The sequence below is a fragment of the Thyridium curvatum genome, assembly GCF_004353045.1.
Source record: "Thyridium curvatum strain D216 chromosome Unknown NODE_4_length_842636_cov_84.159710, whole genome shotgun sequence".
Classification (NCBI taxonomy): domain Eukaryota; kingdom Fungi; phylum Ascomycota; class Sordariomycetes; order Thyridiales; family Thyridiaceae; genus Thyridium; species Thyridium curvatum.
The window spans coordinates 316,326-417,672 of record NW_022156759.1 but is presented as its reverse complement, the minus strand read 5'-3'; the positions used below and the strand labels follow the sequence as shown (position 1 = coordinate 417,672).

The window sequence follows — 101,347 nt, the reverse complement described above, 5'->3', positions numbered from 1 at the left end:
TCTCTCTCCCTCCCACGGCGACACAACAGCCTCGTATCGTCTAGTCTCGTCCATCTGTCGTGCGAGGGAACAGGCGACTCCTGCTGTCTGCCCGCCGGAGAGTATGCCATGTGCGGGGATTTTCTGCCACGGCGAGCCAGTCCGTAGCACGAGAACAGCTCGTGGTAGCTCTGTGCACCCAAGTCGGAAGTAGTCTCGAGAGAGAGGGCGGAGTTTGGGCTCGAGAACCAATCCGCTCACAATCACCAGGATTCGGCCACTGATTTGCGGACAGCGAAATTGAGAGGCGACCGAGGTCAAGGGCATTGTCTTGGCCCCGATCCTCGAGGCCCGGTCCCGGCCTGGTGGCTATACCGCATCAAGGAATGAGGCGAGCCGATTGACAGCTGATTCCATTGAAACGGTGCGATGGCTCGCTTTTCCATACTCGCCTCTTCAATTGCTGTGGATACCTTCATCAAAACCCCAAGGCCTTTGAGGTTCGCTGCCCAAAGACGGGATGGAATCATGAAAAACATACTCCGTAGCAGGCATGCTTGCTGACCGAGTGGAGGCCACGGCTGTTTTGGGCTGGACTAGCTCGCCGTCGACATGCAGCTCATCTGGCCGGTGGCTTCATGGTGAACAGTCCTGGTCTATGCTCTCTCGGCTGGGGCTAGGTAGTGCTTGCATACAAGGTTCACAGACCGGTCTACGACTTGATGACGATATCCAAGGTTTCTTTTTCCTCTCAGCTTCCTCTTCTCCTCCTTCCTCTCTCCGAGCTTCTTCTCTCATATTCCCATTCTCGAATAGCTGGGCCAACAACATGTTACAGCTGACAGTTACAATGCCGATTGCACTTGCATCGCCTGGAATGAGACTGTACACGGCCATGGGCAACACGCCATGGTTCTACATCTCAAGATCGGCGGGCGCGCACCCAGCCCCCCCCCCCTGCTCAGTCAATCAACAGTCAGCCAGGGTAGCAAGCACCTACCCGTGGCCATCCAGTGATGGCGTTCTCTCGGTAGCCTCGACCTGCCCACTACTGCTGCAGGCCGTCGACCAAGGGCCGTTATGCCCTCGGGTGGATATCGGGAGCTAGTGCACTTTGTTCGAGCGGAATGTACTTCGTGGGAGCTGCCATTTTAGTCGCTGGACAGCTCTCGAGACCCCTGCAGCCTACCCTCTTCCGTGCGAATTGACCGGTGGAGGGTGTGGGACAAGGGTATTTGTGCATCTGCAACCCCATGTCCGGCCCGCCCACTCCTCCATTGCCCATGCTATTCTGAGGTGGGGATGACTGCCATCCACACTCCAAGGTGCAAGTCTCTCCGCTTGACCGCCATTGGCACCAATCAGCGGGATGGCACCTGTTCTTGTTGCTCACGGCCTGCATACGTTGGCCCACAGATAGAGATGGCCTGCTCATCTACCCTTCCGGAGCGTGGTACGTACCTTTGGCCTGCCTCTCTTCCGTAGGGCAGCCGGGTTGGCTGAGGAGGGGGGCCAAAAAAAGGTTAGCCAGCTCGTCACTCTGGCTCTTGTTCCAAGAATAGAACAGCCAGTGCTCGCGGGCTCGCGATGTGCAGGTTGGCAGAGTCGGCCAACCTGCTGGCGGCCACGATATAAGTCTTGAACCATCCAACCCTTCTTCATGTTGCTTCGATTCGTTTCAAGATCAAGGTGGAATTCGAAGGTTGAAGATCCAAGTGTTGTCCAGTTCAGTTATACTCTTTCTCTCTCTTTTCTCTTAATCGACCTCCAAAGGAACATACGTTCGACAGAAAACCATACTCTTTTGCCATATCCAGTGAACAGCAAGCCGGACTTGCTCGGAACAGTCATTCATTCGCAACGACTCGATAATACGATAATTTCCCCTACGCCAATTCGAACTCCAGGTTGGACGTTCGCCCTGGTTAGCTCAGAACCCCAACCTCTGAGCACATTCGCCTCTGGGCTTCTGGACCCGGACTTGCTCAGACCCCCGGTCGCAACTCTCCCGCTTTCGCTCGGCCCAGAGCCCACTCTTCAACGCTCACACCCCCCCCCCTCGAGCTCCCACACCTACACCCACACTCCCACCCTCCCCTACTCTCCACCCGGGGTTGCTTGTCAGTCAAACGCAGGTCCCTATCCGAGATAGAGATACATAAGTACAAATGTCAACACAACCCCCCAACCACCGAGAGAACCTCATGGGAGCAAGCTCGATGAACATGGCTGCTGCACAGTCGACCAAGGCCAAGCCGGCCTCCAAGGCCAGCAGCAATGCCAACTCCAAGCAAAAGTCCCAGATGCATCGCCGCTCAAGAACAGGTTTGTGCCATTTCTTCGGACTCCCCTCTAAATCGCTTGTATCTTTCCTTTGGACCTCGCCGTCGCACATCTCAGTCCCTCCCTACTGGACCTCAAAGCTAACACTGGTTGCCCTGGAGGTTGCTACACATGCAGACTCAGGAGGAAGAAGTGCGACGAGGGTTCGCCCATGTGCACTGCCTGCAAACACCTGGGTCTCGTATGCGAGTACAAGCGGCCGATGTGGTGGAGCAACAACGATGCGCGGAGGAAACACAAGGACGACATCAAGGTCATCATCAAGCGCAAGAAGCTTTCTGAGAAGGCTTCGAACGCCATCCAGACCCCTCTGCCTTCACCGCCAGGTCTTTCGCACTCTCTGCCCACCTCTGCGACGTTCTCAGACCCCTTGGACCGGACGAGATCTGCCTCGATCGACTCGCACTTCGCCTTCAACTTCAACAGCCCGCCGACAACCTCAGAGTATGGCGCATTCACTCCGCAGATGCACCCCGACTTTATGTTTTCTGGGCTCTCTCCCTACGAAGTCGACATCAAGACCGAGAGGCAGATGTTTGTCAACGACGTCCCGACCATTCGCGAGTCTACCACCTCGACCTTCAGCACCTACCACACGCCGCCTCCGCCCGGCACCGTTCTCCCCTCGTTCCCCATCGATGGCGAGTGGACCGAGCAGGTCTACTCTGAGCGCCGCGAGTCGCTGACCGAGGAGACGCTCAACGTCAACTTCTTTGACTTCTCCCATGGCCCTTCGGGCGACTCTAGGCAAGTTGAGATCGAGCTGGACGAGGGTGACCAGCGACTTCTGGATCACTTCATCCAATATGTTCTCCCCACGCTCTTCCCCATCCTGGAGACCAACCAGCACGGCTCAGTCACCTCGGACCTCATCCTGCCCGCCCTGCAGACCAACAAGGGTTATCTGCACTGCTGCCTGAGTATCGCTGCCCAGCACTACAAGGACGCCATGGGCATCCAGACCGAGGAGATCGATAGCGACATCATGCGACACCGCTATGCCACCATCTCTGCGCTCTGCGACGCTCTGAACCGCGACGAGAACCACCAGCAGATCCTCGAGGCGGCTCTCGGCCTCATCTTCTTCCAGTGCTGCGTCGGCCGCTTCGACGATGCCCTCCCCGACATCCCCTGGCACCAGCACTTCCAGGCCGCCATCTCTCTGGTGCAGAAGCTCGACCTGCCGCGCATCGTCTCGGACCCCAACGACACCCTGGCCCAGCCGCCCTTCAACATGACCCTGACCGCCTGGATCGACATCCTCGGCGCCACCATGCTCGGCTGCGCCCCGACCTTCGCCCACACCTACCGCGACAAGCACCTCTCGCAGACCAACTCGTCGCTCGGCCTGCGCGAGCTCATGGGCTGCGAGGACCGGGTCATGTACCTCATCTCGGAGATCGCCTGCCTCGAGGCGCTCAAGAAGGACGGCATGGACGACATGGTCCTCTGCGAGCACGTGCGCGTCCTGGGCGAGCAGATCGGCCTGACCGAGACGGCCGACTCGGCGCCCAAGATGCCCTTCAACGCCAACGGCTCGCTGAGCCCCAAGCAGCTGAGCAAGAACATGACGGCCGCCTTCCGCCTCGCCGCGCGCATCTACCTCTGCTCCCTGGTGCCCGGCTTCCACCCCTCGCAGGCCAGCTGCATGGGCCTCGTCGAGAAGCTGGCGGGCCTCCTGCAGTACATCCCGTCGGGCCCGGGCGGCTTCGACCGCTCCCTCGTCTGGGTGTATCTTGTTGGCGGGTCCGTGTCGACCGCGGGCTCGCCCTTCCGCGCCTTGTTCGAGGACCGCATCGCCCAGCTCGGCGAGCTGGCCAACATTGGCTCCTTTGGCCGCGCCGTCTCCCTCCTGCGCGACGTGTGGATCCAGGCCGACAGCGGCATGCCGTCGCCCGTCGTCGGCGGCGTCGTCGCCCCGGAGGTCCAGACTCCTCAGCAGTACGTCCACTGGCGGGACGTGATGCAGATGAGGGGTTGGGACTTCCTGCTCATTTGAGCATCCTTTTTTGCTTTTTTCTTTTTCTCTCTTTCTATTCCTTCCTCAATTCCTTAGAGGATGCCGCGAGGCATTGCACATGGGGGAAGAGACGGGAAGGAGTTTGGGACAACACTTGGTACTTGGACAACCTTGGGTGGTGGATGGATGGATGGATGGATGAAAGGATCTTCGTTCCACAGCTGGGCTGGAAGCTGTCTTTGGAACCCGGGAGGATACAGCAGCATACCTTTTCTTCCTTTCTCCCTTTTTTGCAAGACTTCCCACCTCTCTTCGGGAAGATTTCCATCATATACCACCCTGCCATGCATTGGGTCAAGGAGTTCTTTTTCGGGTATTCCGCTGGGCGTTTTTCCCACCCCACGCGCATGATGATTATTGGTTTTCAGGGAACGGGGGGCAGGTATACCACGGGAGCATCATCGGTTGGGAAAGGAGGAGAGAGAGAGAGAGAGAGCATGGAGGGCTTTCAATGCTCTGGGAGCCAAAACAAGGGAAACGCTGTTTACGACCGAAACGGGCTTCCCTTTTGACTTATATCACACGCACGCACTGTAATAGTTAAAATACCCAATTTCAAAAAAATATATATTTAAAAAAAAAACACTACACAAAACACTTCCTTGCCTTGCACTCCTGCTATCGCGCGCGAACTGTGACATGACAACAAGCCTGGCTGAGCCTATCGTTGGGGAGAAGTGCAACTCTTCTGTTTGCAATTCTTGCCACGATAGACGCCCGCCGTCGACCGGGTTTTGGAGGGCGAAGACGGGGACGACTGGCTTTGAGGCAGAGGGCGCTTCTTCTCAAATGAGATGGGAAGGGCTACGGCATCGAGGCCAGCCGCTCGCTAACAGAGAACAATGGCCTGCTTGAGCGAGTCTTGTTAGTGGACTCGAGACTCAAGCGCCTTTGTTCCTCCCCAAGTGCGTTACAAAGGTGGCCCTGGGTGTTGGTCATGACCTGGCGCGCGCCAAATGATTACCTAGCACCTCTCTCTCTGCACACAGGAGCCCACTCATGGTCCCAGTGGTCAACCCAGGACATGTCTACAGAAGCCACTGACAAGAACGGAGCACATCCCATGTCCATCTACTCCCTCAGCTTTTTGCATCTGCCGGCGTACAGCTGAGGAGCAGGGGGGACTGATGAAGGCCAGGCAATAAGGCCAGTCCATCGACATTCCGGGACCGACCTGTGATCTCCTACCCGGGCGAGCTTCAACAGGTGTGTCCTAGAGAGAGAAAAAAAAAGCAAACCGGTCGGGTATGAGACACGGCTGAATTCCCACGTGGGGCCTCGTGAAGGACAACGAGGGTCAGGACGGCTCGGGACAGAGGGCGTTCCAATATTTCGTGCGCACTAGACATGCGATCGTCATATTGACTCACATTCCTCTTTTTTTTCACTTGTGGCTTTTCTTTCTTTTTCTTGTACGTGTCGGAAAAGGGACGGTGTAGGTAGGTAGCAGTCTTCACCGCCTGGACGGGACTGGGACGGTTGGAGATGGCGCGCAAAAGCCCAGTCGGTAGTGAACAAGGGCCTTGTCCGGGGGCTGGGACCCAATGAGAAGCGCCGGCCGGGCTCTGAGACAGCGTCGCTTACAAGTTTTTTTCTTCTTCTCGATTGTCGGGATTAACTAGCTGAGGAGAGAAAAGAGCAGAGAAAGAAGAAATCTCGCAGTCTTGTCCATGTGACCTGCACGCGGCCGTGCAATTCGCTGGGAACGGAGATGGCCCATTTTGGACCGTCGCGGCTAGAGCGGGTGAGTGCGTGCGTGGTGTAAGTCGGGGTTTGCTATCACGAGCGAAGTGTTGATCGACTCACACCCCCTTCGTAGAGTTAGGTACGTCGGCACCGCTGACTAGTGGGTTGAGGTGAGTCCGGCGGAGTCGGAGAAGAGGTTCTTTCTTTTGAGCAGGATCTTGGGCAGCTGAAAAGAGAGCTTCACCGGGATGCGATTTGCGGTGTGAGGGAAGATCATGAGGGCGCAGTGGTCAATGATCGACGGCCACCCGCGGTCTCGTCAGTTCTGGCCCTCGTCGATCCCCGAGGTCTGGGCAGATCAGAAAGGCCTCGTGACAGGTGTTACGGAACAAATCGAAGCCCAAGAAGAACAAGACGAACTTGGAAGCGCCCCAGACGAACAATGCAGTCGTCGTCGTCGTCGTCAGTGGGAGGCATCCAAGGCCGTTCGATCAGGTCCATACGTGGCTCAGAGAGTCAGCACCGGCACGCCTTCTTCCGAGAAGAGCTGGCGATCGGCCAAATACTCCCTTGCGCGGGTATGGAGCTCGCGAATATGCTTGTAATAGAAAATCCGACCCGACCGACTTTTGACACCAGAGATAATTACGATCAGACCAGACCAGCGTGGGTTCATGGTCGTGTCTGTTGGACGGGCGCCTGGCACTGACTGCATGCTGCCATCGGGCAATTGTGGGCACACAGTGAACTGCGACAGGGATGTTTGGCCCAAGTTGCCGCCAGGATCGCCCACCACCAACCGTTTCGCTGTCCTGCTCCTGTCGAGGGGAGACAGCTCTGACTAATTTGGGACGCCGGCCAATCGCGCGCTGTCTTTGCCCTCGACGCGCCTACTTCTGACGCCTTGACTGCGACGGCGAGGCGCCCAGAGACTCTTCTTTGCCAGTCGAAGAGTCGGCTACCCTTGAAACAAGGGAAACGACACGGTCTCTGTCAACGGCCAGGCGCTTCGCCGGCGGCCTGTCATTTCCAAATGGCCCCCTCCAGCGAAACTGCACTGCCTCAGATTCTGGCCGCTCCTGACACTGGATGAGCCCAGGAGAGGTCTGCTCTGGCCGACGCCGTCGTCTTGGTCTGCCTGCGTGACCACTGAGGAGAGGCCGTCGGGCCTTCCCCGGATTGTGAGAAACGTCGCCCTCTGCTGCTTCGGCCCCCCGGAAACGTCCTGTGGACTGACTGCCCATCATCGCTTCTTCCCGGCGGCCGTCTGATGGCCACTCGACGGCCTCCATCTTGCGTGCCTCTCGCCGCAGCATCTGCCCCATGGACCAAGTGGTCGGGCATTCGTTGGTCATACCGGCATTGATGGGCACTTTGGGACTAAGCTCGGAGGGGACCCTGCGTCTTGGGGTGTATTGCTGAAAGGCTCTTGTTCTCAAGCCAGGCTCCTTTGTCGTGCGAGCAGGCAAAAGCCATCGTCTCTGATGATATCATGCGCTGCCCGCCGGCATGCTTGTATGGGCCGTTGCGGGTGCTTCCTCTTGTCTCTGATCATTCTACGGCCCGCGTGATGCCATTGTTGCTCTCGTAGCGCTTGGCTTTATATTTACAATTTCCTTTGTTCTCCTCCCTTCTTGCCACCAGTTCTCTCACCACCTGGGTAGCTTGCGAACTCTAGCTCTCTTGTTCTTTGTTCGCTTAAAAAAGATTCAAGATTCTGGCTGCTGGTATACTTTCTAGTCAGTGACGCAGAGGTGGCCGCTGTTTGCCCATGAATCACTACTCTTCTGCCACTCTATATTATAATACCTGCCCACTCTGTGCTTTTGTGCAACTTTCTTGCTCTTGGCTCCTCTTTGCCTCACAGTACCCTACCCTACGACCTGCTGGTATATCTCGCGATATAGCCAGACTACCGCCTCGAAAGCGACCGCACCATCGAGACACCTCTCATGACCTTGACAGTACCGACGTCACAAACGGCACACCAACCCGAAACACACAGGCGAGGAAGGCACACATACAGTATGGCAAAGATGAAGCCACGGATATGGCCTCTGGCATTTCTCCTTCTCTCGGCCGGAGCTGGCGGTGTTGGCGCTGCGTCCCTCCCGGCCAACGACCTCTTCGCACGAGCGGACCAGTGCGTGATATGCGCCGGCACCAACGCCGTGGATCTGCTCTGCTGCCCCTCCAAACAGTTCTGCAACATGCTGGCCGCCAACACGACGGTGCTCTGCTGCGATACGCCCAACGGCTGTGAGAATATCAAGCTCATACCGTGCGATATCAACGTACAGAACCCAAAGACGAATCCCAGCGCCCAGGTAAAGACGACTGCCTTGAACGGCGTCCTGGAACGGTGCGGCAAGCAGTGCTGCCCCTTTGGGTATTCCTGCAACGTCGAGGATGGCGAGAGCTACTGCAAGCGGAATGCAGACCAGAATGCGGCTCCCATTCAGACAACGCCATCGTCATCGACTGCCCAGCCCACCAGCTCAACCACCAATTCGGGTACAAGCCCGAGCAGCACCTCGACAGACCCTTCCCGAGCGACCGTGTCACCCGTGGTCGACCAGGGGAGCAGCTCGCCTTCCACCGCCTCCATCATCGGCGGCGTGGTAGGCGGCATCCTCGGGCTCGCTTTCGTCGGCATCGTCGCGTGCATCTGCCTGGGCCGGCGGCGGCGGAAGAAGCGGGAGCACATGGACGCGCTCAAGTTCCACCGCTCCACCTCGTCCTTTGGCAACATCATCGCCAACCCCATCATCAGCAAGCCCATCGTCGACGACAGCTCGACCATGCGCACCGACTTCAACCGCAAGTCGCTCGGCAACACGCCCGGCAACACGCCCGGGTCCTCCCCCGGCGGGCCCAGGCGCGACCCCAACTTTGGCGGCCCCGCGCGGCGGATGGCGGCGCCCGCCTCGAACTTCTCGGTCAGCAGCATGGACACCACCATCACCAACAACAACAATACCAATAACAACGCTGTGCCCACCACGCCGCCGCGCGTGCTGCTCAACGGGCAGGTCCCGCCGATCCGGCAGATGCGCAACTCGAGCATCGCCTACGGCGTGCCCGGGCCGGGGCCCAAGGAGGCGCCGTCGACGCCGCTGCGGCAGCGCGAGCCGAGCCTCGAGACGCTCAAGGTGTTTGCGGACCCGCAGACCGTGGGCCGGGACGGCGGCGGGTTCGCCGACCGGCGCCTGAGCAACTTTACCACCTTCTCCAACCTCATGGAGCAGGCGGACCTCGGCGGGTTCAACCGCGGGGAGCCGTACGTGCCCCCCGGGGCCGCTGGCGGCGCCGGCGGCGCGAACAGCGTGCAGGGGACGCCGGCTTCGAAACGGTGGAGGAGGTAGCGCGGGACACACTTGCAGATGTCCTCGTGCGGGGATGGGGCCGTGGAGGTCAACTTTCCTTTTGCATTTTTTACAGTCGTTGGGAAACTCCCTTGATGGATATGTATCCTGCTACCTGACACGTTGGTGGAGAGTTCGAGTGCCCTTTGTTTTTACCCGAGCGAGCGAATGCCTTTTTCTTGGATCTACACAACACAGCGATCTAGACCACCAGTCTTTTTACTCTGCGCTTTCTCACCATTCTTGAGCGGAATTATCACCACAACTCTTTTTCCATTTTCCTTGATACCAACTTGGTCTACGCAGACTGCGCTGCCTCCAGGTTTGCGAAGGGTATCCATTTCCTACAGACATATATTCATCGTTCAGATAGAGAGGCCGGGAGGCAGGTTTGCGCATTCGCTATTTTTGATACCCTTTGCATTCAGCGGCGTTTACGGGCGCGGAGTTTCTAGAGGTCCAGCCCTCGATAGAAATACAATCAATCTATTCAAATTAAAACTAGTGTTGCCTCTTTCGATGCCTGCGAGACTGTGCCGTTATCGAGATTGACAAAAGGTAGATTCACGAGCATGGGTGTCACTGCTGACTATGTGTATTCAAGAACATGCAGCAGCGTAGAGATGATTATCTCTCTACAGGATAGCTACATGCAATAACGCGCCCACTCCTAAACGAACCCTCTCTGGGAGGGTTTGAAGCCCGCCTATGCAATCTACATGATCGACTACTCCCGTATGACACAAGCAATAGTTGCCGAAACCCTTGCCCATCATTAAGAACCCAAGCCGGCCCACCAGCACCACTGAAAACTGCACATTTGGAAGGAGATAGAGAGACAAGGCTTGCTTTTGCGCGCCGTCCCTGTAGCTAGCCTAGCTCATTCACTGCTTCTTCTTGGCGGCGCCCGCGGCCGCGGCCTTGTCCCGCTTCTCCTGCTCGAGGATCTCCTGGTCGTCGGCGTCCTTGCGCTCGGCGTACCACTGCCCGGCCTGCAGGACCAGCACGCCGACGAGCACGAGCGCGAGGATGGTGTTGCTGGCGCTCAGCACGCGCAGGCTGTCCTCGCGCGTGAGCTCGACCTGGCCCGTCAGCGGGCCCTCGACGACGTGCTTGGCCTGCGCCGCGGCCGCTGCCGCGTCGCCCCCGGCGGCGGCGGCGGTGTCGAACTGCGAGCGGCCGAGCGTGCCGGCCGAGACGGAGCGCAGGCCCGTGACGATGTTGGCGATGTAGATGCCCGCGCCGATGACGTAGAGGACGAGCGAGGAGCCGTCGAAGAGCACGTTGGCCTCGGAGGGGCGGAACAGCTTGACGAAGAAGCCGAGGAAGCCGACGGCCATGACGATGGTCAGCAGGCGCGCGATGAGCGGCGGGGACTGGTGCATGAACTTGAGGTGCGTCTCGAGCATGTCGTAGTACGAGGCCGGCACGGGGGCCGAGGACCACAGCAGGGGGAAGTCGTAGGGGAAGGAGGCGAAGAGGATGCCTAGGAAGAAGCAGACGGCTTTTTAATGAGAGAGAGACGTGTTAGTCTGGCGCGCGGAGGGTAAATCTAGAGGAGAAGAGGCTTACGCCCGATGATGAGGAAGGTCGCGAAGGAGCTGCTGCCATGGTAGTTCTTGGACTTGGTCGTCTTGGACCAGTCTATCCACTGGGTACTGCTCATGGTCGGTCGCCGGGAGGTTGTCGGACGGGAGACGAGGAATTGGGCCGGGAGGAGGACGGTTTGGCTGAGGAATGGGTGCCGTGCGTACGGTCTCAGAAGGTCGAGGTTGGTCGGGGGGGAGGTACGGGAGCGGGATGGGAGTTTGGAGTGTGAGCGGATTGATATGGAGATAGCTGTATTGGCTACTAGCTAAACTGGTAGTGGGGCAGGATAGCTTTTCGACTTGGAGAGGCTCAAGTCAGGTACCTAGCAAGTAGTGTATGCTGCTGCTTGATGCTTTGAGGTTCAGAAAAAGATATTAATGAAAAGGCCGAGGGCCGGGCCGGTCAGTATTATGACATATACTACGTGCATGTTTTAGCTTTCACGATTGTCCATGTATGAGCTGCCTGAGTCGCAGAAACTCGGGCAGCAAGGTTGGGGTAGCTCTGTCGCACGGCTTCGATACCAGCCGCTCACAAGTCTAGGACGTCACAATGCGGACTGATGGGTTGAGTCATGCTAGATGGGGATAAGAGCCCTGTCAAGTCTCTAGGGAAGTAGTAACGCCTGAATTGGTCTACAGAGGCCGGCTATCTCTTCAAAATGCGCTCCTCTATGCTGTGCAATACTCCTCTGCTATGCGACGCCGATGCGGAGTGCTCGACGCTGAATCAGCAAAATGCTCTCAGTCAAAGGCCAGCAGTAGACCTATTCTCCCTTCTTCGGCGTGTGGACTAGAATCCCACGCAAGCCTCGATACAGCCCGAGCTTGGACCTGAACAGCTCTTGTTCTCCATAGTAAGCCACAGACCGGCGCAAATGCCGTCACAGGTGGGCTGTTTCTTTGAACAAGTACCCTTCTACCCCACACTATATCGTGGTGATTTCGTCCCAGCAGGCCGTCTTGGGCTAGTCAGTCAAGAACCAGCCATGGAAGGGCCGGTATGACGGGACATTGTTGACAGCGGACAGTAAGTTGTTTGTCTCCCTTTGCAGAGAGCCCGAATCTAGGAGTCCAGGGAGTAGGACGGAAGGGTCCAAGGACCCGGTTCGTGTGCTTGGCTCGATGATAATATAGTCCATGTCTGCGAGGCCGTGGTAATAGCAGATATCTTCATGCTGTGCCTCGACTGCTCACACCTCTTTGCCGGCTTCGGGTGTTGCAGATGTGCTTTTTCGCTCGCCCTCCGCGTCGAATCCAAGAGCATCCAGTTCCCGGATCAGCTCATTGATTTTGATGACCTTTGCGATCTGTTCGGGAAGAAGTGTCTCTCCGCCCTCCTTCTTGCTTTGGAGTTCCTTTGCCTGCTTCAGCTTCTTCTTGAGGTTCCTAGCCTTCTTCTCCTGCTCGACCTCTGGGTCGACCTCCTCCGCCGTGGGAGCAGCATCGCCGGCTGGGTTGCTCTTGGCAGCATCCTCTGAAGTGTCGGCCGCGGCCTTGGCCTTCTTCCTCGCCTCGCGCCTCTTTGCGTTCTTGTTGCTGGCTGCAGACGACTGCTCCGCCTTGTCGTCCTTTAACCCCTCAGTGCCAGGGATTGGGCCCTTGCCCCGGTTGCGGAAGGTCTCGGCAGTGCGGTTCTTGTAGAGCTCGACATCCTCGGGCGGTCTGTAGCCCGGTCGGATCTTGATGGCTTTTCTCGTGCTGCCGTCTGCGCGGACAGACTCGGGAATATGGCGATCGCCTTGCTCGTCGGTGACGATACCCGCGTTGGTAGGCTGCGACGGCATGTTGACGCCGAAATCCGACTCTCCAGATATCCTGGCTTGATTTTGTGACACCAATATTGGTGACTAGGGAGAATTGGCTGATTCTAAACCCCAGACGCTCTGCTACCTCGCCATTTGGTCGCGTGGGGGATATTCCGCTTTACTTCTCAAAAAAAAAAAAGGCAGCCAGGCTGACCTGAGTGGTGTCCAAAGTTTGGTCACGAACGTCTTCTGGCCCCACCAAAACAGAGTGGATACCAGCACGGAAGCTCTGGCCAATCAGCGGCGGGTTATTCGGCTGTTTCCCATGAACATCCGAAGAGAATCTCCAAATTTGAATCCAAGGCTGGCCGGCTCGTATCGCACCACCTCTCCTCTCCACGATCCATCCTACCAACAACCCGCAACAACGCAGCTCCGTTTGTCAGCCTGTCGAGATACAATCCCGTCACAATGGTGAGCATTCCTCGGCGCCAGGCAGGCAATTGGCCCGGCAGTCACTAATCGCGCAATCGCAGGTCGCCCAGTCTCGTCCCATCTACAAGCAAGTTGGCCCTACACTCGGTGTCCCGGACGACGACACTAACCCCTCGCCTACAGCCTCTTCTTCCGGAAGAACTATGCCATGCTGGGCACTGTCTTCGCCTCGGCCTTTGCCTTCGAGATGTACGAGTGACCCGCGCCGATCCTTGAATATCGGGAAGAGATACTGATGCGTGACTGGAATAGGGTCTACGACACCGGCATGAACAAGGTCTGGGACAGCATCAACCGCGGCGTACGTCCTCTGCAGTACCTTCCTGATCTCCAAGCATCCGATACTAACGAGCAGCAGCGGCAATGGAAGGACATCCGCGCCAAGTATGTCGAGGCCGAGGAATAAGCGGGAGTTGTGTGACGATTAGGAGGGCTGTTGGTTGTCAAGTGGCAAGGACACCACTTTGTACGGATTAGACAAATGCCGGAATAGAGCGTCCCTTTTGAAAAACTCGTTGCTCGTGCCATGTCGGTGACCTTTTGTCTCTGTGTTCACCTCTCTGTCCTGTACCAGATCAGGTGAACAAGGGGTGTGATGGATCCAGGTCAACCCATTCCTCGGCTCATCCACGCTTCTGTTGCACAAGGTCACTTAAATAAACGCGATACCAGGGGCTGTGGAATCTAGACCAACATTGCTGAACAGCAATCTGCGCCGTTGAGGTTTCACACTGTCGTCGTCAAGTACAAGTATTGGATGCCTATGTTGAATGACGCTGTGCACAGAGCCGCCCGGACACTCGGAATGCGCCCGGGCGGGATGAGGCCACTAAAGAAACCCACTACCCGAGACGCCCATTGCCCTGTATCAGCCTGGGACTACCTGAGACTTCCACTGCATGACTGAGCACAGAACCCAGCTACCAGTTAACTACCTACTACTCCGTAGGTAGCTCTCCAGCGATCGCCGCCCACCTGGGCATCCATATCATATCAACCCGGGGCGGACCCTTGAAACCAACGACATCATCATCATCGAGAGGAACTTCAAGGGTTGCTCACGCTCAACCACAGCAAAGCAGCTTTTTGTAAAGGATCCAGAGCTGATTGTATGCCGACCTCCAATTACCGGCCTCCTTTTTTTTCTGTTTAAAGTGTTCGGGGCTTACAGCACCCTTGCGATCTCCCGGTGCTCACAAGCTACTGACTCTTTGTTGACCTCATTCCCGCCACTGGGTAGTAATCGCCAGGCCTGAAACCCCACATGCAGCTTCCATCTGTCAGTGCTACCAAAAAAGTCCAGGTTCAACCATCACAAAGCTGCATCTCGCATCGCGTACACAGTATCGACAAAGACCACTCCCGTCGAGCGAACGAAGCAACCTTCCACTTGTAACCCTAGGATGGTCTAACAGGTCTCGTCATCATGGAGGCGACCTTGTCGACTCAAGAGCAGCAGCTCTGTCAGTTCCTGATGGAGCTGCCTGCTAAGCACAAATATCGCTACTCCGATGCCGCTGCCCGCGAACTGCTCACCAACCTCTTTTGGTGCATGGCTGCTGGCAAGCCTGAATACATGCAGCTCCTCTTCCCGGACGGCGGCCCCCTCCGCCCCGGAGGAACACTCAAGCTCAAGGACGCACAAGGGGCGGTCGAGGGTGCAGAGTACACAGAGGCGGCACGTGGCAAGGCCTGCGGGCACATCTTCAAGCCGGGCGAGGCTTCATACGCTTGCAGGACCTGCAGCGCCGACGACACCTGCTGTCTCTGCAGCAAGTGTTTTGACTCGACGGATCATACAGGACACATGGTGCGGATCAGCATATCGCCGGGCAACAGCGGCTGCTGCGACTGCGGCGACCCGGAGGCATGGCGGGTGCCCATGTTCTGCACGATCCACTCCATGTGGGAGGGCGATAGGTCCAAGGGCAAGGACAAGGAGGCAGCCGGTCTGCCAGACGACCTCATTGCCAACATGCGCATGACCATCGGCCGGGCATTTGACTTCATGTGCGACGTCATCTCCTGCTCTCCCGAACAGCTTCGACAGACCAAGACGGTTGAATCTATTCAACAGGACGAGAGGTCCTCGAGGCTATCTGCGACCTACGGTGGCGGCGATCTTGCCGAGCCCGACGAGTACGCCGTGCTGCTCTGGAACGACGAAAAGCACACCATCACGGATGTTAAGGACCAGGTCGCACGTGCCTGCAGGATGTCGCATGCTGAAGGGCTGAAACGCGCGTACGAGACCGACGCCGTTGGCCGGAGCTTGCTCAAACACTCAAAGAGTATCGAAGAGCTGCTCAACGTTTCCAGGATACTCGAGAACATCAAGGTCACCGTCACAATTCGCTCCTCGAGAGATACATTCAGAGAACAGATGTGCGGTACTCTTATCGAGTGGCTTGGCGACATCTCTGGATGCAGCGTCGGTCACGATCACTTCATACTCAGACGGATCGTCTGCGAGGAGATGCTCCAGCCGTGGAGACAAGGCAGCCCCGCTAGCCACGCAATGGTTGGCGAACATGGCCTGGACGATGAAGACCTGCTGGAGCGAAGAGGCGAGGAGGATGTGGGAGCCAGCGTCTTCCTGGCTCATCACCGCCTACTCCAGCAGGCTCGGCTCGCCGCGCAAACGGCTGAGATACTACGCGAGGAGTCGGACGAGGAAGATAACGCGGATGTGGAAGGCGATGGTGATAGAGACACGCCTTCAAGTGGTGCCATGGACGAAGACGACGATGTCGACATGGTTTTGATCGAAACTACCGCAGAACCTACCGATGATGTCAACATGGCAGATTGGGTAGATGGTTCGCGAGAGAGTCTTGAAGAAGACGAAGCAACGATGGCTGGTTATCCACCACCGCCTCCTCCTCCACCTCAGCCAGCAGCGCGCCGAGCGACACGTGAACGTGACCTCACTCCCTCGGATTCTGATACTGCTGAGCCCTTGATTGCACCGACGGTGTATACCAAGTCCAATCTTGAGATACCCAAGACACCCGGCGCTGGAAAAGCCGACAAGGCGGCGCCACCGAGACCTGGGAGATACTGGCTGGGATCTCCTGCGGCTTACATGGAGCGGGAGAAGGTTCCTACAGCCGAGGATCTTTTCAAGCGCGTGCGTCTGGATTGGATGATTCTCTTCGACCTGCGCATGTGGAAGAAAGTCCGCAATGATCTTCGGTCGCTGTACATCTCGACAGTCGTCACCATCCCCGAGTTCAAGCGTGTCCTTGGTCTCCGATTTGCCGGGCTCTATACTACCCTGGCGCAGCTGTATCTCATAGGTGACCGCGAGCCGGATCACTCCATCATCAATATCTCGCTGCAGATGCTGACAACACCCTCAATCACTGCCGAGATTGTGGAGCGTGGCAACTTCTTGACCAATTTGATGGCCATTCTCTACACCTTCCTGACCACGCGCCAAGTTGGACACCCCTGGGATGTCTCGTCGAATGCGGTGCTGGCCTTTGACACTGGCTCGGTCACCAACCGGAGGATGTACCATTTCTTCCTGGACTTGAAATATCTCTTTGGCTCTCCCCATGTGCAGGAGAAGCTCAGGACAGAGGAGAGGTACATGATGCAGTTTCTCGATCTAGTGAAGCTGCACCAGGGTATCTGTCCCAACGTCCGGGCGGTCGGCGAGCATGTCGAGTACGAGACCGACACCTGGATCAGCGCATCGCTGATCACGCGCGAGATCAACCGATTATGCCGCCAGTTTTCAGAGTCTTTCCGCAACGTACGGGAAGCGGATTCCATCTATGTTTTCAAGGCGATCCGTCTCGCTGCTCAGTGTGTCATCCTGAATTCGATTGGCGCCGAGCGTACTAGGTTCACCCAGGCCGAGATCAAGGATGAGGTGACCTTTAAGACTATGAGTGACTTCGAGTTTGCCGAAGGCAATGCAAGCTACGAAGTGGTCAAATTCGTGGTGGAAGAGAAGCCGATTAGTTTCCACCATGCGTTGCACTACACCCTCTCTTGGCTCGTCGAATGTGGCAAGTCCATGCCTCCTGAGCAGCTTCGGGCGCTCCTGAGCTTCACCACCCAAGAGCTCAAGATGCGCCCCCGCTCCATGGGCCGGAAAGTGTTTCCCAAGCGGGATTATAGCCCGGAGGACTACTTGATGGCCATGTTTGATTATCCTCTACGCGTATGCGCATGGCTTGCCCAGATGAAGGCGGGCATGTGGGTGCGCAATGGCATGAGCTTGCGACACCAGGCCGGCACTTACAGGGGTGTTACTCAGCGAGATGTCTCGCACCACCGAGATATCTTCCTCCTCCAGACGGCCCTCGTTATCTGCGACCCGAGTCGTGTCTTGGCGTCAGTCGTGGACCGCTTTGGTATGGAGACCTGGGTCAAGGGCATCTTCGAGCAGAAAGCCAATGCGCAAGACGACAGCCAACATCTTGATGTCGTCGAGGACATGATTCACCTGTTGATCGTCTTGATCAGCGACAGGACCTCTCTTGTGCAGACAGCAGATGACGAGCCGAACGCCCAGTTGCTGACGACCCTGCGCCGCGATCTCACCCATGTGCTCTGCTTCAAGCCACTCTCCTTCTCCGAGATCTCCAACAAGATGCCGGACAAGTATCAGGAGATGGAAGAATTCCACCGCGTGCTCGAAGAGCTCTCGACCTTCAAGGCTCCGGAGGGAATCAGCGACGTCGGTACTTTCGAGCTGAAGCCACAGTTCATTGAGGAGGTTGACCCCTACAGTGCGCACTACAACAAGAACCAGCGAGAGGAGTCGGAGACAGCTTACCGCAAATGGATGTCCAAGAAGACTGGCAAGCCGATCGAGGACATCGTCTACGAGCCCCATCTACGTCCAATCACATCGGGCGCGTTTGTTGGCCTGGCGGCTTTCACCAGCACCGGAATGTTCGCCCAGATCATCTACTACTCGCTCTTGTACCCGCTGGTTTCTCAAAAATGGACTCCCAATGTACCCCTCACACGAATCGAGACGTTCCTACAGGTTGTTCTGCACCTTGTCCTGATTGCCATCTCGGAAGATATCGCAGATCCCGACGACTCTACGCAGCCGTCCTTCATCCGTCTTGCCCTTACCAAGAATGCGCGGAGCGTTCTTATCAAAGAGGCGCCTTCCGCCAAGACTATCGTGGCCTTGCTGGACATGATGTCAACAAAGGACGAGTTGAAGGTCTGTCACGCCAAGATTGCCTTGATCTTGAAGCGGATGCGTCAGAAACGTCCGCGGGATTTCGAGGCTGCCTACCTTCGGCTTGGTGTTCCCGTCGACCGCATCAGCACAGCCTCCCCTGCCATCATCGGCAGTGCGAATGAGGAGAGGGAGAAAAAGAAGCGGGCGGCCCTGGACCGCCAGGCGAGAGTGATGGCTCAATTCCAACAGCAGCAGAAGAGCTTCATGGAAAACCAGGGAGATATCGACTGGGGTGTCATGAGCGACGAGGACGACGAGCTTCCGGAGCCGGTCGAGGAACAGAAGAACCACTGGAAGTATCCTTCAGGCACTTGTATCCTTTGTCAGGAGGAGACAGAGGACCGTCGTCTCTATGGCACATTTGCCTTCTTCATCGAGAGTCACATTCTGAGACAGACGGACTTTCAGGATCCAGACTTCGTTAGAGAAGCAGCAAACACACCCAAGAATTTGGATCGCTCCGCCGAGGCGATCCGGCCTTTTGGCGTTGCCCATGAGAATCGGCGACAAGTGGCCAAGGTCAACTCATCCGGAAACACGTTCACTACAGAGCGACAGGTCATTGGCAAGGGCTTTGCCCCAGAAAACTGCCGTCCTGGACCGGTTTCTATAGGGTGCGGTCACATCATGCACTACAGCTGCTTCGAGATGTATTTTGAGGCCACTACGCGCCGCCATGCGCACCAGATCGCCCGGCACCATCCAGAAGCTGCTGACCGCCTCGAGTTTGTCTGTCCTCTGTGCAAGGCCCTTGGGAATGCATTCCTTCCCATCATCTGGAAAGGACATGAAGAATCTTACCCAGGAGCACTCAATGCGGCCACTCCCTTTAGCGACTTCCTCGACCACCAGATGACATCTGCATATTACTTGCTTGGTGCGGCACGTCCTCCAGACCGGGTGCTGGGCTCTTTTAAGCAGTACACTACGAACTCGTTCCTGGGCAGCATGGCTGATAAGTCATCATATCTCGTCACGGATGCTTGGGATGCCCTGCCCGGCGGCACTGCTACGAGTACCACTCCTTCAACTGAAGCATTCGCCAATGCCCCCCCGCCTGCGACCGCTAGGGCTAGGGCCAGCTCAGCAGCCGAAGGCAATATCATGACCGAGCTGGTGTCGGCGTACAGACGATTGCGGGATACTCTTCGAAAGAACGGACTGAAATCCGCCTACCCGATGGAAGCTGCAGATGAGATGGATAGCCAGCTCTGCTCGAGTGACACTCTTGCACGTTCCGTTGGGTTCTCCATCTCTGCCGTCGAGATTCAACAACGAGGTACTGACACTGAGTACGGCATGACACTGTTGGAGAAGATCCCAGATCAAATCTTGACCCATCTTCGCATTCTGGCGGAGACTGTATCTTCCTACATCGCCGTCGGGGGCCAACGCTTCGGCGGAGTGAACAAAATCGAGGACGAGCACCGAAGGAACGCCGAGCGCCAGCACTGTCAGCTGTTCATAGAGCAGTATTTCGGCCAGGAGACCGATACCACCCACCGGCCAGCCGATCTCTACGAGCCTCTCTTGAGCATGGATCCGTTCATCTTCCTCTGCGAATGCGTCTTTGGCGTCATGCCTGTGCAGGACTTTGAGATTTCTCATCTGGTCCGCCTCTGCTATCTGGCCGAGATCGTCAAGGTTGTCTACCACATGGGGCGCAACATCCCGGGAACTACCTGGGTGGCCAACTTCGTCAACTACCAGCCGAACGGCACGGCCTTGGACAACTTTGCTGAGTTCTGCAAGGAGGTTATCAGGATTGATATGAAGGTCCGCACGAGGGAGGGTGCGGTCATGGACGCTTCGGTGCTCGCCGCCGATAGCCTTGGGGAGAACAGAGCTTTCGATCAGGAGGCGTTCAAGGATGTCGAGGGGTACTACTCCTTTGTCCAGAAGTATGCCCTCACCTTTTTGCGCAAGACCGCCGTCCTTCTCTACGCGAGGCTCGGCGTGGACTTCCGCAGCCACGTATCGCCTTCCCCGGAGCTCGACGAGCTGGACCGTCTGACCGAGGCGCTCCGCGTGCCGAGCTTCGACGAGATGTGCACGGCCCTGACCCCGCTGGGCTCCGAGTACGGCTGGACCCAGGCGTCGCACTCGCTCGTCCGGGGCTGGATCCGGCACGACTTTGTCTACCCGCGCGCCACCCTGTCCCCCCGCCCGCCCGCCTCGGCGCTCGTCAGCCACCCGGGCATCTTTGAGCTCGTGGGCCTGCCCCTGAACTACGACCACCTGATCGAGGAGTGCACGCGCCGCCGGTGCCCGACGACGGGCAAGGACGTGGCGGACCCCATGATCTGCCTCATGTGCGGCGACGTGTTCTGCGGACAGGCCGTCTGCTGCCTTAAGGAGGAGAAGGATGGCCGCAGCCGGAATTCGAGGCGGATCGGTGGCGCGCAGCAGCATATGAAGAGGTACGCTTTCTTGTTCTCCAGTCTCATCGCTCTTCGATAGACGAAGAGGCAACATCGTCTTTCTTTCTTTTTTTTTTTTTTGGATTCTCTTACTGACCCGTGATTTCTTTCTTCCCAGGTGCCAAATGAACATGGGCCTGTTCATCAACATCCGCAAGTGCTGCGTCTTCTACCTGTGCCGCGACTCGGGCTCGTTCAGCCACGCGCCGTACATCGACAAGTACGGCGAGGTCGACATGGGCCTGCGGCACGGCCGCCAGCTCTACCTGCACCAGAAGAGATACGACTCGATGCTGCGGGCCATCTGGCTGGGCCACGGCGTCCCGAGCTACATAAGCCGCAAGCTCGAGGCCGACATCAACAACGGGGGCTGGGAGACGATGTGATGTGATGGCGATGCAGGGGCGGTTTTTGGGTTCTCATGTCTTATTCTCTCGCGTGGCTTCGTAGGAGTCAAGGCGGGGGCGTACCGGTATGGTTAGGACATCAAACACGGGAGAGGAGAGACGAGGGGTTTAGTCAAGACAGGAGGAGGAGGAGCATGGCTATTCGAACATGTTTGGAGTCTCCGTTAGGAAGCTGTTTATATCTTATCTGCGTTGAGGCTTTCGGGGGGGTTGTCCATTTGGAGTTTTAGAGGGCATAGATTATCGTTGGACGAATCGCTGTGTGTGTTTCCTCGGTGTGTGGCATGTGTGGACCAGCGAGAGATGAGGGTCATGATCATGTGTTTCAATTCACCCTATTCGTAGTGTAATATGGCCTCATTTCAGCGTACAGCCATCCATCCATCCACTGCAGACGACCATGCCCCTGCGAGGGGAGCCTTGATGTATCTCCAATCTCCTTTTCGACCTTGGCCTGCCTCACCCCTCTGCTGCTGCTGCTGCAGGAGGTGCAGCAGCACTCTCCTCCGTCATGGGCGTATCCTCTTCCTCCTTGACACCATTGACGACGCCATTGACCTTCTTCTCAGCAGCAGGACTAGCAACAGCAGCAGACTGCTCTTTCTTCTTGTTGTCCTCCTCCTCCTCCTCCTCCTCATCCCGCTCCCGCTCTTCCTTCTCCTTCGTTTCCTCCTCCTTCTCCTCAAAACCACTGCCGTTCCGAAAGATGACAATCTTGCCGTCCCGGCCGGCGCTGACCATGACCTGCCCGCAGACGTCGACCCAGAAGCACACGCCGTCGTGCACGCCGCGGATGCGCTGCACGATCTCCTTGGACACCACGTCCCAGAGCACGACGTCGCCGTCCTCGCTGGCGGCCGCCACGAAGGGCCGGCCGAGCCTCCTGTCCCGCCTCCGCAGCACTGCCAGGCCGTCTTCCTCATCATCGTCGTCGTCGTCGTCATCTTCGTCGTCGTCATTATCCTCGTCGGGAGAAGCGGGCGGCAGCACGCCGAAGCAGCCGCCGATGCTGAAGGACGAGTTGCGGTGGCCGTCGTACGTCTTCTTGACGGTCGAGGGGTGGGGGATGTAGTCCCAGAGGCGGATGCACGAGTCGAGGTTGAAGGCGAGGACGTAGCGGCCGTTGGGGGAGAAGCAGACGTTTGTGACGGCCGGGTTGTCTTCGTTGAGGAGGAGGAGGGTGCGCAGGCACTGGCCGGTCGAGGTGTCCCATATACGGCTGCACGGTGGAGACGGTTAGAGGTTGCGGTCTCCCAAGTAGAAACGAGCGGATGGGGGTGGGGGAGAAGGGAGGGCGGGTCCAAGACTTACATCAGTCCGTCGGTAGAACAGCTCACGACCAGCGTGCCGTCGCGGCAAAAGTCGATGCCGCTGACGGGGTCGCTGTGCGCCGGCAGACTCCGCATCAGCCTGCCGGCGCGCACGTCCCAGAGGAAGACGGCCTCGTCGTAGCTCCCGCTGGCCAGTATGTTGCCCTTGGGCGAGAAGGCCAGGCAGTAGACGTAGTTGTGGTGGCCGAGCAGCGGCCTCCGGCTGCCCCTCGCGCCGCTCCCGCGGCCGCCGCCCAGCGGGGGGACGCCGACGGCGTGGGCGGGCTCGGCCGTGACGCGGTCCCAGAGGCGGATGGCCTTGTCGTCGGACCCCGTGGCCAGGGTGCCCGAGTCCGGGCTCCAGGCGAGGCAGGACACGCCGGCCATGTGGCCCACGAGCGTCTCCATGTGGGCGCCCGTGGCGGCGTCCCAGATGCGCGCCGTGCCGTCGGCCGACGCCGAGGCGATCCACTTGCCGTCGGGCGAGATGCGCACCTGCGATATGGGGCTGTCGTGCCCGCGCAGCTCGACGTGGCGCCGGAACTGCGGCTTCTGCTGCTGCTGCTGCTGCTGGCGCCTCCGCCGCCGCCTCCGCTCGTCTCGGGACCGGGACGACGAGGACGGTGTGCGCGAGGGCCGGCGGGAGCGCGACCCCGTGCTGCTGCTGCTGCTCCTCCTTCGCGAGCGCGAGTCGGAATGTGACCTGGACCGCGACCTGGAGTCTTCCGAGGGCGAGCGGGAGCCGCGCGACCTGGACCTGCGGTCGGATCTCGTCTGGGAGCGGGAAGGGCTGGAGGAGGGGCGGTAGTGGTCCTTGTTCAGCTCGTCGTCCATGCTGTCGGAGGGGGTATGCGACCTCGAGGGCCGGCGGCCGCGGCGGACGGGGAGGTTGCGGGGCGGGCTGCGCTTCTCGTCGTCTGCGAGGGGGTCGGGCGAGCTGTACGCGGGCGTCGATGTCGCGCTGTCGTCGTCGACTCTCCTCCGCTTCGAGGAGCGGTCAGCCGGCGCGGTGGCGCTGGCTGGTTTGGGATCTGGCATCGCTGCGGCTCTCTGGGTGGGGGTGTCTGAGAGAGCTCCCAGGGGAGAGGAGCAGATAGGCAGTTGGACACACCGGGAATATGGGGGGGGTGGTGATGCACAGGGCGTGGGCTGGCTAGGGACGCTGAACGCTGAACGCGGTAATGCCAGACAGGAGAGTGACGCGAGGCTGAACAAGGGCGGCCCATAAAAAAGTTCACAGGGCTCAGAGGTGACAGCCAGGTGCTGCATTTACAAGTACAGCGGGTGCGCTCAGCACTCTTGATTGGCCAATGCCCCAGCGAATATTGCATTGATTATGCCGGGGGCCCGGGCTCCTCAGCGGCAGGGCCCACTGGAAGATTAGCGGGTGCTTTGGTTGCTGGTCACCCATGGCCTGACGCTACCTAATCTCATCGTCTGAAAAAGGCTTAAAGCGAGCCCAGTTGCCCCTGTCTCAGAAGCTTGATCAGAGGAGCTCTCTTTTGGACAAGGAGATGAGGGGGGCTTCTTTTCTATATCTACTTGTATGCAAGGCAAGACTTTGCTAAGAGGGAATCAAATCGGATCTTGGTCGTTGCATCGTCCGAGAGCTTCTTTGACCTGCCAGCGACTCGCGCTCTTCCTCTCACCTGAGAAGCTTGACTACCCCCGGATACGCCGGTTGTCGATGAAGGGACGGATCTCACTCATCATCTCTGCATAACCAGATCGATCTCAAAACAGCCCCAGCCCTCAGCTATATCGTAGCACTCGGAAAGCAATATCTCCTTCCCTTCCTTCTCCACGTCTCTCATCCTCTGGAGAGACCAGTGCCCATCAGGCAAAACATGGCCACCACCATGGACAGGGACAGGGACATGGACAGCCAGCTGCCCACCGAGATCAACGTCGTCAGCCTCAACTGCTGGGGCCTCAAGTTCATCTCCAAGCTGCGCAACGAGCGCCTCGCCGAGATCGGCCGCCGCCTCGCCGCCGCCGACCCGGCGCCCCAGATCGTCGGCCTGCAGGAGTGCTGGTGCCAGGACGACTACCTCGCCATCCGCCGCCAGACCGCCCACATCCTGCCCCACGGCAAGTTCTACTACGCCGGGGCCTTCGGCGCCGGGCTCGCCATCCTCTCGCGCTGGCCCATCGAGGAGTCCACCATGTTCCGGTACCCGCTCAACGGGCGGCCCACGGCCTTCTGGCGCGGCGACTGGTTCGTCGGCAAGGGCGTCGCCGTCGCCAAGATCCGCTACGGGCCCGGCCCGGAGCACGTCGTCGAGGTCTTCAACACGCACACCCACGCCCCCTACGAGGAGGGCCGGCGCGTCGACACCTACTTCTGCCACCGCCTCGCCCAGTCCTGGGAGTTCGCCAAGCTCATGCGCGCCGCCGCCTCGGCGCGCGGCCACCTCGCCGTCGGGCTCGGCGACTTCAACACCCCGCCGGCCCTGCTGACCTACCGCCTCCTCGTCGCCGGCGCCCCGGGCGACCCGGCCACGGCCCGCGACGCCTGGCGCGTCCTGCACCCGGACTCGTCCCTGGGCGCCTACGCCCACCACGCCGCCGAGCGCGCCCGCGGCCGGCCCCTGCCTACCGCGCACTACAACCTCGTCGAGAACGGCGCCACGTCCGACTCGGCCTACAACACCTGGCGCTGGTCCCGCGCCCGGCAGCGGCAGCTCGGCCGCCCCCGCACCGCCGCCGCCGGCGTGAGCAGCCGGCACGAGGTCGCGCCCGAGGACCCCTGCCCCAACGGCAAGCGCCTCGACCACGTCTTCGTCGCCGGCGACACGGCCTCGTGGGCCGTCGCCGACGCCCGCGTCGGCATGGTCGAGCCGCACCCGACCCTCGAGTGCTCCGTCTCGGACCACTTCTCCATGGAGGTCCGCCTCGTCGCCACCAGGCCCCCGACGTCTTCCCACAACAACAACAACAACAGACAGGGACCGACGACGACGTCGGCGTCGGCGGGCTCCGGGTCCGCCGGCGGCGCCGCCATCAAGACGCCCGAGGAGGAGGAGGAGGAGCTCGTGCACCGCGGCACGTACCTCAAGTCCCCCGAGGGCAGCCTGCACAGCCGCGGCGGCGACGGCGCCTCGAGCTACACCGCGCGGCAGGGGCAGGGGCAGGGGCAGCAGCAGCACGAGGTGCGGCTCGAGGGGGAGCTGACGGCCGACGAGTACGACACGATCCTCGAGGAGATACGGTGGTACGCCGAGCGCGAGGTGCGGCAGAGGAGGTGGCGCAGGATACACTTCTTCGCCTGGGTCGCGGCGCTGCTGGCCTCCCTCGTCGGCGTGTGGTGGAGCCCGCACAACTACGTGGCCTTTATATTGCTGCTCGTGTGCAGCCTGGGTCTCGTGGCCGGCACGATCGACGGCCTCATCTCTCTCTTGTTCATCGGATCCGAGATGCGGGCGCTCCAAGAGTTCGCATGGGAAGTGTCCAATGCCCGGGCGGCTTTGACGGGAGAGCAACACTTCGAGGAGGGCACGAGGGAAAAGGGCTGGTAGAGAGACCACGAGCTCGAATTTTCACAAACCTGCCATTGCATCATATCTCGGCTTTGTTTACTAGCGAACGGGCTGCAATGGCTAATGATATCCATAATAACTACTCTTGAAACGAAACTCACTCCTGTATCAATACGTCCTAGCCCCTTCCCTTCACGGCATGGTACCCCCCCAGTTCTTTCTCTGGCAAGCCCATGTCCCGACTAAAACTGCTACCAAACAGTAAGCTATACAGCACGCCCCGATCAACCTGTCACACGCCCATCCTCGCCCCATGCAAGGCTCGCAGAGATGCCAGCTCGCTCGTGGGCCCGAACCCAAGCTGCTCCAGCCCGCCTCTGGGAGCGCTCGTGGCGGGCAGAGTCGGCGACGCCCTTCTCCGTCGCCACGTGTAGCCCAAGAAAGCATGGCGCTTCCTCAGATCCAGCACGATGCCCTTGGTGCCCTTGTCGCGCAGGAGTCGATCCCGCGGCCTCTTGCGCTCCTTCCGTCCAAAGCAGCGCACAAACTGCTTCAGCACCTCCTTGTCGAGGTCGCCCACGCCCAGCAGCTGATCGATACACTGATCCACATTGCGGAGGCGTGTGGCATCGTAGGGGGCGGCCACCCACCCCAACGCCAAGCGCTGGATGCTGCGTCCAAACCCCCGGAGAGCATCTCGCATCTCGTTCTCGCGGTTGACGCGCTTCAGCTCGCGCTGCTGTTCTCTGAGCTCCAGCTGCTCTGCTGTCAGGTTGTCGTCAGGCTCCGCGGATGCCTCTGAAGACTCGCTGCTGCTGTCCATCCGGTCACTAATGGGGTCGTCTTCTTCGAAATATTGCGTGTCGTCGGTGGAACGCAGCGACGGGATAAAAGGAGGAGGCAACAGATGGAGTCTGTCCCATGGCACACCGCGGAACCACTTGTGTGACTTGATGTCTTCGGCGTCGTATGGATAGACATAGCGGTCGGCAAAGTCCGTAGGCCGTTGGTGTGAGCTATAACCTGCCGGACTAGGGGCCGAAGATGCCAGGGCAGCAATGTCCCTCAAGCGGTAGCGTTGTGAGCATAGTCTTTCCGTCTTGTCCGTGATCAGAGATTCAATCAATTGTTGGCATCTATGTGTCGTGGCAGGGCGAGGAGGAAACGCGAATGTTTGTCGGTAATTCTTGATACCACCTCATCAGTGCCAGGTTCGCAGTGTCGATTCTGGGCAGCTAATGGAACAGAAGGAAACTTACAATGATGTTCTGCTTTGTCTGGTGTCGACCTTCTTCCGCCAAGAACGGCGTGTGCCCATAGAGGCACTCATATAGAATCACACCAATGCTCCACTAGTCGCAGCGTCCATCATATCTCTCTCCTCGGATTACCTCGGGTGCCATGTATTGGCTGGTGCCAACTACACTTGTAGCAGTTGATCGGTTCCCACAGCGGTTCCGCCACTGGAGCAATGGCTCACCGTCGTATCCGTTCTTTGGCTCGTGCTTCTCCAGCCCGGCGATAGTGGTGGCAGCATGCCGTGCTTTGCCGGACTTGCGATCCTGCTCGTCGCCGTCGACGTTGATGCCTAGCTTCTTCAGGAGGGAATAGCGAGTGCTGGTGTAGTAGGTCGTGTCATGACTCCAATGGCCGTCAAACGCCAGGCCAAAATCCGAGATCTTGAGATGGCCAGATGCACTGACGAGGAAATTGTCCGGTTTGATATCGCGGTGTATGCAACGAAGAGCATGGGCCTCTTCGACGCAGACAATCATCTCAGCAATGTAGAAGCGAGCCACGGTTTCATGCAAGATGTTCTCGCGGATGAGCAGACCAAGAAAATCACCACCAGGCATATACTCCATGACCAGGTAAAGATTGGCAGCATCCTGGAAACTCGCGATCAGGGGCACGATCCTAGCCAGCATCAGTGCTGTTATCACCGCCGAGAAGGGAAAAGGTAACTCACCACCTCGATCCCTCTGATGCAACCAAGAAATCCCTCTCGGCTCGCAAGTGTCCCTCCTGGTTGCTTTTCAACATGTCTGACTTGCGGATGACCTTCATGGCATACACCTCCCTGCGATCTCTGGTGCCGTCCGTTTGACTCTCACTTCCGGTGGCTTTCTCCCGAACAAGCCTGACGACACCGAAGCTCCCCTTACCAAGTACCTTCACAACATCAAAGTCATCGTTCTAATGCGACTTCGTGTTCCCCGAGCTGAGGTTCAGGGCTTGGATGCTGCGCGCCTTCATGACTCGACGCTCACGCAAGTGGTCAGTCTCTGTGCGATAGAACATCGCCCGGCACTGTTCCTTTTCCTGGGGCGAAAGATTCTCGGCCCGGTAGAGCCCGGCTTCCATATATCGTCTTCGCAGAGACCTCGGCGAGGGACGGCTGAGCATCTCGTTGAAATGCGTCTCCAAGAAGATCTTGGCAGCAGCAGCACGTTCCACAGTAATGACCGTCGGATTAGTCGCGTCGAAGACTGTCTCTTCGATGGGCTTGAGATTGACTTCGGGGTTGGAGCGAATGACGGGACCCCGGCGCTTGACATTGACTGGTTTCTTCTCCACATACTCTCGATATGACACCTTGGAGTCCTTGGAGTCCAGAGATGTTTTGCCAGTAGAGTTGCCCGTGGGTGTCGAGAGAAAGCTGTAAGACGTGGACTGGGTGGTCGCCGAGGATGCCGGAGATTCCGGCCCCGGAGTTGTCGGCGCTACGCCCAGCGCAGCGGCGAGCGAAGGCCTGGCCTTGGGATGGCTGCGATGAACCACGGTTGGACCAAAGGGGTTGCGAAAAATGTTCGACGACATCCTCTTGACTGCCCTACCAACAAGCACAGACTGGCCCTTCACGTCAGGGGTCGGAGGAGGCGTGACCTCTGGAGTACGCTTAATGACCACCGTGTTGGATGCTTTTACACAGAATGATTAGCTTCTGGTTGCCTCTTTGGGTGATCAAGAGATTGTATTGGGCTACTCACGACTGCTGCTGCTGCCCGTAAAGGATCGTACGACTGACCACAACCTCGAGCTACCGCGCCTAAGCTTTGAGGGTGGTGAGCCCCGCCTATCGAGGTTTGGCAGGGAGATGTACGAAGCGTTGAGCACCGGGCCGGGACGGTCGTCTGGGGATGGCAGCGTCTCGTGAACCTGCCCGAGGCGTCTCTTCATCCTGCGCCGATCCAATCCAGACGAGCGTGTCCGCAGGTGTAACACTGACTCCTGCTGGCACACGGTTATGAATGGAACCAAATGAAGGACATAACCTAAAGGAAGACTATGGATACCGGTAGTGGGTGACTTGACGAGACGGCAACGAAAGACGACGATGACATCCGGACGTTTAGGCATATCTTGCTCTCGCAAGAACGAGGCCGCCCCCTGCCTAATTCAAGAGCAGGAGCCTTCGGTAGCTACATAGAAGTGGCAGTGGCAATTGAACATCGGTCTATGCTTGGGCAACGGCGATGCCGGTCAAGCTCGAGGCGGTGTCATGGGGGGTCCCAGCACCCAAAGCCACAGCAGTCACCAGGTCACCAAACGCACAATACACAGACAAGAGCGTAAGGGACGAGTCAGATCTATTCAGCTCGAAATTCTATCTCGCCTACTTGGTATCAATACCCGACACCCACTTCCTAAACAGTGGGAAAGAGAGCCCAAAACCAGAGCAGACCGGAACAACAAAATAAGGAAATCATAGACCATAACAACTTTTGTGACGCCGTGCAAGATGCAATGTAGACTCGTCATCCCTTTTTGTACATCTGCTACCGCGGCCGATGACATGACCGGATCCTCGCAGGCTGCGCGCAGGTCAGAAGACTCCATCGTGGCGTAATAGTGTCGAGAAAAGCCCCTTCCATATCCCGAGATAGAGAGGTATTAGTGGCCCGCGAAGTTTTCAAAGCGAGCTCGTGCGCAATGAGATAAAGTACACAGAGACAAGTCCCCACAGTTCATGTCTGTCCAGAACTGCGCCCATCAAGAATACCATACGCAACACCACCACATCCACGAGTCAGATTTACTTGATCTCAAGCAGCTTGACGTCGAAGATCAGAGTGCTGTTGGCGGGAATGCCATCGAGCTTCTTGTTGCCGTAGGCCAGGTTGGCGGGGATAGTCAGGCGGCGCTCACCGCCGACGGCCATGCCGGCGATGCCGATATCCCAGCCCTTGATGACCTCACCCTTGCCGACCTTGAAGGAGAAAGGAGTGCCCTTCTTGTTGGCTAGAGAGGAACAGTACATTAGCAAATGTGATCAGAAGTCCAGCATGAATGAATCTGTGCAGACTACTCACAGTCAAAGACCTTGCCGTCCTGGAGCTTGCCAATGTAGCGCATGCTGACGCGGTCGCCAGACTTGACAGCGCGGCCGGTACCGATCTTGCGGTCGTCGATGGTCACACCCTGGACAACCTTGACACCAGTAGTAGCCTTCTTGCCCTTGTCAGCTTGCTTGGCCTTTTCAGCCGAGCCGGTGGGACCTAGCTCGAGGTTTTTGGCGAACTGCACCTTCTTGTCAGTCTTGGAAGGCGCGGCGGTCTCCTTGATGGCGCTCTTGGGCTCCTCGACGCCGACAGCCTCGCCCTTGTTGTTCTTGAGCTTCTTCTGCTGCTTCTTGCTGAGCTTCGTCTCGTCGGTCTTGCTCTCCTTGGCGATCATGTCGTCGAGGTTCTCAGCCTCGTCGGCGGAGCGCTTCTTGCCCTTCTTGGAAGACTGGACCAGCTGAGGGGCCTCCTCGTCGGTGTCGACCTCCTCGACGCGCTCCATGAGGTCGAGCTCATCAAGCTCATCCTCGCTGTCCGAGTCGCCGATCAGGTCCTCCATGTCAGGGGGGAGATCGTACTCGTCGTCATCCTCATCCTCGGAGTCGGTCTCCTCGTCCTCATCAATAACATAGTTACCGGTGACGTAGACAGAGTGAGTACCAGAGACGACAAAGTAGGCCTTCTCATTCTCGGGGATGGTGATGTCGATGGTTTGTTGGTAGTGCTAGAAGCGGGTGTCAGCTTGGTGAAGGAAACACATGGTTAGTTGTTCAAGGTAGGCCTACACGCTCAGTGTCAAGAGTGCAGATGACGAACTGCTCCAGATCGAGGCCATCCTCGTCGTCGCTGTCGTCCTCGTCCTCGTCCTCATCCTCATCCTCGTCCTCCTCATCATCGTCGTCCAGCGCAAGGCCCTTGCCCTTCTTGCTGGTGCCGTTGGGGGCCTCATCATCCTCCATCTCCTCATCCTCATCATCCTCGTCCTGGGTAGCCTCAAGGAGCTTGCGGATGGCAGCCTCCTGACGGGCCTTCTTGGACTTGGCGGGGTCGCTAGGGCCACCGTTGGCCTCCTCGTCCTCCTCATCATCGGAGTCCTCCTCGTCGTCATCGCCATTGGCAAGAAGGGCCTGGAGGTACTCGTCGTCATCCTCGTCATCCTCGTCGAGGTCGCCCATGCGGGGCTTGACAATTCGGAGAGTGGAGCGAGGGACGCTGGGGACGTTGCCATCCTCATCAGGCTCAGGATCCTCAGTGGGATCGACGGCAGCCATGGTGATGCGAATCTGAGATTGTTGTCAGTAGCTGTTGGGAAAGGCGGTCTCGCTGAACCTCTCAAATGGTAGTTTCAACCCGTGATGAAGGAAATAGACATCAACGCCTACTTACAGTCGCAGGGAAGTCAGCGGCAACGGGAATCATGACCTCTCCTGGAGGGACCTCCAGGCCAAAGACGGCCACGGGCAGAAGAGAAGACATCGTGGTGATTCTGAGGTGGTGATTGAGAGAAAGGGTAGGAGTTCAATAGTCCGTTGGGTAGAGAACAAAAGAGAGACGGGAGATGTCTGTGAGAAAAAAAGGTGCAGTGGGAGAAAAGTCTTGAACACAAGAGATTTCCTTTTTCTCAGTGAGGCAGAGTCTGGAAAGAAAGATTTATTTGAACCGCCAGAGCTTCCGCCCCGAAATTTTTTGCCTGCCTTCTGCAGAGCAACCCCCCACAAATGGCGCTAACGAGCGCGATAAGAGACTTATCGGCGCTACATGCCAGTCAACCAGCCAACCAGCCAACCAGGTGGGGTGCAGGTTTTCTTTTTTTCCTCTTTCTTAGCTCAGGACCCGGTTCCCGCACTGACCTCATCCTACATATTCACACTGGGCGTCGACTCAAAGGGTCCTATTGTTAGCTTATTAGCAGCCTTGGAAGAGTGCAGCTCACCCCAGCGCCAAAAGGCAGTTTGCTTACACCAGAGTAGGAGTTTATTTATCCTACAAAGAGGGACATGGATGGCAATTGGATCCATATAAGAAAAGAGATTCAAGAAAGCTTCTCTATAACTATTGAAAGTGGAGATGAAAGAACGGCCCCTGAGAAGCTTCACCGCCTCCAGTTGTGCGATCCATTACCAGGTCCAGCACCCATGCATCCATGCAGCCTCAATCTGAGTGACATACTCATAGCTGCATCAATGCATATGACTTGGAAATAACAATCATGTTTGCGTATGAGTCAATGGAGTATATGTGTCTTTGGCAAGAAGGAAAGCAGCAGGGCCAGAACATTGATTGTGTCTGGTTCTTGGATTAAGACTCATCACAGATAACTCAGGTGTAAAGGAATCATTCTGATCCTAATTGGGTTTTCCAATAGTTCTCTCTATTTACGGACGAGCGACTTCCAGAAAGTCCGGTCGATGGAACCCTCTGCCTTCTTCTCCTCGCCATACTCCCTCGGGCCTACCCTTCACGTCCGCCATGCCCGGCGCGACCTCGACTTACCGCAGGAGGGAACCGCTTGTTCTGCCGCAGGTGCGCCGCAACCATGTCGTTGCCGTTCGTGACACCGCCTAGAGTTACGTGTAGAGTCAGCTTGGAAAACAGCCTGTGAACTCCGACTTTCACTCGAGGTAAAAACAAAAAGAAGAGAACAGACCACTACTCCAAAAGATTCCCATCCCACGTTCCACCGCCACTTGTGCCCCACCAGCTCGACCTCCCTGGTCCCCGACCTGGTGCCGGATCGATGCCGTACGAGGGCAGAACCCGCAGCACTCGCAGCGGCCCTACGGGCTCGTCGACCGCGCCCCCGGCCCCGGCCCCCGGCGGCGGCGGACATGATTGGTGCAAATGGGCTTTGCTTACAGCTGGGAGGACGATGGACGATTTCGTTGCAAAAATGTCTTCGCAGCTTGACAATGTATGACGATTGTGCTTGCTTGCTGCCCATTTGAGACGACTTCATGCAGCAGAAGCAGCAGCATATCATCAATGCTTTAATTTATAGACCTATTTTCCTATACATCACAACGATGCCTGTCCCGCTTCTCGCCTTCATCGCCACTTGCAGCACGGAGCAAGCCTCCGTGAAGGATCCGATCTGGGCCGGCGCCGCGCGGGCATTTTTGATTGGTCAATGGCTCGGTCTGTCTCCGAGCTGGAGTCGGGATCGAGCTTAATGTGGCGCCTTTTGCGGGCACAAGATATCGCCCGCGTATGCGCTTCCCAACCTGCGGCATGATTTCCTCAAACAGCAGTTGCTGCAGCCTTGAAAAGGGACGCTTGTCATTCTGTCGTATGTCTGGGACTCGGTTTTCAAAGTGGCTTGGGGCCAAGTGTTGCGACGCAGGACGCACAAGCAGAGTGGCGCGCGGAAGCTTACGCGGCTCAGAACTCTCCGAATGGGACCTGCTTCCTCACTTTGTGCCCGGAGAGTCATGTATGTCAAGTCACATTCCTCAAATCAGTTTGTTGGACCAGGAGCCGTTGTGGATGTCAAGCGAGTGTTGTTCATTTGTTTTTTCTGTTCTGCCTTTCGTCCGTCAGAGACCCTCCCAGGTGATGCATGACTCCAAAGGTCAGGGTGCGTCACAATGTGATGGGGAAACCCGTCCTGGTTTGCTCTGCGGTTCCCCCCAGTCACATATCCCTCCCGTCTCTGCCACCCATCGCCTTCTATGTACATACAATGATTAGGTATTATGGGGCCAGTTGATTAGCAGGTCTGCGTTCGAGAAGGAGCCATCTGCTTCAGCTCGGGTTTCCGCAGACCACACCCTCTTCACTCCGTCATGCCTGGGACTAGCCGTTGACCCCGGGCATGACAAGTCGTTCGAGTCATCTCTGTTGTTTACCCCTCCAGGCAGCGGGATCCGTTCAGGGAATCTCTTTGCTTTCCATGCTTGACTTTGTCTTCGTTCTCTTGTCCTTCCTTCTGTCTTTCTCTTCCGTTAAACGAGTGCGGCGAGAGGATATCATCTTTGGTTGTGTACCCGCCCGCAAAATTGCTCCAAGAACTCCTTGAGCCCCCAAGTAAAAATGAAAAAGAGAGATCGAGACAAAAAGTCTGGATCCCCATGTCTAGATGCCAAATGCCGATGCCATGCCATGCATATCAACATCATACCCCTCTATGTACACACAGTCGCCTCGTGAAGCCGACACCGCCAGTTGTCGGGAATGATAAGTCGAAGCAGCGAGGATCGTCGAGTTTCCTCGGTCTTCCAAGAGGATGTGCATAGAAGCGAATGAATAAAAGTATAATAAAAGGGGTTTCACCAGGCGCCGATCGCGTCGATTGTAGCCTGGGAGTCGAAGATCGAAGAATGAAATGAGGCGGTGTGAAGATCAAAGCAGCTCGGGAAAAAAAAAAGTCGTTAGAAACATCGTATTAAACCTTCTCGCCGGTCACAATGGACTTCGCCCGTTGCCGAGTGACCTTTTTGCTGACGGTATAGACCAGCTCCTGCGTCCAGAAATGGCAGATCTGTGCCTGAGCGCAAGGAATAGAACCAAAGATAGGAGCCACCAGGGGCACCATGACGTAGTCGATAAAGTTCTTCTTCACTTCGCGGTGGGAGAAGTTCATGCCCTTGGCGAGACCGGCCTCGTCCATCTCCTTCTGTCGAACGCCGACCGCGAGCTTGTGGAAGCCCTCATACATGAACAGGTAGAGCGCAACCTCCATGAAGCCCAGCGTTCTCAGATACTTGCACACCTCGAAAATCCAGCCGATCCCGTGGACGTCGGATGTGCCGTCGGTGATCCACATGTAGAGGGTCGTGGTGATGACGAAGATAGTCATGTGGACGGGCAGGAAGTGAGCTTCGAAGAGGCGGTGGAAGAGGTACAGGATCCGGAGATAGTCAGGGTTCTTCAGCGTGTCATGCGTGACGTCGGAGAAGATGCCGCTCTCGACAGGGCGCTCAGGGTCGAGGTTGTCCAGGTGGTTCTGGGGAACATAGCCGTCGGTGGTGTCATTCAGAGAATTGTGCAGCGGTCGGAAGGCCCTCGAAGTGTGCTTCCTCTCGCGCCAGAGCTCTACAACCTTGCGCAGGGCAAAGCCAGTGTCGAGAGCACCCCACATGTGACGGAGAGCCTGCTTATACCGAGCTTGCATATCCGAGGCCAGGCCATTAGCACCCTTTCCGTATCCGCCGGCAGTGACGTTGGTCTGGCTGACAGGGCTGAGAATGGTCCGGGAGGTTAGGTTGCCGTTGAGCGCGAAGAAGCACTTGAGATACATGTGCAGATCCTCGCCAATCGCCTCGGGATCGCAGTCCCAGCCACCCACACGATCGACGAGCTCGAGGGGAAGCGAGTACACGGAAGTCGGCGGGGCAATGGTCGAGCCACGGTAAAGACCGGACATGCCCGCAGCGCACCAGAGGATGTCGGCGACACGGACAATGGCGGGGACGTTGTGCGCATTGCGGTCAAAGACGATAGGAGCCGAATACAGGGTGGTATTTGCGGTTTCGGGATTGGCCAGATGCATGGAGGTGATCAGAGCGAAGTAGTTGGACGAAAGGTGACTGTCAGCTGCATGGCGGGGAAAGATGATTGGTCAGTGTCTCGGTCCAAGGATGCATAGTTTCAGGAACAGACGGGGATTGTCGCAGAATTTCAACGACAGTCTAAAACACGACCGAAAGAGAGAAAAAAAAGGCACGCACCGTCAATCCCGGTGACGATCACATCCTTGCGCTGTTCCATCGGGTATCTCTCGCTCAGTTTACGCGCAGCCCAGGCCATGTTGCTTCCCTTGCCAGGGGACTCGTTCGGAATGTCGGCCGGGTGCAGGGTGAAGTCAATTGAGCGAAACTTCTTGACAAATTCCGAGACCAGAGACATGGCCTTGAGCTCCACATTGTTCTCGCGCTGTTCCATGGCCAGGTAGATCTGCGCAGGAATTCACCCGTTAGCTTGACTGGCACCTTTAGAGGCAATTGACAAACTCTGATGCGTAGTGCACACCATCTCTTCAAGGTTCCCAGCGCTAGGTCACGAACAGCGGGGACTGACGCGCAATGACACCAATTGTGCCCCTGAGCCTCACTGGTTCGCCAGAAATAAAAAGTAGAGACGGCAAAAATAGAGCGACTCACATCATAAGAGTCGCGGGCCTGGGGGTGACAGGCCAGGACGTCCAATGTCTCCCTGAGAGTATCCATCTCTTCCTTGTAGTTGGGAATGACAACTGCGTGAACGACACGATCGGTTGCGACAGCATCGCCGTCGGGAAAGTATTCGGGCTCGAGGTCGCCGATTTCGCTGCAAGAGGTCGAGGAGGCGCGCGAGGAAGTCAGAGTCTCGGAGCTGGAGAGCGAGGTCGAAGATCCACGGCGGGCGCGACCAAACTTGAAGTCCTTGAGTGTCTTGCTGTGAACCGTCTTTTGCAGGTTGCTCGTGAGGTCCCAGATGGCCCAGATGGCGCGGAGAGGGAACGCAAAGACCAGAACGTGGATGAACAAGCAGTAGTAGGCCCAGATGATCGTCCAGATGCCGCCGCCCTCCTGGTGATAGCTCGGTGCGCTGAGGCTGTCCTTGGGCTGGTACTTGTAGCCATACCGAATTGCTGTAGCTTCCCTCGACAAGACTAGCCAACTGAGGGCCGCCAGAGTTATCATCGCCAACCCGCCAGAGCGCCGGGTACACCACGCAAAGATAGCCATGGTGACGGTCGTGTATATCAGGACGAGAGACGACGAGGAGACGAGCCGGGACCAGGACCGCAACTGAGCAGAGGCGATCTAGAGAGAGAGAGAGAGAGGACCAGAGACCTTAAGCCGAGGCGATCAAGAGGGGAGGAGCAAGTTGAGGTACGTGGGCTGGACGCCAGGTGGGATTGGAGGGAGAGGAGGGAGTTGGCTGCCCGGCTGGTCGAAGGGAAAACAGGTGTAAAAAGGAAGGACAAGAGGATGCTAGGACAGCAAAGTACCAGAGCAGTATTATCACCCTTGGAGAGGGACGCTCAGGTCTGACAGAAGGAGGGACTGAAGGGTGGGAAATGAAGGAGAGAAAAACTAGTGCTGCTGAACGATATTCACCAACAAGGGCGAGAGCTTGGAAAAAGAGACGGGGAAGAGATGAGCGAGTTTGGACGGCCATACGCATGCACCACTCACACACAGCACACACACACGGTAGAAGGTACTGGGGACGGCATCGGTGACGAGGAGGAACGTGCATTTCTTGGTGGTGGAGCAAGTATCTACATGGGAGCTGGGGGGGCCTGAGGTACCTTTCACCTTTGCTGCCCACTGCCATCACCACCACATGGCACATTTTCAATGTACAAGTAGTGGTGGCGGTTAGGGATTGAAACGCTTCCAAGGTTGCTTACAAGCCTCTGGACAAAAAGTGGCCCAGCTCGCAGGACCCAGTCACCAGCAAATTGAGGTACTTACTCACCAGTACCACCACTACTTGTACGAACAACGAGCAAGTGCCACTGGAAAGGGGGCAGGATAGCTCCAGGATAGTGGCTTGGTTGGCCCCAGTCCAGCTTTGGGTGCTCCGGTGCAGGTACAGCACGGTACCTGTACTGTAGGGCCTGCACGTTGGTAGGGGTGGGCGCTGGAGCCGAGGCCAGAATAGAAAAGGGGCGGTACCTCAAAAAGTGGACAGCAGAGGCTGCTGTTCGGTGTTGGGCCGTCGCCCTAGGGGATGCTAGGTTAGAGGCGTGGAGCTGTGCCATTTGCACCAGCCGACCGGCAGACGAACGAGCCAGGGGCGGAATTTCGAGCAGAGACTTGGGGGGTACAGCCAAGACTCGAAAAAATCCCGCCATGCAGGCCGCACGTCATGAACCCAACCAAGACTTTGTGTGTTTGCTTGTCCTCGACCAAGAGCTTGCACGTACCGTGGCTGAGATGCGCCGATGCAAGAGATTTTTTAGTTTCGCGGATGCTTGGCTCGACCTCGAGATGATTCTTGAAATAGACGCCGCACCTGGACCATGAGTTCTGACAGGCTGAGGCGTATGTATGGTCTTCCGACATGCAAACGACGCCGGTTCAATGGCATTTTCCCAGCCACTCCTTGCAACTTCTGTCACAAGTTTCGAGTTGGCCAGCTGGTGACAGAAAGCTGGTCGCACCAGAACACACAAAGGGCACTGCTCGAAAGGGCGGGGTGAAACAGCTCGATGTATTTCGGCGGGTGTGCCAACGGTTGGAGCTCGAACTCTCGGTTGATAGTAAGGTAGACAATCGTAACTGACGATGCTTCTGACCGTCCCGTCGTGATTCTCAGGATGCGCAGATGCACAGCCGACAACTAGTTAATGTTTTGAGACACACGCAGCCTAGTTTGCAGTTGTGATGGTGTAGATACGTAACAGAGCAAGTTGGGTGTGCTGGCTGCTTGCTGGGCTGGGGAAAGCGGGCTGCAGATCCGTTGCGTGTCCGCCACCTCTTTGACAGGCGGCCTCCCAAATCCCAACCGCCACGCACCGACATGTTGGTCTCCCGCTGCCACTGATCCTCCCCCTCCCGTTTCAAAGTTTCGACCAACAGAAGCGGGTAAAATTGGCATGAGTTTCAATCGTCGGCCCAGTGAGGTTCACAAACCATTTGCCTGTCAGTGCCCATGCGCGGGGGGCTCTCCGTGAGGGACGTGACGACCCCCCCGGGAGTTACATCGGCTTGGCCTGGTCGGTCGGCCCCCCGTACGGCGCGCGAGTGGGAAATTGTGATGTGAAGCCCCAGTGGCCCTGCGAAATTTAATGAGGGCCCCAAGACTGAAAGAGAGCCACGCTGGTCTTGTCTTGGCCCATTCTTGCCCCCAAGTAGCGTTCCGAAACGCGCTTGGCCCTGATGTCAGTATGGAGCGCCGCACTGTATGGTAGTCCATACTGGAGGGAAAGCCAAGCAAATGGAAAAGACAAACCGGCACCGGTACGACAGTAGCTCGATATTTCCAGGCAGCGGGATTGTTCTGCATTTGACTGGATGGATCTCCAATAGCGCATGCAGGCCTCGCGGATCCTACATACGGGAGTCGAATGTTTGTGTCGGAGCTTTCAGTGATGCGATATCTTGGTCCATCTGGGGGTTCGTGTAAGTGACTGGTCCAGAATCCTCACCAGGATCACAAGTCGTCCTGTTATCACTAAGCCTTACCTATCTCGTCCTTCTCACTCCGTGCTCATTCCGCCTCCGATAGTGTACTTCGAGATACAACCAATCCCATCACCACCATTGCAAGCTCTTGCAGACCGTCCCCCGCCACTCTTGTCCACAATGATGGAGGAGTGGTGACGACGGGTTAGTGCTGCACAGTGACATCGAAACCGGCCCTAGCTCAAACGTGGTGGATATCGAGATGCTACTGGTTCGTCCCAAGCCCCCTTGTCCGTCGCCCATCGAGTGCCAGTCCGTCGCTCAGCCTTTGTCGCGCTAACTGATTAGCATCGTGGATACATCCAGAAGCGGCCCCTGTCTCCTACCTACTTGAAGGTACTTGGTCAAGTTCGTACAATGAATCTCAAAGAGCGCCAAGGCTGCTGGCTAACTCCTGAGCCAGCCATCAAGGAGGAGGAGGGTCTGGGCCCGTCCAATTTTGGTCTCCCACGCTCTTGTCTGTGCACCCATGTTCGTCTCTCGAAACCGTCCGGCCGAAAAGAGGCTGTCCCGCCAAATTTGCACGTCGACGGCTAGGCCGTCATCTCTCACTGGTCGGCTCTTTTCGAACCGGGCGCCTGTTGATTGGCCAATGCGTATTAAGATTAAATCGAACTACCCGCAGCGCGTGTCTCGCGTGGGGCTATCCTTGTCTTTCTTAATTCTACCACAGCTATGGCGGCTTTACGCCGTCGAGGACAATTTCGCTTGTTCAGATCGCAAAACCTGCCCAAGGAAAACATGACCAGGAACCAAGTTCTTCCCACCCTTTACAAGTACAAGGACTCCACGAGCATCGTATCTTCGTATCGAGATGTCAGGTGGAGAGTCACACCCTGCCCAAATATTGCTAGAGAATGCCTCTTTGAACCTTGAATTTTGGGTATTAGATTGAGTTGCGGAGTAGGTCGCTCGACCGCACTAGCCATGCTTCCCAGAGTAGATGGATACCAGGTCGGCTTACCAAGTCTTATTCTCAATACAGACCATAGGCAATGAAAGGACTGTCCGTAGGCATGCTCGTGAGGAGCAGCTTGCTGATGACGATAGACCGCAACTTGCAGCCCACAGTGTTATGCATCGAAATGTATGTAAGTCAGCAGGTGTGAGCGGGTTTACTAACGGTCCCTAGTTCTCCAGACAGCAGCTGCCTGCCAGACAACCGGTTGAGAGAGGCGCATACCAAGTGTTGAAACCTAGAAATCTTCTAGAAAGAAACTCTCCGACTGTACCATGGTATCAGCCTCATCGTTGATGCTACCAACACTCACGCTTCGCAACCCATTGTCGCAACCAGAAACACCACCTAGATCTCGTTTCACAGGCAGTACAGGGCGGGTATCACATCGTTCTGAGGGTCTGCAGTGGCCAATGCAAACGACGCCATAGCAGATGCAGTCGTTCAGAAGGCCTGTCCTGTCCAAGGTTGTCCCGCGGCGCATGGGTGGACTAACCTTGAATCCTTCCCAAGATCAACAGATGACTTCCGCTTCCGCATCACTGTCCAACAGGGGAGAAGATATCAAGGGTCTGATCACCTGAATCCCAGTCAATCTCTTCACCACAGCAAGACTACGATACTCTAACAAGTCTAGGCACCAGCAACATCCATAATCCCAGCGTGCCGGGGCTCTTGGGTGGGTTCCGGGGTGAAGCCGAAGATGCCGGCAGCGTGGGCGGGATCTGCCGAAGTCTCAAAGTCTATTTTGGTCAGTGTCAACGGCGCAGACTTGTGGACTTGCACCTTGCATCCTCGTGAATTTGTGGGTGACAGAGATGAAGTTCTATTCTGAGAAGAACCAGCCGTATTCTTGATGAATGAGGAAAGAAAAATTGCTATTCTCAGAATTGACCAGAGACTCACCGCCATCGCTTGCACACATATGCAGCTCACAATGAGTTTCAAGTTCAGACCGTCCGGAAAATTATTACTGTTTCCAGCATGGACCTACGTGGTTTCAAAGCTATCAACCATTGCAAGTTTTCCGGGGACCTGGATGCTAGGAGAAAGGTCTCACTTCTTGCCGCCTTATTAGTTTCGAAACATGTCTTTGTCCCGCACCGTGGCCTGGGTACGCCTTGACCCATAAGAACTGGCAATCCAAATCAAACCAACAATCGATCTCAATTAGGTAGACTTCTTATTAGGGGCTTGTCAATCAATTTGCAACAAAATTCTAGCTGCACAAGCACGGAGTAGGTCGAGGAACAATCACAAATCGTTCCCCGTTTGAGGTTCAATCCACCTAGGTGATTCGCAACAGAAAGTGTGCGCAGTGTCACAATCTTGTTTCTACTCTTATCCTTCAGAAAGGGTGTCGTCGATCCACGGCGTTATTTGCATCCCAATGGCAAATCTAGTACCCATAACAATCCTACGGGTACGATGCATACATAGGTACAGCCTCAGACCCTTGGATCCAGATTAGGCAACAGAATAGCGAGCGCCAAGCGACGGCAAGACTCTGGGCGTCCAATTTAATCCTGGGCCGTCTTCACGTACGAGGCTGAGCACTTGATGCAAAAAGAGGAGCCAACAGGCTTCGCAGCCGCCTCAAGGCAGCCGAATTCTCTGGCTCCTGAAAGGCTGCTCTGCTGTTTCGCATTCCGCGGGAATGATGCACCTAGCACTTGTACGAGGCTAGGACGGCTTTGGTCCAAGTTCCCGGAGGGAGACACCACGGGAGGGGGGTCATGCAGAGCTTGCCGAGACCGACAGCCGGGCTCGCATCTCCCTTCACATGACAGACACTCGCTTTCGCGAACTCCTGAGAAGATGGGATGTGCCTTCTCATGCAAGGCCGCACGAGATGCTTTTGCGGGGACGTCAAGGCCGCTCTCGCTGCCGAATCAATGCCGATTTCGTCCAAGTTCACCAGGGGTCACGAGTTGGAATGCAGTGGCTTTAACCTCATCCCGACAATCTGATGGTGTCGGGACGGACCCCCACCGAGATGGAGGGAAGGGGGAGGGGGGGAGGGAAACAACACCAAACACAGGCTATTGCGTCACAACGTGGTTGACCTGACTGGCCAAGAGGGGCTCAGAGAGGAACCCAAACAACACCAAGATTAGATCGAAGCGCCCGCATGGCAACCGCCGCTCATCTGCAGCACACCGCAATTCCGCAAACTTTCAAGACATGCTCGCCAAGCTGGTCTGTCACGAGCCGACTTTTGGCACCACCCACCCGCGTCGTCGCATGAGGCGGCCCTGCCATTCCTACGCTAATCTTGGAGGTTGAATTCGCATGTGCAGGGAGGCTTAGGTAGCTTCTAGCTTCATCACCGCTGGGAGAACGGGAATGAGGAAGTCACTGGACAAAAGAGTACATCCGGCGACACACCTAGGTATGGCATGCAAAGGCTGTCGCGAGAGCTATCTCGGCCGACGGGTGTCGTCATTGAAGACATGTTCGAAGGGAGCTTGTCGTATATTTCTAGGCCAAACGCCCGCTTAACTCGGCAGCCAATGCTATGTGGGTGACAGAAACCAGCCATCTTCATTCTTTCCTATCGTCTTCCCAGTAACGAGCACGGCCAAATGCACAAAAAGGTCAATACAGGCACCGCCTCCAGAGTCGAATGGGTCGATCAGTGGCCAGAGCCGACTTTCCGAAGCATATATCGAATGCTCTCGGGAACCGCAATTACAAACCCCTCCTCTCTGTCACAGGCGACTGAAAAGCCTACTTGTGGAAAAGCGATTAGAGCTCTCGTCCCTCGTCTTTCTCAAGAACCCAGTTTCGGCTTGCAACCTCTGTGGAAACCTCGACATTATCCACAGTCATCTGCAACGTCACTATTAGATCGGACTTGACTGCGAGTATGCCAGGGTCTCTTCAGAGCTGAAAGACCATGTGCCTCTTCATCCTCATGCCCTGACGATGCACGCGCGCCAGTATCTTCATATGTGAGAATGACAAAATGGGTATCATGTCCTTGAACTCATTGCACCGCAATGTCGTCCAGACCTGGGCGCTTTCTCCGTGCTCGAGTATCTCCTCCTGCGACTATATGCTGCACCTCGACGGAGGGCATCGTCACAGATAGCCCTCGCTTTGTGGTATGACGCTGAAGACAGCCATCTAAATGTTCTAGCGGAGGGCTCGTGTTCTTGGTATAATGCACATCACAAAATGGCAAGCCTCAGACGATCTTGTCGAAAAGCTCCTGGATTGGTTTCGCAGCCTGGATAAGGTGTCAGAGCAACATAATGAAACCATAGACCGGGGCCGTAACTCACATCGATGAACTTCTCCAGGTCCTTGTCAAGGTTTGCCAGGTCGTCTTTCCTCTTCCTGTTGTCTGCAATGAGCTTCGTCTTGTTTTTCAGTAACGCCTCTCGCTGCTTCTCCAGGGCCTCGCGTTGCCGTTTCTCGTGCTGTATCCTCTCGGTCATCAACTCATTTGGATCGATGTTCGCGTGCTCGGGGTGTTGAGCCAGATATTCCTCCTCAGGTATCAGAGGCAGCTCCAGGTATGGGTGACTGAAAGACAGAAATGTCAGCACGAGAGTGTAGTGTAGGGTTTTGCCAGCCGCGTTCATCTCTGTGCTTACTCGTAGCTATCACACGCATCAATCTCTCCTTGGAGATGCCTCTGCTCGTAGTTTAGGTTTTGAAGCTGAAGGTGCAAGCGATCGACCTCTTGCCGGGCATCAGCAGTCCTAGCCTTTGTCTCGCGTGCCGTAAAGCAAGCTGCCCTGTGCAGTCCTCGGAGCTGCGACAGGCTCCCCGTCAGCAACTTCTGTTGCTTTGCTAGCTGAGAGATCGCCTCTTGCGATGGCGACTCGGATTTTGCGATCAAGTCCACGAGCTCCAATGCCTGCTGCCGCGCCTGTTGCGAGACGCGCAGGACTGCGGCAAGGTTTGGGTCGGTCACAATGTCGTCGGTAGTCATGATCCGAGTCGTGTTGGGTTCGAAAGGGAGCTCGGAAGTTGGGGGTGCTAGAAGGAAAGCGCTTAGTATCGGGGCTGTTTCTGCGAGGCGCGCTGGCTCTTGGAACAAAGGCGACGAGGATGGATCGGTGATGGTATCTCAAGAGTCAAAAGTGAATATTGCTGTATGTGGCCGCTGCGATTGAAGCTGGCTTGCAAGCACGAGAATACAACTAAGCTATTCCACTTTTGGTCAAGGGCAATCCCGATTCGGAAAACCTCTAGGTATGGTACAACGAACAGCGGCCATGTTCAGTGCCCGCAGGCTTACCTACACTCGGACTTCCAGCAGGCCGGTTCAGTGAGCTCCGTGCACCTTTTTTTCAGAGGGGTTGGGAGCCATTCCAACGGGTACAGTAGTCCCTGCAGCGGGAGGTCTGACGCCATCATGACCCTTTCCAAGGTTTGGCCAGCGCTAATATTGGCAAATTTATACACTTTTAACCCCGATTCATGCACCAAACACCCATTATCACATCCATGGATTCAAATGCTTAGGATGATCTCCAGGATTTTCGTCAATCTCCTCAACATCCATCTGACATGCAGCGCATTCAGCTGCCTCCTCTTTAATTGGTCTACCATGCCACATCCTCAATTAAACCCCTAAGATCCTGTTCCTGTCGCCTGCAGAACCCGGTTGGGTTACCCAAATACGCCACCCGCCGTAATCGCCCTCCTATTCCGGCGCGATCCACAGCAGGCGAAGTCTCCATTGGATCCTCTCCCCGCCCCAACGGATCTTACTCAGTCTGCGGCCCGCCCAGCGTTACTCCTCTTCTCTCCGCTCTCATTCTTTAGGAGCGGCCAATTGTCTTCCTCCTCCGCTGCTCGTGGTTTTGGTTCTTCACCTGTAATCCCCCTTACCGTCGCTGCTGGACCGGGTTGCTGTACGTCCCCTTTAAGAACGACGCCCAACAGCAAACGGCGCTTGGCTTACATGCACCTTGGAGACCACCGGCTTTTTTCGGCATCATGGCTTGCACAAATAGCTATGCCCTCGCCGCCGTCGAGGACCAGGGCGACTCCGAGGCTATAACCTCGGGTTCGCAACCACAGAGACCGACAGCGGGCAGGAGAAGACGGCATTCAGCATTCTTGCCACCGAGGAGGAAGTCCATCGTCAACCACATCATGGACGGTGAAGAACACCTCCTCTTCAAGGTTCGCACCCGGTGTCTCCGAGGGCCAAACACATTCTGGGCAAATGCTGACGAAGCGTTTAGGTTGACCTCTTCCTTTCCGAGCTCGAACGACGGCTTGACTACTTGGAGAGCTATGGAGAGATCAAGCTAGATGCCAGCATCGCTCGGGCATATCACACTTTGCAAGCGGTGCGGACAAGATGCTCTCAAGTGTCCGAGGAGGTTATCGGCGCCGGCCGACGGCGGGTTCAGGTCATGGTGGAGACCCTGGAAACTCGGTACCAGGAAGCGCTGGAAGCGGCGGAGAATGTCAACGAGAAGGCTCGTGTTGGCATCGAGCTGTTGGATGGGATGCTGTCGGATTTTGAAACCCATGCTTATAAGCTCCGAGAGCGGGGTTTGGCAAATGCGGCGGACGCTGCCGGCCATCTCATGGATGAAGGTCGTAGGGTGATGGATGAAGGATTCGAGCGTGCAAGAGAAGTTGTCGACGAAGGGTTCGAAAGAGCCAAGTGGGCAGCCGAGACGCTCGAAGACCACATCCAGCGGGCCGTTCACAGGGCAAGGCAACACGGCCTCATCAAATACGAAGACCTCCCCGTACCGTGGAGGATCAACCCGCACATCGTTGGCGGATATCGTTTCTCAGAAACGAAGCTCGGCTGTGTACGCTCGGTTTTCGGCGTTTCCAACGAGCTGGTCAACATTTGGTCGCACATGCTGGGATTCCTCGTGGTTCTCTCCCTAGCCTTCTACTTCTACCCCACGAGCGTCACGTTCCACCTGAGCACAAAGACCGACGTCTTCATCGCCGCCGTCTTCTTCTTTGCGGCATGCCAGTGCCTCGTCTGCAGCACGATCTGGCACACGATGAACTCAATCGCTGATGCCAGCCTGATCTCGTCACTAGCCTGTGTCGACTACACCGGCATTTCACTCCTGGTCGCCGCCTCGATCATGACCACAGAGTACACAGCTTTCTACTGTGAGCCATTCAGCCGGTGGTTCTACCTCGTCACTACCGCAGTTCTCGGCGTCATCGGCGTCATACTGCCTTGGCACCCACGGTTTAATGGACAGGACATGGCCTGGGCGCGCGTCGCCTTCTTCGTGGGGCTGGGCGCTACCGGCTTTGTGCCCATGGCCCAGATCTCATTGACCCGCGGTCCCCAATTTGTGTGGGAGTTCTACTCGCCGATCGCCAAGTCGCTGTGTGTCTACCTCTGCGGCGCATTCGTCTACGCGAGCAAGGTTCCCGAGCGCTGGTTCCCCGGCATGTTTGACTACTTTGGGGGCAGCCACAACCTGTGGCACATCGCCGTGCTCGGCGGCATCCTGTTCCACTACACTGCGATGCAGGACTTCTTCTCGACTGCCTTCAGGCAAGCGAGGGACGGTTGCCCTGCGTACTAGGGCAACAACATGGAACAGAGGTTTCCACACATACCTCCTCCAAATGCGACAATCTCCCAGCGATGAGCCCCGGCTTCTGTTGACAGCAGTTGTACCGCAAGTGCTACGTTCTGCAGAGGTGTGTTGAGACGCCAGCGCGGGGAGGAAGGTCGAGCGAGACATGACGATTACACGAAGCAGTTGGTGGACGTGAATGAGAAAAGTACTCTAGAGGAGGCCGGCTTCCCACAGTCGAGCTTGACAAGTCATGGTTTCGATCATGATTAAAAAACTTGTATTTGGTATCTAGAATTCTCGGACAATCACCAAGATGATTACGACTATTATGAGCATCAACAACCCGTGCTTTCTTTGCAATAGGGTGTGAATCCGCAAAACAAAACAAATCCCAAACATGCCGAACCAACGCCGTATAGTATCCCGTCTATGCAATGACCACCTCACAGACTGAATCTTTTTTTTTTTCTCAGAATCCCCCTTTTCAACCCAGCTCCTCCCTGCTATCTAGACCGGAAGGGTGTGAGCCGGACACTCGAACTCCCAACACAGAACCAGCATTCACTCCCTCGTTCACAGCGCCGACACGAGCACGGCAGCCAGCGCCGCGGCAGTGGCCACCCACGCCGCGCCGGGCCTCTGCTCGCGCCTGCCCGCGCGGGCGACCTGCACGTACGTCGGGGCCGCGAGGACGGACGTGTTGGTGCTGCCGTTGAAGTAGCCGTTGGTCGGCAGGGCAGGAGAGCCCGTGGTGGCGGAGGGCGCCAGCGTCAGCAGCGTGATCTCGTCGTCGGCGGAGGGGCCGTCGCCGACAGCGAAGACGGCGGCCGTGGCGTTGACGGTCGCCGTGGCGGTCACGGTGGGCGTCGAGCGCGACGTGCCGTTGCCGTTGATGTTGGTGACGGCTGCGGCTGCGGAGGCGAGGAGGGAGGCGGGCAGGGCGAAGCCTGCTTGTGCGGCGCAGGCGGAGAGGGATTGGCCCTGTTTTTTTTTTTTCCTTTGGTTAGTGACCTCGGGATCAAGGAGGGGGTCAGGGAGGGTTGGCCGGATGGATGCCGGGGGGCGTTATAATACCTCGACGCAGCAGTATCCGGCGACGGGGGCGCAGTAGAGGCCTGCTTCGCAGTAGCCGTTGTCGGGGCAGCATGTCTGTATCGTCGAGCGGGCGGGTTCTCTTTGTCAGCTTCTTTTTTTCGGATTTTTGTTTCCGGATACAACACTATCACTCTTTGACGGGGGTGGGGGGAGAGGCCCGAGAGACCTGCTGGTGGTGTGTCGGGAGGGTTGGATGTGAAGGAACCTACATCGCCTTTGCTCGGGGTGTAGCACATGGTGCTGTTCTCGGAGCCGCACTGGACGGAGCCGTTGCCGTACGTCTGGGCGCAGGTCAGGAGCTGGCGCTTGGGGCTCAGGAAGATGGGCGCATAGTGGGCGTGCTCGGCGGCGGCGGCGAGCATGGCGCCGGTGAGGAGGGCGGCGATGGAGATGTGCATGGTTGTGTGGTGTGTGGCGTTTTGGCCTTTTCTTTTTCTCGAACTGGAGGTTTTTATGTCTGCGGATCTCAGGGGAGGGTGGTGTCGTCTGGGTGCTTGATATCGTTCAGTCTCAAGATGTATGTTCTGCGTCAAGGAGTGAAAAGCTCTTAGTATCGTCGTTGGTCATGCTTCTCAAACACGGCAGGATAGAGTGATGGACGGCAGGTGGTCTTATAACCGCACCGAAACACGGCTTCGGCAACCGCACAAGAGCACCGAAACCTCTCCCTTCTTCACCAGATCTTCACCCCAAGTCTCCATCGTGCTCACACCGGAGGAATGTATGAAGCAGAGCTTCTGGGAACAGCTGAGCGGCCGAACAATGTAGTCGCATGATAGCGGCGGTGTTAGCATGGAATGTTGGCACTTGGGACTTTGCCCAGAAAGATGATCAAGGGGACTCAGTCTGCCCAAAACCTTCTTCAAACAGCTTCAAACAGCATCTTTACGCCCAGCAAGTAATCAAAAGTCGTTGGCATGTACAAGGCGTTCATGGCTAGCCGAGACATAAGTGCCAGTCGGTGGGCCCCCCCTGAGGCTAAGGGATGCCGGCAGTCGAGGGCTGCCGGGTGGAGGGGGCGCTTATATTGCGGCTTTGCATATTTGTCTGGAGATTAAGCGCCCGAGATGAGCAGCAGACACTCACTCTAGCAGAATCTGTGCTCATTAAAGCCTGGGAAACTGATGTGCTGAGAAAGTGCTGTACTGACCCGGGCGAGGGAGAGTCTGTATTGCGGCTCTGCGTGCCAACGGAAATGAGGGCCAGGAACTCCTTGCCCCGAGCCTAGGGAAAGGCAACAGTTGCATCACTGAATGACGTGTTGAAGTATAGAAAACATTCAAAAAGGAGGACAGATTTTCTGCGTAATAACCCCAATGACAGCTCTATGTTCATCTCGTTTTGTGTCATCTCTCCTAAGTTAACTGGCTGCCAGGTGGTAAAGTATCGGCGATGATCGATACGCCAAGTGATGTTTAATCAAGATTCTCTAGCAACTGTCGTTAAACGTTTAAGCCAATTTCTCCCATCCGGAGTTGCGCATGGCCTCTGATGTTGGCGGCGATCCAAGGGAGGTGGTCAAGCAAGGGAGCGGGGATTTTGCCTACCACTACCAACCCTCTTCAAGAAATCCACGGCGCATAAACACATCTTCGAAAAAGAGGTCATATAAAGGGATAATCGATTGATTATCTATAGGATCTCCATTCCGTCCCAATTGCCTCCTGGCCAAGCTCCCAAGATGTGACCCAAGTTTTATCCCAGACATTGCACCCCGAACCACCAGCCGTATTTTCGGTGCCCCGTCCCAATACATAATCTAACCATTGTGCTCATAACAACCCCCGCCCGGGCATTTCATTATTCGTAACACTTCGTCAAACACATCGTCATCCGGGGAGGCCAACTCGGTCGTGGCGCGACCCTGCGCACTGGAGGACTCAGTCGCCCTTGCATATACGTTGGCGACACGGGCACCATCGTTGCATCTCTCGCTGGCATTTCTTCCCACCAGTTCAATGCTCATTCATAATGAACAGCACCCACATCTCTGCATGCTTCTATGCAAGCCGTTCAGGCCGTCTGAGATCTGCCAGCTCTAGCTTCATTGAGTCGGCTCTCAACGCGACACTATGTGATGGATGCTGGCGATCCGCACTCAGACGCCGTACATATTGCAACCCAAGTTACACTGTACACACCGCACGATAGTCATCTACCGTTGGCAAAATACTGCCATAGCAGTCGTGCATCACTTGGCGTGACTGATGATCTCAGCATAGACGTCATCGGGGATCTTTCTGAGAATGTTGACTGCGAGATTCTTGATCTGATCGGCTTGGAGGGCAGGGAAAGATCGCAGAAGCTTATTAGGACTAAGGAGGAAAGAGTCAATCAACGGAACACTATAAAGCTAATATGCGTGACGCGTGACGGTGCACATACCTCGGACTTGTGAGAATCTCGTTGCGGATCAGCATCAGCTGCGCGACGATGCACAAGATGTTGAGGTGAGGACCGAACGCGAACAAGAAGTCCCAAAGTCTCAAAACCTCTGGAAGTGGTGGCGTGCAGGCGCACAGAGTCAGGACGGAAGGAAAGGCGTAGATCTCTGCAGAGAGGTTCTTGGTGAGGAGGTAAGAGCTGAGCTTGGGATCGACGATGGCGAGGACCTTGTCCACCAAGGCCAGTCCCTTGTGCACGCCGTCCATCGCACCTCTAATGTAGCCTGGACACTCCTTTGTTAGGAACTGGTAGAACGCTATGAAAGCTTCCGCCTCGCTTCGTGCGGCGTAGAGAAAGGGCGCCGCTAGAACGTTCATTCCCTGTACGTAGGTTCCGGGTTCGGAGACACCACTGCTCTCGGAGCCCTCGGTGGTCAGAGTAAGTGCTCGCGCACGTTGTCTGACGGCTGGCGAAGAGGTTTGCGAAGGCGAGTCGGTGCTGACGGCGCCGCTGCTTGTTGACGGCCTCTCTTCTATCTGCGCTAGGGAGGGTCTGCCACCGCCCTGTGGCTTGCCGAGCCGATCCTCACGAGCATCGTGCAACTTCCATGCGATAGCGTTGAGCAGACGGATCAAGCTTGCCTCACTCACTCGTCGCCGAAATAGCGGGTCCGTGGTGAGAGTGCGGAAGGTGTCATTGCGGATCTTGGAGTACGCCGGAGATGCACCGCGGTGGATCAGGGACAAGTAGGAATCGGTGTCCAGGATCGGGGAATCGAGGAGGATAAGCCAGACGTAGATCCGGAGTGAAGACTGAATGAGTGTCAGTTCAATAACTAGGCCGCCAAGCCGAACATTGCCAGCAGACTCACCATGCCATCGGCGTCGCTCTTAATGCCCTGGTTTAAAATCTTGAGCCTTGCACTCTCCAACGAACCGGTCACATCGCCGTCGACAGGGCCATCGCGGATCAGCCGCTCAAGCGACATGGCGTCCGCCAGGTGGTTGCGGGTACTGAGGAGATTGCGCCTTGCCGGCGTCATCATGCTGTTGAAGGGATTGGCCATAGCGGCATCGCTGTTGGCGCGGCCGCGCTGGGGAGAACGGTTCGAGGCGCTGACGTTTCGGCGCACCGGTGATCCGGAGCGTTGGAGCGGGTGGTGCTGAGAATGGTGCTGCTGTTGCTGCTGGAGTCGCTGCTGAGAGATGAGAGATGGGGTGCCCATCATGGAGGCCTTGGCGCCCAGATTATGAGCAGACTGCAGTTTGCGAAGCCTATGGGTGTTTGGCGAAGGCGGTGGTTGCAGCGTGGTGGTCATCAGGGCCGGGGGCAGCGACGGTATCGTCGACTCTTTTGTAGGACTCGGCATTGTGACGGCGACTTGGTGGTGGAGGAGTCAAGGTGAAGATGATTGCGCCTTGACGGCCCAGGAGAGTCACTGCAAAGATGCGACCGTGTCTCGAGTGCCAGTGATCTCAAGGTGAGACGAGACAGACGACATCTCGAGACCGTGTATGCGCAACCTTCACCCATCGTCCCTCCGCCGGCGGGGTGGCCCGAGCGCCATCTAGTTAGTGGGTGGTTGGTCGTCAATGGTCGGTGGTGAGTTTAGTGCATTCGCTGAACGCGTTTTTTCGTGACCGCGTTAATTGAAGCGGCGACTGTCTACAGCTGCCAGAAGGCTTACACGGAACATACAAGCAGCAACAGATGGCGGCAGAATGGTCAAATCAGCCGGCGATCCGGAGACGGAAAGGCTCTGGGTCATGGAAGTGTGCGTGAGAGAACGAGAAAATGCATTGCTGCTCCCCGCAAGGACGACAACCCAGGCTGCCAGATCCCAAGAACCCCGCTGGACACTTTACAGCCTCAGCTTCAGTATCAGAGCTGAGGCACCAGACGAGACCAGCATGGTCATCCACCTAAGTTGTTGGCACGGCTCTTCTTCTTCCATTGTTCTTTGCAACTTATTAGGGCTACTTTAGGCTGTGGTTGTGAGCGTGTTTCAACCTCATGCCCCAGGCCAGCCCCGCTTCTTTCAATAAAGTTCGAATGACGTGCTCGAGCTAGTCTCCAGTCCGATCTGTCCAGTCCAGCATGCTCTCGAGTCTGCTCAGACCCAGAGCATGCCTCACCATTCTTCGATTGAACACAGATTGATCAACTACCAATTCGATACAACGAAGAATACGTCCAAAAAAAAAACAAAAAAAAAAAGAAGGAAAAAGGAAAGGACACCGGGACCGGCAATAGCCGCATACGGATGGTCACGCTGGCCCCGAAACTGCTGTATCCTGCAGGGCAGCAGTGTCACGCAGACCGGAGAACTGAGCATCTGCAATGAACAACGCTTGAGGTCAGCCATGTGCACGGGTCAGGGACGCTGTGCGCACCCAGCAGATCTTCTGCACCATTACCTCACACCTGCGCTTGATGGCGGGACCGTACAGATCGAAAACTGGGGGCCGCAAAACAAGGGCGATCACATCACCGCCGGACCGCATGGCGCAACTGGGCACTAACGCATCTCTACAACACCTAATTGGCTGGTCTCTCGACATCCTAGGGTCCCCACGAAGACCAGGGGAGCTCCGAGCTTGCAAGGGTAGGGAGCTCATCCCTCCTCCCGTCCTTCTCGACTCACTACCACATCCAACAGAGCACCAAGTAGCTTCCGGAAAGCATGGCATTTTCGTGTCTGTCAGACTTGACGGCGAGGGCTTGGACCATCAGTGTGGGCAAGGGAAGTTCAACAAGAGAAACATTTAGATTTCCATCATCGGTCTTGTCTGCCGGGTCTCGCTACTCTAAAAATGGTCAAAGCGTAACGCGGCTCTGGTGTGTGTTAGTCGTCAAGTCTATTTTGATATCAAACTCGCCTGCAGCATTCCATTGACGGAAGCAACCCCCAATTTCTAGGAACGCCTTTCCTTTTTCCAGCGCGGTAGGCTGGCGGAAAATCCAAGAAGGCATGGTATGCCACCGCAGCTGGCCGGCCTTGGCGCACCCTGTAGGTACATGTGAGAGTCGATCGTAAGCACAGAGTGTTCACATGAACCCCCATCAGAGCTCAAGCCCTGTCGTATTTCCCCAGAGCTTCAGCAACTCGACGTCTGGAAAATCAACAATGTGCAGAGCTGAACATGTTGTGACCCTCTGTCTCTCTCATTTTACCTGATCAAGGGTTCATTAGGCGATGGTGTGGGGGATGGTCGAGTTTTTAACAAGCAGAGCATAAAGGAGAACAGGCTATAAGAAACGACGTCGCCACTAGCAAGCGACCGACAAGGTTGCTATGGCGCAATCCAGCCTTCAGTCCTTCCCAAATTGACCCCCCGTGCTCCCGTCATCTCGTGGAGCTCTTGCATCATCGCCCGCTACCTCGATATTGGTTTCTAGCCCCGGTCCGTCTCGTTGAGACCTGGTAAACCTCTGCCTCTGCCGGTGCCATTGCTTCGGATCCAGGTTCGCGCGGCAGTTCTTACTTACGACCTAATTCCCTATTATCTACAAGTACCTATTACCAACCTAACTTACTTTACCTGCTCAACATACAACACTTCTGCAGTGACTAATTGGGTTCGCTTGCGTTTCGGAACCTTTCCCCAACCTTCGACTACGCCCGAGACAAAAACCTACTCTTCTCCTGCACTCACGCCTTCTCGACCTTGTGAAGCTATTCGGTCTGGCCCTCGACAATCTCCTCAGCCTCATATGCAAGCAGTGTCTCTTACCCAGGCTAAGACTTGCTCGAGAGCTGCGTCCACGGCGGCCACACTCCCCCACCGGCGTCTGTGCCGTGTGCGCCATCCTGGTTTCTCGACCTGAGTGAAGGTTGCCTGGCTGAAAAGACGCCTTCTCTCACATCCCTGATTGGACCAGGGCCTGTCATTCGCCATATTCGACTGAGAGTTGACCCCCAAATGGCGCATCACTATTGATTCGCTCATCCCAGCTCTGGCGGCATCTCATTCTGCTTGGATCAGGTTGGCGACGGTGTCCACGAACGAACGGACGCATAACCCCCCTGGTTGGCCAGCCTGCCCCTTCTCCGGCTGCCACACCCGCGTTCAGCAGCTCGCCGTGGTCCCAGAGGCCTGGATACTCCCGCAGGCTTCGCTGACTTGGTTGTCCTTGGCTGTATATAAGCATTGAGTAGTTTCTTGGACATCCTCACAAGCTTTTTCGGTTTCTTTCCAAGACAAGTACATCGCGTCTCGCTGTCACACCAGTCCACACGACAGCATTTTCCTTGGGCGAGTCCAGGACATACAAGTCGGCATATCGCAATATCTCGTCTCATCGACTCGCGAGATCTATCTGCTCACCATGCCCAGCACGGCCACCAAGGTCGGGCATGTCCTGGCCAAAGGTTTGGGTATCAAGCTCCAGGAACGCCAGCCTTACAACGACGAGGTCACGCGCGGCGAGAGCGTCTTCTCAGTACAGACTGCTGATACCTTTGTCGAAGAACCCCCTCACACCTTCGACCTTGTCCATGAGCTTATCCCTACAGGCCACGATGTCGGCCAATACCTCTACTCACTCTTCCCTTTCATCCACTGGATCGGCCGTTATAACGTCCAATGGCTCATTGGCGACCTTGTCGCCGGTATCACCATCGGTGCCGTAGTCGTCCCTCAGGGTATGGCCTACGCTGGTCTGGCTAACCTCGAGCCCCAGTACGGCCTTTACTCGTCTTTTATGGGTGTGCTGCTGTACTGGTTCTTTGCCACATCAAAAGATATCACAATCGGGGTACGTATTTCCAAACTGCGTTACGAATTTGTGGCAAACCACTGATCATCCATCTCTGCAGCCCGTTGCTGTTATGTCCACCGTGACTGGCAGCGTTGTTACTGATATCATGAAAGAGCTCCCCGGCACTCGACCAGAGACCATTGCCTCGGCACTAGCCATTCTCGCAGGATCAATTGTACTTTTCATCGGCTTGATTCGATGCGGCTGGATTGTCGACTTGATCCCCCTTGTCTCCCTTTCGGCTTTCATGACCGGCTCTGCTCTGAGCATTGCAGCTGGCCAGGTCCCGGGCATGATGGGAATCACCTTCCCCAAGCCGTATACGACAAGGGACGCCACCTACTTGGTCATCATCAACACGCTCAAGGGCCTGCCGAACACCAAAATTGACGCCGCTATGGGCCTTTCCGCCCTTGCGATGCTGTACCTCATCCGAGGCGGCTGTTCCTATTGCGCGAACCGATTCCACAAGCACAAAAAGCTGTTCTTCTTCCTGTCGACGCTGCGGACGGCCTTTGTCATCCTGCTCTACACCATGATCAGCTGGCTTGTCAATATGAATCGTAGGGACCACCCGCTGTTCAAGATCTTGCAAAGCGTCCCAAGAGGTGAATTTCACTTGCTAAATCAGCGCGCATAATGTTCATACTGACAGAGACTATTAGGGTTCCAACACGCCCAGGTCCCCGTCCTCAACAGCTCTCTCGCTTCAAAGCTTGTCGGCCATCTTCCAGCTGCCGTCATCGTCCTCCTGATTGAACACATTGCCATCTCCAAGTCTTTCGGACGCATCAACAACTACACTATCAACCCGTCACAGGAAATGGTCGCCATCGGAGTCACCAACGTCCTCGGCCCCTTCCTAGGCGGCTTTGCTGCGACTGGCTCCTTCAGTCGCACTGCTATCAAGTCCAAAGCAGGTGTCCGCACACCTTTCGCTGGTGTCATCACCGCGTTGGTGGTCCTCCTTGCCATCTACGCTCTGCCACCCGTCTTCTACTACATCCCCAACGCCTCCCTCTCGGCAGTCATCATTCACGCCGTGGGCGACTTGATCACGCCGCCAAACACTGTCTATCAGTTCTGGCGTGTCTCGCCCTTTGAGGTGGTCATCTTCTTCGTCGGTGTCATCGTCACCGTCTTCACCACGATCGAGAATGGAATCTACTGTACGGTGGCCATTTCGGCCGCCATGCTCCTCGCCCGCATCCTCAAAGCCCGCGGCCGCTTCCTCGGCAAGGTCAAGGTGCACTCCGTTCTGGGCGACCACATCATCGGCGACTCGCACCGCCAGATCTTTGGCCAGTACGGCGACTCGGAGGGCCTCGAGGCTGAGATTGCCGCGAGGAACGTCTTCCTGCCCATCGACCACAACGACGGCTCCAACCCCGAAGTCGGCCTCGAGCACCCTTACCCGGGTATCTTCATCTACCGCTTCTCCGAGGGCTTCAACTACCCCAACGCCTCGCACTCGCTCGAGTACCTGACCAGCTACATCTTCAAGCACACGCGGCGCACCAACCTGTCGCACTTCCCGCGGCCCGGCGACCGGCCGTGGAACGACCCGGGCCCGACCAAGCGCGAGCTCAAGCGCCTGCAGCAGGCCGAGGAGGACGCCGCGCGCCGCGGCGTCGCCCGCGACGACGACGCGCCCGAGCTCAAGCTGCCGACGCTCAAGGCCGTCATCCTCGACTTCTCGTCGGTCAACTACGTCGACGTCACGTCGGTGCAGCAGCTCATCGACGTGCGCAACCAGCTCGACCGCTACACGGCGCCCGAGGCCGTCGACTGGCACATCGCCTGCATCAACAACCGCTGGGCCAAGCGCGCGCTGCTCGCCGGCGGCTTCGGGTACCCGGCCGAGCGCGCCGACGGCGGGCACCACCGCTGGAAGTCCATCTTCAGCGTCGCCGAGATCGGCGGCGCCGACTCGGCCGCCGCGGTCGCGGCGGAGAAGGAGGACGAGGAGGCGCTCGACCTCGAGCAGCAGGCCACGCGGCGGACGACGACGGCCTCGGCCGGGACGGAGATCGGCAGCGAGCACAGTGCGGCGTCGAGCGACGGCGAGGTCGGCAAGCAGGCGATCGGCGGCGGCACCGGGGCTGGGGTTGCGGTTGCTACGACGGGCAGGATCAACAACAGGTCTCCCCGGCGCGGCGTCACGGTGCACAGCTTCAACCGCCCGCTGTTCCACGTGGACCTGACGAGCGCGGTGCAGAGCGCCATCACCAACGTCGAGGCGCGGGAGGAGGTCAAGGGTCCGGCGTCGATCGGCGGTGTCCTGGCATGAGGAGGAGAGGGGTCCGGGCTGAACCCTCTTGTTTAGAAAAGCGCTTTTCTTTTTATATATCGTCCTTTGGAGGATGACGGCATGAAGTAGAACAATTCCCCTGATGACCATGGGGCTTATGAGCTAGGATAATAGAGCTTGAATGAAGCATTTCGCATTTCAAAGTCTTGGTGTCTGAGGACTAGCCGCGTTATGTGCTATCTAATAGCATCTAAGCCAACGTAGAGATGTGAGATAAATAACAAGTGCTGTCTCCCTCAACTTATCTCCGTCGCCGTTTGAAGCGAGCTTGGCTCGACCTTTGTCTTAAGAGTGCCGTATGGGCCGTATCTGATAGTGCCATGTCCCGATGTCATTTATAATCGGTTGTTTTTGCGACGCTGGAATCCGAACCGTAACTAGATACCAGATCGAGCAGCAAGCTAGCAATAGAGGCTACACATAGCATGTCTTGCTGGGCATGGCCACAGGCGCGGCTGCATATTTGCCTCGGTCAAGACCTTCTGTCTCGAGAAACTAGCAAGTCTGGCCAACTCCTCGTCTTCTCAGGCCTGCCTACTGACAACTGCCCGAAGTACCTGTGACGCGATGGCTCAAGTAGAACGAGCCATGCAAGGCATCGGCTGTAAGCCGCTTTCGACGACGAGCAGCGGCAGCAGGCCGAATCAGCGGTCCATCTCAAGCCTGATTCAAGATGCTGGAGCCAGCTGTTTGGCCTCGAGCACGTCGACGTCGAGAGACTCCATAACGTCGACGATCAAGCCCAGGCTCTCCATGAAGGAGTTGACGGCTACACGGAGCATGCGGTTCGTCGCGGCGCTGTACTCAATGCGCAGGACGTTCTCTTCCGCCGAGCCGGCAGCCGACGTGGTGGTAGAGAACGACCGATGGACCAAGGGGGACAGCTCCTTGTCCGGCGACAGAGCGCGCAGGGCGACTGAGGCCAGGCGAGGCGTCGGGAAGGGGACGTCCAGTGTGCTGCGGGGGGGCCTTGATTAGCCTCACTTTCCGACCCGATACCAAGGCTGCAAGAGAGCGCACGAGTCTACTTACAGAGAGCAGGGGAACTCGGTGCTGGCGGCCATGGTGATCAAAGGGATTCACTAATGACTCTGACGTAGACTGTGTTCAAGCTGAAACGGTGTCGGCGTCCCAGATGCACCGGTGAGGGGGAGGGGGCGATGTTCTCTGGAATGCAAATGAAGTCACAGCCACAATGGGATGTACGTACTCCGTAGACTCTGGCGATGGTCCGTCTCTGCGACTTTCCAACAACAGAATTTTGGACGATCCGCGGATCTGCTGGTATGGAGCCGGGTCGTTGGTGGGGTTCCAGACCGTGTGCAACGGGCCCGCCTCAGCGAATCAATCCTCCAGAAGAGAGTCAAACCCGGTGGCACTAGCGTGCGTTGCAGAACAAGAACTCAGACTCTCCAGCGCTGTGTGGCTTTTAGGTGTGCCTAGGCCCGTTACTGGGGCTGCGTTGCCCTGGCGACGACCCCTGGCCCGGGGCAGCTGTGGCGATTCACGGGCGCTGGAGCTGCGATTGGCTGGCGGCGTTGTTATGGACAAGGGTTCGACGATGGGCCTCCAGGCCTGTCCCCCCCCAAATGAAGCGTTTTATGCGTGCGCTAAAGCCAGTATGGCAATAACAACAACCTTCCTAGCCAACAGACAAGGTACACACATACCACAAAACATTGCCCACGATACAAGACCAGACCTGCTCGCATGCCTCATTTCCCAATCAACAACAACAACCTTCTCTTCCTCTTCCCTCCACCGCTCCTCTCAACGCCTGCGCCGGTGATACTTGCAGTGTCTCTACAATCGTAGGAAAAGGACATTGCTTGCTTGCCGCGCTGTGTATTCACATTAATCATTGTCAAGAGCATCTCATCGTCTCCCGTCCTGAGCATCTTGGTGTCGAAGCATTTTCGTGCGATCTGTCTTGCCGTCGCATTCTTCAAGAAGATCCCTTTTTTACTATTCTACTGGATCTGAGTAACCTGCGCTTGAGCATATACAAGAGAGAACTTGCGATTGGACATTTACCTCGCCCTTTCCGCCCAGCATCGCCGCCATAGCTTGCGCGCTTCCTGCATAACTTGCGACAGAAACATACAACGAAAGAACCATTTGGGATCGAACAGCATTACTCCGGCGGCATGGCGCCTTCCTCCAAACACCCCACGAACCTGGGGCAGATCATCGAGTACATTCCCGGTATGTTGACATTGCTGCTCGCTTTACCCCTCGGCGATACCGCAGTCTTGCAAGCTCTTCCAACCAACCTTATGGCATTGCTACTCCCGCTCTCCAATGGACGCGAGCAGATCTGAAAGTCCTCCGGGACCCAGCACTCCACCTCCATTCGATCTCACCTACTATCTTAGCTACTTCACGTTTCCTGTTATGCTGACAGCCTACACAGACCGCCTCTACCTTGCATCATACACTGTTCCTCCGACCGCCGACACCATCTTTCCCTACCCCGATCCTCCGCTGAGGTCTCCCAGCAAGAGGTCACAGCGTGCGATCGATGGCCCGGTCCCGGTAGCGACCCCTGCGCACAAGCAGCCTTACTACTTCTCCGTTGATGATAGCCTCCTGTACAATGCTTTCCACCACGATTTTGGCCCGCTCCACATTGGCCACCTCTACCGCTTTGCCCTGCAGTTCCACGATATCCTCGGTGCCAAGGAGAACAAGGACCGTCCTGTCGTTTTCTGGAGTAGAGCTGACGCCCGAGGTACGTTTCCAACGTGACGTCAGGAGTATTAGGTGTGAGCGCTGACGGTCGAGTCACAATAGCACGAGCAAACGCTTCTTGCCTGCTAGCATGCTATATGGTCCTGATCCAATCCTGGCCGCCACATCTCGCCCTGGCCCCAGTGGCACAAATAGATCCCCCTCTGATGCCCTTCCGTGACGCTGGATACAGTCAGGCGGACTACGGTATCACTGTTCAGGATGTGGTCTACGGTGTCTGGAAAGCCAAGGAGGAAGGCTGCTGCGCCCTCGAGAACTTTGACTTGGACGAGTATGAGAGATTCGAAAGGGTAGAGCACGGCGACTTCAACTGGGTCACTCCCCATTTCCTGGCCTTTGCATCGCCGCAACACAGCCCTGTCGCCCGCATCACCGAAACCTCGGAGCTCTTTTCAACGCTGCCCAAGACACTGGCAGCGGTTGACGCCCACCCTACTCTCCCCCAGCCTTTCAAGAATGTCTTGAAGCACTTTTCAGAACGCAACATCGGCCTCGTTGTTCGATTGAACTCGGCGTTATACTCGCCTTCATTCTTTGAGGCTCTCGGCATCCAGCATGTTGACATGATCTTTGAGGATGGCACCTGCCCGCCGCTGTCAACTGTTCGAAAGTTCATCCGTCTTGCCCATGAGACGATCACTGTCAAGAAGAAGGGGATTGCCGTTCACTGCAAGGCAGGACTCGGCCGCACGGGCTGCCTCATCGGTGCCTACCTGATTTACAGGCACGGCTTCACTGCCAACGAGATCATCTCGTATATGCGCTTCATGCGACCCGGAATGGTTGTTGGTCCTCAGCAGCACTGGCTGCACCTGAACCAGGGCACCTTCCGCGAGTGGTGGATCGAGGAGCGCATTGAGCGCAAGCTCCGCAAGGAGCTCGCTGCGACTAATGCTCCCAGCACGCCCATCCGCTCCATGCAGAAGGCCAATCTGGGCAGGTCAAGCCAGCAGGCCTCTACGCCGCCCAACCGGAGCGCGTCCAACCGCACACCCCTCAGTGAGATGGACCAAGAGCGCAGCAATGCTCAAGATGACTACCTGCCCGCCCCTACCCCTGGGCAGCCCCGGAAGACGGGCCGTGTTGACCGCCACCATCCCTATGGCCGTAGCAATGTCAATCACACCACTGTGGAAGAGGAGACGGGCCTGGAGCAAGAGACGGAAATCATGTCGGTCCACCGTACGTCTCATGGCGCCGAGTCGGACGAGGAGATCCACCTGCGGATGCGCATGCACCGCAAGCCATCGGCCTCGCCCGATGCTCGGTACGAGAAGTCGTCGCGCTCTGTTAGCCACACGACGGTGACGACCTCGTCCTACAGCGCGACGCAGTACATCGACAACGACGCCTCCAACGACATCGAGAACATCGGCTCGGCCGTGAACCGCACCAAGTCGATGCACGACCGCGAGCAGCGCGCTAGCAGCGCCTCGGGCGTGCTCACCAAGGTCCGGGGCACGACTGGCAGCACGCGGCGGTCGGGCAAGGAGTCCTCTGGTGGTGTGCGCAAGACGAGCGGCCGCGTCGGTAGTGTGAGCGCCACGGCGAGCACCACGACGGCCTCGGCTGCCGCGAGGAAGATCTCTGGCCTATGATGAGAGCGGCGACAAAGACCTAATCCTTCGACACTTGGCAATTCCTTCTTTTGAAACGAATCATGACTCGAGATACTTCGTTACGAAACCTTTTTTCTTCTCACTGGACCATGCATGCGAGGAATCGGCGTTATTTTTTAGTTTTCTTCCATGTATGACAAGACGACACCAAACGGACGGGGAAACAAACACTCACATAAAGGGAGCGAATTGGGTACATCATGATCACAACACGAACTTGACACCTGAGACACCTGGCCTGGCCTAGAACCTGAAACCTGATGTTGGAGTTGGTGGTAGAGGCGCATTCCTCATCTGTTTTACTCCTTCTCGCCGTACGTATACGGCGAAACGAGAGACGGAGGGGAAGAAGGGGGGACGAAGTCAATGAATGGAAATGAGGAGAGGAGTTGTTTGTCTTTCTTGCTGTTTTATAAATGTCTATTTTTGATGCTGTTGTTGTTGTTGTTGCTGTTGCTCGTTGAATGACTTGGACAAGGCGTTTTACTTGCAAGGAATCAGGCGAAGGGGCAACTTAAGGGGGCGGGGGGCGTGTCTCGTATTACTTTTCCTCTTTTTTTTCTCCCATAAAGCTGATAAACATGAGAGAGTGCCTCTTGAATTAGATCGCATGTCCACTATGCAGACCATCTTGCTCCAACCGTACAAAGTGCCATGATGACGGAAGCAAGTACGAGAAGTGTCTTTGCTCAGGTCCTTCTGGTGTGCGTAACACCTCACTCATCCCGTCAGATTCAGACGTCGAGAGTTGGAGGATGTCCAGTGATCTACCACACTGTAGCTAAGAAAAAAGATGTTGTGGTATTTTGCTATCTAAACGTGCCTCAAAACCAGTGAGGCAGAGTAACTATATACATGTATATGGAGAGGCGCACCTTGTGGATTTATTTGGTCTAGTTAAGAGAAAGATGAAACTAAAATAGAGTTGCAGGTATCATCAAAAGGGAGTCCAGCTCCCTGCGGAATGACCTGCCAGCCTGACGAAAGAAGAGAAAGAACAACGCGTCGCTACATATCTCACACAAACACACACACCGTCCTCTAAGTAAGTCACCGCGCCCTCTTCGCCCCTCTATCCTGCCCAGACTCGGAGCCCGACGGCCCACCGGCCCTCTTGGACCCAGCCCGCGAAGACGACGCCGAGGCCGATGCCGCCGATGCCGCCGCCGCCGCCGCCGCCGCCGCCGCCGCCGAGGCCTCAGCGGCCCTCTCGCGCTCGCGCTCACGGCCTTTCCGCGCCACGCCCTTGCGCAGCACCGTGACGAGGCCCTCGAGGCGCCGCATGAAGGACTCCTGGTACCCGCCGACGCCGACGACGTCGCGGATGCTCTCGAGCTCGTCGATGTACTGGCTCTGGTCGGGCAGCAGCAGCAGCGCGTCGAGCAGGAGGAGCATGGTCGCCGTGTCGCTGCTGTCCGCGCCGGCGCCGCTGCCGCTGCTGCCGCCGCCGATGAGCCGCTGGTAGAGGTTGCGGTCCGGGTGCGCCCCTCCGGCGCGCGGGTCCGCCGACGCAACGGCCTTGAGGATCCAGACTAGGGCGCGGGCGGCGCTGGCGCGCTCGCGTGTGGATAAGGGCCGCGACTGGTCGAGCATGATGTGGATCTGCTGCACCACGCGGGCGATGTGGCGGGCGGCCCAGGGGACGTCACGGGGCCCCTCGGCCGTGCTGGCGCTGCCAGCAGCGCTGCTGTCTTGTTGTTCCGTCGCTGTTGATGATGGGATATCTCTTGTTGTGGGTTGGGAGGTGGTATATGCGTTGAGGTCGTCTAGGACCCGAGCTACACGCTGCTGTAGCTTGCGGAAGGGGTCTCTGACCTTGTCGGTCGGGTCCAAGAGCTTGAGGAACATAGCAAAGATCTCGTTGTTGGACAGGAGGAGGTGTAAAAGCGTGAGTTCGAGATCACCACGGGTGATGATCTCGCCCTGGTCCAGCTTGGTGGGACTCTCGGCATCAAATATCTCAGGTCTGTAGTTGTCCTGCTCGTCGTCGTCAATGTCGGCGACGGCGGCGAGGATCTCTCTGGCCTCCCTTACCCGGTGCCGATTCGGCTCTGGGAACGTGTTTGGGAAGCCCGGGTCGCAGTGAAGCCCGTCGGCCAGGATGTCGAGGTGGAAGTCTGCTATTCTGGCATAGGGGTCGCCGACCTTAGAGGGAAAGCCACGGTCGTTGAGCTCAAGTTCCTGCTCGGGATCATGATCGTGGACTGTTTGTTTTGCAAGCTGGTCCATCAGCCATATCAGGTGCCGGCACGGCCCACTGCCATTTTTCATGCAGTTGCAGCTCGGGCTAGGATAACTGCTATCCGAAGCACCGACATATATAGCACGGGGCACAATTTCGTGTACCTGGAAGGCGTAGAGGCTCCTTTGGCTATCAAAATTGCACCATTGTAATGTGATGAGGGGCAGATCCTCCTGCGGCGTCTCCGAAAAGAGGTCTCGGACAATATCTTGAGTCTCGTCCCCGAGATTCTCGATATTGTACCGCAGTCCCGTAGTCGGCGAGCGCACATGGAGACTGGTGGAGTAGTCATCATCGGACTCTTCGTCCTCCTCATGGGGCAAGGGGTCACGTTCAAGGTCATGGCGGGCTGGACTGCCAGCGTCCGTGGAGCCTTTTTGACCATGGGTGCGGGTGGCTGGAACCATATTTGAAATAGAGAGCTTGCTGAACCGTGATGTTGGATAAGACATTAGAGTAAATCAAAACAAAAGAGGAAAGGAAAGGTGAACGAGAATGGTGTTGTGAGTCAACGACCTGAACACCATCGAGCACGTTAGAAGATGATTTTTATAAGAAAGAGCACGACAGGAGGGAAGTCGACTCAAGGCAGGAAAAGGAGTCACTGACAAGGCGATGATGGAGGCGGCCCAAAAATGAGGCCAAGATCCGTTGGCAGCATCATCGGATGGACTCCTAGTTGTTGGAGGTTTGATAGCAATGCAATGGCAGTGTAGGCAGGCCAAGGGTCAACCGGAGAGCAACCGTAGGGTAGAAAGGTGCGGTTAGACCGCTTGTTCTGGCTCGTCACATGGGGAGCCATGATTCACATGTCATTGCGACAATATCAAAGAGCAGGCACCGTCAGGTTTCTCTGCATGCAAGTGTGCCAGAATGAAGCCATCCCATCCCAGTAGATCCAGGGCTGAGCAGATGCAGGGGTAGCGCTCTAGAAAAGACGCGGAAGCCTGGAGGCAGAGTAGTCCTCACCGATCGAAAGTGGTTTGAACGGTATGCGGGAGAGATAGATGGAGAAGGCTTCCATGGAAAAGGTTAGGGAGAAACCCCAATAGCCGAGAGAATGTCCAGGCAATGGACGGGCCAGCAGGCAAAATGGGGGGCAAGCCCTTGCCGTTCCAGAGCACCGGTAACCAACAGTATCGCAGGAAGCGGCCTCTGCAGGGATCATGACGACGGCCATGTCTCTCTCGCTGCCTATCACGATGCCCGAGAGTCGCAACTGCAACGGTGCAATGTCTGCATGCCCGGTGGCAGCGTCCACTCTCCCTCACTTGAGGAGGGCCGTTTCAAAGGTCCTCTTGCTCTCCACTGCGAGAAGCCTTTCTCGAAAGCGTGTCTCTCGCCCGTCTCTTCTGCGCAGTTTCTGCGTGTCGGGCACCGATGCCGGTACCTTGTTGATACAAATGTGATGAAAATAGATGTTCAATAGCTGAGCGTTGATGGAAGAGCATGACGAGGGGGGAAAATTGTCTGCACAGCCCTCAATCTGCAAGAGACAGATCAGGAAGGATCAATGATCCAATTGGGGAAGCGGTCCCCCGAGACGGTTCGGGCAGGCCGGCCAACTCCGCTAGAACAGAGCCCCAGCTCCAGGTCCTAGCGGGCCTCTTCCGGCGGCCGGGTGGGGTCGATGAGCCCTCTCAGGGCTTTGCGGAGGGAGTTCCCAGGGAGGAACCCAGTGAGCCACGGCCCAAGTGCTCCCCGGAACGACCGTTGATTGACCCTCCATAGCAGGCACCGACTTTTCCCTTCAATCTGCCTTGCGCTAAACTGCACCAAATGAAGGAGCGAAACCAGACCAACCCACCGGGGCACTGCTTTATAAAATCCCACTATGGCCGCCGTTTCTGCGACCCCGAGGCCCAACCCACATGTCGCTCGGGTCTCTCTGCGTTGTCTCCTATTACCGTCCGTCCAGGAGACGGTGTTCAATCTCAGTGACTGCCCAGTCCGTGTGTGCTCTTGGTGTTATTCTGAGGTAGCTAACTGCTGTAGCTAGGTATCACTTTCTACACCGCAAATCGTCCAGTGGGGCGCCAGGCTGGTCGACTGAGCCACGCCGTCCGGCCCATTCCAGAGGCCCAGCGCCGGCCGCCCTCTTGGGCCGGCTGGTCCCAACTCTGTTCCGTCGCATACATCGCCAAACACACCATGCTATCTGCTCTGCTTTTGGCATCCATTCTGAAGTGCAGGCGCCCTCCTGCTACTCTTCCCCCTTTTTCAGGCCTGCCGCTGTTACCGTGCTTCAGCGAATCACGAGCCTCCGCTTTTAGATGGGAACCATTCGCATTGGCTTACTGTCAAGTGATCATCTGATTTGTGTCGACTCGCCGTATGCTCTGCTACTTCATGTTGGTACTTACTCCTACTTAGCCTGGTTGGTCATTTCTCTTCGCCTACTTTAGCACTCCGACTTCGAGTCAAACAACGTGAGGTGGTTGAGTCACCAAAGGGAAAAAGTCTCCGCTCAAAGCCTGTCTACCGGGTTTTGCTAGGGCCCGAGTTTGCTCTATGATTCAGACTTGACCAGTTCAAAGACGTTGTTACAATAGTAATTCACTCTCGACAGGCCAGGGTGCCGCGGCAAGACACGATGATCGAGCATGCTGTATCATTTGCTACAATCTAAGTATGCTATCGATGTGTCATTCTGACCCCTGGGTCAATCGGAAGTAATCGTCATACATCATTTTGACTTTTCCGAAATAGTCAACATACTTCCGCCTGATAAGTGCAGACGCTCGAGAGCGGTCCATGGGATGAAGAAGGAGCTCTTGTCCATCCATCACAGCCTCCATCTTGATCTGGTTGATATTGAAAAGTGTCTCCAGGTCATCAACAGCTTTGAGCTTGGCTTTGAGAGATGCCGTATCCTGAGCTGCACTGATCTCATTGGACAGATCCTGTGATTGCTGTTGGAGCTGGCACATTTCTTTATTCAAGCCGAGCATCTCCGATAGCCAGTGCTCGTACCGATCAGGGTTCAAGTACTCGGAAAGCTCGCTTGACCCATCTGCGAGATTGCGATGCTAAGCCTTCTTGCAAAACACTTTGTTGGAACAATCAACAAAAGACTCGGTGCAGACGCGAGAGTTCAACACATGGTTGTCATCGTAGCATCTGAAACCGATATCCCAGCAGCTGAGGCAGATGTCGAGGCTCCCATTGGCACAAACGAAACAGTGCCAGTGCTCCCCAATGATCCTTTTGCGGCAGCGCCCACATAGCACGATTTTACTGAATTCTGTCTCATTCCGGGGGTGGTCTTCCTGGGGCATCCTTTCGAGTTCGCCAAGTCTGTACTTTGGAGCGACCAAAGCCGTCGGATTAGCAGTGAATGTCTTCTTCACCTGGACCAAGGCTTGCAGTACTTGTGAAAGTGAAGCTCTATGTTGATAGGACCGAATTTTGTCACGCGATGCAGCGGATTGACTCCTGTCCTCGGCCATCATCGAGGCTGAGAAGCATGCGATTTGCAGCCACCGCATATGAAGGCAGTAGGACAAGTCGACTAGCCATCCAGCATCCTCTTCATGACCAGGAGAGAACATCTCCCTCTCCATTCCATCCCAATAATTGTTTGCGTTGGCCGTGTCGGGTGTCAGAAAGATTTTGCTTTTGTGGCGAATGATTCCCGGGTACCTCTGCTTCACCCTGTCGCCTATGCACATATCGACCAGAATACGTAGTTGCTTTGGAGCACTCTGATAGTTCGGCCACGATATTTCGGGTTCTCTCGGGTACGAAGCCCAGACACAATCCTGATCGGGGGCGCTCATGCCTTCGAAGATGCACCAAAGGGTGCGTCCAAGCATATAGACCATTGCTGCCTCGTATTGATCAGGGCGGAGCGCAAGCCATGGAATGTTGTAACCGAATCTTGGATTCTCATAAGTGACATTGTTGTGAAGACTTCGCCAAGACGGCAAGGATTCTGTCAGCAATCTGCGGGCTTGAAATCGGAGCGTGTTGTCACTTCTCGCCTCCTCGTCGTCCTCAGCGTCGGCCACGGACCGTAGGCATTCGACAAAGTCAACCTCTGGGGCTGAGAATCCAAGCCAAACACCGCGCTGCTCGAAATCTATGAGCATTATGTCATATGAGTCTGTCAGAAGCAAGTTGTCCAGCCTCAAATCCGGGTAGTAAGTGTTGCCGACAGTGCGGATGTGCTTCAACGCCAGAGTAATCTGCTCAGCCCAGCGTAATTGATCTCGCAGATGAAGTTGACCGTGTATGCGTAGAAACGGGAGGTGATCCCGAAGACTTCCCAAAGGGTAGTACGGAAGGATGAAGCCCACGACTCCCCTTTTGCTGCCGAATTTGTTGACCTTTGTGACAATGAACAACGGTTTGATGATGTTGGGGTGCGGTGGCAGTTGAAGCAACACTCGCAATTCGTGATACAAGTATTTGATAGACGCGGCAAAAGCCACGGACTTGAAGACCATAAGGTTGAAGCCACAGCCATTGAGTCCTGAACAACGCTTCGGGTTCGGGCGGACTACAGTGATCGTGTCGGACAGCTGTCGGACGAGCCGCAGATCCGCCATGTCCACCTCTGGAGGGTACTGCTCAATGTTCTCGCCTTCCCACAGCTTCTTCAGAAGTGTATAAGAATGCATATGCGCCTCCAAGTTGTAGTTCCGGACGATCTGTACCTTTGCGTCGTTGATATGGCACGTGGGGATGTGAATCGTGATCAAGGTCCCAAAAGGCCCAGTCTCGTAAACGCGGCTGATTATGGACGGGCAGATATCGCCACCGCTCACGGTGCGGAGCTGAAGGATTCTCAAGATGTATCTAGTAATGCCTAGTCTGCGGACCCTCACGGAGTCTCGTGTGTGGAACGCCCTGCCTAGATCTAGAAGGTCGTGGAGAGTTGTATGGTTCGCATCCATGTCTTCCCACTTGTTTTGGGGAATGCTAACAACGATATCAATACGCATTGGAGCGATTGGCCCCATGAACAAGGGCACAGCGAAGAACTGGGTGCCTGATGACATGCAGCCGTCGATTCGCCAAAGCGGGTGAGAAAGCAAGGCGAGGCTGTCAATGCGGTTCTTGGGATTCAATTGTGACTCCTCCCAGCCGACATTGAGCGCTCTCGCCTCTTTCGCGCGAAGTTCCTCGACCAAAAGGGGTCTCCAGGCTTTATTCATACAGATCCCTGAAGGGTAGATGATACCTGGAATATTGTCCACAATCAACTCCATGGTGGGCGAACTGGCCAGGCTGTGCAGGTGTTGGTTGAGGACCGAGAACAAAACCGCAGAGGTGGTCTGAGCACAGAGATACTTGATGAAGCAAATATAGAGATTGATAGGTGCTGATTCCAGCAAGTGTATTGCGGCACGAGTATTGCAAGGAGTGAAAGACGGCTCGCGGTCCGGGAGAGATTCGGTTTTCGGCTGCTTAATCTCGCTCAGGCAGGATGAAAGTAAGGAAGATTGCCTGCCAAGGAGGCTATGAGATTTGTCTTCTGAAAGGCCAGACGTGATAGAATCAGGTTATCGACCAGCTATTCTTTCAGCAAGGACGGGCTGTGCCTTCCCGCAAACTGGTTGTACTCAAGTGGATCATGACCAACTGACAAGAACAGTCGCGTGCCAAGTCAAGTATCACTTTCCGTCTGCAATACGGGAAGAACCCCCGGTACGACAGTCAAATCTTGCGATACTTTAGTTCCAAGCCACCGCTTTTTGCAGTTAATTTTCCTCTCACAACCCCTATCCGCTCTGACTGGTGGTCGTGTACAACCAACGGGCAGACCCGGATGGCAGGGCAGACCTGTCCTGAGGGAAGGAAGGGTGGGTTTGGCGGTGGAGGTTGGTTTCTTTTCTTTTCTTTCTTCTTTTACTTCGAGGCTGCGTGCAGGTAGCCGCGTTATGCATTAGCATGCTGGTTGAACAAAGCAAGTCTACAACGGCACCAACGCGATGGCTCGCGCCGCCGAGCCTGGGGCTTGAACAGCGGTGGCGCTTCTGACAGTCAGGCAAGCAAGCGCTTCTCCAGGCCTCTCAATATCCGCATCAAGCCTTGGTTGTAATGGCGGCGATGGATACCTCTGTCAGTGTTCCGCGTCTTTGTTTTGAAGAAGTGAAGTTGACAGTCGTCTCCACCACGAACCCAAGGGAAGAAGAGTTTTTGATTGGTTCGCTGCTGTTCTGTTGGGCACCACATTGGCGGACGTGGAAGAAGCAGTATTGTGGTATGCACCGTCCCTTACGTCAGCCACACACTTGCCGGGAAGTCGAACGACGGTCTTGTGCATGACCCGGATATCAACTAATCGCGGAGTTGTGCATGAGTTCTTACAGCTCCCTATACCGACCGGCCTTCTGCTCATGTCGTAGTCCTGCTCATGATCAGTTGAGACATGGTTCAATGCTCAAGTTCAAAAGAGACTCTTGATGAGTTTGAGAAAGCTTGCCTTGAGAGAAAGATGCCGACCTATTTCCTTTGAATATCGGACGTAGAAATTGATTGTTCTAACCGGAGCCCCATGAGCCCCATGGGCTAGTGCCAAAACACTATCGCAATGTACACATCAGGCGGCAAAATGCGAACAGTCTTGCTCGTCGCTCTTGGCAGTCGTCCTTCGCAGGGATATTCTGCCACAGACAAAGTTATCGATTTCTCGCCCCCAAGATCAAATCCACTGTCAACTCGGTGATTGGGTCTTGTCGCAACCGGCCGTTGACCGGACCTGTCAGAACATTGAAGCACCCTCGATCTTGATTCGTCCGACCCAAGGGCTTTCACTCGCCCTCGCTAGATGAACCGCCTCAGAGCCTTGGGCGGATTGGAAGCGGAGTTGGTTTAGCTCACAAATCAGTCGTTCCTTCATCAAATCCGTTTCTGGTAGTCGGTCAAAACGGGAGTCGGTTGAGGATTTACAAAGCCTGCATGCAGGTGATAGGATTATCTCTGCCGCACCAGGCTGGCCCTTCATGATCAACATCCTCGATATTCGGGGGCTGTCGTCCGGCCAGCGTGAGTTTCCAGTCCGTTCACAGAGCTTCCAAACCGTGCATTTCCTACTCTCGAAAAACTCCACATGCATATTTTGACCCCTGATAGGGGCGGGAAGAGGGAATACCGGGATTCTTTGTGACTTTGAGTGGTCTACATTACGAGGTACCTATATGCAAGGTTCGCATCACGAGCCATCCAGACATGGCCGCAGCATGCATGGACTGGAAACAACCTAGAATCACACCCTCGCCTTGTCATTCAGCGCGCTGTACTGGTACTTCGAGCCGGCAGCGACCGACATCGGGTCCCTCTGCGGCAAATCTAGCGGAACTCCCAAGACGAAATAGTCGTGTCTGGCTTGGGCGGCCGCTTTGCCGGGAAAAGAAATGGACCTTTGGCCTGCCACGTCGTAATTTTGAACCAGATCAATGAGGGTGAGGGTGAGAATGCAGGAAATGATCGTGGCAACCGGTGAGGCTCTCCAAACTCGGGTAATCATGCAGCCCGATGCACGCTGTCTCCGGGCGGTGTGATGCCGGTAAATAGATGCAGCATCGGGCCAGAAAGGAGGGTCCAGGTGGTGATCCTGTCGACCTTTGCCCGGCTAGGTAGCGCAAGAACGGAGTGATCGCCCTAGCCCTCGTGGCTTTCAAGATGTCTCAAAAATCCCGTTGAAGATGTCACAAGCAGAGAAACAGAAGAGGATGAGACGATGTGGAGAATTCTTGGTGAAACTAACAACAATTCGGGAGCGGCCCGGAGCGGATGGCAAGGCCAACGGCAGCTTGGCGGCAGCTAGGGAGTAACTACTGGCGGCAACGAGAGGCGGCTCCAACAAAGTGGAGAATTGTCTCCATTCTTGCTCGACTTCATCCTCCTCCCTTGTCTACGAATTTGAGGCTTGAGGATGGTGGAAGAGTGTCCCGGTTAGGTGCTTTGATCGGCACTGAAGAGAGACATAGTCGAGCAGGGGAAGTTGACATCGAACACACAAGTTGGTCAGCTGTGCATGTCCTTACTGTTGGACAGATTTCGCAGAGCTTCGTCTCTTCCCTGGTCAAAGAAACGGAATGATGAATCATCGATCACATAGAGAGAGGGTGGTAATGAGCCGCCAAAGACCGACCGACGAAAGCGGCGTCGCATCAAGGTGCATTGCTGACTCTTCCTGCGAACCAGGCCGCAGGTCCCCGAAGGACGAACCTGCAGAAGAAAAGCGTCCCTCACAAGCAGGAACATCGCTGAGAGATCGTCACAGGATACCGGAGGGGACACCCTGCATCAAGACCCCCACCTAAGCAACAGTACTCCGCCACCAAAGAGGGCCTTGGTGCCAAGTTGTGACTACAGCTTTCTTGCCTGCGCGTATATCACACTTCGTCAAGTCGCCGGGGACCGATCAAAGATCTGTCATGTGCCCAGGCTGGAATCCGAGATAAAGCTGATCCCTTCATTAGTTTGTTGGTTTTTGGTTGTATCGGTACTGCTGTCAGAAGTGATGGCGGTGTGTACGACTCAAGCCTCCCACCCTTCCATGGGCACGCACTCGGGATTCGATCCGGTTTGGCTTGTTCTCGGGCAGTCTCCTTGTAACACCCAAGGAGACGCCAATAGCGCCGGTTCTTTTGCGACATTGCCATGCCGTTCATTGGGTTTTGTCCTCACACCGGTCAGAAAGGGCGGGCTGTTGGCCTGGCTCGCTTCCTGGAAACCAGCAGCCTGGCTTATTGTGGAAGGCAAGCTGCATGAGGCCGGCACCCACAACCAATGACTGCCAGACCGACATAATTTTTTCAGCAATGTGTGTTTCGAGTGAAGACTATTGGGTAATGGGGAGTCCAATCCTTTCCGGACCATGCATCCAACCAAAAGGTCCGATCCGGGAAACATGTCTAAGCGAGATTGGTGATGCCGTCCCGATCCTGGATTCCAAGACTCATCAACTCATCGTGATAGCAAGCTCATGCATGTTGTAGAAACGACATAAGAGAACAGGTGACCTCGAGCCGACGTCTAGCCTGTGGCGTCCGAAGGAGGGCTGGCTTTATTGGTCACTTGGCGCCCAAACGCACCATCGCACCGACTTCCTATGGTGGCCGTAAGCAACCACGAGTGGACGCTAGCTCGTGGCACGGCACGCCGTAGAAGCAGTGAACCGGTGTGTCGTGATACTTCCAGTCTACGTACCTAGTGCTTGGATCGAGGTTCTATTCTGTCGTGTCAGCGCTACTAAGTCCCGCGGGTCAGGTTCTCTGCTCTGGTTCTCGCAAACCTAGGTATTCTGTCTCTCGATTACTGACCAGTAACGATTGGCTGTCATATATGACTGCACGGGAAGCGTTGGCCAGCTGTGAGCATGCCCCGCAATGCCTGGTCATATGGTTCCATTGATTCCGCTGCTGTCGTGAAACAAAGATCAAAAGCAGAAAGGAGGCATCATTGGTGTCTCTGGTGGAACATCTAATGCCTCCAAAGATGCAAGAACTTGTTGACTACATAGGTCCTGGAGGAGTTGGTGTACAGATTTTCGAGGGTATAATAAGTTAAATTGTCATGCAGCGTAGCCCACATATTGGACATCGGAGGAGGTGGTTTGATTGGAGATCCTCACTTCTCTTCTCGGCGACGTTTTCACAGAGCGAGAAGGACTGAGACACTGGCTGTGAGGGCAGAGTGCACCGGAACGGATCGACACTGGAGCCAACACATAGGCGCTAGCACTATCACGAGGCACGCGGGGGTCAGGTATCGTATGTAGATCACTGCTCAGTAACGCCATGACGACCCAGGATCTAACGTGTCATCCATAAGGAGCATGGTCCAAGGAAGCAAGAGAAGGCGGGAATCTGTGGTTCGATGCCTTCCGATCTGGGATGCGGTCCCGACGCTTGGTAAGAGACAGCATGCAGAGTGTCTGAGAGGGCTGTTGGGAGGAGCGGGTGCCGACCGTGCGCATCACAGAAAGGCCATCCTTTTCCCAAGGAGGATTCGGTCAACCATAGCTCCAGGACGGGACCGAATTGTCAGAGCGCGCTCGAGATTTCCACTTCTTTTATGTGAGATATGATATCGTGAACTGCTCGGCTGTCTCGTCACGATCCCGACAGATGAGGCATGGATAAGAGTTACTGGGTATGAAGGGAGGAACTTACGGAGTACAGGCGTAAAGGCAGCATTGTTCACACCATGTCCAGGGCTCCCTCGGATCCTATTGGTGCAAGAAGTCACAAATGTCTTTGGTAAGCGAATGACCTCTCTGCCACCACCTTCTCGCCGACTTGAGCTCTCCGAGCTGCTCTCTGCGGGCCAAGAATGTCGTTTGGAGTCACTTGGAGATGGGAAGGCGAAAGCGGAAGGGACCGGGCTTGCGTGTTCAAGCACACATGGAATCCAGCGCAATGAGAGGCGATTTGGTACAAGCAGAGTCGGGGATCGGTGGAGGCTGAGGCAGCCGACAAGGTACGCATGCATAGATGCTGGATGCTCGATGGTGAAGTACTTGTAACTATTGTAATGGCACTAATGACTGGCAGGCATGGCACCGTTGCATCGTGGCAGCATGGCAATTTGGGCAACGTCTGGGGACCGGGCTGTTGTGCGCCTCTTCCCGCATCGCTGGAGCTGGAGTCGGGGTCGTCGTGGGGGCCAGACCTGCTCGAGTGATGGAACATTACAGAGAAGGGATTGACGGAGAAGGTAGGCCAAGTAAGATGGCGTCTTGATCAACCCTGGTCCCGGCCCTGGTCCTTGTCATTTTGTCCTTCTCTTCCCAACTGATCTGTCATTTATTGAAAGCTGTGGTGAAATGACCAGACGGGACGAAGTGACGAGAATGGAGCCGGCCTTGCGTGCTTTTCGCTGCTCGTTGCTTTTTTCCCGCCCGGTTTTGCTCTGTGCTGTGCTGTCATATTTGGGGTGTAATTGTTGATGCCTGCCTGTCGGGTTGTAACCTCAACTGTACTTGGTCATCTGGATTATTTGTTTTTTCCTCTCTTTACTAGCACTGGGCGTGCCTGGCTCTTTCCCACCACTTCCGTCACCACCATCCCACCATCCCCCAAGTCTCGCTGCAACATGGATTGGGATTGCACTTGCCATCCAGACCTTTCCGTTCTCCCCCTCCCACCCGCATGCATGCGCAATTTTTCTGCCATGCGATCTCTCGTGTTGGAATTGATTCTGTATCATCCAGGTCGTCTCCTGACAACCTGTCTGTCTATCCGTCTATCCCTATCCGCCTGTCCACCCTGTCTGTCTGTCTGTCTGTCTGTGGTCTTCCTCCCTCCTCGTTCCGCCGTCCTCCCCTCCCCCCCTTTTTATTACCCATGCACCCACGCGAACCGTTTCGTCGATTTCCTGGTCACCAAATCGCATGAGCTTTGGATTCCGAGAGAGTGGGCTCACCCCCCCTTGTTGTATCTACCGGCCTACCTTAACTGGCTTGCTTATTGATGAAATCTCACCTTTACACATTGTTCAACCTCCGTTGTAACCCCGGTCCATCTGGGTCCTTGGCCGTGTGGTGCCCCGCTGCGCGCGACCGGTCAATGTGCTTTAACCTTTAACAGCCCAACCTAGCCGCCATCGACACTTTCTTCATCTCACCGAGTCCCTCTTCTTTCTCTCAGCCTTGAACATTCCAGGCCGCCTCCTTCCCCCAACTGACCACAAGCGCATTCGATCGGCAGCCGTCTGATGCGACCTGTTGTTGCTGGTACTGGTACTCGGCCTCGGCTCAGTCAACAAGTTGGCCTCTGTCAAACACTGGACCTGCCAGGGGACTCGGCGCGCCAGTTCACCCTCTGCCGCCTTACGAAGTACGCTTTGCGCCAAGGAAACCAGGCCAGGGCCCTGTTGAGCTGCGGGCCACTCACCAACCGCCCGGAGGTAGTGTCGCGGGCAAGTCAGCACCAGTGAGCATCCGAACGGTGAGGAGCGTGATCCGATCTGGCACTCCAGCATCCGGGCTTTGGCCAGGATATCCCGTTGTTGCCAGAAGAGCAGAGATCACAAGACACACAACGCAACACCTCAATCCGGGGCACCAGCGCAAGCACAGCACACGCCAGCCCCCTTGGACGGCCTCCCTTCGAGGGAAAACACACCAATACACACACACACACATTCCCCCGCGACGATCTGACTACCTAACTTGGCACTGGCCGGCATTCTGTTGCGCAAGGTATCTCTCCTTCTTCATCTCTCTGCGCAGCACCACTGCACAACCCACATTCGCACAAATAAGGCCGCCTACTGGTGTCTTGTGAGCACGTCCCACCGCCCCCGGATACCTGGGACCAGCAGCTAGGCCTGCATATCATTTCTGCTCCGCGATCAGCACGATACAGACTCTGGACTGGCCTCAGCCCCCTGTCTTCTGTTCTCCAGAGACCACCCCGGGAGCAGTCCAGAAATCATTTATCCCGATATCACACTCAATAACACCACATCGCAATCTGACAAGTCACCGCTATTCTTAGTGCCCGCTGTCCCTTTCCTTGGACCACGTCAGACCGGTGTTCAACCCAGGATACATCTCTCACTGACCGTGGCCGCGCCGCGCCCCCCAGAAGGAAAGTTGTGCTTGAGACAGGGAACGAAGACCTCGTGCGCCCTTCTCGGCTGCTCGGTCTGATCTGTTCGCCTCCCCTATCTCGACCCGTCACCCGACCCTGCCTCACTTGTCTCCGACTCCGGCCCTTGCAAGCCACCCGAGGGATTCTGCCTGGATTGTGTCTCCTGCAGCCCTCCACCTATCGTACCCCGGAACTGTCTTCAATGGTGGCAATGGCGTTGCTAACTTCGTGAGACCACTGGATCTCTCCGCACACGCCCCTCCCCCCAACAATCAAGTCGCGAGGCGCGCTCTCTCTCTCTCGTCCTTACCCCTGCTATCATTCTACCTCCTGCGGCCACTGTAACGGCTACCGATACCTTGCTTTGGTCCCCTGCCTTTGTGCTTCTACCGGTGTATACCTGCTACCGTCATCTAAGTGCACTGACCTGACTGACGCCTTTGTCTAACCCACCATCCTTTCTTGCCGCAGCCATCATGGTAAGAGCAACCATTCTCTTTGCTCCTCCATTCCTCCTCGAGCGTCTGTATTTGGCTATATCATCTCACTTCCCTTCCTCATTCCCGTCGAGCATACTCTCTCAACTCCGCACTACCCATTCACATAACTGGTTTCACCTGGAGACTGGATGCTCGTTGGACATGCTTCGTTTTATCTCAGTTCCAGCTTCCTGTCAGTGTCCAAAGCCAGCTCTGCTTGCTGCCAGTCCTGCTTTGTAGTGCACTTACTCTCCGTGGATCTTGTTCTTGTCGTTGTCCTACCGAACAGTGGATTGACCTGTCTCCAGGATCCTCGAGGGTATAACCTGAAGAGGCGAAGGCCCTACACTTTGGAGGAGTCGCCCAGTGAGCCAGTGCTCCATGGGTCAGTCCCCAGTGTTGCGTCCTCGGCTGTTGATATTGCTCAATTCTCCCCAACAAACGACTTCATATTACAACAAGCTGCATCTGTGTTGAACGTCCCGGTCGAAAGACTGTTGAATTTCTCGCGATACCAAGAACGGGATTTCATCCTAGGACAAGCTGCTCGAACACTTCACGTATCTGTGGACAGCCTCCTCGACTTCAGTCGTCAACAGCACCAAGCACAGGGTAGCAAAAGGCTTCGCTTGGATGCAGATCTCGCCATGTCTTCACAATTTCCCAACACCGTCGCAATCCCAGATAGGAGCGAGAAGGCCTTGGCTCACCAGCACCGTCACACCATCAATGATCCCGTGCGTCGTCCACAGCCCGAGCTCCCACAAGCCCAGACCTCCTCGTTCATGGGCTGGACGAATTCCAACCTCGGGTCTCAGCTAGGCTCTCAACTTGCGGATTGTTTTGCTAGTTTTTCAGTTTGCCAACCAACATCAACGTATGAACCTCAACCAAGTATGTGTCTTGATATCCCGTTGTACTGTCAGATCGTGTCTAAATCTATTGCCACAGCGTGTCCCACCACTGCACCAATGCCGCCGTACGGGTATTCCGACAACAAGGCATACGCCGACGGCAGTGGCCCGGCCATTCAGCGGCAGAGTTCCAGCCTCCCGAATGTCTCTTCAGAACAGACAGGGAGTGTGAACCTGTTTGTTGATACAAACCCCGGGTTCCCTAGCCCTTACTTGCCCAATTATCCATCATTACAGCCGTCCCGCAGCTCCAAAGCCCAACCGACAACAAGCAGGGAGGCCATGTGTTACCCTGAGAACCCACAAGTTGCACCCTGTTTCGAATCGGGCACAGGACAAGCCGCGAAGACCGCAGCCCTTTCACACGGTCCAAAGTTGGCGAGCCATGACGGTTACGCAGCAGGCATAATGACGCTTAGGGACACTCCAGGGTTCACCCGACAAGCGGTTGCCAGCAGTCTATTGTCATCCTATAGTCAGGCCCCCAGCTGCAGCCGATCTGACTCCCTGAGCGTCGCTGATCCGCCTCAACTGCACTTGCAAGCGAATACCACCAATCCAGAGTTCGTCTTCCCCAACCAGCGTCCACCAGCCGCCAAACGTGGGCCTTTCAAGGATCGTATAGAGCGACAGAAGACGGCGAACACGAGGAAAATCGGAAGTTGTATCAGATGTAGGATGCAACGCATACGGGTCGGTATCTCTCTTCACGTGGCACATTGATTCCCACAACTGACACCAAGTCTACAGTGCAACGCCGATCCCGAAGACGAGAAGGGAACTTGTCTCACATGTCAGAAAGTATCGGCGAGCAAAATATGGCGGCTGCCCTGTCTTCGACTGAAGATCAATGACGTTCTCCTTTCCAAGCCTGGCCAGGTTCAAGGTCACGAGTGGACGCTTCGGTGGAAAGAGAACCACATGTTTGACGAGATCGAGAACTGGGCGTCGCCAGACATCAAGATCATTCATGTGTCTGAGGGATATACAGCCAGCTCCGTCGAATTACGTGTACGTGAGTTCGTCCCTCAGGAAGGCGATAGGCTCCAACGTTCATGGGTCACGGAGACGGGAGAGACCAGGTGTGTTGAAATCCCGCCCTATGCGCTGGTGGACTTGGACAAGGCCAGAACTGCATACAGCGAGTACATAAAGACTGGCTTGGTGGAATGCTGCAAAAAGATCCTGGGACCTCGGGAGAAGTTGCTTTGGCAGACGTACGGCATGGCGTTGAGGCTGGCAACCGATCCTAAATCGTCCCCTCAGGAAAGGAATCTGTTGACATCCACGCTGGACTTGTGGATGTCGATCCGCCTCACTACCAAATCCTTCGAGATCGTTGGGAGTGAAAGGCTGGGCATGCCCGAGAATCTCATGGACGAGAGCAGTCCACTCCCAGGGAAGACCCCACTTCCGCCGGTAATGGGTGCACAGCTCGACATGATCCTGATCCACCAGATCCAAACCAAGCTACGGCAAGAAACTCTCGAAATGCTGCAAAAGATGACCCAAGAGAACAAGCAGAGAACATGGCTCACGACGTACCTGGTCACCTTCATACTGCTGCACAACATAGCTCTTGTCATTAAGCATGATGCTAGCTATGCACGAAAGCATGGCCTCAAAGTAAGAACTCCCCTTCCACCTCCTATCAACCTTTTTCCGATCGGGGTAGTCTGGGTAAGGAGCCGGGTACCCTACTCCCAGGGCTGATGCGAAGATATGCGGAACTGGATGAATTGCTGATCTTGACCCGCAGAGGCGCTTTGCGCGGGAGGACAGAGTGAAGCAGTACTACCTAGGTGAGCTCGCTAGCCCTCTGAAGCCGGCAACGATGTCAGCCTGCGTGAAGGCCCCTGGTCATGCTTTGCTTACAATCCATGCAGGCGCGACAACTCTGTTGGCATATTTCCACTACTGCAACAAGGGCGTCTTCCCCTTCTCTACAACCTGCAAGCCAGTGGATCTTCGAAACCTCGCGGAACTGGATGATTCGGCCGTCCAATTTGTTCATTACACTCGGCGGTATGCCGCGGATCACAGTAAGACACCCCCGTGGTTCATATGTGCAATCCACACCTTCACGCATGTCCCTTGTCCGGCCCTGATGACCAGGCTCGGGGCCTATACCTTATTCCAACACCCCTCTCACCCCTCCCCTACTGTACTGTACCCCTTTGAGAAGGGCTGCAGGGAACGTCGTCTTCTTGCGTATCGAACACAGCTGACATGGCCTCGTGCGCCCTTCTCTGCAGGAAAACAATGGGCAGATGTGTGGGCACTCAAGGATTGCGAGAACGACTATTACTTTGTCAGTCAGCTTTTCGAGCAGAACTGGCTACCCCGGACGATGGATTAATTCATGCCCCTGCGACGCGGAGGCGACTGGTTGGCTGTATGGATGGGCATGGGGCTTTGGTAGTGCAGTAGAGTGTATGCAGTCGCACCAAAAGAGATGAAATGCCTGCACCTATTCGCCCAACCGGATTTGCGGGTATGCACATGGTTCTCGGCCGGTCAGAGTGGCGTCGGCTATTGACTCCACTTCACCAACAACCAACAGCAGCGACAAGGGCGAGTGGGCGATGCCGATGAGCACAGCATTGGAAGTCTGCTATCTGCTGTGTGGCTTTTGCAGATCCGGCGGTCACTACCCATGAAGATTTTCCTTATTGCGTTTGAGAGGAACTGATCTGGAGCATTGCTGTCGAGGGGTAGGAGGGAGGGCTGGAGGACAATCACTGTTTCGAGCAAGCTACTTAACCTAGGTATCTATCTACCACCTACGGAGTACAGGACCCTCGCCTTTCCTTTTTGTCTTGTTGCTTGTTGGCGAGCTTCGTGCAAATCCACCAGGACAGGAAAAAGCAACTGGCATGAGAGAGATTAGCGCATGCGGCGGAGCGTGCATCATTACCCGGCAGGAAAAGCCCTGTTGTAGGTACCTCTAGCGTCGCTTTGAAAGCTGAAATCGAATCCCCGGTTCGTGGGGCGGCGGCAAGGATGCTGTTGTCTTTGGTGGCGCACACAACCTGCGTCGACAAGAGTCCACTCCCCAAGCGCTCCTTTCGTTGTCGAAGTCGCAGTCGAGCATGAACAGCTTGCCTATCTCGATCGCTACGTATCTGGCATGCGGCTCTCCGACTGATCACGGCAGCCCCGTTGTTGCAGATGCGCGGTTGTATGTAGGAAACGCCGGGTTGGGTTAATCCATGCAAGTCGGCTGTTGCTTTTGGTGGTCTCTCATCTCTGCCCGGCCTATGGGAGGGTGCATTGTTCGAGGCAAACCTGCGATAACCCTTCCTATATTTCGGCGTTTTACGAAGTAGCTGCGCGTTCTGCTTCCCCGAGGGTGTGCGGTGAATGTGATGGTGTATGGCAAGCCATCTCTCCCTCCCTCTCCCTCTCTTGCTCTCTCACACCCACACCCACCAGCCATTACACATCCATCCCATCCCATCCCATCCCATCCCATGCCGTCCCAACTGGCCTGCATCACTCTATCTTACCACAGCGGATGAAGGTCCTTAGTCTGACCCGACCGACCTGGCATACCGATGTGATGTCTAATTCGGCATCTTGCCGGTTTTAGCTCCGGCTAGCCCCGTCAAGACTGTTCTCTTGGAGCTGTGTCACTCGTTCACTGCGGCATGGCTGGCTTGGCCTGTCCCCTTTGACCCATCCATCATAACGGATGGCTCCCTGCCTGAGGTAGCCCGTGTCTTTTGTCTTCCTCCCTGGCACATCCTATTACTGGGCCTAGGCTGGGCCTTGCGTCTGTCCCCACCCCTCACCTCAGGCTGGCGTCCCGGATGGCTCCATTAGCATCCCGACCGTTCCTGTCGGTGGGTTCCTCGTTGGATGTCGTTGGATCTAATCGAGCGGGAAGGCAATCGATCAGCGTCCTCGGAAGCGGGTAAGCGAACTAGGTTCAGTCACAACCTGGAAGCGAGAACCACTGCCTGCAGCCGCCCATCGTTGATCACCAGAGCTCCCTGGTCATAGGGCAGGGGCTAGAGTGCCTCTCTCCCTCTGATGCCGGCGCCTGCCCGACCTGGGGGGGGGAGTGCGACGTATGAGCTGAATGAGGTAATTGGGGGCTTGCTGGATACATCACTTAGTACGTAAGAATCACAGGAACGATCCCGCTCATTGGAGCCGAGACAGGGACCACCCGCCATGCCATGCCCGGGCGTTGCCTCGACCCCCCGCCTGTGTCCTCTCTTCTCAATGCTCCTGCTCTGCTCTTACGCTGCTCTCTTGTGCCCCATCGTGGTGTCTTCTTCCAGCACGGATGCGTTACATGCTCTTCCCAGCCACTCTGTAGCTCTCGCCTTGGCAGACGACAAACGCTTGGATTGCATCAATCCCAACTTTACTTGTCCAGAGCACTTGCCTCGTCTTCATAGATATCACACATACACACAAGCTGCCCCTCGAGGAAAGAGCCCGGATAACCAACCCCGGCCAGCCATCGAAACGCCCTGCCTGCACTTCACTTCACAGCACTGCACGCCTCGCCACTTCCACTCTCTCCGTGCTGCTTCGGCATCTCTCATCTCTGTCGTCTGCTTACGTACATGTTCTTACCTAAAGCAACTTACACCACCCAGCCCCTGGCGCTTTCTGTCATTGTGCTTCCCCTGCATCTCGCCATCTCACACGCACGACTCCATCGTGCTCCATCTCATCTCATCTCATCCCATCCCATCTCCTCTCCTCTTTTCTTCTTTGTTTCGGTTTGTTTTTCCAGCAGTCACGCGCCCTCCTTCTCCTCCGAACATGCATAGTTGTATGCAGCCTCCCTTCTCTCTCCTGATGCCCCGGTCTGCTCCGCCGCGTACCCCTTGGCAGACCGCCGGTCCTCGCAACCTACACACCTTGCTGTACTCCAGCCGTTGCTACGAAGCAGTCATCCCTGCTCCTCTGCCCATGCAGGAGCCATCTGGTTCTGTGTCCGGGTCATCGCCGCAATTCGCATTGCATGCTGCGGCTCCTTACCGGCTCCATCGTTGAGATGTCTTGTACCCCGATCAGGGAAGCCGAGTTTCACAGGTAACACCGTCGCGTCGGGCGGGCACGACTATGCAGAGACGAGGAAGCATTCCTTGCTCCCCTCATGCATCTGATGGATGCTCTCCAATCTTTGCTGGTCTCTCTCCTGTCTCTTGGCGCAATCAGTGTCTTCGTCGATCTCCCCGTCTCCTGATCTCAAATCCGGTGTTGGTCTCTCTGGGACTGGATGCTGCTGTGTGTGCATGCTCAGCCGTCGAAGCAAGACTGACTGTCAATGCCTCTACTCCTCAGCATCAACCAGGTCCTTTTGGCTCCCCACCCACACCGTCACTCTACGACGTTGTTGCCCTTTCTTTTTTTCCTTCTTTCCTTTTTGTTACTTCTTATATCCCTACCTCACCCTTGGTGAAAATCACGTTGCTTTTTCCAACACTCTTTCTCTCCCTCATTCTTTCCTCTCCAACTTCTGTACTTTGTCAGGTGAGCGGCAATGGCCCGCGGTCAAGGCCATTTATCAAACCGGGCCTCTCCATTTAAAGCCAGCCGCCAGCATCAAAGTTCACACGCCCCCCCGGATCTTCTTTCCGTCTTGACAGGGACTCACCAAGCACAGACAAGGGATCGAACCCGGTGGCTAGCAAATCTCAAGGATCATGTCTTGAATCTCCGAGTTCGCTGTGTACCCTGATTGATCGGCTGCCAATCGTTCTGTTGCTCGCCATTCTCCTGTCTCTTCCCGTCCTTGACCGTTCCTTGTGTCTCTCGAGCAATGCCCATCAACGCAATGCCAGCGGCCAGGCACCCTTGAGTGTGTCGTTGTTGGGTAACGACGGCCTTCTAAGGAGGGCAATCTGGCGAGCATTGAGTGGTCAGAAGGACGTGACTTGCCGTCACTGTTGCAGCTCCCGATACGGCACCACGGCCGATCAACGAAAAGAAAGGCCTGCCTATCACTACCTACACTGCTCTGCACTTGCCCTACGTCGTCATCTTTGATGTCTCTGCCCGACCGGCAAGGGTGATCGTGTTCACAGGGCACCCTTGGAAGCGGAAAGTGCCCTCTGCTTCTTTCCAATCCGGTCAGAGGGTGGATGTTTACATATTTATATCGGCTCTTCGCCCATATCCTGAACCGCTTTTCTCCTCTCGTCCGGCATCACTCGTCTCGGAGCAGCATCTGCAACTCACTTCTCATAAGATTCTCTCACCTCTTGCCGCTTCTTACGACTTCTTTCACTCTCTTTCACTTCCTCGGTGAATTCCATCCCTGACCGCACAGAGCACCTTGCTTGCCGACGGTTATCAGACCCAGTCATTACCATGGCCACTGTCACTACTGGAACCTATCTAGGCGAGCCTGCCTCAGCCTCAATGGCAGAGATCGGCGTCTGCGCTGAGGTCTCGCCTTTGCCTGCAGGCTTCCCGGCCAAGTTTGAGCGCCCTCTGGCATGGAACGGTCTCGAGATCAAGCAGGAAGACTACGCTTGTGTCCTCACTGCCTCTGATCTCGTCGAGATCAATGCAGCTATCGAATACTTCAAGTGTGAGTCTGAGATCCTGCTTGACGTGTGAGTACAGCACTGACTCACATACCCAGCTCTTGAGCTCGATGGCTCCTGTGTCTCGCGTGACACATTCCCGTTGCCCCAGTTGGGCTTGAAGCTTGACAAGCTCGGTCTGGACCTTTACCAGGGCAAGGGCTTCTGCCTCGTTCGAGGCATCAAGCCCGAGGCCTACTCTGTCGAGGATCTGACCTTGGTCTACCTGGGCGTCAACTCTTACATCGGCGGCCAGCATGGTCGTCAGGATGGACGTGGCAATATGCTTGGTAAGTGACCAGACTTGATGACAGGCTTGAGAACAAACCTCGACGGCTAATTCGATAAGTTCACATTGTTGCCGATAACTCTTCTTCGACTCAAGCTGAGCATCACCGCCACTCTAATAAGTCAATTGTAAAGCTGTCATCACACAAGGTTTTGCGCTCTTAATACTCTAACATCCTTCTTAGTCTTTCCACAATGAGGAATCCGGCGATATTGTCGGATGGCTCACACGAAACACGGCAGCCAAGGGTGGCAAGTGCATTATTGCTTCTGCATACACAGTCTACAATGTCCTGGCCGAGACACGACCTGATCTTATTCGCATTCTTGCTAGATCTGATTGGCCCTTTGCCTTGTAAGTTCTCACACCACCATCTTGCTTCTTTTGCGGCCGTATCCCTTATAATTCTCTTGCGCTCATGCAGGCCACGTTTCCACTGCCGCCCTGTCATTTTCCATCGCGATTCCAACCTTGTCATGAACTTCGGTCGAACCCCTCTGCTGGGTAACACGGCTCACCCGCGGCCCGAGACCTTGCCATCTCTCTCTGAGCGTCAGATCGAGGCCCTCGATGCCATTGAGGCGATTGCCCAGGCAACCCAATTGGAGATCACCACCCAAACTGGCGATATGCACTTTATCAACAACCTCGCCGTTCTCCACCGCCGCGAGGCATTCGTCGACGGCGACCAAGCCAAGCGTCACCTGGTTCGCGTTCGTCTTCGCAGCCCCGAGCTTGGCTGGGAACTCCCTGAGGAGCTTCAGAAGGAATGGGATACTGCCTTCTCCGAGGAGGGGAACCAGACCTGGCATCTGGAGCCCATGCCTTCAGGCTACTTCCCTCTCCGCATGTACCCCAACTGAAACCGGTTTTCGCGACGAGTTATGGTATCGGCGTCTGGCATACAGAAAAGGCAAGGTCATTGGGAAAGTGGCAGTACGCAAGCTCATCACCATTTGGCGTTTTTTGGACCATGTTCTTTCGTCACGGCCTTACTCTGCACTAGAAACGTTGGAGTCGATGAGTAGGCCTACATCGGAGCTCACAAAGAATCATTACTTTCTTATTTTCCCTTCTTTTCCTTTCATTCATTGGTTCCCTATTAACAAACAATCATTTTTTTTTGGCCCACATGCCTCTTTGGGCGCTTCTGGTGCGCCATGAAGGTCAAATTCGTTCATCATCTTCCAAGTAAGAGATGTTGTGAAAAGACATAGAGCATAATGGGTCAATACAGAAACGCAATGCTTTCTTTTTTAGCAAAAGCAAGGTTTCCAACGTCTTTTTGCACAGTGTAATGTTACTTGCCGATCACGACTAGCCAGAGGGTAGCAGTAGCAGACTGGCCAGATGGGAATGGCACACAAGAGCCTTGAAAACCGGGGTACGCGTCCAGGAACAAACCAATGAGCAGCATCCCTGCCTGGCAATAGAGTGTAAGTGTCTAGATCCAAGGGGGCTCAGACCATCATCTGCATTCCCCACCCCAAGTGCAGCTTATTCTGCCGTTGAGCTGTCTCCGGGCGAGAAGAACAAGACCGAGGAGTAGACCGGTAGTGTAACACAGCATACGGGTTGCATATGATACGTCGGCACTCTGCGTGTCAAAAGTGCAAATTCATCAAGCCTGCCACGGCTGCTAGCCTACCGCTTCCGCGGGTCTTGGCCACTCGCTAAAGAATCGAGGTGGAGATGGCATGCTGCAGGAGAGCAAAAAGAAAAAAAGCCGAAGAGCCTGGTCAGAGTCGACTTTGTGGCCAGCAGCTCTTGCTGGCCGAGAAGCTGTGACATAGGCCTGCTTGAGCTTCTTGTACCTCCCAAGCAGAGTGGATTATCTCAAACTGGTTCGGATAATCACTGATCTCGATGTGATCTCGGGATGCGAGATGAGAGCTAGCTTGCAAAGGAGCTGGCTGCAGTTCGTCCTGTCATACCCGCCCCTGCAGCTTCGGCTTCGGATCTACACGACGCAGTACGACCTGGAGTCAATTTGCCACTCTCTCCGAGATGGCTGAGACGCTGTATCAATATACGGAACCAGAGAATGACGAGACCATGACGTCGCTTCCTCGGGGAGAACTGGTCCAAACAGTCCAAAGTCTTTAATACCGCTGCCAACCCGCAACAGAATCGGTCAGGCACTCTTCCAACTTCCATTCTCTCATCGACTGCCGCTTTGGTTCGACAGTGTCGTGTGACGGTCGGGCACAAACGCTTGGCGGCCGGAAGGTCGCAGACCTAGCAAGCCCGTTTTCGAGAGCAGACACCGCGATAATACGGGCTTGATATACATATTTTGTTTCTTCACTTTTTCGAGGAACCGGTGAGGGGTCGTTTCGGGTTGCCTCTTACGTTGGCCCCTCTTGATCGAGGTTGCAGTGCGTTTTGATGGCAGGGACGCCCCCCCTGCCCCCAAAGAGAGGCCTGCGGTTGAATTAGAGGGCGGGCCCCGGGCCGGACCCAGAGATCCATCGGGTCTTTGAATGGATCGTCGAGACGGCACCGACGCCGTTCGTGAGAAACGAGCGGCCATTGGGCGGCCGCCGGTCGACCGGCCCCACTGAGCAAGTCCAAGCGCGCATCGTCTCTCGGGCACGACAGCGAAGCAGTCTGTCTACCCATCGCATGACAGATCGAGACACGAGGGCATGCAGGACCGGAACACACAAGACGTCGCCCTCTCTGTCAAACAGACAGCTGAGTCCCAACACCTCCGAGACGAGCCCAACGCCCTGTTCCTGTACCCCCCCTCTTCTCTCTCATGATTTCCAGAGACCGCGGTTTGCGCGCTCCAAGTGACCTACCGGCTGGATGAATCGAGCCAAAGAAAATCAAGGGAGGGGAACAAGGACGGTGCATAATGACATCGAGCCATTCACAAACCACAGATGCGTCCAGCTAGACCTGCACGGATGAACCAATCCGTTTCAAGCTACGGAAATACATCGGGCTCTTTCTCTCTGGAAACCCCGGTTTCACGTCCCAGCTGTTGCTCTGCTCCTCTTCGATCCTAAAGGACCCCTACCTGTCCACTTTCATCGAGCAGTTTCATCACGGGGTCGTCGATGCACCTACTCCCCTCCCCGCCTTGCCCCGTTGCTCATGCAAGCGAGACCCTGATGACGAAATTCCTGCCCGACATACCTGCCTGCCGCCTTTCTGGAGCCTAGAACGTTCGCATTCGGGCTCCATCGGTTCGCAGCCTCTTTTTCCCCCGTTTTGCTCTCCAGCATGGAAGAGCAGGCCAGCTCGCAGAGTCAACTCGACGGGGAGTTGCTGCTGTCCGACTTTGCTCAGGTGCGAGTTGACGTCAGCGGACATATCCTGTAACTCGCAGACTGCCTTGCAACGTTGCTGTTTGGGCTCTCTCTCTCTTTATCTTTCTCGTGACTGGCACTTGTTCCCCCCTACCGGTCTGGTGTTCCTTCCCAATGGCTCGACGTGCATAACAGCTGCCTCCAAGCGATCCCTGGCTGCACCTGAGCGGCGTCGCGGGTATCACATGGCGTTGGGCAGCCCCTTCTTCTGCTTCATCTTCTTCTTCGCTGTTCCAAGATCTTCCAGAGTCCTACCTGTTCACACTACCTTTCCACCTGCCGCACTATGATTTCTAATCCCTCATTGACAACAAGGAAAAGAGCCGACACTTGCCGGGCCAGGGGGCGGGTTGGTCCCGGGGAGGGTCGTGGTACCGACCTGTCGTTGTTGTCGACCATAAACGAGGCAAACGGCTATTGGTTCCCCCTGGGATCCCGACAACTGGCACTTACATGACCCTGGACCTGAGCGATATATTTTCTTTTTTTTCCTTTTCCTTTCTTCTTTGTCTGAGCATGTCACGTATCGGCGGTCTGAGAGCCTTTTCCCCCAACGTGTGTGACAGTGCAGCAGCAGAGACAGAGGAACTCAGAGACAGTTCAGAAAACCCAAAACGCCACCGCGCGTTGCCACGTGTCGCGGAGGTAAAGGGGCCGGAAGAAAGGATGTCGGGTCTCTTGTGTTCAGAGTCTCAAACGCTGACCCGGACGCCAAAAGGCACACGGTTTCGGTTCAGCCAAGCCACGTTCACAAGGGGGGCGGGATTCCTGCCTGCCAGTGCAGTGCGGGCTCGTTGCTTTCTCGCCCGCCAAGACCTTCCTCATCAAAGGACAGTGAAGGCTTGCTTTTGGAGGATCTTGTTCCCATTCCATCCGGATCTCCCCGCGTGAAGAATCACAGGGAGGAAAAGGGCATGGCGGGACAGCCGGGACCGTGTTCCAAATGAGGCGTCCATTGGGATGGCGAGGGCCTGTATCCAGGTCGTGCCATTCGACTCGTCGCGAGCTCAGCCTCATTGCTTTTGAATTTTCCGGCTTGGTCAGACGCGAACCTGGTCGCCGGGACTATCAAGGATAGGTCTACACCCACGAGAGAGAAGAAGTTCTTGTCCTGCGCGCGGAGCAATCCCTTGCTCGATCATCCGCGTGGCTTCGCGGTCCTGAACCACCGCATCTCGTGGCGGTCAAGAAACGAACCGCAATCTCATTTTGTGCACTTTTTTTTTTTGAAAGAGATTCCTTGTCAGAGAACGGTGAATAACTCGTTCTCCCGGGAAGGTTTGAGGCTACTGCATGTCTAGCAAGGGTTCTCTTTTTAGTGTTTCAACGTTTGGAAGTGCATGCTTTCAGCGCAGAAGCGTTTCGTGCATGCGGTTTTGCTTTTTTCCTTTCCTTTATGCGTCAGAGATCGACGCATGCGCTTTTGCAAAAGCCCATTCTTGACTTTCCGAGGCCCAAGACTGGCTGTTCCCATGGCTGATCGACATTCTTCGGCGCTTTGGAATTGCGGTGTGACCGGATGGGTAGGACGGTCAAGGATCTTTATTAGAAGACTATTGAACGTCAGGGGGGGAGAGCACGAAAAGTTTATTCAAGCGGTGTGATACGGGTTCTACGTCACGATGTCGTGCGTTTGAGCTTCGCCATGCTCCGCCATGACGAGCGAGATCGGAGAATGTTGCTGGGCAAAGGGAACGAAGACTTTTGAGTTTGCTTTGGAAGATCTTTTTGAGAGGAAGGATGATCCTCGCGAGCAGGAGAATGATGTCCCGTGTCCCTTTTCCTGCAGTGTGACGATAGATCTCCGGGATCTAGACTGAAGATGCTTAGCAATATGAGGGACGGTCCCAGGACGATAGGGATGGTACCGCGAGATGTGGACTCTGGCGTGGTAGTGTACAAGTACAATCAACGGACGGTAGCAGGGCGGTTCCTCGTGTCTAAGTAGCTTCAGGACAGCCAAGACAATGGTAAAGAATGACTGAGATTATCGTGGAATAACTACTCTCTCTGGTAACCCTTTTGCTTTTGTTTCACTGCTCCAGCTGCTAATCGAGTAAGACTCGGGCAAAGTCTTGCTTTCCTTCGTGCTGGAATCGTGATGTCGATTGTGTAGATCAAGTGTACGTACGACATGTGTATTGAAGAGGCCCAACAACGAGAAGCTTTTCCTTCGGTACGATGTATCAATGCTACAGGGCTGTGAGCCAACCAATCGATATCAAGTCTAGAAGTACGTTTGGCCTGTGATGTTTTCAAGGACTACTCGGAGCCCTCTGTAAGAATGTCAGTTCTTGACAATAATGGATGGATGATAGTCCCTCATAGCCAAGCGGCCGAACGAACATTTCTCCAATAACTCCTTTAGAAGCAATCTTGTAATGTCAAGGATTCTCTGGGATCAAATCGCAGTAAACAAACATGTTCTTTTCTCGCGAATTTTCTGTTTGTGAATGGTTGACTTTCGTAGCAGGCTGCTTTCACCTCCGTCCACACGGGCAACATACCAGTTTCACGATCAATTTTGCCGACACATCTCTTGGACTATTAATGCAAATACATTTCTTGGGGTTTTGTAGACGAATGTATCGTTATCGGCAAACGCTCGTTGATCATGGTTGACTCAATGTTGACGATGACCGCCTCGATCAATGTAGGCTTGTCAAAAGGGACACTGAGCCGTGCTCGGCCATCTCTCTGACCAGCGTCAGCATCGATGGTGATATCTCAATGGACACAAGATGAGAAGGCCCTTTGAGAACAACCGTTGTCGGTCATCATTCCCTGTTGCTCCCAGAGTCTGTTCCTGGCCACTCAGTCACTTCTTTTCCACGTACCCCTTTTACCTTGAACAGACGTGGTGGCAAATGCTCTTGTCATCAATACACACTAGCCGGACTCCAGCCTAGATTTTAATGTCGCCAAAAGCTTTGAAATGGCGCCTGGTTTCACTTGTAGTTCCAAAAAGTACTCTTCTCGCGGCGTCGTCTCGAGAGAGGATCCCTAACACACAGGGCTTACCAAGCGCATCAGGATTTATCAGAGAGACGAACTCGCAGGACCGATCTTTGATAGTTGAAGTTTTATCTCTATGCTGGCTCGTAAAATATTCCTGAGAGGTTGTGGCTTTCACTCCCGTTCTTTGGGCATGATATGCAGTTCGCAAGCCTCATCCAGCGAGAACTTAACTGGCGGACACGGATGATCCTGTTTGCCGGATCTCTTAAGGCCATTGAACATCTTTCCCAAGATCGTCAGAGACAGGAGTGAAGGATGGGCTCTGAATAGAAGTTTCAATTACCCAACAGTTGCCATTCCTTGCGGGGGAAAACCCGAGCTCGGGAGACCAGAGTGTGCTCTTCGCCTGAGCAAGAAGAGTGTGTATTTGAACATGGTTGGGAAACATTGCCTGGCCCTCCCGGGAATCCAAATGTGCTATGATAGGTTGCGATACCTTGAATCTCCTCGAGAGCGTAATGCACTTTGTGTTCAGCCGCCCTGTAAAGCTTCACAGCCTTGCCCCTTTTTGGTCGGTCATGCTGTAAGATACGAGATACAACTATGTTGAGATGCTGCTCCAATAGCAGAATACCAGACGCAGTAAATCCAAGCTTAAACGCTTCCTCAGCCGGTGCTGTGAAAGATGTTACAGTATTCGGATATGCACCTTGAACGTTCTTCTGTGCCCTTCCGCGACATCACGGCCCCCTCTAGGAGAGTCTCGGAACAAGAATCGTCGAGAGACATGATTAAAAGCATGAATATCGTATTAAAACCAAGGAGTTGCAATCCCTCTGGAAATGGACTGCCTGCCTTGAACATTGTATCATTATCGCCATCCTTTTCCTTCATCGTAGCTCACTGATCTTGACCACCTCGAGGCTGAACGCGCAGAACTCATCTGCCTAGAAGTGAATTATTAATTGCTTTTATTGTTTCTTGCACGAAAGACAGTATGCTAATCATGTTCACCAAATTCAACGACACAGGACCATCAAGATACAACCAGCTGAGCCCCTTCCTCTCACATCCTCGCTTCTGACATCGCGCTCGCCCAGGAGTCGTCAACCCTCGCCGTTCGTTGCCCTTGCCGTGCTCCCCTCGCGCACCTGTTGGCCAACCCGCCGCATCGCCTTGGCATAAGTCTGGCCCAGAACAATTTCAAATGCCGTAAACGTTCCCGGATGGGCCCGTCTACTGCTATTAAAAGGATTCAGGGCTAGTTCTGTGTGTGAAGCTATTCTGCGCGACTACCCTGGGGATCCCCTTGCCCCACGACCATCCATGTCGAACGGTGTTTGGTACGGGTCGCCGCGGCGCAGCAACCGTTTGGTATTCCTTGCCTGCTCATCGTCGATGCGGTAGACGAGATGCTTTGTAATGCTGTTCGTCCCTTCCTCGAGAAATTACATCATCATTTGCGACAGTGTGCGCTGGTACACCACACGAGCCGGCCACATTTGTTCATGATTTCCTTTTTCTGCCAAGAGACAACACTGCCTTCTCCTGCCGCTTCATCTCGAAGCGAGACTCCCTCCCCCAAAAGAAAGACTTTTCCCTCTTTCCCCTGCATTAGGTCAGGACTTTGTCTCTCTGACAGGGCAGGTTTCTGCTAATTCCCATAGCCCAACCACCCAGGACCCCCTGACCGACGATGGATGGGGCGGGCGGAGTTCGCGATGCAGGACCCAGCAGCATACTTGCGTACTTGTACCGTCCCCCCGGACGAGGTGTGTCCACAAGGTGTATCAGCACCAATTGGGCATGGCAGGGAGGCAGGTAGGGCGCTGTAATCGGACCGGCGAGAGGCAAGACCCGCCGGGGAGCCCATGGACAGAACACACTCCGCGGATGCAAGGGTTTTTGGTGGTTTTTTAACGTGCTTGTTAGTGACAGTGGAGCCCACCACCTTCCGGGGCCAAGCCGGCCCCTGGTTCAGCGAAAGAACTTTGCTGACAGACCTAGGCCAGTTCAGGCAGTCTCTGGACGAGTCTTCCTATCTGGCAATGATTCGCATCTCAGAAACCCAGGGCCACTTACAAGCAGACCAGTAGTTACCTAGACGATGCTCTTCATATCCCGAGCCAGAAGAGGCGAGAATCCGCGTTGCCAGCATCTCCTTCCTCCGCCCATCTTATCAACTCGCGAGGTCGACTTCACCCGGCAGTTGTTTTCTGCATGCACGAACCATGCTGGCGGCGCCTCTACTGCACGCGAAAAAAAGCACTCGCGTCTCTCCTTGCGATTTTGTGGATAGAAGCCCACATCGCGATGGGGTGACATTTGACTTTGAAGGAGCACCAAGAAGAAACACCCGTCTAGCCGATCAGTCCATAACCCAGGCGGGTGAACGATCCTCTTGCTCCGGGCCCTCTTGGGTACCGGTTCGAAGTGCCGCTCTCTTTAGCGATGGTTCTAAGCGATGTCCGTAAGGCTCGAAGACGGTCTTCCAAGCCTCGACAATCTGGCTGGGTACTACTTGTAATAAGCTAGACCCGCAAGCGAGCAGACTAATATTCAGGATCGTCTCACCAAGCTTTGACAAACAAGAGACAGGAGTATTTGACCCTGATCGTACTGGGACCGCAAGAGAGCCTGCAAGTACTTGTACGTATGATCATCTAGCCTTACGAGGAGGTCGGCGACTCCACGCCGTTCGCCAGGGGTGGTTATCGCAACACAATGATGCTGAATGCTCCCCGAAGCAAACCACCCCACGTTTCCGGAACAGGAGCGGGAGCGTCCCCCAGAACGCTTTTCAGGGCAGGAGTTTGTGTACGTAGCAGAACGAACAGAGTTCAGAACCCTTGCTTCACACAAGACGTGCTACTCGTGAGACAAAATGCGTGATCGGCAGATAGTCAATGGTACGGTGACATCGGCGCACCACAGTCGTCCAGAGCTGCAGGACACAGGAAAGTCAAAGACTTCTTCCGGAAGCTGATCGCGCGTACTTCGTAGCGATTAGAAAAGTTCTGGAGGGCGAGGCTCGAGCCTTGGCAAAGCTGGTGTTCGTGTTCCCCTGCCTATAGCGAGATGCGATATGTCGAGGCCCTGAACTCTTTTTCGGGATCTTCCCAAAATCTCTCACGCCGCCGAGCAGCCGGCATACTGCCGGAGTTTCAAACCGGTCCGACGAGTGGCGCCGGCCGGGAGAACTTCAACACTGTGATCACGCCGCGTGGAGTACTGGCCATCGCGATGCAGAAAATTTGACTCGCAGCTTGAGGGATGACCACTTTGTCCAAGCCAGGTCGCAACAGGCCAAGTCGTTTTGCTCGCCCTGCCATGGCCTCCTAGACACCAGGTCTGGAGTCGTGTACTGATCTGCCGGGTGCTCCATGTCGAGGGCAATACTCCACGAGAAGATCTTTGCCATTCCCAACTTGAGGATCTGTATCCATGCTGAACTATGTTTGACCATATGTTCATACTGGGTTAATGCACGGCGATCCCAGCCTTACGGCGTTTTGGTTTAACAGCCCGAATCTGACGCAACGAATTTCCCTTGCTTCTCTTTCCGTTCTTTCGTGCTCCAGAGAAGGAAAATGTTTGGCGCGCACGACCCCGGTTGTCTGTGAGGCGGCAGAAATCATGGGAAAAATAAAATTCAACGAAGTAACCTCGTGCTTAGCCCCTGGCCCACAGAATCCGTCCGTCCCAAGGCCGTGGCGCGACCTGAGGCAGACAAAAGGGGACTGATCAAGATGCAATGCAACAGGAGAAGTCACTGTCAGCGCAACGTCACTAATGCAGGACCCGGGGTGGTGTTGGGGGAGGAGAATCACAGTGCCCAATCGCCTTCGTGTGGCCCGGGCCAGGCCGCGGGTTCCGTTGGACACATCCGTGTGAGACACGGGTCTTCCCGTTGAGCAGGAAAGTAAGACACTATCGCACACGATGTTGCGTGTTGATATGTGATCATGACCTCCAATGGTTGCAAGATGATAAGACGACAGACATATGGACATGGTGCGAATGGTCGGAAGGGTGGGTGTTCACAACCATGGCCCATGGCCATTGAGAACGAATTTGCAGCCCAATGTTGCAGTGCCGGGCCACTCCTGGTGGATGAGATGTGTTGCATCACAGGTGGAGTGAGATGAGGTTTGGATCGTAGTATGGAATAGACTGTTAGTACCATAAACAGATAACTCAGCAAGTAACAAGGAGCTTTGATAACAACTATATCTGACCACCTCTTTGGAATATGGTGGCTCATATCAGAGCTCATATATGCAGCGATTACGCGCGAGTGGGTGCTCACCCGGCCGGGCTGCTTTCCGAGAACTCAGCACAGAGTCCCTGGTATTGAGTGAGTGCTGGATTGGAAATAGAAGCGGGACGGAAATTGATCGTGTCTAATGGTGCTGCATGGGATCGTAATCACTGAGTCAAGGTCCCCAGAAAAGAAAAATTGTGTGAGACCGACGAGGCGTCAGCTTTGACGTTGAAGTAAATTAACTTCATCTCCCACAACATTGAAAATTCCTGATCCATCAAAGAGCAAAGGAGGTACGGCTGAATGTGCTGCAGTGTGATCGGGATGTGTACGAATGGAGGAGAGAGTCTTTTTCAAAACAAGAAAGAGGTCAGCTTGTTGAGGGAGACGGGAGCACTACATCTGCTCAACCTCACAGAGTTGTGACTTTGAACATATTCCTTCCCTTCAGGGATTGGAAGTAGTAGTCAACAGACGCAGCGATGGGTGATGACTATGCAGGAGAGGCATGGTTCCCAACACGAGGTAACATGCCAAGCAGAACTCCAGTCACAGAGACTGGTGTGTGAGCTTATTGATCCTCACATGACTCGCGGTTGGTTGGCAAGAACAGAGAACGGTTCCCTGCGATTCGAGGTAAAGGGGATTTCCAGCTTGGTATCTGGGTATCCTTCAGGCCAGCATGAATGAAAGGGAACTTACCGTTGTCGTCCTACGCTACGGTAGCGACCTGCCCCCTTAGCGGTCTCTTCCCTGTCCTGTCAAGCTGTCAAGATAGTGAGTGTTTTAGGCGAAGAAGTGACAGCCATGAACTTGGGCAGGACTTTGTCCAGCCGGCCGGATCGATGCGTGGCAACCCGGCCGAGAGCTCCAAAGAACAAAGCAGAGATGAAACACGACGTCGCCATTGCCACGATGGGTTGACTTGGTGTGTGACTGAAAGAGGCTGCCAAGGGAGATATGAAACAAGGATACTGCTTGCCTAGGAGAAAGAGGCGTTTTTAGAGCCGGATGCTGCCCGATATGGCAAGTGCCTCGAAATAGCTCGCGCGTCGAGCACCGGTGGTGCGAGTTTTGACCTTCCTTCTAGAAGAACAGAGCTTTGACTGATTCTTAGTGTGCCACTAAACCGGGCACCGAGCCGCACCGATGATGCTCGTCAAAGTTGTCAGAAACGTTTTGATGTTTTCTCGTAGACGTATCCGTGTATTCAGATCGACACAACGAGCACAGTCTAAGAACATTGAGAGGGGGTTTGCTTCTGCGTTGATCTTTCATGATTAGCACAGGGTGCAAAGCGGAACCATACCGCGCCACTCCCCGGGCTCCATCAAGTGCCCTGTGCCAACACGAAAGCCGATGCCGCGTAACTACGGCATTCGAGTCATGTCCATCATTACTTGTAAAAGGACGTCTCCGTGCTTGCTCACCGCTAGCATGGTCCAAGTATGTAGGTATCGCGCGTAATGGCCCGGCTGCATGTCACCGAAACAGTGATAAGGAGGCTTCCTCCTAGTTGAAACACTTGGGCTTCATATCTAAAGTATCGTGAGTGGACGTGGTACCCAGGAGCAGAGCATGAGGAAACACAGCCGATGGCTGGAAGCGGAGTCCAAAAGCCACTGACCAAGGTGAGCAGCCAAGAGGCGCCATCTGTGGAAAGACCTTCCAAGACAGGGTACGGGTAGCAAAGGCCAAGATTGTGCTTCCCCTAAAAGGTTTCGTCAGAGCGTGAAGCCCGAGGGAAACTTGACGGCCGACCAGACCAGACTGGTGAATGCGATTGGACTTTTGAACTACACTCATGGCGAGGTTGAAGATGGTCCCCGAAGCCAAGATGTCGTTGCTGAGAGTGGCACACAAGTGCCATGCATGTCTCACATCGTGGCCTCAGGTGGTGGGTTGAACCCACCAGGGGCTACGGAGGCCGTGTTTCGAGGTTAGGAGTGGGGGCCAATCGAGGATGAACATCGTTGAGCGTCAGAATCCGCAGTCAGGGATAGACACTTCCAGTGATGCGGGTGCACGGATTCTGACAGGTACGCGACCCCGAAGTGGTTTAGGTTACGAACAGCGTCGTTGATAGTGTTGACAGGCCAAGAGTGATGCTTTAACTCGATAAGGATAGTATTCCGAAGCCAATCTGGAGAGGTTTCTCTCCTCATTTGAACACTGGCGTTGGCCTTTGGCGCTGCCGATCACTTGGTAAGCTTCGGTCATCCTCTTCGCAGCGAGCGCCGGCCGCGAGCTGACAGCCGTACAGGAATGACGTATCTTCTTCGCGTCTGGTTTGATTAGATGGCGAAGAGCGTCATTTCCCCAAATGACTTCTCCACGATAGCCGGCGTCGATGAGCTCGGACTGTACCCTTTTCGATCCTTTCTGATGAACCGCGATCTGAGAGCGCAGACCGGCTGGCGGGGAGTGACCGAGTAGTGACCGAAGGGATCGAATCGATCAAGCAACAAGAAGATGACTAGAGGAAGCGGCCGATCACAAGGTCAATGCCGAGTGCTTTGTGAAGCAACTACCTTATGCAGGCAGAGACGATCCAGGCCGTAAAACGATCCTACGAAGCGTTGGAAGCCTGTCGGTTGGCATGTCGTTGGCTGCAACCAGTCTCCCGGGACAAGACATGTATCATCTCCAAGGAAAGCCTGGCACAGATCGTGAATGGTGGTTCTCTCAGATGCGGCACAGCACGGGGTTGCAAAGTCGGGTCGATCGAGCATTTTCCGAGAAAAGCAGAGGCTTTGTGCCTCGTGCTACAAACAGCCGAACCAGGCTTCTGTATGGGTGCAAATTCGAGGATTTCTGGGCCAGTCAGAGGTCGAGACGGGCGTTCTCGCCTGTGAGAGGCCCAAATACACCCCGCAACAACCTGGCTGCAATCAGCCCAGCAGGCTACAACGGCCACAGTGCTGCGAAGCGAGGCCACTGGCGCGACGGCCAAACCTTGTTGGTGCCGACTGTGGTGTCTCATTCGACGGCTCCAACCTTTCCCGTACCACGCGCCGTACCGCATTCCTCCAGGGCTTTTCTTAGCTGAGATTTCTACCTGCCATTGCGTGCTGAGTCTGTCTAGCTCATCGGCTCCAGAGTGGCCAATTCCAGAGGTCCACAGGGGCGAAGGACCGGAAATCTCTGATCCAACAGCGGGAGAACGAGAGCGGCCACAGGATTGACCTCAATGAACTACCCCTTAATCTATTGAGCTCTGTCCCCGACTAAAGCACGTTGGACAAGATATGCTCGCCGGCCTTTTGCAAGTCGATTGCTCGCTCAGACGGTACATCTCACGGCGGCCGCCTGGCCCATCTTTCGGGCAGATTCAAGGCCACCAACGGGTCGCGTAACTAGAAGCCAAATAAGCGTCGGTTTTTGGTAGCTTAACGGGCTAGTTCGCTGGGATCCAGCCCCGGAGGGGACCACCGCCCACTTGTTGTCCTGGTTGTACAGTGCTTGGCTGGAACCCTAGAAATTGTGTAATTCATGCAGTCTTCAGTGACGCGCCAGCAAAGTACCTACCGATAGCTGCCTCTCTCTGCAACGGGAGGGAACTGTCGTCTAATCCAAATCAGGCGCGCCATCTTGCTCACGCCCACTGACGCCGTCCCTTTTCAGACAACAACGGGCGAGCTGTCGCTTACAAGTAGATAGAACTGCCTCGTGACGAGAATCTATAGCTCTGCCAAGGGCTCCATTGCGTGATAGTTCTGCCGTGGCATGGGTGCGCATGGAGCTGAGGGTCCAGGCGTGGCGAGACGATAGGGCAACGCTACACCTGGGCAGGCGCGTATCTAATGAGCAATGACAGCACGACAAGCCTCTCAAAGGCTGAAGAGACCATTCAAGGTCTGTAGACTCGGCCTAGGACCGTCACGTCCAATCCCAGATGCCTAGGACAATGACTGTCAAGGATGTCTTCCTTCAAGTTGCTAGTCGCACTGGGGAGAGAAATTAATCTTCGGATGCTTACAAGATCGAGATGGTGCCTGGGTCATCTATGTGCACCATCTTCGCCAGCCCTACGGAGGAAGAATCAGTTGAGATGCTCTTGCAAGGTGTCATTCCTCATGAAATACAAGTAGCTAGCTACTCCTGTACCAAGATTCGAAGAAGAATGTCTGAGCAGGGGGGGATTCTAACCCCTGTCACGGGTCTATTCGTAGTCAGATTTTGGGCATTTCTCTTGAGATTTGATGAGACATCATCTGGGACAATGCTCGCCCACCTGGGACTTGGGGTCGGTGTCACTGCATCAGAGATCAGAGACATACATGCAGCATGCGCGAAATCCGAGTCAAAGGACATCGAACTGCCGAGCATTGTGGCTGAATCTGGCCCCTTCAGCTGCTTGGCCAGGAAGCTGCACGGCCCTATGCAACTCTGCAGCATGGGCTGACAGCTTTGTAGAGACACTTTCTGTCGATGAATGCTCTCCGAGTTCTGTGATAAGTCGGTTGCCTGCAAGCCTTGTACAAGGACAAGTAGAGCTGGCATGGTAGCCTGTACGTAGATGGAATCGCTAGGTACAGGAGAGAGATTGACAATTTGGGCAGGCCGTTGCATCCCACACCTGACATGTTCTCTCGTCTGCAGAGGCCAGGAGACTCTTCTGCTTCCCCGGGTCCCATATTGCCGGACCTGGTGCGACTCTTGGGGAAACAAAGTCCATCCGTATCCAGAGAGGGTGAGACGAGAGGCAACGTATGGCCGGATGTACACACACACATATACTCCGTACACAGCACAGCGCGCAATAATGGAGGGGCGGAAGAAGCGCTAGTGAAGGCGGCACCCCTGCTAGAGAACCAGGATCATGGGTGCAGCTAATCCTGGTATTCTGGGTGATGCTGGGGTCGGTCGAGGGCCACTGGCAAGACGGGCAGAGGTCCCCCTCTCACATGGCACACGCCAGGCCCGCCTCGGCATCCCCTGTTAACCCCTCCCCTGCCCACTTGACTGGACGCTTACCCCTAGCCCGACTCGACTTCTATCGCCAGGGAAGTTGTCCGCCTCTCCCCAATCACATCCGCCTTCACCATGCTCGACGCGGAGAATTTGCGCGCAGAGAGGCTAGAGGCTAGTCCCATCTGGCAGGACGCTGCTCGACTGTTGACCGACCGAGCCAACGGGGTGGCGCATTCACATGGATTTCACATGGGCCTGCCCAATTGGCCTGGGTAGTACAAAGTGTCTTCTTATGAGAAACGAGAGAGAGAAAGAGAGAGAAAGAGAGAGAGCAGAGCGAAACTCTCCATCATCCCCACGCTCCGCGGTCCACCCTCCTCTCTGGATATGTACCTACTCCGTACTGTTCCTGGTCCTGGATCCTTGGATTCGCCGTTCGGTGTGGTGGGCATCGGCGCGCACGTACAATGGTACATCGTCCAAGTGGTGGTCTGCCCAGGATCCAGCCCCGGGACCCAGTCCACAATGCATCCAGAGGCAGATCTGACTGTATGGCGGTACTCCGTAACCTTTCGAAGCTTCAACGGGGTCCCCCCCATTTTCCTAATGGGCAATACCACCTTGCGACAAGTACCTGTGAGGATGCATAGATACATAACATGTCCCACCCTCCTTTACCCTCGACCCAGCCGTGAGGGTCCTCCTTCTTTTTGGTCCTTTTCCTTCTTCTCACCATTCTCGACTCGAATGTGCAGTCTTGTTGTGTGAATGTGTCTTTAACACCAACAAGCTCTGGATCTGGCAGCTGGCATTGCTTGTTTCCCACTACGCTCCTTGAACCTACACCCTCCCGTCCATACTGCTCCCAAGGCGAACGGCTTAACTGCCTGGCGCTGCTGAAACCAACCAGAAAGGGCTCTCTCGACGCGGTCCGAGCCGAGTCCAGCATACGAACCCTCGAGGTGTCCATTGTATCAACTCGGACAATCCCCAA

The 101,347-nt window shown here is 55.6% G+C and overlaps 23 protein-coding genes across 23 annotated transcripts; 10 read left to right on the top strand and 13 right to left on the bottom strand.

Moving 5' to 3' along the window:
• Positions 1-2,147: 2,147 nt before the first annotated feature.
• E0L32_001065 (uncharacterized protein) lies at positions 2,148-4,321 on the top strand (the record flags this gene model as incomplete). Its single annotated transcript, XM_031133340.1, has 2 exons — positions 2,148-2,304; positions 2,403-4,321. The coding sequence occupies 2 exons, from the start codon at positions 2,148-2,150 to the stop codon at positions 4,319-4,321; spliced, it is 2,076 nt and encodes a 691-aa protein (XP_030992958.1).
• Positions 4,322-8,064: 3,743 nt separating this feature from the next.
• On the top strand, positions 8,065-9,393 carry E0L32_001064 (uncharacterized protein; the record flags this gene model as incomplete). Its single annotated transcript, XM_031133329.1, has 1 exon — positions 8,065-9,393. One exon carries the CDS (start codon positions 8,065-8,067, stop codon positions 9,391-9,393), a length of 1,329 nt encoding a protein of 442 aa, XP_030992957.1.
• Positions 9,394-10,277: 884 nt separating this feature from the next.
• Positions 10,278-11,059, bottom strand: E0L32_001063 (uncharacterized protein; the record flags this gene model as incomplete). Its single annotated transcript, XM_031133318.1, has 2 exons — positions 10,278-10,897; positions 10,966-11,059. The coding sequence occupies 2 exons, from the start codon at positions 11,057-11,059 to the stop codon at positions 10,278-10,280; spliced, it is 714 nt and encodes a 237-aa protein (XP_030992956.1).
• Positions 11,060-12,175: 1,116 nt separating this feature from the next.
• On the bottom strand, positions 12,176-12,769 carry E0L32_001062 (uncharacterized protein; the record flags this gene model as incomplete). Its single annotated transcript, XM_031133306.1, has 1 exon — positions 12,176-12,769. The coding sequence occupies one exon, from the start codon at positions 12,767-12,769 to the stop codon at positions 12,176-12,178; it is 594 nt and encodes a 197-aa protein (XP_030992955.1).
• Positions 12,770-13,373: 604 nt separating this feature from the next.
• Positions 13,374-13,631, top strand: E0L32_001061 (uncharacterized protein; the record flags this gene model as incomplete). The annotated part of the gene is made up of 2 exons (XM_031133295.1): positions 13,374-13,414; positions 13,478-13,631. 2 exons carry the CDS (start codon positions 13,374-13,376, stop codon positions 13,629-13,631), a joined length of 195 nt encoding a protein of 64 aa, XP_030992954.1.
• Positions 13,632-14,651: 1,020 nt separating this feature from the next.
• Positions 14,652-21,246, top strand: E0L32_001060 (uncharacterized protein; the record flags this gene model as incomplete). Its single annotated transcript, XM_031133284.1, has 2 exons — positions 14,652-20,860; positions 20,979-21,246. 2 exons carry the CDS (start codon positions 14,652-14,654, stop codon positions 21,244-21,246), a joined length of 6,477 nt encoding a protein of 2,158 aa, XP_030992953.1.
• Positions 21,247-21,726: 480 nt separating this feature from the next.
• On the bottom strand, positions 21,727-23,615 carry E0L32_001059 (uncharacterized protein; the record flags this gene model as incomplete). The annotated part of the gene is made up of 2 exons (XM_031133273.1): positions 21,727-22,486; positions 22,579-23,615. 2 exons carry the CDS (start codon positions 23,613-23,615, stop codon positions 21,727-21,729), a joined length of 1,797 nt encoding a protein of 598 aa, XP_030992952.1.
• Positions 23,616-24,424: 809 nt separating this feature from the next.
• E0L32_001058 (uncharacterized protein) lies at positions 24,425-26,095 on the top strand (the record flags this gene model as incomplete). The annotated part of the gene is made up of 1 exon (XM_031133262.1): positions 24,425-26,095. The coding sequence occupies one exon, from the start codon at positions 24,425-24,427 to the stop codon at positions 26,093-26,095; it is 1,671 nt and encodes a 556-aa protein (XP_030992951.1).
• Positions 26,096-26,348: 253 nt separating this feature from the next.
• E0L32_001057 (uncharacterized protein) lies at positions 26,349-28,099 on the bottom strand (the record flags this gene model as incomplete). Its single annotated transcript, XM_031133251.1, has 5 exons — positions 26,349-27,155; positions 27,316-27,408; positions 27,448-27,476; positions 27,537-27,973; positions 28,026-28,099. 5 exons carry the CDS (start codon positions 28,097-28,099, stop codon positions 26,349-26,351), a joined length of 1,440 nt encoding a protein of 479 aa, XP_030992950.1.
• A 153-nt stretch (positions 28,100-28,252) lies between these two features.
• Positions 28,253-29,896, bottom strand: E0L32_001056 (uncharacterized protein; the record flags this gene model as incomplete). Its single annotated transcript, XM_031133240.1, has 3 exons — positions 28,253-28,977; positions 29,047-29,290; positions 29,831-29,896. 3 exons carry the CDS (start codon positions 29,894-29,896, stop codon positions 28,253-28,255), a joined length of 1,035 nt encoding a protein of 344 aa, XP_030992949.1.
• A 196-nt stretch (positions 29,897-30,092) lies between these two features.
• Positions 30,093-31,815, bottom strand: E0L32_001055 (uncharacterized protein; the record flags this gene model as incomplete). Its single annotated transcript, XM_031133229.1, has 4 exons — positions 30,093-30,298; positions 30,370-31,063; positions 31,125-31,622; positions 31,726-31,815. 4 exons carry the CDS (start codon positions 31,813-31,815, stop codon positions 30,093-30,095), a joined length of 1,488 nt encoding a protein of 495 aa, XP_030992948.1.
• Positions 31,816-34,720: 2,905 nt separating this feature from the next.
• Positions 34,721-37,004, bottom strand: E0L32_001054 (uncharacterized protein; the record flags this gene model as incomplete). Its single annotated transcript, XM_031133218.1, has 3 exons — positions 34,721-35,871; positions 36,006-36,231; positions 36,438-37,004. 3 exons carry the CDS (start codon positions 37,002-37,004, stop codon positions 34,721-34,723), a joined length of 1,944 nt encoding a protein of 647 aa, XP_030992947.1.
• Positions 37,005-43,603: 6,599 nt separating this feature from the next.
• Positions 43,604-44,356, bottom strand: E0L32_001053 (uncharacterized protein; the record flags this gene model as incomplete). Its single annotated transcript, XM_031133207.1, has 3 exons — positions 43,604-43,645; positions 43,701-43,944; positions 44,016-44,356. 3 exons carry the CDS (start codon positions 44,354-44,356, stop codon positions 43,604-43,606), a joined length of 627 nt encoding a protein of 208 aa, XP_030992946.1.
• A 1,013-nt stretch (positions 44,357-45,369) lies between these two features.
• On the top strand, positions 45,370-46,952 carry E0L32_001052 (uncharacterized protein; the record flags this gene model as incomplete). The annotated part of the gene is made up of 2 exons (XM_031133195.1): positions 45,370-45,558; positions 45,621-46,952. The coding sequence occupies 2 exons, from the start codon at positions 45,370-45,372 to the stop codon at positions 46,950-46,952; spliced, it is 1,521 nt and encodes a 506-aa protein (XP_030992945.1).
• Positions 46,953-47,522: 570 nt separating this feature from the next.
• On the bottom strand, positions 47,523-48,442 carry E0L32_001051 (uncharacterized protein; the record flags this gene model as incomplete). Its single annotated transcript, XM_031133184.1, has 2 exons — positions 47,523-47,946; positions 48,024-48,442. The coding sequence occupies 2 exons, from the start codon at positions 48,440-48,442 to the stop codon at positions 47,523-47,525; spliced, it is 843 nt and encodes a 280-aa protein (XP_030992944.1).
• Positions 48,443-50,235: 1,793 nt separating this feature from the next.
• Positions 50,236-51,798, bottom strand: E0L32_001050 (uncharacterized protein; the record flags this gene model as incomplete). Its single annotated transcript, XM_031133173.1, has 3 exons — positions 50,236-50,359; positions 50,430-51,241; positions 51,301-51,798. The coding sequence occupies 3 exons, from the start codon at positions 51,796-51,798 to the stop codon at positions 50,236-50,238; spliced, it is 1,434 nt and encodes a 477-aa protein (XP_030992943.1).
• Positions 51,799-54,758: 2,960 nt separating this feature from the next.
• E0L32_001049 (uncharacterized protein) lies at positions 54,759-57,480 on the top strand (the record flags this gene model as incomplete). The annotated part of the gene is made up of 3 exons (XM_031133162.1): positions 54,759-55,187; positions 55,249-55,798; positions 55,856-57,480. The coding sequence occupies 3 exons, from the start codon at positions 54,759-54,761 to the stop codon at positions 57,478-57,480; spliced, it is 2,604 nt and encodes an 867-aa protein (XP_030992942.1).
• A 689-nt stretch (positions 57,481-58,169) lies between these two features.
• On the bottom strand, positions 58,170-58,565 carry E0L32_001048 (uncharacterized protein; the record flags this gene model as incomplete). Its single annotated transcript, XM_031133151.1, has 2 exons — positions 58,170-58,458; positions 58,534-58,565. 2 exons carry the CDS (start codon positions 58,563-58,565, stop codon positions 58,170-58,172), a joined length of 321 nt encoding a protein of 106 aa, XP_030992941.1.
• Positions 58,566-59,648: 1,083 nt separating this feature from the next.
• Positions 59,649-61,850, top strand: E0L32_001047 (uncharacterized protein; the record flags this gene model as incomplete). The annotated part of the gene is made up of 3 exons (XM_031133140.1): positions 59,649-59,706; positions 59,915-60,232; positions 60,295-61,850. The coding sequence occupies 3 exons, from the start codon at positions 59,649-59,651 to the stop codon at positions 61,848-61,850; spliced, it is 1,932 nt and encodes a 643-aa protein (XP_030992940.1).
• Positions 61,851-62,921: 1,071 nt separating this feature from the next.
• Positions 62,922-64,520, bottom strand: E0L32_001046 (uncharacterized protein; the record flags this gene model as incomplete). Its single annotated transcript, XM_031133129.1, has 1 exon — positions 62,922-64,520. One exon carries the CDS (start codon positions 64,518-64,520, stop codon positions 62,922-62,924), a length of 1,599 nt encoding a protein of 532 aa, XP_030992939.1.
• Positions 64,521-66,758: 2,238 nt separating this feature from the next.
• On the bottom strand, positions 66,759-69,326 carry E0L32_001045 (uncharacterized protein; the record flags this gene model as incomplete). Its single annotated transcript, XM_031133118.1, has 2 exons — positions 66,759-67,126; positions 67,352-69,326. 2 exons carry the CDS (start codon positions 69,324-69,326, stop codon positions 66,759-66,761), a joined length of 2,343 nt encoding a protein of 780 aa, XP_030992938.1.
• A 7,814-nt stretch (positions 69,327-77,140) lies between these two features.
• E0L32_001044 (uncharacterized protein) lies at positions 77,141-80,416 on the top strand (the record flags this gene model as incomplete). Its single annotated transcript, XM_031133107.1, has 5 exons — positions 77,141-77,143; positions 77,452-78,037; positions 78,095-78,750; positions 78,808-79,683; positions 79,817-80,416. The coding sequence occupies 5 exons, from the start codon at positions 77,141-77,143 to the stop codon at positions 80,414-80,416; spliced, it is 2,721 nt and encodes a 906-aa protein (XP_030992937.1).
• A 3,977-nt stretch (positions 80,417-84,393) lies between these two features.
• E0L32_001043 (uncharacterized protein) lies at positions 84,394-85,763 on the top strand (the record flags this gene model as incomplete). The annotated part of the gene is made up of 5 exons (XM_031133096.1): positions 84,394-84,616; positions 84,671-84,901; positions 84,961-85,028; positions 85,085-85,254; positions 85,325-85,763. The coding sequence occupies 5 exons, from the start codon at positions 84,394-84,396 to the stop codon at positions 85,761-85,763; spliced, it is 1,131 nt and encodes a 376-aa protein (XP_030992936.1).
• Positions 85,764-101,347: the final 15,584 nt, after the last annotated feature.